At 31.7% G+C, this 144,179-nt stretch overlaps 4 protein-coding genes and 2 long non-coding RNA genes across 9 annotated transcripts; 3 read left to right on the top strand and 3 right to left on the bottom strand.

The window, feature by feature from the left end:
• The first annotated feature begins 2,452 nt into the window (after window positions 1-2,452).
• On the top strand, window positions 2,453-48,031 carry LOC143082616 (X-ray repair cross-complementing protein 5-like). Its single transcript, XM_076258393.1, has 20 exons — window positions 2,453-2,531; window positions 4,839-4,905; window positions 6,871-6,978; window positions 8,334-8,408; window positions 9,296-9,343; window positions 9,945-9,999; window positions 24,827-24,920; window positions 25,504-25,582; window positions 31,438-31,545; window positions 31,978-32,054; window positions 32,827-32,910; window positions 34,105-34,201; window positions 37,915-38,029; window positions 39,147-39,235; window positions 39,912-40,040; window positions 41,597-41,708; window positions 42,223-42,384; window positions 43,263-43,360; window positions 46,402-46,497; window positions 47,573-48,031. Exons 2-20 carry the CDS (start codon window positions 4,840-4,842, stop codon window positions 47,687-47,689), a joined length of 1,809 nt encoding a protein of 602 aa, XP_076114508.1. The 5' UTR covers window positions 2,453-2,531; window position 4,839; the 3' UTR covers window positions 47,690-48,031.
• Window positions 48,032-51,696: 3,665 nt separating this feature from the next.
• Window positions 51,697-57,124, bottom strand: LOC143082617 (dual specificity protein phosphatase 3-like). 3 transcript variants are annotated; one of them, XM_076258394.1, is made up of 4 exons: window positions 57,072-57,124; window positions 56,052-56,226; window positions 54,865-55,088; window positions 51,697-52,056 (listed from the first exon to the last, which is right to left on the bottom strand). In XM_076258394.1, exons 2-4 carry the CDS (start codon window positions 56,174-56,176, stop codon window positions 51,842-51,844), a joined length of 564 nt encoding a protein of 187 aa, XP_076114509.1. In that variant the 5' UTR covers window positions 56,177-56,226; window positions 57,072-57,124; the 3' UTR covers window positions 51,697-51,841. The 3 variants fall into 3 exon arrangements, with proteins under 3 accessions (XP_076114509.1, XP_076114512.1, XP_076114510.1); XM_076258397.1 differs by lacking the exon at window positions 57,072-57,124 and adding an exon at window positions 57,003-57,069; XM_076258395.1 differs by lacking the exon at window positions 57,072-57,124 and adding an exon at window positions 56,940-57,042.
• Window positions 57,125-60,364: 3,240 nt separating this feature from the next.
• On the bottom strand, window positions 60,365-61,576 carry LOC143081582 (uncharacterized). The gene has a single exon (XM_076257378.1). It carries the CDS (start codon window positions 61,570-61,572, stop codon window positions 60,457-60,459), a length of 1,116 nt encoding a protein of 371 aa, XP_076113493.1. The 5' UTR covers window positions 61,573-61,576; the 3' UTR covers window positions 60,365-60,456.
• Window positions 61,577-73,084: 11,508 nt separating this feature from the next.
• Window positions 73,085-81,663, bottom strand: LOC143082618 (tRNA (cytosine(38)-C(5))-methyltransferase-like). The gene is made up of 9 exons (XM_076258398.1): window positions 81,523-81,663; window positions 80,545-80,654; window positions 79,604-79,752; window positions 78,863-78,974; window positions 78,123-78,236; window positions 77,220-77,824; window positions 74,562-74,619; window positions 73,950-74,106; window positions 73,085-73,420 (listed from the first exon to the last, which is right to left on the bottom strand). The coding sequence occupies exons 1-9, from the start codon at window positions 81,587-81,589 to the stop codon at window positions 73,317-73,319; spliced, it is 1,476 nt and encodes a 491-aa protein (XP_076114513.1). The 5' UTR covers window positions 81,590-81,663; the 3' UTR covers window positions 73,085-73,316.
• A 13,926-nt stretch (window positions 81,664-95,589) lies between these two features.
• Window positions 95,590-104,627, top strand: LOC143081584 (uncharacterized). Of its 2 annotated transcripts, none has more exons than XR_012979972.1 (3): window positions 95,590-95,746; window positions 103,716-103,857; window positions 104,266-104,627. It is a non-coding gene; the product is annotated as an uncharacterized LOC143081584 (long non-coding RNA). The 2 variants fall into 2 exon arrangements; XR_012979971.1 differs by lacking the exon at window positions 95,590-95,746 and adding an exon at window positions 102,435-102,562.
• A 16,968-nt stretch (window positions 104,628-121,595) lies between these two features.
• LOC143081585 (uncharacterized) lies at window positions 121,596-129,218 on the top strand. The gene is made up of 3 exons (XR_012979973.1): window positions 121,596-121,715; window positions 126,725-126,857; window positions 128,977-129,218. It is a non-coding gene; the product is annotated as an uncharacterized LOC143081585 (long non-coding RNA).
• The last annotated feature ends 14,961 nt before the right edge of the window (window positions 129,219-144,179 follow it).

The raw sequence follows: 144,179 nt of genomic DNA on the forward strand, positions 1-144,179 counted from the left end.
ATAACAATTACACAGCTCTAAAACATAACACAAACTTTATTTCTCTAAAACATAACACTTGCATAACTCTAAAATATAACACTAACCTTAAAAATCTTAAACATAACATTAACCTAACTCTGAAACACGACCCTAACCTACTAACTCTTAAACATAACACTGACCTAAATCTAAAACACGACCCTAACCTAATGATTCTCAAACGTAACACTAACATAACTCTTAACCATCACACTAACCTTATAACTCTCAAACATAACACTAACCTTATTACTCTCAAACATAACACTTATCCAACTCTAAAACATAACACTTACATAACTCTAAAACACGACCCTAACCAAATAACTCTCAAACATAACACTAACCTAACTCTTAACCATTACACTAACCTTATTACTCTCAAACATAACACTAACCTTTTTACTCTAGAAAGTAACAATAACCGAACTCTAAAACATAAAACTAACCTTATTACTCTTAAACATAACAATAACCGAACATACTAACCTTATTACTCCAAAACATAACAATAACTTAACTCTTAAACATAACATTTACATTCTTACTCTAAAACATAACACTAACCTTATTACTCTTAAACATAACACTAACCTAACTCTATAACATAACACTAACCTTATTACTCTTCAACATAACACTAACCTAACTCTTTAACATAACACTAACCTTATTACTCTTAAACATAACACTAACCTAACTCTAAAACATAACACTAATCGTATTACTCTTAAACATAACACTAACCTTATTACTTTAAAACATAACACTAACCTTATTACTCTTAAACATAACACTAAACTTATTACTCTAAAACATAACACTAACCTTATTACTCTTAAACATAACACTAACCTTATTACTCTAAAACATAACACTAACCTAACTCTAAAACATAACACTAACCTAATCACTCTAAAACACAACACTAACCTAACTCTAAAACATGACACTAACCTTATTACTCTTAAACATAACACTAACATAACTCTAAAACATAACACTAACCTAATCCATCTAAAACATAACACTAACGTAACCCTTAAACATGACACTAACCTTATGACTCTTAAACATAACACTAACCTAACTCTAAAACATAACACTAACATAACTCTTAAACATAACACTTACCTAATCTATCTAAAACATAACACTAACCTAACTCTAAAACATGACACTAACCTTATAACTCTTAAACATAACACTAACCTAACTCTAAAACATAACACTAACCTAATCTATCTAAAACATAACATTAACCTAACTCTAAAACATAACACTAACCTTATTACTCTTAAACATAACACTTACCTAACCATAACCATAAGATAGATTGAAAGGACCTTCGAAGAGAAGAAGACCAAGTTTTTCTCATTGGTTATCTTAAAATATGACTTATAATATCCGGACCGCTATTGGACTACTTGAACTTAACTATTGAAATTTGTAGACTCCCATTGACCTTACTGTAAATACCCGAAAATACAGCTCAATGTCGTTGCTGTTCGAGATTTATTCCCCTAACCTACCATGAAACTCTTTTCTTCTTTTCTTCCAGCAGAGAACACTGTATACTAATATATTATGTCCCGGGTTTCCATGAGATGCTAGTAATAAAAGTACCCTTTTACAAAAGTGTATATAAATCAGAGACATATTATACATCGTACAACTTTAAATGTTTCTGATCGAAAAAAGAGGGTAGTAATTGGGGTATCTTCATGACGAATAACGGTAAATTTTTTGCCCAATGACTTAACGGTAATAGGGCTCTTCACGGTTAGTTCGGCCATATTGGATAGGGGGCAGATTTTTTGGAAGGAGGTGGAAATGGTATGAAAGTGTGGGAAATCCTATGTGTGTTTCCAAGCAACAGCTCTGTTTTAATGATGTTTTCCCGTATTTTTCACACCATTTTTACCTCTATTATGAAAATCTGCCCCCTATCCAATATGGCCGAACTAACCGTGAAGAGCCCTATTTTGGGTGCATGACTGTTGATTGTCCTAAATTCTGTAATATACGTTTTTGATATAATTATACCCAATAATCTTCAAAACTTGTAATGAAAACATAATCAACCTAGCTGTTTTATACTCATCTGAAGAAAATATTTGTCTAAGGCCTTTTTTTTTTTTTTTTTTACCGTAAACCATTTACTTTATAATAAAATTTATAAACATTTATGAAATTCATAAACATTTACGAATTACAATTAATATATATCTTTATTTTTATTCCTTTAAATATATTTTTTTATTGTGGCCGGATCGAATTTAAATAACGTCCGGATCGACGTTGGGTCGGATCGACGTGGGCCGGATCGACTTGGGCCGGATTGACGTGGGGCCGGATAGACACGAAAGCATATCTTTAGGATGAAAGAATTGTTTCGTTTTGTTTCAATATCTTAAGTAATCTGAAAAATTAACTAGCTACTAATTCTACTTCCGTATAAATATTGCCGGCAAATTTTGAGCAAATTTTGGTTTGTCAGCACTAACCAGGTAATAATTTATTTGTCATTCATTTAGTAATTATTTAAATGGGTAAAATGAACTGCATTTTAAACAACAATGAATTAAGAATAGAATACAGAGATTTTATGTCACATCTCTGCTTGCACATTAACATTCAATGGGTCAGCAATCTGTTTTTGTATGAATTCGGACAGTGAATCACACCTCCAAGGAGTTGAATAACATGATATCAATGGATTTGTTTTATTTTAATTTTTCATTATTTGTAACAAGGACATATAAGTCGAATACAGTGCTCTCCAGAGCTCATGTCAAATGCTTCCAGTCCCATGGTACTAAGTAGATTGATTGATTGATTGTTGGTTGCTTAATGTCCAGTGACAAACAGTTCAGGCATGTTCAGGGTGTGCTATTTCAATGTGGATACAAATTAAAAAATAAAGTTAGTGGTTGCTTTTTTTCAGTGTTCATTCTGGTGACATTAGGATAATTATTGATAAAAGTAATAGGGCTCTTCACGGTTAGTTCGGCAATATTGGATAGGGGCAGATTTTCATAATTGAGGTAAAAATGGTGTGAAAAATACAGAAAAACATCATTAAAACAGAGCAGTTGCTTTGAAACATGCATAGAATTTCCCATACTTTCTTACTATTTCCACCTCTTTAAAAATAATCTGCCCACTATATCCAATATGGCCAAACTAACCGTGAAGAGCCCTATTAAGGTGATACCTTGCACTACAGGGAGATAAATCTGTAAAATCAGTGTAACATTTTAATTACGTTGTGTTGTTTAGAGAATATTAAGCTTCTCATTGATCATAATAAGTTTTTGTCAAACTGCTATATAACCAGTGTAGTTTTCCTGATAAGACAGTTGGTTTAAATTTTTTGAAATTTTAAGTTTTTGTTAAAGCGTCAAAGTAAATACTTTGTCAAAATCTTATGAAAATTAACCGAGCCAAATTAATTTTAGTGAAGTAGTGGGGAACCACCTTAAAAGATGAGGATATTTTTATATTTTCAATTTTTATTTTTATAAGTCCCTCATGTTCATGCAGGAAGTTTTTACAGCAAAAACTAAGATAGCATTCTGTTGAAAGACCAGATCAGGGAAATTGATGTAGATGACAGTCAGATTATGATAGTCCAGATAAAATTTACCCATAAAGTTTTTTAAACTTGGGGATTTTAGAACTTGTCCTATTGTATGAACACCTCTACATGTATTCATTGAAGATTGTATGCTGAACTCTTATATTTCTTTCAGGTTTTTGAAGCACTGTGTTGCTGTCTCAATTATAATGGAACTTCAAAGCTACCTCAAACTATGATTGAAACCATCTCTATTGACAGCTTTAGAGATCAGCAAACATCAGCTGTTCTCTCTAGCTTCAAATTAACAAATTCAAACCAAAACATATACTTAAAACTTATATTTTAATCACAATCTGTATATACAAACACTTTAAAAATTGTAATTGGATATTTTTATGTCTTTGTATAAATTTTTCTGTCAATCACGCATGTGCATCAAGTATTCTTCAGTATTAAAGCCTTGTTGACCCGAAGAAAAAGTCTCATTGATGTATAGCCATTTTCTCCTGTACAACCATAGAACAGGCTATTATTCCAACTTGGAATTATTTTTAGTTATATAATTTGCATAACTTCTTAAGCTTGGAATTTTTAATAAATTCTATCTTCATTCTGTATTAAAATGTTTTGAGCCGTGAATCAATGTATTTTGTATACATCATGTTATGCGCAGCACAGTACATTCTATTGAAAATGTGCTGTCTTCTATGTAATAGAAAGTGTTGTTTGTCGCACAGAACATTGAAATACAGAATAACATGGAATTCATTCGAAATTTCAAGCACAAGAAAAATTGCAAATTCCATAATTAAAAATAATTCCAAGGTGAAATAATAGCGTGTTTTTTTTCAGATGAGTATCAAAAACAATGATAATTGCTTTGAAAAATCCTTCTTTTTGCAGACTTTAACCAGATAATGTTTTTGTCATGGTGCCTCCAGGCATTTGCATTGTACCTAAATGTTTGGGCTGTGACCGAAAATATTTCAAAATTCAAAATTTATATTCTTATCACTGAAAATCGATGCCTGTTTTCAGTTAAATATATCCATAATAGGGGATAATATCCATTTATGAGGATCTTGCCCAATAAAAAAATGAAAAAAGGATTACCAGGGTAATCAAATATAGAAGATGGAATAAATATAGTTAAAGTTTTTTAATCGTATTCCTATTTTGTTGTACAATGTATTTTCAAGAATGCTCATGTATATTTTGTTGTTGTATTTCCTAGAATGGCTGATTTTGGTTTTGCACGCTTTGGCGAAGATGAGGAAAATGAAGAGGAAGAAGGACAAGGAGTAAATTAATTAATGAGTTGATATTTTTAGTTAATGAGTTGATATTTGTAGTCAATGAGTTGATACTTGTAGTTAATGAGTTGATACTTCCAGTTAATGAGTTTATATTTCTAGCTATTGAGTTAATACTTTTAATTATTGAGTTGATATTTATAGTTAACGAGTTGATGCTAGTAGTAAATGAGTTGTTACTAGTAGTAAATGAGTTGTTACTAGTAGTAAATGAGTTGTTACTAGTAGTAAATGAGTTGATATTTCCAGTTAATGAGTTGATATTTCTAGCTATTGAGTTAATACTTTTAATTATTGAGTTGATATTTATAGTTAACGAGTTGATGCTAGTAGTAAATGAGTTGTTACGTAGTAGTAAATGAGTAGACTCTAGTAGTAAATTTATGAGTTTATATTTCTAAATACAAACAACACCATGCAAAAAATAAAAAAAAAGATAAAAAGACAGTCTACAAATCATAACATAGAAAACCAGATAATAAGCAACACAAATTTACTTATACCGTGCACCCACAATAAAAGTTAGGACAGTAGGTTTTTTTTGGAAAAAAAATTGATTTGCTAATTGAATAAGGTCATCTCGAATGAACACAGCTGGTAATTTGATTTTTTTTTGCCAAAAACATGGTGTCAATTTTATCTGAAGGTGACTATAATCATGATAATTGAAGTTTGGTTTTAATGCTACATAGAAGAGGGAGGAGCTTATCAACTTTGCAAAAATCTTCCTATAACACTGGGATTATATTCATAAAGTTTATAGTAAATAAGGTTTATTAATTTTGACTTTCGGAACGGTGAGCTTTAGCCATCACTTGGCGTCCGTCGTCGTCCGTCTAGTGTAAACTATTTAAAACATCTTCTCCTCTGAAACTACTAAACCAATTCAAGCCAAACTTAAGCTGAATGATCCTTAGGGTGTCTAGAATAAGGTTTTTGTTTTATTTTCTGTTTCGTCAAAAAACATGGCCACCATGGCTAAAAATAAAACAGGGGTAAAATGCAGTTTTTGTCTTATATCTCAAAAACCAAAGCAGTTAGAGCAATTCTGATATGGGGTTAAAGTGTTCATATGGTAATGTTCTATGAGCCCTTAAGTTTTTGCTTATTATCTTGAATAGTAGTAATGATAAAGATAAGCTGTAAACAACAAATATGTTCAGCATAGTAAGATCTACAAATAAGTTTATATGACCAAAATTGTCAATTGACCCGTGAAAGAGTTATTGCCCTTTAGGGACAATTTTACACAATTTGTTTATCATGTTTTCTAACTTTAAAAAATCTTCTCCTCTTAAACTAATGAACCAATTCAAACCAAATTTAAACTGAATGATCCTTAGGGTATCTAGAATAAAGTTACTATTTGAACCAAACATAGAAAAGAATATATCTTTTATGATAATCAATGAGACAGTTATTTGCAACAGATTAATCAATGTTGATGTAAGCATCTTTAAGTCAACTGCAGATATTCACCTTTTAAAAACCTAAAAAACTTCAAAATCTCACACCAAACACCTTTTATTTTTGCTTTTGAAGAAAGTATGACAAAACTCTGCATTTTCAAACACTGATTAATATACATTAAACCAAAAACACAAACTATGTTGAAATTGGACACTTAAACTCTTAAACGAAAGATAAATGCCAAAAAATCAAGGTGAGCGATTCAGGCTCTTGAGAGCCTCTTGTTTATTCAGTAATCACAGTTAACTTTCAGCCGTACAACCTTTGATGATAATTTACAAATGAAAATATATGAAGCTTAAAAATGAATATAACCACTGCTTCAGTGAAAACAGTACAAAAATCATTTACTGTAACAGATAATAGTTCACACATTAGTAAATTAGTACCTCAAATCATTTAATTAGAATGTACTGATTATTACCAGTTAAATTGTGTTGAAGATACAAATGTATGTGTTTACCAGAAGTTTCTTTATTTCAGTATGCTTCCACAACCAAAGATGGTTTGATATTTCTGGTTGACTGTTCCAAATCAATGTTTGATAGTGAAGATGAAGACCAGGAAAGCCATTTTCAGTTGTGTATTAAGGTAATGTAAAAAGTGCTGGGTGATATTACAGTGGATTGCATTGAGTGTGTAGGTAAATGTTATATCTTTAGTTACCTTGCTTGCTAACCAAAGATATTCCTTTTACCTACACACTCAGTGCAATGGGCTGTAGATATTTATAGGCTGTTCAGTTGAAACATGCATAGTAGGGAAGGCACGTAATTTTTATTATTTTTTTTTTATATTTCAGTGTAAAATAGTCTAACATCAACTCAAACTTGAGATTTCAAAGTGCTTTCCCTGGATCCTTTGTATGATTTTGTTTACAAAAGTTGTTCAAGTATGTAATGTAAACATTACTGATATTTTGAGTTCAGTTAGCCTTTTAATATACTACAGCATTACACAAACATCACTCACATAATAAGTAGTTCATCTATCTGTTTACCTGTTTGTTTGCAAATACCAAGTTGATTTTATATCCACTTTTTGTCAGTTGTATTTTGAAATAACTTCTAATTCTGTGTACCAGAATTTGTAATATATAAAATGTTTATTATGTTATCACATATCAGTGGTATTTTTAAATAATTTTACAGAATTTGTCTGTTTATAAAATAAAAACACTGAAAGACATATTGAAATTTTCATAGTGCTCTCCTTAATGTCTGTTTTCTATTTATTCCATATTATTAGATTCATTCTAGCATTTGGAAGAAAGATTTCTGAAATGTGGTTTCAGGATTTATATAAGTCAGCTATACTGTGTGATGCGTTTTCAGATTCATCACACAACAACTTCCTGTTTACCAAACACTTGTATTATTTTAGGTATGATAGCCAAGTTAAAAATTTTTGTCACATTTTTTTCACAGGAACTACAATACAAGGATTTCTGAAATTTGATTTCAGGGTTTACTTAAGTCAGCTATACCTTATGATGCGTTTCTATATTCATCACTCAACAACTTCCTGTTTACCGAACACTTATATCATTTTATACATGATAGCCAAGTTGAAAAATTTTCATCACATTTTCCTCAGGAACTACAATACAAGGATTTCTGAAATTAGGTTCAGGTTTTATATAAGTTAGCTATACCTTTTGATGCATTTTCTGATTCATCACTCAACAATTTCCTGTTTACCGAACACTTGTATTATTTTATACACGATAGCCAAGTTGAAAAATTTTCATCACATTTTTCTCAGGAACTACAATACAAGGATTTCGGAAATTTGGTTTCAGGATTAAAATAAGTCAGCTATACACTGTGATGCATTTTTAGATTCAGCCCTCAACAACTTCCTGTTTACTAAAATATTCAGGTACTCACACTTTCACTTGTTTCATATATTTTGTTAAGACCACATAACTTCATCTTACATTTCAGTGTGCCAAAACAACTCTACAGAACAAAATTATCAGCAGTGACAAAGACTTGATTGGTGTTGTTTTCTTTGGAACAGTAAGTATGATAAAACAAGATTCAGATGTAATTTTGAAAAGATATAAACACATATTTTTAACTATCTGAGCCAAAATAATGAGTACACACCCGTTGTAAAATATGAATATATTGTTAGGGCTGTTCCTATTGTACTCCCACGTCATATGTATTAATGAATGAGCTACCCGACGTCATAGAACAACGACGTCAGAATATAAGCATTTTACGGGAAAATACACGCTTGTGAAACCGAAAATCATCACAACAAGAAAACGTAAACAAACGAAGCTAAAATGTGATATAAGCCACTTTTTTTTTAAACATGTAAGACATATCAGTAAATTATCATTCAATTCATCCAAAACTATCTAAAACCATTATTTTAAATAGTTTAAGCATGTCACTAATTCAGTTTGTTCCGCTCTTTTATGCCAATTGAATAGTGCGTTTATTTATGGGAACGGCAAATATCAGCCTCCACCTAGAGCACTTCGATCCAAAAGAATTGCCGTATTTGTCCTATTAGAATCGAAATAATTCATGGGGGCTTGAATATATCTAGATTTTACCACGGGTTGTCCCTTTATGCCGATATTTTACCCCTCGCTATCGCTCAGGGTAAAATATTTGTCATAAAGGGCCAACCCGTGGTAAAATCACGATATATTCAAGCCCCCATGAATTATTTCTTAAATATATACTTGAGTCCCACAAACAAGCCATAGAAGGCAAACATGTCTAAATGAATTGAATGTCAAAATATTTCCATTTAATGATGGGAAATGGGAATTTAACTGCTGACAAAATGCTAAATTTGATTTTATAATTTGTGTTTTATATCCATAAGTGTCAATATATTCTTGCTAAATTGTATTACTTGATATGATTGTTGATTTTATTTTCAGGATAAAGCCAAAAATACAAGTGATTTCAAGCACATATATATTTACCAGGTAATTATTTAGAAAATGTTTGTCTGAGTCAGAAATCAATTGTTTTAGAAGTGTCAGGGTTATTAACTTAATTTGTTGGGACAGTTGTAAGTAGTAGTAATTATAGTTACGGGTAGGTCTTATTACTTATTTGTTAATTCAGCATTAAATTGTTTGATACCATAACTTGTCACAATTTTGAAAGAAAGCTTTTAGAAAGCTTAAATTCATGGTGATAAAATCCTCATGGAAGAAGTTAAAAATAAAACCTGAAAAAAAATTGTTTTTATTTGACGTAAGGCAGTAACTATTGTTAGGATCATTGACGGAAGCAAGGTAGATAACTCTGTCAGTATTGAACAAAGCAATTGCATATTTCCATAACAAAAACAACTAAGTGCTATGCAAACTTGAATAAAGAGGACAAACTATTACAGTAAAAAATCTTGACTGTTTGATCCTGTTTTGTCTGTTGTCATGCTTTTTAAAAAAGAAAAAAAAAACCCAGATTTTAGTAAAACAGCAGGTGAAGGATATACTCCGTTTTACTTTCATATTAAAAACATTAAGTGTAGATCAGAAATTGCATACAGCTTATTTGATATATTATATATATTTGAAGGAATTAGACCAACCAGGAGCACCCAGGATATTAGAGTTAGAAGACATGTTGGAAAGTATGTACTGAAGAATAATAAAATACCTTAGATCAATTTATGAAGGTCTGGATGGGGTTTACAGATTAGAGAATAATGAACAAAAACTGCAGAATAATTGGCCAAAATGTAGGAAATTAAGAAACATGCAAAAATTATAAAGAATATAGAATTATGGGGTGCTAAATTATGGAAGAAAAGAGATAAATGGGAAAAATAAATAAATAATTTAGAAAAATAGTTTTAAAAATTTAAGAATAAAGAAATGAAGGATGTCTATCTTTAAGTTTGTTGAACATTTAGAATTGTGGTTGACATTTCCCCTTAAAATCCATGAAAATTGTTATTCCACCAATAGTAATGAATCTCAAGTTTTTATTTTAAAAGATGTTTTATGCCTATATAGACCTGTCTTCAAAACTTACTGACTTCTAAAGTAGAGGACATGTTTCCTGGTAGGAAGATGTGTACACACCAATAACTCTTTAGATGTTTTGGTTTAGAGAGTCAAATTGATCTTTAAGTATATGCGAGTCCACTATGATGAGTTAAAGATAGAGTTCATGTCTGGTTCCGCTCTGTTTATTTTAGTCGAAACAGCACTCAGACTTTGAACATTGAACATTTTGTGAACAGTTTTACAGACTTTTATTCTATAATTTCCATTCTTTTTTGGGGGGTTGGACAATTTGTGTCCTTCCCACAAATCTACTTTTAAAATATAGTCAGAAGCACAATTTTGAAATTTTGAGGAAAAAAATTTCAAACATTTTTTACTTGGTACAATGCTTATCAAATGTTTATTAATTCAATGGAAAGTCCTATCATGATTAGTGGATAAATAACCTGTCAAAGCTTTATATTGTATATGAACATTTTTTACATATTAAACATTTAATTAAAGTTGCACTTTAGTCATGATTATCACAAAATTATCAGTTTTATTTAAAATGATAGTTGTGTAATAAAGTTTTTGATTAAAGTAGTTAGAACAATGGCAACAGGTTTACCTCTGAGAATGGCTCAAGTACCACAAACCTGTCAAATTTGTGAAAAAGATGCAAAACTCAAATGGAAATGTTTAAACTGTCAGTTTATTTTGTGCAATAGTTGTGGTCAGAGACATTCAGGTGATAAAACCAGTGTAAACCACAATGTTGTTAATTTGAGAGATATAGATGAACATTCATACCTAGGAGAGGTGAAATGTTGGTTCCATGTAATAAATAAACCCAAAGCTGAAATGTATTGTCTAGACTGCTACCAAACAATCTGTGGTAACTGTCAAAAGATCGCGCATCGTAAACATGACGTCAGGACACTTGATGAGGCATATTCAATGTTTACTGGAAATTTGAATTTACAACATAAGAAAATAAAGACCGATATGCAAAATTGTGAAAATGAGAAGCATAAACTTGATAAGATAATGGTGAGTCATTGCAAATCATTTGAGCAGGAGAAGAAGAAAATTATAACCTATGATATGCATTTGAAAGAAAGAATTACAAAACGAACTGAGCAACTTTTGGAAGAGTTGGATGAACATTTTAGGAATAACAAAGCAAAAATAACGGCTTCTGCTACTGTAATTGAAAATAGACTTTCAATATTATCGGGAAAAGTTTCTTTGATAGAGGAATACGAAAGTTCATGTCAGTCTGATTTTAATACCGTCAAGAAAGTTGCTAAAGATGTTCAAACTTTTGCGGATCAAACCAAAAGTCCTTTAACTATTGCTTCAGTAAATATAATGGCAAAGAAGTTCGTGCTTAACGAGACAGACAAAGATTCGTCAGTTATTAATCCTGTATTTGGATTATTGGTCAATGTTGACATATTTGGCTGTGCTACTATTACTTGTGAAAACATAGATTCATATTGCACTGATTTAACATCTGTAAACTCTATGACTGTGGATGAGAAAAATAACCTGTGGATAGCTAGTGCAAATGATTCAAAGCTTTTAAGACAGATTGATTTACAGGAAAAAACTATATTACAGGAATTTAAAAATATGAATATCACTGACATTGCTGTGAGTAGTAGATGCAGTTTACTTTTCATAAAGGACGAAGATCCTACAATAAAAGAACTGGACCCAAAAACAAGATATATCAAAGATTTTCACACATGCTACAATGCTGGGTTGAAGATTCATGTACCATTAGCTTTACATGTATGCAAAACTGGTGTTGTGTTAGCAAGCACAATTGAGAAAGGCGGGGACCTTTACAAAGTTGCAAAATTAAGTAGAATACAAGTGTTAGCTTTATCAGAATTCGGAAAAGTGTTATGGATTCATAGATATTATCCAGAGGAACATTGTCTATTTGTTAGACCATTAAAGTTGACCTCTAATGACCATAATGAGATTTGTTTTTTGGGCAAGCTTTCTCCTCAGGAAGGATCATTAGTAATACTAGATTCAAGAGGCGATCAGAAAGGCATATTGGAAAGGAAGCCTAATTGGGAGTTTAATCCAGTAGATATTGTAACATCTAACAGAGGAAACATAATTGCCAGTGAATCACATGGTGCACTATATGTATTTACTTATGAAGGTGTTATAATTAAAAAACTGACCACAGAACACACAGGAATAGAATATCCAATGACTTTAGAGATAGACAGAAAGGGGCAATTACTTGTCAGTTCAAATAGACAATATTTCAGACATAAAGCTAAGATATTTGTCTTAAAATTTACTGGGTTTTGACTAAAATTGTAGCTATCTTTTGTTTTTCTCCAGTAAAATTCTTGATATCTTATATAGTTTTTGATTCATTATCAGTTTCGTCTATCGTTCATTACAAGTGGTACAAAAAGAGACTTGAATATTACATTTCCCATGGGGGAACTGTGGCTGCATAGATATTTACAAATTCAATAATTTGGTACCCCATTTCTAGTTCTACTGGTAATTGACACATACTGTTACAGCTGACTGCCTTATTCATGTTGTTGTAGCATGCTTGACAAGTTCGATGTATTATTGAAGTCATGGGTTTGATCCCTGTGAGACTTAAGAATTGGTATTTCATTACTGCTAAGAATGCTGCAATTAGGAGTGATAGCAAAGGCTGATCAGCCTGTAGTCCGGGAAAATGTGTCTGGGTAGAGTGACATGTTTTCCTGTTGACCTTTCGAACTTGCACTTTAAAAATCTAGCTGAAGCGTGTCTGTCTGGCACAATGAAGGCTTCATATTCATATCCATATCAGGTAAACATGTACCAAGTCCTAAAAATGCATTCAACAGACAACTTGCACTATATATTATGATGGTACAATACTAAACCCCTAATGGGAGGGATTGTGCTTGATTTTCATATTATGAAGACATAATCTTTCAATCAGTTTTAATTGATGCCTGGAGCTGGCATGTCAGTAACTGCTAGTAGTCCTTTGTTCATTTATGTATTATTGTCATTTTGCTTAGCTTTTTAGCTCACCTGGCTCGAAGGGCCAAGTGAGCTTTTCTCATCACTTGGCGTCTGGCGTCATCCGGCGTCGGCGTAAACTTTTTACATTTTGAAATTCTTCTAGAGAACCACTGAATCGAGTAAAACCACTAATGGAATGAAACCAAACATAGCATGAATGTTCCTTATCAGATGCTGATTAAGTGTATTTACTTTGTAGCCGATCCATCATCCAAGATGGCTGCCAGCGGGGGACTTAGTTTAACATAGAACCCTATGGGAAATGCATACAAATGACCTCTTTTTGAAAACCACTGAATGGAATGAAACCAAACATGGCATGAATGTTCCTTATGAGGTGCTGACCAAGTGTTGTTACTTTGTAGCAGATCCATCATCCAAGATGGCCGCCAGCGGGGGACTTAGTTTAACATAGGACCCTATGGGAAATGCATACAAATGACTTCTATTTGAAAACCACTAATGGAATGAAACCAAACATAGCATGAATGTTCCTTATCAGATGCTGATTAAGTGTATTTACTTTGTAGCCGATCCATCATCCAAGATGGCTGCCAGCGGGGGACTTAGTTTAACATAGGACCCAATGGGAAATACATATAAATGTCTTCTTTTAGAGAACCACTGAATGGAATGAAATCAAACATAGCATGAATGTTCCTTATAAGATGCTGACCAAGTGCTGTTACTTTGTAGCTGATCCAACATCCAAGATGGTCGCCAGTGGGGAGCCTTAGTTTAACATAGGACCCTATGGGAAATACATACAATTTCTTCTTTTAGAGAACCACTGAATGTAATGAAACCAAACATGGCATGAATGTTGCTTATGAGGTGCTGACCAAGTGTTGTTACTTTGTAGCCGATCCATCATCCAAGATGGCCGCCAGCAGGGGACTTAGTTTAAAATAGAACCCTATGGGAAATGCATACAAATGACCTCTTTTTGAAAACCACTGAATGGAATGAAACCAAACATGGCATGAATGTTCCTTATGAGGTGCTGACCAAGTGTTGTTACTTTGTAGCCGATCCATCATCCAAGATGGCCGCAAGCAGGGGACTTAGTTTAACATAGGACCCTATGGGAAATGCATACAAATGACTTCTTTTAGAGAACCACTATATGGAATAAAACCAAACATAGTATGAATGTTCCTTATGAGGTGCTGACCAAGTGTTGTTACTTTGTAGCAGATCCATCATACAAGATGGCCGCCAGCGGGGGACTTAGTTTAACATAGGACCCTATGGGAAATGCATACAAATGACTTCTATTTGAAAACCACTAATGGAATGAAACCAAACATAGCATGAATGTTCCTTATCAGATGCTGATTAAGTGTATTTACTTTGTAGCCGATCCATCATCCAAGATGGCTGCCAGCGGGGGACTTAGTTTAACATAGGACCCAATGGGAAATACATATAAATGTCTTCTTTTAGAGAACCACTGAATGGAATGAAATCAAACATAGCATGAATGTTCCTTATAAGATGCTGACCATGTGCTGTTACTTTGTAGCTGATCCAACATCCAAGATGGTCGCCAGTGGGGAGCCTTAGTTTAACATAGGACCCTATGGGAAATACATACAATTTCTTCTTTTAGAGAACCACTGAATGTAATGAAACCAAACATAGCATGAATGTTCCTGATGAGATACTGACCAAGTGTTGTTACTTTGTAGCCGATCCATCATCCAAGATGGCCGTCAGCGAGGGGCTTAGTTTAACATAGGACCCTATTTGAAATACATACAAATGTCTTCTTTTAGAGAACCATGGAATGGAATGAAACCAAACATGGCATGAATGTTCCTGATGAGGTGCTGACCAAGTGTTGTTACTTTGTAGCCGATCCATCATCCAAGATGGCCGTCAGCGAGGGGCTTAGTTTAACATAGGACCCTATGGGAAATGCATACAAAAGTCTTCTTCTAGAGGACCACTGAATTGAATGAAACCAAACATAGCATGAATGCTCCTATCCTAATCAGGTGCTGGCCAAGTGTTGTGAATTTGTAGCCAAATTTTATCTTTTTTTAAATGATTTCCAAAACCCAAGTAGAGTCAGGTGAGCGATACAGGCTCTTGAGAGCCTCTAGTTTTGTTACCTATTCTGACATGGAACCTGGACTTCTTTTAGACTGAGTTTTACTGTAGGTATTACTGCGATCACTGAACTAGTACATATTTTTGTTTAAGAGCAAGCTGAAGCGGGATTCTCTCAGCGTTGAAGACCCATTGGTGGCCTTCAACTGTTGTCTGCTCTTTAATCAGATTGTTTTTGTCTTTTTGACATATTCCTCATTTCCATTCTCAATTTTATGATCCATAGGAGAAGTTTTAAATTGAGTAATTTGGTTTAGAAATTATTTATAAGTATGTTTTCATTTGAATTAACATGACCTTATTTGCTAAGGTTATGTGGAGTCTGCAATGAAATTTGGTTCAGTCATGTGACATAGCCAGACTAAATCAGCTGAGTATTTTTAAGATACCATCTGATAGGCTGAAACAAAGGTCATGTGATAGATGCATATGACATGCCAAAACTAATTGATTTATAAGTAAGCAAATAAATATATAGTGTAGTTGTAAATATTTATTTTTGATTGATAATTGTTTTTTGATCAATTTGACTTTTTGTCCTTGTCAGAACTTTCATATTTATCTGTTATCAGATAACATATATTATCATTACGATGTATTTGACCTGTTAAAATACATGATTCAATACAATATAACAACACAGTTACTGATTAAAATCAATGTTTGAAAATATCTTGATTTAATCATCACAATTACGTGTACCGAATAAATGTTTAACATTGACAAAAAACATGATATAATACCACTGTATTTGAAGTAAGAAATGGTATTTTACAAAAATATTAATAAGCTTAAAGCATGAGGTGAAGTCATCTTTTAATATTTTGTTCGCTTTTTCAGACAATTTTTTTAAAAATCAAAACATTGACTATTTTGGGTTGATCGATATATAATATTCAAAGACATTTTGTTTTGTTTATGTACTTGTTCCCAGATAAGATCTCTATGTTTCATCTCATAAAGACATAACTTGGGAATGTTTCCAGTATTAAAACACATGGTAGAATCAAAATTGAATCTAAGGAAGTGAATGTAGGGGTAGTACAGTATTTCAGTATAAGTTTAAACTCTTAAGAAGTTTGAGGCATATACATGTTAAAAATATGCCGCACAGCCCTATGTTTTGACTTTTGAATAAAATAGTAGTGCATATCAACTTTCCATTCTAGGATATAATTTTTTAAGAAACATAGTAAAAGTGGCAGTTTTAGCTGCAAAAAGAATTCCTATGGGAAATTGCATTGTCTATATTTACAGGAAGTGCAACCTATACACATGCATTAAAATCCATTAAATGTCATATGTAATTTACCCCGATCATGTTTACATCCAATCAAAAGTTCATCTTTACAGTATATATCCATACTCAGTGGGTACATGATGCCCAAGGTTTCAGTTTGTAGAAAAGACACCATTTTGTCATTATAATTAACGATGTAGATTGCATTGTTCAAGTCACTAACAATGATATTATCACTGAAGGTTGTCACAATATCTGTAGGATTAAACTTTAATTGACTTTCTTTGGATGACCATTATATATCCATTTACTTACACCTTCAGAATCTATGGTGACTAGTCTGCCTCCTCTAGCATCTGTTTGATCCAATACACATATTTTAGCGGTAGAGTTTGAGGTTATCCAAAACGATAAGGTAAATAATCAGTTATTTTTTTTATCACGTTCATAGCAATTTAATTGTTTACCGTCGGAGAATGGTAACACTACTTGTCTACAACTCGTTTGTGACAACTGAAATAAGTCTCTGTCTGTTTCTTTGGTTCCTATAATTCTATTACCATCTTGTAGAAGATGTAAACAGAGTGGCACCTGAGGGGTTCCAAACCAGTCAGATGGACCAAATCTATAAAACTTATTCATTTGACCTGATTTTGTAAGCATTTTAATACATGGGTCATTATGAAGAGACACAAGAATGTTCCCTTTATTTGATAAGGATAAATGTTCCATTGTTACATCTTTTATTTCTTGTAATGTTTCCAGTTGCCCATGGACACTAGCTATTTTGACATTCCTTATAAGAGAATCTTCTTTGCTTCCTAAACAAATGGTATAGTCTGTGGTTAATAATGAAGTAATTGACTTAAGATTAGTGTTGTATGTTCTAATTACAATTTCCAAATCAATTACAGAATTTTGTAATATTCCATAAAAGTTTTCAACACAATTCTCCTGAAAGTCAGCTACTAGAAATGTGTTTACTTTAGTTGGTAAATTAACATTTGAAAGTTTAACATTAAGTAAATATTCTTCAATTTCTTTTTTAACTTCATGAATGCACATGATATCAGAATTACTTGTTTCCTTGGTGATTGTTAAAATCTTCTGGACTAGATAACATATGTTCCGTTCTATATTATGTGACTGATTTTCCAGATTGGCTTTTGTCTTTTTTACCTCCATTTTAAGTTCCTCGGAAAGTTTGCTTGTATGTTTTGTAATTTCATTCCTCAATGCTTTATCATGATGAATTATATAACATGATGACACAATCAATCAAAGTTTATTTATAAATGAAAGAGTTGATAGTCATTTATGACATCCCCACATCATAACTGTAGATGCCTATATTGTATGCAATTGTTTTCTCTTTTAGTTTGCCATTACAGTTTATTGAATGTAAGTGTACCAAAATGAGAGATGAGGACATATAGATTCTATGAAAAAATGGGTGGAAAATTACATCTCTCCTTTCTTTTTTGAAACTACTTCATTGATTTAAATCAAAATTGTTTTGGAGGTCTTCTTAGAGACACTTTCCCCATTCCTTTTGCATAGAATTAATAAATCTTGGCTGTGTTTATACCCCCACATTCAGTTTTAATTTTGAGTTTGATGGACTGTATTAGAAAAAACTACTCTTTTAATGCTCTTTAAGTATTACAACATTTGTTCGATGTTCAGTCTTTTGAAATTTTAGATAATTGATCATCTGTAGAAAGTATGTTGGAATGAATCTACTGATGACCAGTGTTGTCATACAGGCTTCTTCAATTGTCTAGTTCTGTTTTATATTTTTCTATTCAGTTCTTTTTGCTTTGTTGTTTGGGATCAATTGTACATATTTACATAGGAAAGCAAACATTTTTTATGAAACCTTGTTGGCCAGTCTTTTTCACATAGCCTTGACCTCATTTTCATCTAGTGCTGCACCTCTTTGGATGGGATTTGTTGTAAAGTCTGCTTACTAGATGTATAGTAAAGCGTGCCGCTCGATTGTAACGTCACTATAGTTGACGTACTTCTTTTAGCTTTCATTACATTATCAAACTAGCAAGACGTCTGTTATTTTACTTCATGCCAAAGTACGAAATCTTACCCACTATACGCAATAGGATTAGTCTGGAAGATGAGGTGTGTTACTCAGTAACTGTACATGAAATTACCAAGTGTAATTGTTGTTTAAAAGAAATAGTGTAAGATGCAGATGACTGTCTGAGAGACATGGTTGATTGCTTTTATTGTATCACTTACTCTGTATAAGAACGGACTCATGTTGTTCTACAAAGGAGTTGTTTCCCTTTGCAAACTTTAAAAATTGAAAATTGCCTTTTGGAAGGTATTATATCTTATATGTGTAGCATGACTTAGACCTGAAAGAATTTCAATGTAAGACAGGAAATACATTTATGTAGGAAACTGCTATTAGTTTTGTATAAAAAACACCTGTACAATGTTTATATATTGGAAATATGATGCGTTTAGATTATACTATCATTATGCTCATGTAACAATGTGTAAGGCCACTTGATAAAAGATAACAATAATCTATTTACATATTTGTAATTTTATATTATAAAATACAAAGTCTGATTTTAAAATCAAAATTGATCAGATGATGTCTGGCAGAAATATATCAGTAAACTAGGGCAGTCAAAGTTTGATTTTAATCAGATTGGTCTTTATGTACTGTAAATTCAGAAATTATTGTAAGCTTTTTATTAATGGGACTTTTCAAGTATTGCATTAATGAGAACTCTGATTCTAATATGCATTAATGAGAACTCTGATTCTAATATGCATTAATGAGAACTCTGATTCTAATATGCATTAATGAGAACTCTGATTCTAATATGCATTAATGAGAACTCTGATTCTAATATGCATTAATCAGAACTCTGATACATATATCTGTATGCAGGTTTTTCTAAAATGGCAATAATTATTAATCTCACATTTTTGTCTTCTTTTTTTTTTAAATCGCAATAATAAATTCATGCAATAATTTCTGAATTCACAGTACCTGGTATAACCTAAGGCATCCATGTTTAAAAATAAAAGCGTATCAAATGTAATGCATAAGAAGGGTTATCAGAACCCCCTCAAATTACATCATGGTACAACAGACTACCATACCACAACAGTACTGTAGTTGAAGAGTTGCCACCGTCAATTTTTATTTGACAGTCACAAATTTCCTTTTTACTGTCTCCGCTACGTGTCTCCAGTAAAACTGCATTTGCGACTGTCAAACCGCCAATTGACGGTGGCAACTCTTCAATTGCAGTACTGTTATTCCTTAATTCTATTTGATATTAAAAAAGAATTAACAAGTTTCCTTCTACAACATAAATTATCAGAATAAATACAACACCTGAAATAGTATCATGAACAGCAATAATTTTGACCTTTCTTCAATTTTTCAGGTCCAAAAGATCTTTTTCTTGTAATTCCTGAAAAATGTCGCTTTCCATGACTTAAAATTTTATTTTCATGACAACATTTATTAAACTATATTTGGAAAAGATTAAGACTTGTCTGAGACATCAGAATTTAATCATCATGACCAAAGAATGAATAAAAAAGACCCAGTATCTCAGTTGTTTTAATGTCCATCCTTCACAAGTAAATAATTAGTTTTCTTGTCTATACCTTTGTCCTTACAGTATCAACTTTAAGTTTTGGTTTAAGGCGTACAGCAACTTGAAACTTTGAAATGTATGCAAAAGCAAGATTAATTCACTAAACATGGAATAATAATAGTGTGATGGGGCTTTTTTTTTTCAAAAAGAGAAATTGAAGTATCGGGTGTTTATGAGTCTTCATGCCTATCTGATTAAAAAAAAACTTCTTCAAATCAGGACAATAAAAGAATTTGAGTAGGCAGCTTTTTTCTGGGTAGGTAGCGTTTGGGCAAACAGACCTATTCTTTTTTATGGCCTGGGGGCTTGGTATCTTATTATACATGTACTTGTTTTCTATGCATTAAATTGAAAGTAGCCCTTCAACCTAGGGTAAAATTGAGAATGGAAATGGGGAATGTGTCAAAGAGACAACAACCTGACCAAATAAAAAAACAACAGCAGAAGGTCACCAACAGGTCTTCAATGTAGCAAGAAATTCCCGCACCCGGAGGCGTCCTTCAGCTGGCCCCTAAACAAATATATACCAGTTCAGTGACAATGAACGCCATACTAATTTCCAAATTGTACACAAGAAACTAAAATTAAAATAATACAAGACTAACAAAGGCCAGAGGCTCCTGACTTGGGACAGGCGCAAAAATGCGGCGGGGTTAAACATGTTTGTGAGATCTCAACCCTCCCCCTATACCTCTAACCAATGTAGAAAAGAAAACGCATAACAATACGCACATTAAAATTCAGTTCAAGAGAAGTCCGAGTCTGATGTCAGAAGATGTAACCAAAGAAAATAAACAAAATGACAATTATACATAAATAACAACAGACTACTAGCAGTTAACTGACATGCCAGCTCCAGACTTCAATTAAACTGACTGAAAGATTATGATTTCATCATATGAACATCAGGCACAATCCTTCCCGTTAGGGGTTTAGTATCAAACCATCATAACATATATGAGAAGAACATAACCCGTGTCATGCCAACAACTGTTTTTAGAATAAATGTGTTTAGTTACGACGCAAAGACCTTATCAGTGACTCAATATTAACGCCAAAATATGCAATCTTTAATGACTTGACAACAGTATCGTAATTATATCCCTTCTGAATAGGTCTATTCAAAGGTTTTGTAAGTTTCTGAGGTGAATACTGACACCTTTGTGCTTTATAAAGAATATTTCCATAAAAAATTGGATGTGAAATACCTGAACGTATAAGAAGTCTGCATGTTGAGCTATATTTACGAATGATGTCTTTATACCGATGATAAAATTTAGTAAATGTTTTGACTAGTTTGTGATATCGAAAACCCTGGTGTAATAATTTTTCAGTAATACATAAATTTCTCTCGTTAAAATCTAAAACATTGTTACATACACGAGCGAATCTACATCAACAATTGTTCATAATAAAATAATAAAAATTGTAAAGGGATAGCTTAGATACATTAAGAGGTAAAATAAACAAAATGAATATGATAGCGTACCAGCAGCATTTTTGACAAATTAAAAGTTTACCTAGGTCAGAATACCCAGCTTTCTTGTATGTCATGATTTGCATATATCTAGATCAATTTTTCACAAATTTTACTCCATTTCTGGTAAGTCAAGTATCTATTAATTTTAATTAAATAATTCATAATGAAAAATTGCAGCAATTAGCTAATGGCTGTACAATACTTGAGGGGATGGACAGTAGTAATGGTAACATAGGAATGTCAGAGGGTGAAAGGAGCAGGAATATGGGGAAGAGAGGGAGTAAAATGGGGGGACATAGATATCTTTTCCACCCCTTCATATTTGCATAAAGATGACAAAATAACATTAAGATGTATTTATAAGCAATTACTAAACACTATCAGAAACCAGAAAATTTGAACAAAAATAATTTTGCTTTATGCTTGAAATATTGTCTATTACTGGTGACAGTGAGCACCCCTTTATTGTTTATATCTAAACAATGGGGAAATTCTATTCCAAGTTCTATCGTGGATTGCTTTTAAAGGATAACACAGTCATAGTTCATGATAAGTAATGTTCCATGGGACTCACTAATTACAAGGTTTCCGGTGGGAGTGGTAACAACATCTATTGGATCAAATTTTTCCTCTTTCATTCCATGGAAAATCCATTTGAGAAGATGATCTGAGTCTATTATCACTATAATTCCACTTGTCTGAGAGGTCTTATCTATAACACAGATTTCTCCAGTATCATTAGAAGATAGTTTGTCAGGATGTATGAATAATCTATGCCCGATTGGATCAGACTCATGAATCCTCAGAATATCACCACACTTAGATAAAACCATAACTTGTCGTTGACTAGTGTCAGTAATTATGTAAGGCAGTCCTCCTTTTTCTATTGTACTTACGAGTACTAATCCAGCATTTGTGACGTGTAGGGCTGTAGGTGTCTGAGGATTATCACTAGAAAATATATAAAAGTCACTAGTCTGTCCATTACTTTTCACCTCTTTTATGCAATTGTCATCTACTATGGCATATAATACAGTGTTCGATTTTGTGATTGCGAAATCATGAAATTTCATATTTTTTTCTTCTTCTATTATTTTCTCTTGTTCCAGGTCCACTTGCCTAAAATTTGTATCTTGTTTACTGCTTATTAAAATTGTACAGTCTTCTTTTGATTTGATCGATGATATTGATGTCAAATCTGTACTGAATGAGTTGATACTTTGAATTCAATAGAACTAGGAACGTATGGTTGAACTGTTTTCAACGATCCCGCCAAATGTTTTATTACGTCTTGAAGTTCCTGTCTGCTCTGACCTGGACAGAACTGCTTGCTGCTGCTCGGTATTGTTTTAGTGGAAAGAAAACTATCTACTGGAAGTTTTAGTACATTTGTGGACAGCTCGGTTACTGACCTCAGTGTGTGAATATCAAAACTTTCTTTCTTATTTTCAATTGCTGAGTTTGTTTTATGCAACATTTTAATTCTATAATTAAGTTTGGTAGCTCTGGTATTAATATCATGTGCACTTGTTCTTATTTCGTCTATAAGTTCCTCTAGAAGGAGTTCAGTTCTGCGAGATATTTCTTCTTTCAAGTATAAATCATATTCTAGAATTTTTTGCTTTTCCTCTTAAAATTTTCCTTTATGGAGCCTCATTTCTTTCTGTATCTTTTCTTTCTCACTGTAGCATAAATTAAGATGCTGACTATTGATTTTTGCTTGATGATTCCAAAGTGTTTTTTTCAAACTCACTCTAGCTGCTTCTAATGTCTCCAAAGTGTGTCCATGGTGTGTTTTCCCCAAGCAATCAACACAGATAGTTTGTTTACACTCCCAGCAGTACAGTGAAACACAATTTTTAGGATGGAAAGAACATTTTGTCAAATCGTAAGTTTGCATTCTTTCAATATTATCTAGGTCAACAACCTGATGTTCATGGTAAAGTGTGTCACTTACATGCCTCTGACCACATGTATTACACAGTAATGTTTTACAATTCAAACATTTCCACCGAATTTGAATATTCTCGGCACAAATTTGACAAGCTTTTGGAACCTGAGCCATTTTTAGTGTACAACTGTTACTTTTCACTAGAAGGATTTGTAATATTTTTTTTAACCAGTGTTTAAAGCAAGATTATGCAACTTTTATCTTTTATTATTTTATCTCAAGGCAAAGGTCCATAACATGATATAAGTGTCAATGTCACTTCTTCCTCATTGGTGAAATTGCTAGATTGTCTTTGTGCAGAATATAAGCTGGATGATAAACCCCCACATAAAGAAGACAGGCTTTCACAGGGCTCTGGTTTCTATGTAATTTGAAGAATATAGTACTATTCAATCACTGTCTTTAGTGGTGTATGAATTCAGTCATATTTCTTCTCTTTATACCCATGTGTCAAACAGTCATTGTGTATTGTGAATCACTTTTTTATCTGTTGTTGATGATAAACAGAGAACCCTTCAACCATAGGGATTAAAATATTTGGGGCAAAGATTGCATTCATACTATCAAACCCCTTATGGGGCTGACTTGCAAGTTATCATCATTCCAGACTTGTATCATTACTATATAGATAGAAAAAAAAAAACATTGTTCATTTAGCACATCATTCTATCTACCGAATCCTGTCCATGAAAATTTCAAAGAAATTTACAGTGGCGGATTCAGAAATTTTCATAAGTGGGGCTCACTGACTGCAGAAGAGGGGGCCGCTCCCGTCATGCTTCAGTGATTCCCTAAGTCCATCATAGAACTTACAGACAAACTTCATCAGTGTACTGTGAAGATAGGTATTCCAAAATCTTGAGAATTATGTATTAATTAGGATAAAGTTTTGAATTGTTATCTTTAAACGTAGTGTCAAGAAATTGTATTTTTTTCATTATAACACAACTTTTTTTAAATCCTATTTTTACAGATGGCTATAAGAAGTTTGGTAAAGATTTTGGACACAGTACAGCATTTTCCTTACATGAAGCACTATGGACCTGCCAAAACATGTTTTCAAACAGGTATAGTTGTCATTTAGAAATTTATTTATAAAACATGGTAATAACAAATGGTGCAGATTTTTGGGGAAATTAAAAACTTATATTAAAAAATATAAAACATGAAATCAGTTTTTACAATAACACTTTAGGGATTGCTGTAGTAATTTAATGAGATTGACATGTTTCAATGGCTAGGGCACTATCATCAGAATAAAAAACAATACTACAGAAAATTGTACTCAAGTGCAAAATTTGGAAGTAATGAATAATGTCTTTATGTGACGATGGTGATAATAAAAAGAAAGTGTAAGTACTGTGGATTCATTTAATTTCGTGGGTACCAATTTTTAATGGATGAGGAAAAATTGTAATTTTTCGAAAGTTGATTTCCTGGATTTCCAGTCTGCATACAAGCTAATAGAAAATTTGTACATGTATTTTGTTAAACATTTAAATTCAATGTTCACTTCTACCCATGAAATGTACAAACATTGATAATCCATGATAAATGATGAATCCACAGTACAAGAATTCTGATCACTTAACTAGTTTACTGTAGAAATAATTTTAATATGATGACATTCGTTTTATTATGTTTTTACAGTACACAGAAAGTTGGATCCAAAAGAATCCTGTTATTCACAAACAATGACAATCCACATGCTGGTAGTCCACAGCTTCAGGTTTGTGTACAATTGTTGTTTTCTTTACAAAAGACATTTTTGCACCTTGTTTTAAACTAACAATATTGAAATTAATTAAGGAATGACTGTAATATTTTTTGTCGACCCTTCGACTTTAGTCGAAAAAGTGAGACTAAGCAATCCTACATTCCGTTGTCGGCGGCGGCGGCGGCGTCCACAAATATTCACTCTGTGGTTAAAGTTTTTGAAATTTTAATAACTTTCTTAAACCATACTGGATTTCTACCAAACTTGGACAGAAGCTTATTTATGATCATAAGATAGTATCCAGAAGTAAATTTTGTGAAAATAAGATTCCATTTTTTCCGTATTTTACCTATAAATGCACTCAGTTTTTCTGCGGGAAAACATTACATCACTCTGTGGTTGTAGTTTTTATACGCCCGTCAAAATTTTGACGGGACGTATTATGGTATACAAATGTCCGGTGTCTGTCCGTCCATCCGTCCATCCGTCTGCCTGTCTGTCCGGCGTAAACATGTCGCACCGTAACTTGAGAACGACTTATCCAAATTTCATGAAACTAAAATAGTTGTTTCTTATGATGGTCAAATGATTCGTATACTTTTTGGTGAAAATAAGATTAAAACTTTTTGAGTAACGGCACTTTGTAACTAAAACAGGGGTGTGTTTTTTACACATGTCGCACCGTATCTCAAAAACGATTCTTGATTATGGATTAAAACTTTAAACACTTCTTAGTTATATCAATCTTAATATCTGTATACTTTTTGGTGATGATTAAAAATTTTATTTTTGAGTTATTGAGTATTTTGTAAAAAAGGGGGAGGGTTGTTTTACATGTCGTACCATATCTCAAAAACGATTTATGATTATTACTTAAAACTTTACACATGTCTTTGGTTTATTAATCTAAAGATCTGTATACTTTTTGGAGATGATTCAAAATTTCATTTTTGAGTTATTGAGTATTTTGTAAAAAAGGGGGAGGTTTTTTTTTACATGTTGTGCCATATCTCAAAAACAATTTATGATTATTGCTTAAAACTTTACACACTTCTTTGTTATATTAATCTAAAGATCTGTACACTTTTTGGTGATGATTCAAAACTTTATTTTGGAGTTATTGATTTTTTGTTAAACAGGGGAGGGTTTTTTTACATGTTGCACCGTATCTCAAAAATAATTTATGATTATTGCTTAAAACTTTACACACTTCTTTGTTATATTAATCTAAAGATCTGTATACTTTTTGGTTTTGATTCAAAATTTAATTTTAGTGATATTTAGTTTTTTGTAAAAAAAAAAACAGGGTTGGGGGTTTCACATGTCTCGCCGTGTCTCAAAAACAATATATGGTTATTGCTTAAAACTTTCTCAGAAACTATTTATGATTATTGCATAAAACTTCCACACAAGACGTCGGGCGTATCATGCGCTCATGGGGCAGCTGTTTATTAAAATTTTAATAACTTTCTTAAACTATCGTTGGTTTGTACCAAACTTGGACAGAAGCTTGTTTATGATCATAAGATAGTATCCAGAAGTAAATTTTGTAAAATGACAAATCCATTTTTTCCATATTATACTTTAAATGACTTTTTTTTCTGCCAGGAAACAACACATTCACTCTGTGGTTAAATTTTTAAAAATTTTGATAACTTTCTTACATATTTTTTATTTGTACCAAACTAAGACAGAAGCTTGTTTATGATCAAAAGCTAGTATCTAGAAGGAAATTTTGTTAATATTTTGTACCTGTGTATCTGTATTCTACTTATAAATGGACTTAGTTTTTCTTCCAGTTAACATTACATCCAGTCTGCAGTTAAAGTTTTTAAAACATTTATAAGATTCATAAACTATTTTTTACCAAATTGGACAGAAGCTTCCTACAATCCAAACATGGTATCAAACAGAATATTTTTATTGATTTTTTTCCCTCATTTTTGTTGATCCTGCAATTTACAGCAAAAGTAGGCGAGACACTGGGTTCCGCGGAACCCTTACAAATTTTTCTGTCTATGAAGAAATAACATAAAAAATTTGGTGCACACTGAATAACGCGCGTAGTGTGCACCACATTTTTTATGTTATTTCGAATAGACAGAACAAATATAATGTAATTTCTTATAATTTAATTCTAAATTCCATTTTAAACCGTAGAAAACCATGAAAAACGTTGATGACGTCACTATGTCTATGAGCTGATAACAAAATAACGTCAGCCAATCAGAAGACGCATTACATCCAAAATTAAATTATTTAAAAATGAGCAGACATGAAACCATAGATACCACCAACTTCATGGCATATTATAATCATAGGTTTTAAAAAGGTCTGATTCAGGAAAAAAAGAGTCATAAAAAACAAGTGTGTGTAATCAGTTTCTTCTGAATTTCTCATGGTTATAATGACTATATTTTGAATGTTTCCAAATGTTACATTCAAGACAAGTTGAAATCTTTGTATGTTTTTAATGTGAATACAACAATTCACTGAATTAACTATTAAGCTGAAACGCTATCTGAATGTGCTTGTTTTATATATACTACTGTACAATTAGCAGAGTTTTTTAGGCAGTTAAGCTGCCTTATGCGAGCGCCCTAGATTTGTGTTCTACACAATAAATGCTGAAATATGTGCCATCGTTATTATCTAGCTGGATATTATGTTATTTATAACTAATTGGACAGTTTTTTCAGACTTTTAATTCTTGATTACAAAAAATATGACCAGAAAAACCTTAAATGATCGTCGATTTATCCAAAAGTTTTGAAGTTGCACATAGGAAGTAGGGCACATTAGGAATCTTTATGTAGTTTATTATCCCCAGAGATTTTGGCTAAGCTGTCAAAGAACAAACGTATGAAATGTTTAATCGCCGAAAATCTCTAAAGACAAGTAGTTTAGATTTCCCAAATGGCAAAAGTCGTAGGAATATTGTTTGTCGTCAATACGTAGTCAACTACGTCAGTAGTCTTAAAATAAGTTCCACTGTTCATGCTGTTGGCGGCAATTTTAAATTATAAGACGAAATTTTTGTATCTTTTCAATTTGGAGGCAGGGGTTCAAATTAGCGGTTGTCCGAGGTCTGCGATCTTCCACTTTTGTAGTCGGACTTTCGACTTGGTTACTGGCTACGCTCGACATTCCCGACATGAGAGGAAATAAAAAATTACATTGCAAACCTTTTTACCAAAGTCTCCTAATAAACGATATCAAAACTTGTTTTAAGCATTATTATTCATGACAGCGATGTTCATTTTGTTCAACCGCTAGCTTTATACAGAAAATCGCCGACAAATAATGTTTAAATTCGAGTAAAATCGTATCTGACAAAACAACATTGAAAACAAAATGGCTGACATGGGAGAAAATTACAATATCAGACACGATTCCGGAAGCGGATATGGGTAATTCCGGGTTTTGGCGATCAACTTTAAAAAAAATCAGACAGATGACAAAATACATCTTTGCATGGTAAATAAATATAAACACTAGAATTGAAAACCAAAATATATATGTAAAAGAATGAAAAAACAGAAAATATTTTGTACTGAAACTCAAAATTACTTTTTAACAAATTTTAATGTCAAAATCCAATACAATGCGAGTCTTTGTGACAGCTGGGAACAGTATATCTAACAATATATATGGTCCAGGTGACAGTATAAATTTTCTTTATCAGTTATAAATATTGGTAAGCAAGTTAGATGCTTTTAAAGTGTAAACATATTACTGCAATTTCAATGGGTATTTTTTTTCTCAATTTTGATGTGGGGTCAGTTAAAATAGCTGGAAGTTTCTTATTTTACACATATAGTGCAACTAGATTATATGATACCTTAATGTAAGCTAATCATATGATATGTATGTGGAGTACTTTGGGGCACTCTACCCTCTCCTGTTTGATAACTTTGAAACGGATGAGATCCCCATCTCTCAACCATATACATTCATGTATGGGACTATATAACTAATCAAATGAAATATAGGTGAAGTCCCTAGGGTCACCCACAAACTCCTGCTTTAGAACTTGGAAACAGTCGAGATCCCCACCCCCCAACCATATTTATTCATGTATGGGACAGTATAACCAATCAAATGAAATACAGGGGGAGTCCCTGGGGTCACCCCACCCCTCCTGTTTGGGAACTTTGAAACAGTCAAGATCCCCACCCCTAAACCATATATATTCATGTATGGGACAATATAACAAATCATATGAAATATAGGTGTAGTTGGTGGGGCCACTCTACCCCTTCCTGTTTGAGAATTTGAAAACAGTTGAGATCCCCACCCATAAACCATATATATTCATGTATTGGACAATATAACAAATCAAATGAATGATAGGGAGTGTCCCTAGGGTCACTGCACCCTCCTGTTTGAGAACTTGGAAACAGTAGAGATCCTCACCCCTTAACCATATATACTCATGTATGGGACTAAATAACAAATCAAATAAAATATAGGGGGAGTCCCTGCGGTCACCCCACCCCTCCTGTTGTTTGAGAACTTGGAAACAGTCGAGATCCCCACCTTTAAATTAAACCATATATTTTCATGTATGAGACAAAAGCCTTAAAGGACTAATCAAATGAAATATAGGGACAGTCCTAAGGGTCACCTTACCCAATCCTGTTTGATAAATTGGAAATAGATGAGATCCCCACCCCTCAACCATATACATTCATGTATTGGACAATATAACAAATCAAATGAAATATAGGGGAAATCACTGGTGTCCCCCACCCCTCCTGTTTGAAAACTTGATAACGGTCGAGTTCCCCACCCCTAAACCATATATATTCATGTATGGGACAATATAAAAAATCAAATGAAAAATAGGGGTAGTCCCTAGGGTCACCCACACCCTCTTGTGTGTGTTTTGAGAACTTGTAAGAGATAGAGATACCAACTCCTAAACCATATTCATTCCTGTTTGTCATTTCAAAAATATTGAATGACATACAAGGTCAATCTCATAGACGTCACATATGCATATCACTTTGCTAGACCAAACACCTGTCATTTTATTCCAAACTTGGACATCATTGACTTGGGGTGAAGGTGGGAGTCATTTACAATGTACATTTACTATGGACAGGTCAGTCAGACCTCACCATTGATCCCTGTAGTAGTAAACATTTGTCTGATTTAAATTTGTGTCTCATAACTTTTGTACTGTAGAACACAAAGTCAGTTATCTTTCCAGGGAATCAAGTCCATTATACTTTTACAAGCTCGTACTAAAGTCAACTTGAACTGCTAAAAGTCAACTAATATGAACAATTATGATCAACTAGAAGAACTGCAATCATTGCGAATTTGTACCACTGCTGACTCAAGACTCATGAGCACGAAAAAAAATATACTTGATATATACGTTGCCATTGAAAACCTTGATAAAATATGAATTATTTGCCTTAATGATTAATTCATTAAATGAACATAAATGTACAATTATATAAGAATGTTTAATGTTTGCTCTTTTAAATCTTTATAAAAAAAATTGAAGCAACAGTGCCACAGTTTTCATAATTATGTTTGCCTTGGTTTTTGGTTAACTGCCTACAGTGCTTACAGCGCTTTGATTTATGTCACAAAAGTAAAGGACTTATTTTCCAGGTATAAAATGTATATAATTTTGTATTGATCGTGCTGTTTTCTCAATATCAAAGCAAAATCTTGTATTTATCTGTATCCCCTACCTTAATTAATCATGAAAAGTGTATGATGCCTGTCAAAGTGTCATCATTTTGAAAATTATCTTTCATTTTGATTGCTGTATTTGATTGCTTGTATTGTATGTAAAATTTTGTTTTTTTATTTATAATCTCCAATCGTTATGAACATTTACATTTTAGAGACAGGCAAGAACAAAAGCCAGTGACTTGAATGAGACAGGAATTGATTTAGAACTCATGCATTTAATACAAGAGGGAGAAACATTTGATGTTACAAAGTTTTATAAGGTATTTTCTTCACAATACCTTCTATAAAAATTTCCTATCTTTCATCCCTGTCATCCCTTTTATAACCTAGATATTGAATTGATTGTTTTAAATAATTTCTCTTCTGAATTTGCCTGAAATAATTACATGTACCACTAGATTAAAGAAAGTCTTGTTCGACAACCATAACTTTTTAGCACCCATGATTAATAACAGAAATTCAATAATACATAAAATGTATTAAAGGAATCAATGAAAATACAGGACAGTACAACCAACAGACTCCTCCCATTAAAACATCTTGGTCATAGATAGAACTTTCTTCATCCAAATTAACAATTGATCATAAAGTTTGGATTAAAATCAAAAATGAAACATTTTGCTGATGCAGATACCCAGAATACTGACTGAGAATAAATTTTTATTGAGTACAATTATTTTCTTCTATTGTAGGATCTGTTGTATTCAGCTGATGATGAAATTACAGAGTTACCTGATCCTGCAGAAAAACTGGAGGAGTTAATGTCAAGGTAGGATCAAAGGTCATGGTTCAGACTATAATGCAATGACTTTTTCCGTCCAACAAATATTTTTCAGGATAATAACATTTTTTTTCCAAAACCACTAAACTGGGAGTAAGTTTTTGCAAGACAAGGTTTACTTTCTTGCTAAAATGACAAAGAATAAAATTTGTATATGCAAGTAAAATTTATCCTGCAAACAAAAGCTGTCTTCCCCTGTAAATCTACAAACTTTAGCATCATCTGGTAAAGGCATTCTTGGGTAATTATTGGGTATTTTTTTATTTATTTGTTAAACTTAATTTGGTTTTATATGCTGTAGGCTCTATTGTGTAAATTTTTGGAACAGTATACAATAAGTTGTTTTCAGTAAAGTGTTTACTTTTTCTAGTCATATTTTGTTAATATCAAACATTCAGCTTTTAGTCTTTAATTAGCAAAAGCTTTTAATAGCATGGTTCTTTTAGCATTTTAGCATTTTAGCATTACAAATATAGATAGCAGTTTAAATTTTGATAGCATTATTTTATGCAGCACGTCCTGAAATAGCAATAATTACCTTGCATTCATGTTTCAATAATAAATATATGCAATAAATTATGAATTTACAGTAATCCAAACAGTAGTTTTAAATTAATAGTGTTTCTTGCATTAATCAATACTATAATTTCAATGGTAGTTTAAGTTATTACATTTTCCTAAGATGAACATTAGTTTAATTTGAGCCACGTTAAAAAATGTTATATGGAAATAAAAATTGTATTTCATTTATATTTTGCAGAGTCCGGACAAAAGACCATAAGAAGAGAGCTCTAAGAAGAATTCCATTTTCACTGGGCAAAGGATTGAATTTAGGTGTTGGAGTGTGAGTTTTAACATGCTATTTACATATTATTGCTCAAGCTATATATATCATATGCCTTATAATTTAATTTCAAGAAAATTGGTTAATTGATGAATGTCCTTTTCTTTAGAGATGTTATGATATATATATATAGATGTTATTGCCATTCATACATCATGTTAACCCTTTCACCGATTGCTGCCTAGACAGAAGCTACTCTGAGACGATGGCTTCCCTGGCTACTATTACTCAAGTGGGAGATCTTCATAATAAATGTCAATAAAAACTTGTTTGTAGTTATTTGTGTATTTATTTCATTCACTAACACCATGTTCACAGTTTTGTTCATGTTTTGATAATTTTTTCTTCATAAAGTATTCGAATTTTCAAATTTTCGGCATTATCTAGGTGAAATTCTCAAAATTCTGCTCTTTGACCCCAAATCGTAATTTTTTAACCCAATATGGCAAAATTTTGAAAAATTTTATGAGGCTGTACAAATTCCTCACACTGAACGATGTCCATTCCAAGTGTTTTGTACATAAAACGACATTTTATGTAAAAACAGTATACTAGCTATATATAGTTTGGCTTCAATTCTTCCATATTCTTTCAAAAAAAATGTTCCCTCATTTCAAATTCTCGTAAATTCCGTAAATTTCCTCTGATTTTGACACGGATTTCAACAAACGGAAGCGCCATGTTTACACTTTCATCTGGGTATTCATCAAAGAAAGATAACTCATGTTTGCACTGTTTTGAGCGGGAAATTTAAAAGAGGTATTCCGATCCCGGTAAAACGGGACTCATCGTCAGCTGTCTGAAGCGTGAATCCCGGTAAACCGGTAAACCGGGACTCATCGGCGAAAGGATTAAGTTCTGTAACAGCTTACCAACCTAATTCTAACTTTTGTATTTGGCATATGAAAAAGTTCTAATGGAATATTATGCCAGACAAATGTATATGCATATCTTGTTGCTGAGATTTTATTATGACAGTGACTCAATTAGAAATATGGGTTATATGCATGAGAAACCAATATTCATATTGTCAATTATTTCCTCATAACTTTGTGAAAATTAATAGCGCATTATGAAAGAAGGGAGATAATTCATATATTTTTAAAATGCTTCAAAAGTTTTCTTGCATTTATATTTTACCAATTATTACTATATTACTTGGAGGATTTACATTAACTTATCTTTGCTTTACAGGTACACTCTTGTAAGATCCTGTCCAAAACCATATGGTGTAAAACTGTCAAGAAATACCAATGAAGAATTGAAAACTCATACTAAAAGTTATCTAGAAGTAAGTTTTTTATATGAATTTAAGAAGGCAACTACTATACACTTGTTCAGAATTATAGTGTACAGAAATTACAGTTTGCAGTTTTTGAGTTATTTTCTCTGTGTATGTTCAGCTTTGAGTTATTCCCCCAATGATTATTTATGTTAAGTGATGTTAAAGCCAAAATGTACAAAATTTGCGGTAAGAATAGTAGAGTAATTACCAGAAACTCTGCTTTAATATCTTTGCAAATATATATAGGCTTTAGAAATCATATAGGTTGTTTGAATTTTTCTTTTTGTCAATTTTTATGCAGTTAAGCTGCATTATGCGAGCACCCTAGATTTGTGTTCTACCCAATAAATCCTGAAATACTTGCCATTGTTATTATCTAGCTTGTTACTATGTTATATATAACTAATTGAACACTTTTTTAATACTTTTTATTCTGGATTACAAAAAAAATGACCAGAAAAACCTTTAATGATCGTCGATTTATCCAAAAGTTTTAAAGTTACACATAGGAAGTAGTGCTTATTAAAAATCCTTGTGTAGTTCATTATGACTTGTGCTTTTAGCTAAGATGTCAAAGAACAATTGTATGAAATATTTAATCGCCGAAAATTTCTTAAGACAAGCAGTTTAGATTTCCTAAATGACAATAGTCGTAGGAATATTGTTTGTCATCAATACGTAGTACAACTACGTCAGTAGTCTATTATATAATTCAACTGTTCATGCTGTTGGCGGCAATTTCAAATTAGAAAAAGAAATTTTCGTAGCTTTTCAATTTGGAGGCAGGTGTGCAAATTAGCAGTGGTCCGAGACCTTCCACTTTTGCAAGCGGAATTTCGACTAGGATAGTTGGTTTCTAGCTACGCCCGACGTAGTCGCCTTATATTTGAAAGAAAATAAGAAATTACTTTGCAAACCTTTTCACCATGTTCACCAAAGTCTCCAATTAAACGAGCTAAAAACTTATTTTTATCATTATTATTCATGACGGCGATGTTTATTTTGTTCAACCGCTAGCTTTATACAGAAAATTACCGACAAATATTGTATAAATTCGAGTAAAATCGTATCTGATTGACAAAAACAACATTGTAAACACATAACAATGGCGGCCGTGAAGACAAAATTTTACAAAATCGGATCCGATTCCGGAAGCGGATAAGGGTAATTCCGGGTTTGACGATCATTTACAAAATAAATCCAAGCAGGTGAAAAAATACATCTATGCATGGTAAATGAATATAAACACTAGTATTGTAAACCAAAAGATATATGTAAAAGAAAGAAACAGCAGAAACATATTTTATTCAAAAACTAAAAATTACTTTTTGATAAATTTTAATTTAAAAATTCAATACAACGTGACAGCTGGGAACAGTATATCTAACAATATACATGTTCATGGTCACAGTCTAAATTTTCTTAATAAATGATAAATCATGATAATGCATGTGAGATGCTTTTAAAGTGTAAACATATTACTGCAATTTCGAGGGGCTATTTGTTTTTTTTTCTCAATTTTGAAGGGTCAATTAAGGTAGCTGAAAGTTTCATTCTTTAGTTTCACAAATAATGCAACTATATTATATATACCTTAATGTAAGTAAATCATATGATGGCATTCTTTAGGCCACTCTACCCCCTCCTGTTTGATAATTTGGAACAATGGCGGATCCAGCCATTTTAAAAAGGGGGGTTCCCAACCCAGAGTAAAGGGGGGGGGGTTCCAACTATATGCTCCCATTCAAATGCATTGATCGGCCAAAAAAAGGGAGGGGTTCCAACCCCCGAAACCCCCCTGGATCCGCCACTGTGGAAACGGTCGAGCTCCCTACCCCTAAGCGAGGCTAAAAAAAAATTGAGGTAAAATTATCGGAATTTTCTTTATTAAGCTGAGAAACAACCCATGCTTTGCAAATTTAAGGGAGGGGGCAAGCCCGCAACCCTCCCCCGTCTAAATCCGCCCCTGCATATATTCAAGTATAGGAAAATATAATAAATAAAAAATGAAATATAGGGGGAGTCCCTGGAGTTACCCCACCCTCCCTGTTTGAGAACTTGGAAACGGTCGAGATCCACACCCCTTAACCATATATATTCATGTTTGTGACAATATGAAAAATCAAATGAAATATAGGAAGAGTCGCTAGGGGTCACCCCACCCCTCCTGTTTTAGAATTTAAAAATGGTCGAGATCCGCATCCCTAAACCATATATATTCATGTATAACAATAAAACAAATCAGATGAAAGATAGGGGGAGTCCCTGAGGTCACTGTTCACGCTCCTGTTTGAGAACTTGGAAATGGTCAAGATCCATACCCCTAAACCATATATACTCATGTATGGGACAATATAACAAATCAAATGAAATATAAGGGAAGTCCCTGTGGTCATCCCAACCCTCCTGTTTGAGAACTTGGAAACGGTCGAGATCCCCACACCAAAACAATATATATTCATGTATGGATCAATATAACTAATTAAATGAAATATAGGGGGAGTGCCTTGGGTCACCCTACCCTTCCTGTTTGAGAACTTGGAAACCAATGAGATCCCCACCCCTAAACCATATATATTCATGTATGGGACAATATAACAAATAAAATGAAATGTAGGGGAAGTCCCTAGGGTCACCCTACCCCCAGTGGCGGATCCAGAAATATTCATAAGTGGGGCCCACTGACTGACCTAAGAGGGGCCCGCTCCAGTCATGCTTCAGTGATTACCTATATAAGCAACCAAATTTTTTCCCCAAAAGGGGGGGGGGGCGGGCCCCCTGCCCCCTAAATCCTCTGCCTACCCCTACCTGTTTGAGAACTTGAAAACCGTTGAGATCCCTACCCCTAAATTATATATATTCATTTGTATGGGACAAAATAACAAATCATTTACATTTACTATGGGCAAGTCAGTCAGACCTCATCTTTGATCCCTGTTGTAGTGAACATTTGTCTGATTCGTGTCTCATAACTTTTGTACTATAGAACACACACTCAGTTTTCTTTCCAGGGAAACCAGTCCATTCATACTATTACATGTTCATACTACATCAAATTGAACTTCTAGCAGTGAAATAAAACCAAGGTTAACTACCAAGTAGAACAACTGCAATCATTGGGAACTTGTACCACTGCAGATTCACCATAAAAAATATACATTGATATATGCATTGCTTTTGAAACCATGATAACATATAAATTATTTGCCTTAATAAATAAATCATTAGATAAACATGAATGTACTATATATGAATGTTTAATGTTGAGGCAACATTGCCACAGTTTTCATAATTACGGTTGCCTTGGTTTTTGGTTAACTGCCTTCAGCGCTTACAGCGCTTTGATTTTTTTTTATAGCTGATTCATCTACATCTAAATAGAAACACTGGCCAAGAAAAAGTTATCTGAAATCAAAATTTTTAATAATACAAAATTTTTAATTTTTTGACATATGGTGCTTTTAAATGTTTTTGCGATGTTTTTATTATTGTGAAATTTTGTGACTGGGTTAAAATTGCAACAATTTAAACTCGCATTTTAGTCTTTTAAATGACATGATCGCAATAATAAATACATGCAATAATTTCTTAATTTACAATAAATAAATAGAGATTTTTTAGTGAGCAACATTGCATAAAAATACCCACATTTACTTAGATATTTTTTTTATTCATGTTTTAAAACATGGACTTGCACAAGTGTACTTGCATTTAATTAGGATACTGGTGAAGTATTGATGCCACAAGATTTAAAAAAGGCTCAGACATATGGTGGAAGGAGAATTTGTTTTGAAAATGATGAAGTGACTGAAATTAAACGCTTTGAAGAGCCAGGTCAGTCATTTTATTTATGTTCCTATCAAAACATTATTGTTTGACAGTTAAACTTATGTACAACCAACTGTTTTCTGAAATTTTTCTGAACTACAGTTTGCATTCAATGATAGGTAGTTTTAAAAACAAATAATGCTGGTTACACAAACTGGGTTTCATTATATAATCAATAAACATCCAGTAAAAGTTAAAATTAAATTACAGTATGGTTGAGAAAGCTGCCATTTCTCAATATTCAGCTAAACATTGACAATTATTTTACTTTGGAAAGAATGAAAAGAATTGTCTTATGTAGTAGAATGGACCAATCAAGAAAAACTGGATGATATTGCATTATGGGAAGTCATTAGTTTAGACATTTTGAGTGGTCTAGATGTCAACATACCTTATCGCTATTTGTCCGCCATTACTGGATATCACACAGGTTCCCGTTAAATTTTGATGTCATAAAACAAAATATCTGATGCCACAATGGAAAAGTGATTGTTGTATGACGTCAAAAGTTCTAGCGACCGGGTCAGCCTCGAATAGCGATAAGATGTATACTAGATACTGCTACGTTTACAACATAAATACCCAGGATTTATTTATTTTCCTGGAAACCAATTTTCATGGATAGAAGAAAATTTGCATTTCATGAATATTTGATTTTTGGGCTTTGCCAAGATCTGTAAACAAGCAAATAGGAAATTTGTAATTTTTTGAATATTTAAATTTAGTCTACTTTTACCAAATATATGAAAATTAGTATCCCAAGAATTAAAATGAATCCATAGTAACAATGTTATAACTGGAATCTTGAAAATTCTATTATTGATATTGCTTTCCTGTTTGATCAAAGAAAGGATGATGACAGTATGTGTGAAAACTGATAAACAAATCATTTTCCAGAGCCTTAGTCTGTGATATATTATTTATTCACAGTTGAGTTCTGCCAATGAAAGGTAAATAAAAAGCAAGAATCATTAATTCCTTGGCAACATGTAGAATTTCACTGATAATTTTGTTACTAAGACACTAAAATCTCAACGTCAAAGTTTTATAAATCATATTATTTATAAATGTATATTGAAAATCTATTGTAAGAGCCAGTTACATCTATATTATGATTTTACAGGGTTTTATTTGATGGGTTTTAAACCTAGAGCCAGTCTGAAGAAATATTACCATGTAAAACCAGGACAGTTTATATATCCAGATGAAAATGTAAGTGAAAAAGAAGTGTTAATGGTTTTGGTTCTGACAACTCTTTATCATATATTTTCCCTGAAAAACTTTCACCTATTCTTAAAAGTTCTTTTTGATATAACAAACAGGAAGACGACATTATGTTTCTTTTTTTGACATTCTGGTACTCGGTCAATTGAGAGAAATCAAAAGAAGTAAAACCAAACATATAATTGGTGCAGTTTAGGGGGAAAGTGAACTGTTTTCTGATGTACCGATTAAATGCTTGAATTTACAACTTCACAATGCTCTAACTTGACTGAGGCTGTCCTACCACACAGTAGGTAACCTGTCAAAAAATTATAAACCTTGAGTCTAAAGTCAGTGATATGCAAATAGTCTATTACTGTGGTGTGTAGATTAACACTTGTGTGTTCATAATATGAAAAGTTTCTCTTAGTTATGCCCATCGCTCAGTAACCTCAAGATAATGTATCTATAATATTTTACCAATTGTCTAGTCATTTGCTAGTAGAGTTCACTACTGTGGTTCTTATCTAAATTTTATTGATTGACTTTGACATTTTAAGTCCATTTCTTTCTCCACAAATTTTTGTATGGTACAATAATTGCACTAGTCTTGTTTTAAAGATTTAGATTTAATTTATATTTTTTCACTGCTAATAAAGCCATTCTCTCTCCCCCCTTTTTTTAGACCGTCAGTGGAAGTACAACACTGTTTTCAGCCTTGTTGAAGAAATGCTTGGACAGAGGAGTGATGCCTATATGTAAATATATTCCTGGTAAAAATTTCCCACCAAGATTTGCTGCTTTAGTCCCACAGGTCAGTTCTTATTATCATCTTATTTTATCTTTCTTTTAAAATGTTTGAGGACTATATTTGATTGCTTTGATGTGATAAACCTATCATAAAATTTTTATTTATTGCAATTTTGAAAATTATACTTTGAATGCTTCAGATTTTTAAAGAGCAAGTTATTTATCTACTTTACAGCTTTTACATTAATGCTAGCAAGACAAATCTTTGTTTGGCTTGCTTGCTTTGTTTGTATCAGTGATTGCTCAAGCATGGTAATTAAGATAGGCGGGGGCTTCAGCTTGTATACATCATACTTAGATTTTATTGGACGTTATGTCTGAGGTTAAGGACACTTAATTTTAAAACATCACATGACAAATACACTTTTTTCTTGTATGAGGCTGAGAAACTGGCCTTCAACATTAATTGACTTAATATTGTTTTTATAACATATCAATCTATTAGTTCAGTCAGTTATTTCCATGTCTGTCCTTCGATTATGCAACTCCAGAAAATATTTTAAAAAATGGGAAACAATTGTATTGAAAAGAGAAAATCGAGTGCACCTTTTTTTATGTTAGGGTGTGTTTGAGATGAATATTTTGTCTTGAAAATGTACAAAACAAGAGTATTTGATACATCATCTCGCTTCAGACTCTATCATTCTATATAGCAAAGCTACAGGTTGACTTTATAACATAAAAAAAATCACAGTACTAAAAGATGAAATATAGGGGTCAAGTGAAGTACCTATCCAATGGATCACAAAATCAGAGTAGGTGTGTTCGAATAGCTATTTTACTAAAAGTGCTTGATGACAGTCTTTAAGTTGGATCTCTGAAAAAAAAATTGTCTTCCGTTTCTACGATTGTGAAAATGAACAGATAATTTCGACGAAGTAAAATCCCGTCTGTATTGTATATTTACAGGTAAGGAAACATGTGAGAATATGTGTCATGTGATGTTTTAAAATTTAGTGTCCTTAACCTCCAACATAACGTCCAATAAAATTTAAGTATGATGCATACAAGCTGAAGCCCCGCCTATCTTAATTACCATGCTTGAGCAAACATTGATACAAAAAAAGCAAGCAAGCCAAACAAAGATTTGTCTTGCTAGCATTAATGTAAAAGCTGTAAACAAGATAACAGTATTGTTGATCAATGAAATGGAAAACCTTAACATTGACAAACAAACAAAACATGAAAAGAGGAGTGAAAGATACCAGAGGGACGTTCAAACTCATATGTTGAAAATAAACAGATAATGCCATGGTTAAAAAAGATAAAAGACTGATAGTCAAACAATAGTACATAAAACACAACATCTTAAACTAAAGACTGAGTAACACAACTCCCATTGAAAACTGGGGGTGATCTCAGGTGCTCTGGAAGGGTAAGCAGATCCTGCTCCACATGTGGCACTGGTTGTGTTGCTCATGTTATTATAAACTTGTTGATAAGGTTTATTTAATAGGTCACATTCGGGAAAGTTTCAAAACTAGATTTTTTTCAAGTTTATTACAATAGACTCTTTTGATGATTACTTTAGTTACAATCAATTTACGGACATGTTTTCAGGAAGAAGAATTAGATGAGCATAAAGTGCAGATAACTCCACCAGGATTTCATGTCATAATTCTGCCTTTTGCTGATGATTTTAGGAAAGTTAAACTTGATGAAACAGTTAGAGGTAAGAAAAATTTGAACCTTAAAAATGCTTTAAATTAATCTTTATTACTAATAAGAATTGAAAAAAAAATAGTTGTAAGGGTTTTCACTTTAGAACCCTATATCAGGTATAGCATATTGCATGGGTATATCCCTTTTATTTTGTTAAGCTTTAAAAAAATAACAATACTTAAATGATTATGAGATTATAGATAAAAGTTTACTTTGGACATTCATTTTGGCTTAGTTTAGCTGTGTTGTCCACTTCAATTTAAGTAATTGGACCTTTCTGGGTTCAGCATAAAATAATTGGACCTTTGTGGGTTCAGCCTGAAATAATTGTGGCTTTTTGGGTTCAGTATTCATGTCATATTCAGAATTACAGACTGAAAAGACTATTTCGTTCTTTTTACTAACAATTCATATTTTTTTACTGACCAGGAACTTTAACATGATTTTGATCTGTGAACCAGATTCTATTACTGCTAATCAGAAAAGAATATAAACATTTTATTCCTTTTACTTTAATTTTCCAGCAAATACAGAACAGATAGACAAAGCAAAGGATATGATAAAAAAGTTAGCATTTACTTTCAACAGTGAAAGCTTTGAAAACCCAGTATTACAGAAATACTGGAGGAATATAGAAGCTTTGGCATTAGACAGGGATGAACCTGAAGAAATGGTGGATTATACAAGTAGTTATTCTTACATTTTATATTAAATCTCACACTTAGAAACTTAATAGCCTTGTATTTTGTCTTTTTGATCTTATTTATATTATCACAAAAAATAAGCAACATTGAAACGACTTATTATGCAATGGAACAGTCTGGGAATCTAATACAACAGTAATTATTATGTTAAGACTAACTAGTAATATATCAAATGAATGAAGTGAGAGAATATAAGAGATTTTGTAGTTTTGTTCTTTACATTAATTATATTTTCTATTTTCTCACTAAAGCCTTTTATTTGAAAGAACTGGGCACATTTTTACAGCTTCCACTAAGTCTAAGTGGCAAGGGCTTACAGTGTGCACTTGTGCATCCTTCCATCATTCTGAAAGCAAACAGTTGCTATATGTTTGTTAAGTTAGATGTGATTTTGTATGACTACATTTCATTGTGCTTAAAACTTTAGTTGGAATGACCTCCCATTGACAAAGAAAATGTCATGCAAGTTTTGCTTTTCTACTCTTTTTATGCCCCATTTATGGGCATTATGTTTTCTGGTCTGTGTGTCCGTTCGTTCGTCTGAATTTCAATGCCAAATAAGAAATTTTCCCCCATTTTCACGGTCCACTGAACATAGAAAATGATTGTGCGGATGGGGCACCCGTGTACTATGGATACATTCATGTTTTATAGTAACTTCAGATCAGGAGCTGATTTGTTAAACATTAGTTTTAAATGACAAAATTGCGTTACTTCTGGTTGAAAGACTTTTCACAAGAAGACTGCATGCTGATGCTTTCATGTCATGCCAAGACTTAGTTTTATATATAGAATATGAAAAGCAATGTAAATTGTTTTATTATTGGTAGTCCTCTGTATTAAAAGTAACTTTATTTCAGTGCCCAATGATGCAGGAATGACAAAAAGAGCAGGGAAGTTGATAGATGAATTTAAAGATCTGGTTTTTCCTGCTGGATATGAACCTGGAAAGAAAAGGGTATGTATCTTATATTAAAGTTAAAAGTATTTATTTTACTGTGATCACATTCCTAGTTAATGTCAATGCAAGTTTAGACTGGCTCAGCCTTTCTACATTTGAATAGTGTAGTTTGTTATCAGAATAATTTATGGCAGTTAATAATAGAAAATATAAACTTGTAATTTACAAAATGAAGGATCAAGTAATAATACATGAATCCCATTTATAAATTTGACTCTTCTATGTTTGCCACATTTTGTGACAAGACATGGTAAAGAGAGCATATGATGCTCTCTTATATTTGAAAATGCTGATTTGAAATTTAGTTAAAAGTAGAAAATTACATTAAAGAGTAAAGACCTATATTTAATATTTTACACATTTTCCTTGTCTAATTTTTAAAGGAAAAAACGCTGAAAAAGTAATAACGGTATGTTAGAATCCACAAAATGGACAACTACATGTACAAATATTATAAAAGTTTAAATTCATTCAAATTTAAATTTCAGGGGTTTTGCATTAACTTGACTTTTTCCTTCTGTAGAATTGAAACATTTTATATTTTCCAACTGGTCCGAGACCACAATTGTCGTCCCTTGATTTTTGTTGTCCACAAATGTAGTCCCTAGTGTGGAGATTGTGTTACTTGCCAATTTTTTTATATACCCCTTCCAAGTGTATTTCTCCATGTTTTATGCCCCAAATAGTAAGTCAAGGGATGAAATGACACTGTCAAAAAATTTGGGTAATGAATTTTAAAGTAAAGTAGTGATTTGGTCCAGTTGAAAAAGGTTAAAAATTAGCACTTCGGAAGCTGTCAAAAGATGTCAAGACCCCCTTAACATAAAATTGTCCATATTTTGAGTTAAAGCCGAGGAAGTTTTCTAAATTTTGATATGATTTGTCCCAAAAGTATTATGACACACTGTAAAAATTTTATTGAGAAAGCGCAGGTGGGATTTTTTTAATTTGCATTTATTGTCTAAAAGAAATGCACTACGAAATAATTGTAGTCTCGCACCAACTAGGGAATTCCAAGTTAGTCTTATTTAATGAATGGCTGTTATTTATTTTGAATTTATTGAACCATCAAATTAATTTTTGACTCTTCGCATTGAATAATCCGCGAAGCGGATTATGTTAAATGTGAAGAGTCAAAAATTAATTTGATGGTTCAATAAATTCAAAAAAAATTATTGCCATTCATTATAAATAAATTTCTATCAAAAGTTAGGCTCAAAGATATATATTAATACGAATAACAACGTACACAGATGTTTGCATATGGATACACAACGTTAGAGTGGGCGTATCTTCATGAAAATTGATAACATTGAAAATAAAGCTAATTCTTTTAACCAATCAGAAGACAGTAAATACACCAAATTTATTTATAAAAAGATAAAAAATTATTTCCTTACAGCTTTACATTGTATGACCAATTATGTCCAGTTTTTTTCCAATTGAAGGTTAATGTAATGCAGGGGTTTACAATTTGAACCAAATAAACATTCTTTACTTTTCTATCATCAATAATCTCTTATATCATAGTAATTTCTATAGAGTTTTGATGCATGGTGGGAAGAACTGCTATCTCATGTGTTTAAAAAGCTAGGTTTTCTATTAATTCCTATAAATCAGCACCTTGACCCCCATTTTTTGCCCCACCTATAATAGAAGAGGGCAGTATGTTTTCTAATCTGTGCGTCTGTTCGTCTGTCCTTCTGTCTGTTTGTCCCACTTCAGTTTAAAGTTTTTGGTTAGGGTAGTTTTTGATGAACGACTTGAAAATTAGTATACATGTTCCCTATGATATGATCTTGCTAATTTTAATGCCAAATTAGAGTTTTGACCCAAATTTCACGGTCCACTAAACATACAAAATAATAGTACGAGTAGGGCATCTGTGTACTATGGACACATTCTTGTTTTCTTTTGCAATCAACTATGATTCAAGAATGTTGTATTTAAGGGGGTACCAAATACTTTGACTGAAATAGATTTGGCAATTGACATGTTTAATTTTTATAAAACTTTGAGAAAACATTTAGTTGACTTGCTAAGAAAAAAATAAAAACTTTAAGAAATTATAATTACACAATTGACAGGAATAATGTCATTGGATATATAGCAGTTTGACAAACACTTATTTTGATCAGTGAGAAGCTTGATTTCTCATTGCGTATAGAATGTGATTGAAATGTTCACCTGATTAAAGAGTAATCTCCCTTATGTGTTCTGTTCCTTATTCAATTGGATGCAAAAATAATGGCTGTGGACTATTTCTAATGTGAAGCATTCATTTTTTATAGGATTGCAAAAATTGCGGTCGTATATTGGTATGACGTTTTGGTCCTAACAGTTTAGGAATTAGGGGCAAAAAAGTGCCCAAATAAGCATTTTTTTTGGTTTTCAAGCAATAACCTTAGAATAAGTAAATAGAAATCAAATAGAAATCTATGAAATTTAAACTAAAGGTTTATAAACACAAAAGGAAGGTTGGGATTAATTTTGGGAGTTTTGGTCCGAACAGTTTAGGAATAAGGGGCCAAAAAGGGGCCAAAGGGGCCAAAATTAAACTTTATTTGATTTCATCAAAAATTGAATTCTTGGGGTTGTTTGATATGCTGAATCTAACCATGTATTTAGATTTTGGATATTGGACCATAATAGGTAAAATGTCCAATTTAAAATTTTTAAGTTTTTAAGTTTAAGTTCTTAGACCACATTCATTCTGTGTCAGAAACCTATGTTGTGTCAACTATTTAATCACAATCCAAATTCAGAGCTGTATCAAGCTTGAATGTTGTGTCCATACTTGCCCCAAGTGTTCAGGGTTCAAACTCTGCGGTCGTATAAAGCTGCACCCTGTGGAGAATCTGGTTTTAAATTTGAGAACAGTTTCTCATAACTATTTATCCCATTTTCCACAAGCTTTGGGAAGTCAGAATGGAGAAGTAAAAACTAAAATACCAGTTAGTTATACAGCAATACAATTTTCCAGGATGAGGAATATAAACATAATGCAGCTCAATAATAATACTGCTATCATTTTGTAGAAAGCAGGAGCTGCTGCAGACCCTGCTGCTAAGAAAGCTAAGACTGATGGGGCATTGGCTATGTTGGATGCTAAAACAGAGGCTGAAAATGGAAGGGTAATGATATATAATTTCATATTATTTATCAATGTAACTTCTTCTGGTATTTATTATTTCTCTGCTTTTGATACACTGTAATCAACAATTTGATATGTGTGTACCTTAATTGATAAATACAAAATATAGCAAATTACTTTTTCATTTACCAGTTCCTGTAAAATCAGATATTTTTGCGATTTTGACATAAGGAATTAAAATTTGAGATCAGAACAAGCTGTATACAGATTTAAAGTTATTATTGCGATACTTACCAAGTCAGACTATTTGCATTAATCATAGCCTTGCAATAAATTCTGAATTTACAGTTATTTGACTAAAAACGTATATTTGTCTAAAACTTTTAAAATAAAATGAGATTTTGATATTTTCATTGGCCACTGCCCATTCATCCCTGGTTATATATGTATAGACGCCTTCAGGTACAATTGACACCATGTTGTTGGTCTTAATTTTTAAACTGCAAACTGCATTCATTCGAGATGATATTTGTTATTTAGCGAATCAAAAATCTTTCCACAAAACCAGTACTGTCCTACCTTTTGTTGTGATTATATGTATAATTCTGACCTTCACATTTTCCAAGATGATTTTCATTGTAAATCCGCCATCATGGTTTCTATGAGGATACTTTATTTTCATAACATTCGTAACTCTCCGGTAAAATCCATGTCATTGATGTAAAACACTTTCCCATGCTTTTTGCATGTAAACAATAAAAATGATAAAAAGATCCCAGTGACCCGAGAAAATATACTGAATGTGAAACTCCAAGGCAACATTTCCAGTAATAACAATGTCGGATTCCACCATTGAAAATAATCTTGGACAATGTGAAGGTCAGGATTATACAGTGCAAAAACAATTAAAGGTAGGACAGTAGTAGTTTATGGAAAGATTTTGATTCTACTAATTGAAAAACATCATCTTGAGTGAGCGCGGCTGGTAATTTAAAAAATTTTGACTAAAAACACGGAGCCAATTTTACATGACAGCGGCAACAGTTGATTTTGTAAATTATTGACTGTCTAAATGAAAATTTCTTCTTGCTAATCACTTTATTTTATATTTGTAGTTGGGCAAGCTGACAGTAGCTTTGTTGCAGGAAGTATGCAAGAAACAAGGAATCACTCCAGCAAGTAAAAAGAAGGCTGATCTTATTGAAGCAATTAATGATCATTTTGGTGTTTGATACGTCAAAGGGAAGAAACTCTTTTGTATGGCAGCGTTATTAATGTGACCAAATCTTTTAATCTTGGACATTAAATTGAACTTTGTACTTTTAATAGACAAATCATCTGACATTAGGAAGCAGAAACTCTTTTCAAAGTTTATTACTGATTGAAAGTTTTCATTGAGATATTTGTCAAATAGATTATGAAAATTTATGTTAATATGTAAAATTTCAGCTGTAATTGCTTTCTATTAGATTATGTATTGAGGCTATTTTTGTAAGAAATAGAGAGGCAAGATACTGTAACAGTATGCTTAAATTTTGTTAAGTATTGTGAATGATTAGTAAACATAAATATTTGTAGTTTGTTGTTATTTGATAAAGTATGGGTGGGTAGGATGGCAGGCTGCTGCCAATCAAGTGTTCATGCATTTACTTATGAACTGTTTAACCAAAGCTTTTTAAATTTTAATATGTTGTTACTGATGACAAAATGGAGGTTACCTTTGATATTGATGATTTTCACTTTCACTGTTCAGGAGTTATGGTTCTTGAAAGAGTAAAAAATGGTGTTTCCAGTTGTGTCCAGGCTGTATATAACTCAGAAACCATTAAACCACAGATTTCTAAATTTCAATTTGTTGTTACTGATGACAAAATGGAGGTTAAGTTCAATATTGATGAGGGACTTTTACCGTTCAGGAATTCTGGCTTTGAGATATTGAAAAATACCTGGATACAAATAAATATTCAAATATCTGGTTTGCTGTCACTCTGACAGCTTCTTGTTGTCATAATATTATAGCTCCTGATGTATTAAGGTATTAACACCCTTGACTTTCAAATTTTTTGGATCTTAGCATTACTGATAAAAGTTCATTCCAAAAGGCACTTTGTACATATACAAATTTATACAGTGTTTTTTTTTTTCATAAAGCGTAAAGATGAATAATTTTGCATTCTGGGCTTGGGAAAAACAAAAAATCTCTACCAACCATTTAAAATTGAGGAGTAATAAAAAGACTTGTCAACACAAGGTCAGAATAATTAATCTTTCTGCAGACTGTTCAAAGTGGTATAAGTACAAACCAGGGTAAATTTATATCAAATTGACATGTATATAGTGTGTTAGAAACACACTATTTTGCTACTGGATACATAGCAGTCATCAATTTCTAGTCCTTTCTAAAGGTGCTGTATCTGCCATGGCAGTTTTTATATTGATGTAAACTAATTTGTAGAGTGAACTGTTTCACATGTAGGTATGTTACATTCATTTTACATCTATGGATAAAAAAGATATATGTGCTTTGCTTTCCATGTTCCTCTGACATAATGTGACAATAAAGGACTACTATCAAATGATGTGGATATAAGCAACTATTTAATAGGTCAAAATACTGACTATATTGTAAGTAAGTGCCTTTAACAATGAGCAAAACCCTGTTTTATTAAATTATGAATTGAAATGGGGAATGTGTCAAAGAGACAACAACCCGACCAAAGAGTAGAAAACAGCCAAAGGCCGTCAATTGGTCTTCAATACAGCGAGAGTGATGTTCATTTGAAGCAAGCTTAGTAATGAATGAACATTCAGTTGATATTTTATAGTATAACCTTATAAGTGTTTCTCATTTTAAGCTCACCTGGCCTGAAGGGCCAAGTGAGCTTTTCCCATCACTTTGCGTCCGGCATCCGTCGTCGTCGTCCGTCGTCATCCGTCGTCGTTAACTTTTACAAAAATCTTCTCCTCTGAAACTGCTGGGCCAAATTAAACCAAACTTGGCCACAATCATCATTGGGGTATCTAGTTTAAAAAATGTGTGGTGTGACCCCGCCTACCAACCAAGATGGCCACCATGGCTAAAAATAGAACATAGGGGTAAAATGCAGTTTTTGGCTTATAACTCAAAAACCAAAGCATTTTGAGCAAATCTGACACGGGGGTAAAATTGTTTATCAGGTCAAGATCTATCTGCCCTGAAATTTTCAGATGAATCAGACAATCCGTTGTTGGGTTGCTGCCCCTGAATATGTAATTTTAAGGAAATTTTGCTGTTTTTGGTTATTATCTTGAATATTATTATAGATAAAGATAAACTGTAAACAGCAATAATGTTCAGCAAAGTAAGATTTACAAATAAGTCAACATACCGAAATGGTCAATTGACCCCTTTAGGAGTTATTGCCCTTTATAGTCAATTTTTAACCATTTTTCGTAAATCTTAGTCATCTTTTAGAAAAATCTTCTCCTCTGAAACTACTGGGCAAAATTAAACCAAACATGGCCACAATCATCATTGGGGTATCTAGTTTTAAAAATGTGTCCGGTGACCCGGTCAACCAACCAAGATGGCCACCATGGCTAAAAATAGAACATGGGGGAAAAATGCAGTTTTTGGCTTATAACTCAAAAACCAAAGCATTTAGAGCAAATCTGACTGGGGAAAATTGTTCATCAGGTCAAAATCTATCTGCCCTGAAATTTTCAGATGAATTGGACAACCTGTTGTTGGGTTGCTGCCCCTGAATTGGTAATTTTAAGGAAATTTTGCTGTTTTTGGTTATTATCTTGAATATTATTATAGATAGAGATAAACTGTAAACAGCAATAATGTACAGCAAAGTAAGACCTAAAAAGAAGTCAACATGACCAAAATGGTCAATTGACCCCTAAGGAGTTATTGCCCTTTATATAGTCATTTTTTTTTTAACAATTTTCACAAAATTTGTAAAATTTTACTAACATTTTCCACTGTAACTACTGGGTCAAGTTCATTATAGATAGAGATAATTGTAAGCAGCAAGAATGTTCAGTAAAGTAAGATCTACAAACACATCACCATCACCAAACCACAATTTTGTCTTGAATCCATCTGTGTCCTTTGTTTAGTATTCACATAGACCAAGGTGAGCGACACAGGCTCTTTAGAGCCTCTAGTTTTATAGACTAGACCATTGGTTTTCTTGTTTGAATAATTTACACTAGTCATTTTTGGGGCCATTTATAGCTTGCTGCCAAGGCTTCGTTTTGCAAGCTGTACTTTACCAATAATTGTTTACTTTAACAAATTGTAACTTGGATTGGAGATTTGTCTCATTGGCACTAGTACCACATCTTTTTATATTCATGAACTGATATAAACTGAAATGTTTATGAACCAGATACTTTTTTTTCTGGACAAACATTCTTAAATGAACCAATTTTGAGTTGTTCTTAATAAATGAGTTACACTGGTTGACCAAGGTAAATCAAAATCAATAACGTCTTTGGACCATCAGTTCTTTTTAGGACATCATAATATAACCATTCTGACATAAGAAATTTTATGGAAAAACCTCAAATTTTAAAAAGTTGCCTATAGTTGAATCTGTGACTACCAATCTCCAGTCCCACATGAATTTGTTTGCACAGGTATTTTGGATTTTATATTGAAGCTGCCCTTGGTATAGTACACTTACACACAATATAATATTATATGATTCTACACCCTATTTAACTTAAGATGTGTTAGAGTGCCAATTGTATTCATGTCTGTATTTGAGCCTTTATATTACAAACTAGAACATCATTTAATTTGCATGCAGAATTGGAATAATAGTGCCAGTGCTGGTCAACATAACAACAAAAAGTTACAAATACAAAATTGTTTATTGACAAAAAAGAAGAACAAACAATTGCACATGGTTTTTAAAGAAATACAGAGTAAATACCCCAAATTGCACAAACAAAATGTAAATAAGTATTCTTTTGGACATGATTAATATATTTGAGAACATTCCATTTCTGAGATCACGAATCACAACAACCATGATATAAAAGTTATATAAAAAAAAAGCATGAAAGGAGATTGAATAATAAAAGACATGTAAAAGTATATATTGCTTATAAATAGAAACCATATTGAAGTACTGGATTCAATAGTTTAAACAATATGCAAAGGTGTCAACTAAACAGATATCCGACTATAGGCATGTTAGAAGCCTTCCAATTTTTTTCCCAAAATTTAAAGACCAATCTCCTGACAGGCATGTTAAATTTCCCATTCCCCCTGCCACCATTTACCATTATATATGTGAGAGCTTAAACAATTGTTACATAAGTACAAAAAAATAATATAATGTACATGTCCAAATGTTCATCTATTCAAATTCAGAATTGTCTATTCATCAACTTGATGGTATATCAAAATGTACAGCTTTCTTGAGAGATTCATTTAAATCACAGATCTGTTGTAGAAATCCTTCATTTGGATCAATTTCTCGCTTAGCTCTGACAGTTCTCACTGCTTCTTGTGCTGTCATGTGACATTTTATCATAAGATATGCAAGAACCAATGTTGCTGATCTGCTTACCCCTTGCTTACAATTTACCATTACTTTTCCTGGAAGAAAAGATGACATAAATTAATCTATATCATTAAATTTGAGTTACCATTCTTAAAACTATTATAATATGCATTAAATACTTTAAAAATGTTGTGCCTTTGACTAAAAGCTTGAGGTTTTAGTTAAGATGCATGTAAACAGGTTCTGAAAATGTTAACAACACGTTGTACAACCACTTAACTTTCCCTTCCCTAGATCTTCCATCAATTTCTTCATTTTCCATCAGCACTTGATGGACAATTGATGGAAATTTGATGGTACTTGATGGAATTCCATCCCAAACCAAAAATATCCATCAAAGGATGATGGAAATTAGAAATATTTTTTCCATCATCATTCTTTTGATGGAAAATTTGATGGAATCTTTAACCCCTGATGGAAAATTGGATGGCATTTTTACCCTTTGATGGAAAATTGGATGGCATTTTTACCCCTGATGGAAAATATGATGGTACTTATTCCATCTGATGGTAAATAGGATGGAAATGAAAGAATTTTGATGGAAATTGGACTTAAACATTTTCTTTGATGGAAAGAGGGATGGTATTTGGACTCTGTCATTTTTCTTGATGGAAAAAAACTTAGAAATTTTTTCCATCACAGGTGTCAGGTGCCAATCTGTTTTCCTTTAACCTTTGTGTACAGGATGTGACATCATAAATGAACACAGAGTTTGAGGCCCAATGAGGAGAGCACATGTTTTTATGCATTCTTCTGCAATATCTCTAACTTATAACATAAAGATAAACTACAAACTATAAATACATATTTTTTATATAATTTATAGCAATTATTCAAGATTAAGATAATTAACAGTATTTATTAGGGGCACATTTCAAAGAAATCAAATTGTCACAAGACCCTACACAACCTCAACAAATCAACAAATTCAAATTTGAACATTCATGAAAAATTGCAGACAAGAAAAAGCAAAGATGTCTTCTGTCATTAACAAATTATGAATTTTACAATGGATTTAGATCAAAAGGTTCTTATTAATTCTATTGACTGGGATTGAATAGTGCAGATGTATTCTTCTGATAACATAATTGTCTCTTGGATTTAGGAAGATTAGTGTGTACACATGTTCTGGATTAAATCTTTTGGTAAGTACAATGTAATAGAATTTCCACCATTTTGAATATACATGATATATGTGCATGCTCTTTTAGTTCAAAGTTAAGTGACATTTAAAATGTTTTATTAGCTTTTCAGAGTCAAGAGAAAAAAACTAGACCATAGATTTATAGAAATTATTAATCAAGAAGATGTGGTATACATGGTATAATTGCCAGTGAGAGAACTATCAACAAAAGACCACAAATGACAAAAAATGTGAATATACATATTATACAATTGTGTACGACAGGAATCATATTTTGTATCATTTTAAAACATTATTTGTTTTATAAAATTATTTAGTACTTAATTCCAATAAAATAATTTTGCTATAAAATTAGAGATCTGTGGTATGACTGACAATTATACATTTATATATCCACAAATGACAAGTAACTAATAACCTTACTTTATGTCTTTACAATGTTAACTTATTCTAATTTATCATGTTGATAATATGCTAGATTCTTTTATTTTTATTTTGCAGAATTTGCCATCAACTAATTCAACTATAAGGACAGAGATTCCAATGGGACACTGAACTAAAAGATACACACATGTAACTGGACTACCTATAGACCACAGAGGACAAATCTGGTTTTATGACATCACAGAAAATGCCATATATGGAAAGATTTTCAAATTCCATCTGATGGTCAATTCTCCATCAAGTTTCCATGCATATTACATGTAATGGAAAATATTCCATCAGTTAAAATGTTCCATCAATTATCCATCAGATGGCAAAAATACCATCAATTATCCATCAGATGGAAATTATGCCATCAGTTTTCCACCATCATGAACACAAATTCCATCAAAAAATTTCCATCAACCATTTTCCATCATTGATGGAAAGCTGTTCCAATACTCCATCAAGATGATGGAATTTGTTCCATCACAAAATTCCATCATGTTTTTGATGGAAAATCTAGGGAAGGGTTAGAGAAACATTATTTAAAACTTGTAAATTAAACTAAATTTGAATGGTTTTACACTAGTATTTTTTTGGGGGCCTTATAGCTTGCCTTTCGGTGTGAGCCAACTCCATGTTGAGGACCATACTTTGACCTATAATGGTTTACTTTTATAAATTGCAACTTGGATGGAGAGTTGTCTCATTGGCACTCATATCTCAACTTCTTATACTGTGTATCTATTTATAGGTTAGACAATACTTGGTCATGTTTTATGAAGATTTAAGCCCAAGGCGAAGCCGAAGGCTTAAATCTTCATAAAACATGACCAAGTATTGTCTGACCAATTTAGAACATATTCACACTTTCGAGTGACCTTACAAAATTATCCTTTCCCATTGTAATATTCAAACCTAAATAAGAGTTCACTTTTTATAATGAACTTCTGTAAATGTAAAACATAGGTAATCATCATTTCGATGGATGGAATGAAATAGCACTGACATAGTTTGTGAGGACCAAAAGGATAAAATGTTTTTCTTCTGCTTCAGGTAAAATTTAATACATATATATCTTGAGTTTTTTCTTTCAAATAACTAAAGCTTTTACTAGAAATTAGGCTGCTTGTTAGACTGGTAAGGTACACAAATATTTGTTCAACAGCTATTAACATTATTTCATTCACTTGCCTGAAATTTCCAATTATATAATTTCCTTTGAGCTCTACATATAAATTACAAACAACCATAAATGATGAATATATTTTACCTCCACTTTTTAATCCCTTTTCTATAAAATTTGCTCCCTCCTCAAAATAAATGGAAAGATCAAAGTTCATTTGGTCTGTAGCTTCTAATCCCAGATACTCAATGTCAACTTTATGGTACATAACATCGTTTGCATTCACATGGTACTTGGAATTTCCTTGTGCCACATTAAGCAGATGAGTTATTCCCAAATTTCTCAGGCCTACTCTGCTTAGAGCTATTGTACTAAGAAAAAAAGATCAATGTCAAACATATTGCATCAGGAAAACAAGCTGTTGTTAGTTTCTTCTGTTACCTACATGTATTCTAACATCAGACTTAGACTTCTTTTAAATTGAGTTTTACTATGCGTATTGCTATGTATTTGTTTATTCTATATTGGCTAGAGGTATAAGAGGAGAGTTGAGATCTCACAAAACAAGTTGAACCCCAATATATTTTTGCACCTGATCCAAGTCGGGAATCTCTGGCCATTGGTTAGTCTTGTATGTTTTTTACATTTTGGTTCATGTATAAGCTTCATAGTTTAGTGTGTTACCATTTTCTCTGAACTAGTACATTATGTAAACATTTTTTTTTGGGGCCTGCATAAGCCTGCATCTGAGTACTGGATTTTCTCACAGTGTTGAAGACCTATTGGGGGCCATGAGCTGTTATCTGCTCTTTGACACATTCCCTGTTTCAATTCTCAATTATATTCAATTTTTTAACAATGTATGATAATTTAACTCATCTATGAAGCTGGTTATATTATATTAAGGATCTTTGAAAAAACTGAAGAAAAAAAAAGATATACACATCAAAGAAACTTTAATCTGTATGAAACAAAATCAATGATTTCTTTTCAATTTTAATACAAAATATTTTTAGGCCTTTGATGCTAATAACAGAAGTTGTAACTTACATGAATGGCTAACCTAAAAAAAAAACTTGTAAAATCATGACTAATGCAATTAATCACTACTACTGTTGATTCATTTATTTTCCGGGGTATCAATATTCATGGAATTTTGAAAACTTGCATTTTCTTGGATATTTGATGTCATGGTTTACCAATCTCTGCATACAAAGCCTTTTAAAATTGTAATTTGTTGAACATTTGAATTTGGGGTTCACCTGTACCAATAAAATCCACTAAAAATTGGTATCCAACAAATAATTAGGAATACTCAGTTATTTTTCACTTACTCCTCTCCCAGATATAGATTTGGATATACTTCATCATAAGCAGTGGAGGGTAACATTGTAAGTCCACCAGTTGGAGCAGTGATCACATTTTGAAGTTCATCAACTGTACATTTTTCTTCATCCATTTCAATTGTTTTTCAACAAGACCAATTGTAATAAGTCACATTATAAAACACTGCAAAAGATAAAATAATATTTTTTTTCAATAGAGGACTCAAGACTGGCAAATTCAGTACTACAATAAATAGATACATAAACATACTATTTGCACAGTATAATTAAGACAAACTAATAGAACCTTGGCTTAAATTGCATTTATTGTTTATTTGGTTTCATCTTGAATATGAACTATTTGCCACTGGAATTAAAGCAAAAACAATACATTCTAAATTAATCAAATTTTATAATGAATGAAATTATCTTATCATAGCAGAATTACTTACCACATGTACATGTATATGACAAAATACTTTATTCTTCAAAAAGTACATTTATAATAATTGCATGTGATGCTGTTCAAAGTGTGATTAAATATATATATATTGTAAATGTTTTATACATATGTTTATAAAAATGAAGGAATTTTGCACTGAAAAACTTGAGGAAGTTGTTTCGGTGTGACTAAATATGTGGCTTTAAATTTATTCTATTATGTCGCTAGAAATTACAGTCATGACAGTGTCATGTTTATTTTATTTCTTAAAAGTATTTCATAGATGATGATGATAATGGTGGTGGTGATAGATGGCTTCCTGGTGTCCTTATTTCGTAGATTGTGTGCCTCACATGCATATCAAAGTATTTGTTTACACTGGGAAAAGTAACTTGTATATTCAATATTTATTTTAGTCCCACTGTCTAAATTTACAGTCACAGACTCACAGCTACCTTTAACTTAAGTCTGTTACAGATTTATTGATACGGGATACAGGCACATGTATGTATAATGACCTTTAAATTTCGATTTGTTCCTTATATAGTCTGTAATATAAGATAGATTTTTTGGCAAAGGAAACTTACCAAAACAAACAAAACGAAAGTGAAACCGGAAACGATAACTAAATATGGTTCGGAGACGGACTATTTGGGTATTCCGGAAAGAAGAAATCTGTTAAAACTCCGATCGAATCTTGCTGAATAAATACGAATCACAAAATTCATCATGGTCCTCCTAATGTTCATCCCATAAATTGTAATTCCAGGGGCGCAGCTGCCGTTAGGCACTTTAGGCACGTGCCTACACATAATTTTTTCACAAATATTTTTTTTTTTGTTAAAAAAAATAATAAACAACGTTATATGTAGATGAACTCCAGTAAAGTTGTCACAACTCTAATTATCGAATGTCATATGTACACTAGTCTCTCGTCCTTAGTGAATGGAATATTGGATAGAATTGGATGGTTTTTTTTATGTGTGTACCTTATATAGAAGCTATAAACTAGAACTTTGATTAGGATCATTTTAATTCTAACAACAAAAACTTGAATGAACCTCAACTTAAACACAGAGTTTTTTAATTAGTTGTTGTAAGCTTTGAACTAGCAGCTTTCCACTTTGTCTTAACCCGACTTGCCAATGTTGGTCGTCCGTTTGGCTGTGCAGGATGTATAATACGTAGTCACATCTGGTCAGTATGGGGACATTTGATATTATGCCTAGTTGTAGAGAGAATGCCACTCTTTGAGGAGTTCGTAGTTGGTCTACTGAAAGGCAAAGTTTCTGCTCCTATCGGCAATAATCCCTCATTTTCCAATGCATGGCATTTTCAAATTTCCAGACCTTCGTCCTGTACAACACCTATTACAGGACTAAGCTCCCTGTTGTGTTTATTGTAAATAATCAATTTGTTTTTTGTTTGTTCTAAACTTGCATAAATATTTTACACTCATTTTTTTTAATGAAGGATCGTCAATATGTACTATCAATTAAGTTAAACGTATATATCGATCATATAACCGGAATAGATTTGAAAATACCAAACAGGGTGTACTACTGTAAATAATTTTTTTTAACGATTTGATTTTCCAATTGTACTGCGTTATTTAATTCACCATTCAGATGTTATGGTAAATTATTCATAATCCTTCGAACTTTTCATCATGTATATTATAATTATCATGATTAAATAACCAGAAAATTTTATATTTTTGTGCATAAAATTTTGCAGCCAAAACGCTGAAATTTGTTTTCCGTCGGGGGGGGGGCTATGCCCCCCTGAACCCCCTACCAGGGCTCTGCCCTGGACCTGCTGGGGGCCTTAAGTGGCCCCAGACCCCCTGTCGATTTGTGCCTACAGTTGAATGAATATCTAGCTACGCCCCTGAATTCCGATGACAGAAGAACATGTTTTATATGAGGGTCTGGTTGGGTTTACAGATTAGAGAATAATGACCGTCCAAGATATTATGAATAGGCCTAGAGCAAATTGTCATTCATGATTAGGGGGAAATAGAGATGCAACACAGACAGAGAATAATGGTTTATAAAACTGTAAAGAATAACTTTGGAAAATAAAATAATGATAACAGTGATGGAGGATGTACAGAATAAAGAAATCGTACAATTTGAGAAAATCTGGCAACACTAAAGATCGATCTTTGGTCCAGTGTAAACGGGTAAGATCGATCTTCAATCGGATTTAAAAAGAGGTGGTTTTAAAAAGATCGATCTTATTTGAATCGATCTTTTTTTTTTTTTTTTTTGGTGTAAACACTTTAATCGATCGCGATCGATCTTTTTCAGGAGAATGTTATATTTAGATATTAAAATAAAGATCAGATCGGTTCTTTTTATATTGTAGTGTAAAGTACTGGATTAAATAATATCGATCTCGATCTATCTTGCTTGTGCAATGTAAACGCGAACAGGGTCTTTTCAAAATCGATTCAAATAAAGATCGATTCAATTTCGTTGCCAGTGAAGACGGGGTCATAGGTCAGTTAGCGTCATTTTATATGACAAAGAAAAGTGTGTGCCACAGAATTTTAAAAATGCAGAAACTGAAGACCCAATTCCAGACCCTCTGTGACAATAGTTCATTTATTGACCCCTTCGATTATAAGTACACGATCACTTTTATTTACATGATAACTTTTATTTACAATTTCTTAAAAAAATAAATCTTGGTGAAAACATGATTTTCCCCCTTCAAAACATCTGTTTTCTCCAATAAATGTGAACTCTAGTTCAAGGGAAATCTTGCTTATGTTGGCAGTGTTATGTCACAAAAAACACTGCTCTACTTGTAAACTCGGTGCATGTATAGTATATATGATGACACAATGTAAACGATGACAATCAAACAGGTTTTATCCAGCCTGAATGATCATCACTTGTCTTCAAAAGTTAATGGTCTTTGCTCTCGCATGATATAGATATTAGCAGATGTGATATGAGTGCCAATGAGATGACTCCATCCAAGTCACAATACTAGTATGTAAAAGTAAACCATTATAGGTCACAATACGGTCCTCAACACGGAGCCTTGGCTCACATAAACAGTAAGCTATAAAGGGCATAAAAAAATACTAGTGTAAAACCACTCAAACAGGAAAACCAACGGTCTTATATATATAAAAAAACGAAAACAAGCATACGTATGAACCACATCAACACACAACAACCAATGAACGTGAAATTCCTGACTTGGGACAGGTGGTAACGAATGAAATGGGTTTGAACGTTTTTGTAGGTACCAACCTTCACCCTTACCTGAAATAATGGTAAATTAATCATTAATATTTGATTGCTTAAAATTGTGACTAGTTGTTGGTGTGTAACACCACTTTCTACACAAAACAATGTGGTTATGTCATGTTGTGTTTTTGTGAGTGAGGAATGCGGAGCACAGAATCATGTAAATATATATAAGAAAGTATAAATGTATACTATAAGCAGGGCATATTCAAGATATTTTCTGTTCATTTTGATGAATTCTTTTTGAACTGGTTATTTGTGTCGTCGGATTGTTGTCTGATTATGGTAAAGCCGAAAGATTATCACAATTCGGATTTCAAAGCTGAGTGGGTGATACTACAGTGTGGGAAGTCAATAACTTAAGCTTCTGTGTTTTGTAGAACCCATCTGAACTTTAGTTAGTGTAAATGTACATGTTGGATGTAGCGTTTATTGGTTTTTTATTATCGTGAGTTGTTGTGTAGGGTAGGTCGGACTATAGAAGATTGAGAAAAAACTGGAAAACTTGACCATGGTTACAAACTTGTTATTCATAAACTGATGCCCTGTACGAAGGTCGAAAAAGCGTGTTTCTGTTTAAACAAATAACAAATTTTAGTTTCATATTTATTTATTTTGCACAGTGATATCAAATCATTAACAATAAGCAATAACATTAATAACAAACAGTAGCACTAGATTAATAGTTCGATAGTCACTATATAGTTCATAACATTTTCTGCATAGCACGGCGACGTTTCTGACGGGCAATCTCAGTCAATGTACGTGTGTTGTTACTGCGGTTTCTTTTGTTCGCGAACCACTTCTTGACCTGCTCAACTGTAACATTACCCTGAACTGCTATCTGGTCAATGATTGTTCCTGATGGGTATGGATGTTCTAGATGATTTTCGTACCAGTCTTCCATCACACGGATAGCTTTCTTTGATAGTTGTGGGCGTGGTTTGATGATGGATGGTTGTTGTCGGACGACAGCCGTAGACTCCTCCAAAAGTGTCAGACTCTTCTCTACTCTTTCCATAATTTGATGTAACTGTGTATCGAAGTATCTGTTGAGTGATTTTTGGTAGTCAGCATAATAAGGCTGCTGATGCAGAGTTCGAAATCTGTCGGTTTCTACGATGGCTGCTTGGTACCGATAAAAGTGTGAAAGCTGTTTGACGTCTTGTGGAAATCTTGGCTCCAACTTGCTAAACCTCGATTGTAGTAATTGTTCTCTGTAGAATACATCTGGTTGTGGTTGAGTTGTCATGGTCAACATCAGCGAATCAGGCATTGAGTTTGTTGTAGGCTTGCATTCTTTAGCGAGCGCATACTGCAAATCTCCGAAAAATGGGTTGCTTGCAAGTGGGCTGTCTGGTGGTGGTGATCCTAGAAGACCAGATAGTGAATCGTTGAATCTGCTGTCACCACTCGGACTGAAGTATGAAGGTGTCGTTTGAATTGGTGATGGTCGACGCTTGTTAGTTGGTGTAACCATGGCTGCAGTTGACTGGAACTGACATGACTTATGGTATGCATAGTTGCTTGATATTTCATGGTTGTTATGTGCAGGTGGCGGAACTTCAGTAGACTGGTACTGGCAGGATGGTTCTGAAGCACCTTGATGCTGATCTGTGTTGCTGCTAACATTGGTACCAAGGTATTGATCTAGACAACAGCTGTCATTATCACTGCTTATGTCGTGGATGGTGGCAGCGACAACATCTGACAGTGTAGTTGTTGGTGTCAGGGTAAGAATATCTTGGTCGTAGATGGCAGCACTGGTAGTTGAGTTTTCCATATCAAATTTTGAGAAGTTACTTTCACAATTGGAAGACATTGAGTGAAAGATGACATGATGGCAATGAGTAATGACAGGGTATTTATTTGAGATGTTCCTGTCAGCTTGGGGTTTGTTCAGTGTTTCTATTGGCCAATCAAAAGTAACGTGATTGCTCAGATTAAAACAATCTCATTTCATTGGTTTGTAATAAGTGAAGACTTAAAATCTTGTCAAATTTTAATCAAACAATCATAATTAATCAAATTTGATTGGCCCTAAAAGAAAAAAAAAGAAAAGTGAACTTTGAAAACATTTGCGAACATATCAGAAAAAAACTGTAAGACAAAAATAAATTAAAACTGACGTTTTCAGAAAATAAACATAAAAAAATATACAATTGAGTTAATCAAACACTATAATCCTTTAATAGGGAAAAATAAACGGAGAGGTGGTAAATAAAATGCTTACAATAAATGCAATAGTGATATCAATTTAAACAAAACAGGAATGAAATGAAATAAGTTAAAAATAAATTTTCTATTACAATTGAAGTAAAGGAAGACTGTTTTAATTGTTGTTTCTTCATTTTTGACATTTACTGGGAGTTAAAAGCTTTTAGGTGAGGCTGAGTCAAAAGTCTCTCTAGCGTATACTTTTACTACCTAAAATATTTATTACAAGCTGTGTTTAATGTGAAAATCTGTTTGGAACTTTTCAATGCCGAGACTTTAGACCATAGTACTTGTGTATTCAATAATTATGGAAACATTCATAGAAACTGGGAATGTTCACAGAACACTTGCATGTGCAATGTAAAACTACAGTCAGGAAAAAAACGTTTGTCTGTTGAAATTGTGACTGCACTATCCAAATAATTACGGCGGTCTTACATTGTATTTTTTGTTATACACTGTATTTGTTGTTAAACATTGTATTTGTTGTTATACACTGTATTTGTTGTTAAACATTGTATTTGTTGTTATACACTGTGTTTGACTTGTTGTTATACATTGTATATGTTGTTATACATTGTATATGTTGTTATACATTGTATATGTTGTTATACATTGTATTTGTTGTTATACATTGTATATGGTATTATACATTGTATATGGTATTATACATTGTATATGGTATTATACATTGTATCTGGTATTATACATTGTATATGGTATTATACATTGTATTTGTTGTTATACATTTTATTTGTTGTTATACGTTGATTTTTTGGGTTATATTTATAAATCGAATAACTGATTCAGATAAATTCAAAATATAAAACTGACTGAGAAATAGTAAAACATGGTAGAGAATATATATCATAATGAACTATCATATGATTTTGCTTGATTCTCCTGAATATAAATCATTTGGACTAATGGTTATGATTTATTGTACTATTTATATTTTCCATGCCAATACACAGTTTTTATTTGTATTTAAATTATGTAATTGTTTGCTTAAGTGTTGCTTACATTGAATACATTTTATTTGGAATATTAAACTATAAGTTTGTATTTTTCTATTTTTTGACAAGCTTGTTTTCAGAAGAAAAAAAATACTTCTTCTTTCATGTTAAGTGTGTCCTTTTGATTTTCAATCCAATTAAGATTTGAGCTAACAGTTGATTAATCTTCAAAATTTCAATTACTCCAATCAGGTTGTTTGGCTTGGGAGATCATTTCAATTTATTTTTCACACAAAATATACATGGCTTCCACAGAGATGCAATTAAGACACCAATCAAATTGAATATAACAAATCTAGCTTATTGATTAGTTTCAATACCAAGAAGATTTAATTTCAATTTATTTTTGCAAAAGAACCCCCCCCCCAAAAAAAAGAAAAAAGTTTTTTTTTTTTTTTTTTACAGATTTCTCAAATATAAACAGTAGACATTTGCCTATTGCTTTAAACCGTATGTTAACATTACGGGGGGGGAGGGGGCTGTTGCTTCATTGGCACTCTATTTATCACATCATTGTTTTGCCACTGCATGGTTGTAGTTATTTTAAACATTAGTCTAGCGATGATTAATTCAGCTACGTATTAAAGTAAGACATTGGTGAATGCTTTAAACATAAATAAAAGAAGAAGTATGATTGTTGATACATTTTTTTTTTATATAATTTTCTATTTGGAAAAAAAATATAGCATGTAGATAGATTTTGATAAATTTTGTCTTGGAACTTCTGTTGAAAAAGTATTTTATCCTATTTCATTTACACGACTTATTCTGTTTTCTTACAGCAGGTTGTCAATTTTACCGTTACGGGGTTGTAATTCGTAGCGAACATGGTATAGTTTAAGAAACTCATTGGCAACATGGACTTGTACAATTTATAGCAATATTCATATTCACACCAGTTTTTTAGTTTGGTTTTTTTTTTTGCTCTTTCTGTCCCTTTTTTCTATCTATCTCTCTCTCATTCTCTTTTTAAAAAAATCTATATGGGCGTATACTGTTTGTTTCATATTTAGTTCTTTGTTTTGATTTTTAATCTAATTAGAGGATTAATCTTCAGGTTTGGCTTGGAAGATCATTTCATAATTTTATTATCTCACGAAACAAACGGCTTCTACTGCGATGTAATTAAGTCACTAATCAAATCAATTAATTACATTGACAAAACTTGTTAGACGGATACACTTTTTATCCATCCAAAATGTAGACAAAAAAGAATTGGTAACTGGCAACAATTGTACACATCCCGCCAAGAGGAATTCGAGACTTACCTATTGTTGAAGAACATGTATTGAAATTAATAAATGTGTGTGTGTTCTCTCTCAAAAGTGTCAGGATTTTCATCAGCAGTAGAGGTTAATTGTAGAAGTTTAAATTACGATTCTGTTCAGTTGGAGCGGAAGATACCAAAGGTATAGTCAAACCCAATGTTTGGCATTGGTTATTTCACATTATGTTAAAGTCGATTAAAAATCTAACGCCAAAATGAGTCATATATATGTTTGCGCTTCTAAAGACGTCTCGCTCAAATATCTCTTTGATGATAAAGCAATTATTTTCCAGTGTATCAATAAATACACAGCGGATTTAAAAAACAAAGCATGGATTACATCTACAACAAATCTGTCTACCTGTTATAAGATTTCATTTCAGGTATGTCTGTTATGTTTTGTTCGATTTTATATCGAAATTTCAGTGAATACCTTTTTTATTCAGGTAGGTTTCGGTCAATGATTCTGGAGAGGTTCCATATTGGTACACTGCGTGCAATACAAGCTCTTGCCACAAGAACAGCAAAACCTGCGGTATACTTACTTCTCGGAGTTCTCCCTGTAGAAGCAGAAATTCACAAGAGAAAATTGACATTTTTACATTCCCTTACAACCTGCTCCAACAATAAATTAAAAGAAATCATCAACAGACAAATTGCAGTGAACTTTGACAACAACAATAGCTTCTTCTTTCAAACTGCCTTATTACTAGCAAAATATAATCTACCGGATATCTTTGACAAAAACATTCCAATTCCATCAAAACTATCCTGGAAGAAATTAGTAAAAACAGAAATCTCATCCTTCTGGACCCTCAGACTCAAAGAGGAAGCTCACCAAATGTCATCTTTAAAATTCTTAAACCTCAACTTTGGCAATGCAAACTCAACTCATCCTGTATGGGACTCAGTAGAGCAGAATCTGATAGAGATTCGAAAAGCCTCGACTAAAGTAAGGATGCTGACAGGGACTTACATGGTGCAAGCCGACAAACACAAGTTCAGCCAATATACGATTGACCCCACATGCCTGCTATGCCACAGGGAAATAGAAGATATCTTGCATGTTCTTACACAGTGTCCTGTTCTATGCAATGAGAGAAAAGAATACTTCACACCCATTAAACAACTTGTGACTGAAAACTCTCCTCCTGGAACATGGGAACTGCTATTTAACAATAAACTAGCAGTTACGCAACTTGTATTGGACTGTACAAAATATATGAAACAACTTGGATTCAAAGAAGAGTTAATTCTTAAGCTAGAAACGTTTACCAGACACTTTTGTTTCAAGCTTCATTACAAAAGAATATCTCTACTGAAAAAGTTAGACGGCTGACAGTTATCATTAAGATATGGATGCTGAAACATAGACAATGAAAAAGTGAAATAGTAGATAAACTTTTATAAATTATCATGAATGTTACTGTACATATAGATCACTATGTTTTGTAGCAAATATTCATTGTTATAAAGCTCTAAAAAAGCTATTTGCTGGTAAAATGATTGACTAATTATTTGAGTTATATGACTTCTGTAGATCGGTTTATCATTTTTATGTACATAATTTTATATTTTATATGCTATGATTCGGTTTTTTCTTTTTCTACAATTCACTGTCTATGTATAGCGCACCACCATTGGATTTTACCTTGATGTAATATATTTTATCCCTGTTTCTTCCCCCTTTTTTAATATTTTAATATTACCCGTTAAGGGGTGTTCCTTATAATAGGAAGCTTATACGAAGAAAAGAAAGAAAGATGTACCTAATCTTTAGCAACACATGAGACTTGATTTCAACTACTACTTACGGACCTTTCCGTGATGGTAAAGTTCGGAGATATCCGTACTTTCCGGGTCGAATCAAATTTAAGGACAATATCCAATACTCAATATGTTCTGAAATTAAGCTTTATGTTCAATTTTTCTTTTGACATTTCTGGACGGGTTTCATGTATTTTCTGGCAATTATGATTAGCTTTCTGGGGAGAGTTTTTTTTTAATTTTGTTCATACATACAGATATCTTGATTTGGGAATTGAAAAAAGAACAAATTTGTGCTGAACAAGATGTGGAAATATTTTTTTTAATATGCACCAAAATAAGATCTAGTTACTAGGTTGATTTACATCTTGTCCAAAAACCATGAAATTGAATTTTGTCGGTTTTGTAGTGATAACCGCAACCTATGATGCACATCTGTATCCTCTTTGGTTTTTCTTACAGACTTGTGTGTATAAAACTCTGCACATTATCGAATATGCATTAAATCCAATCATTTATGAAAAAAGAAACTTTTTAGTTTAAGGCAATAGAAGTCATAGCTCCAAAACTAATGTAGACGGTTCATCGTTTTGTTATGTGTGCCATATTTCTTTGTCAATATAATACATTTATGGTCGCATATTTTTCCTGCTACGAAACATGTTTTGTTATTAGATCGCTTGTCAACAAATTGTTGACATATGTACTAAGGTGATGGTGACCAATATGTAATGTGGCTTTGCTCTTTCCTTTGACATATGTACTAAAGTGATGGTGACAAATAAGTAATGTGGCTTTACTCTTTCTAAACCTTTGACACATGTACTAAGGCGATGGTGACCAATAAGTAATGTGTCTTTGTTCTTTCTTAACCTTAGACGTTTGTACTAAGGTGACGATGACCAATAAGTAATGTGGCTTTACTCTTTCTTAACCTTAGACCTTTGTACTAAGTTGATGGTTACCAATAAGTAATGTGGCTTTCCACTTTCCTTTGACACATGTACTTGGGTGACGATGACCAAATATTTATGTGGCTTTGCTCTTTCTTAACTTTAGACATTTGTACTAAGATGATGGTGACCAATAAGTAATGTGGCTTTGCTCTTTCTTTACCTTTGACACATGTACTAACTAAAGGTAATTGTGACCATTAAGTAAAGTGGGTTTTCTCTTAACCTTTACACATGTACTAAGGTGACGATGACCAATTATTTATGTGGCTTTGGTCTTTCTTAACTTTAGACATTTGTACTAAGATGATGGTGACCAATAAGTAATGTGGCTTTGCTCTTTCTTAACCTTTGACATATGTACTTAGGTGACGATGACCAATTATTAATGTTGCTTTGTCTGTTCTTAACCTTTGACATTTGTACTAAAGTGATGGTGATCAATTAGTAATGTGGCTTTGTTCTTTCCTATGACATATGAAGCAGAACAAAGGTGATGGTGACCAATAAGTAATGTGGGTTTGATCTTTCCTTTGACATATGTACTTAGGTGACGATGACCAATAAGTAATGTGGGTTTGCTCTTTCTTAAACTTAGGCCTTTGTACTAAGGTGATAGTTACCAATAAGTAATGTGGCTTTGCTCTATCCTATGACATATGTACTAAGGGGATGGTGACCAATAAGTAATGTGCCTTTGCTCTTTCTTAAACTTTTACATTTGTACTAAGGTGATGGTGACCAATAAGTAATGTGCCTTTGCTTTTTCTTTACCTTTGACACCTGTACTAAAGTGATGGTGACCAATTATTAATGTGACTTTGTCTGTTCTTAACCTTTGACGTATGTACTAAGGTGACGATGACCAATACGTAATGTGGCTTTTCTCTTTCTCAATTTTCGACATATGGTTTCATGCAACGATAAAGAATGTATAACAATACATCCTGCGACATTTAACAATGAGTAAAACCCATACCGCATAGTCAGCTATACAAGAACCCGAAAAATGCTCATGTGTGTGTATGTTGCGTTTCAACACGTACGCTCAATTGATAAGATCGTCACCAACCTCCAGACAATACTGTAAACTAACTTGTCATTTAACTTGAATTTTTAGCGATTTAGGTTGGTAATAAATGAACAAGAATAAGACTTATGTTTTAAAATAAATATGAAATTAATTTGTATTTGTATTTCATTTCCACGCTAAATATCATGTTCAATATCATTACTAAGTCTTATTAACAAAATAAAAATAAAGTTCCCCCAAAATACTCTGATAAAAACTATCTAAAATAGAATTAGAAGCGTTAAAAACAAATTCAAGCAGTTTTTAAACAAAGTAATTGAACTGCCTATTCTATTGACTCGTTCCTGTTAAATAAATGTCACAAGTATATTGGCTTTTGTTTAGTCAGCATACACCCGTTTTACTAACTTATAGGATGTTTTCTGGGTTGCATTATTATATGCAAGGCGGTAAACCCAAGTGCAGCACAAAAGAGTGAAGATCCAGTAGTATCTAGAATTCATCCACCACAGCGGTTCTTCTTCGCTCCAATATGACGAGATTCTAGAAGTATATCCGTCTATGACATAATCATGAGTAACATCCATAAATTTCCAGAATCCTTGATTTCTAACACGGTTATAAAATTCATTTTCTTGTTGTGTGAACCGATCAGCAGTAATTCGGTTTCCAAAAAGAATTGACTTAGAAATTTGAACACGTGTCACCTTTTGTGGATGTAGATTCAAATATTTTGGATCAATTGATGAGTCTTGCCAACTATCATATTTAAAACACTTAGATTCGACGTAATCTATTACTTGTTCTTCGTAGGTTCGAGTTCTAGTATAATAACTTCCATCAGGATTTCGTCCACTCTCTGTTGTGTGTCTTGTTTCCATATGATAACATGTGACTGTGATAACTATTGAAGGTCTTTCTTCACGTAATGAATTCAAGTAAGAAACACATGTTTCTTCTTGGACCATATTCTCAATGTATTCAAGTTCCCGTGAGTAGCATGACTCAAATATAACCCATAACCCGCTGAATGCAAGTCCAATGAACGAACTCATATACATACAAAGTACTCGTCCTTCTTTTCCTCTTTTTTGCTCGAAATTATAACATTTGTGAGTGATACAAAAATACGGAATCCAGATAAACATCCATACATAAGAATGAAGAGATATGAGTCTGAAGTATGAAACATGTCTACCACTATCAACAATACATCCATGGCAGCAAGATAGAAAAACCTGCAATGCTAGTGCGGCTAAAGTTAGCAACAGGAGTTGAGGATCAGCAACCGTCGCGAAAATGCTATGCTTAAACTTTATAACAGGAGAAAAAAATACACACACAAATATATATGCACATACAGGCACGCACAAGAAAAGATATATGGTGCCCATATTTGTGTTTGCTGGATATATTTATAACCTCCAAAAAACGATCAACTGGCGTACGTACCTGACAATTTTTATCAAAAATGTTCTACCTGTACACTAATTACTATAATAAAGTGCATTAATGGTATTTTAAAATACCTTTAAAATTATATTGACAAAGACACTTTAAATAAGTATTACACGGACACATTTTTATGAATAGAATAACTCGTGCATGATCAATGAGTTCATAGGCACTTTACAGACAATTTCCTGCATTTTTTTTTATTGGTGTCAATGTCAAAGGGGCATAAGCTACGAGATATAAAATATTATATGAATGTTTTTGAAAGTGAATCAAACGTGTACCATATTGTTAGCCTGGGGTCCTGGCTAATCTTGTCAGTATAGCCAGGCGTGTATCAATGTACTGCCTGTCAATGATTGGCTCTGTTTCGGTCCGGTGCACTACCCCTTGCCTACGAGATCGGCAGGTACTCCAGGCCGCCTATTCTGATAGAAGAAAGACTCTGTGTGTTTTGTAACCTTGGTTATGTAGAAAATGAAAAACACTTCATTCTTGAATGTGAACTTTATAGTGACTTACGGTATAATTTATTTTCCGAATGCTCTAAATATATTGATCACTTTAGCAATCTTGATATGGACGATAAATTTATACAAATCATGAACTGTTCAAGTATCCAACACTATTTGTGTAAAATGTTACATAAGTTTTTTATTCGAAGAAAATTATTTTCATAACAAATTTATTTTAATCAGAATTTACAACTGTTCTTTAACGTAAATATTTTTACCAGTAGAAAATTTTAATACAGGCAATAATTTTTAAACTTTATATTACATTTGTATACGTCAATTTTAATCATAGTCAAGAAATTATTATATATTCAGATTTTTAATTTGTTTTTAAAAACTTTGATATAAGAAAATTTTACAAGTATAAGAACTACGATATAGGAAAATTTTATAAGTATAAGAAACAATTTTAATGAGTAATGTTTAGTTGTTTTAACTATTGATCAGTAATTGTATATAAAGTTTTATAATGTTAGTGTCTCATAAGTCAGTATTTATGGCTGGATATTGATTGTTTTATGTGTAAATATTATAATTGTTGTATATGTTTTATGGCAATCAATATGTGACACTTTAATAAACAAATTTATATATTGGTTAATACTAATTTTGTCCTCAATGTTTGTTTTACATCTGTATCCAATCAATTCTTGTGTAACATCAATTAGTAAAAATTAGACTGTAATTATTTTTCTTTATGAATTGATGTATAGTGTTATCATATCTAATTAGTAGTATGATGATAATTAGTAAGCAGAAAAGGGTTAATTCTTATCAGCAATCGCCTGGTGAGAAAGTTAAAAGTTTAAGATTTCACATGTCCAAGGTGTCAATTGGATTCCAATTGTGCTGGTTTACATCAAACATCAAAATTTATGCAAATATTTATTCAGCCTCACTTTAGATTCAGAGTCAACTGGCACTGAATCGATCACATGGTATTTGTTCCCCACCTGGCCCTTACGACGCGCAGCTAGATTGGGCCGGACCCCAGGCTACCATATTGTTGACTGATTTGATCATTATACAGGTAAAAATCTTGATTAACTAATGTAGTACCCTATAACATGAAATGAAACAGACCTAGACAAATTCAATTATATGTAGTTGCAATCTATTTATATTAATTGTTTATATCAGGTAATGTAATCGTCTGCAGTTTTCGGAGGTCATCTGGATGGTGTATTAAATGGTGTCTACACTAAACTACACACACAATGCTGATATAACTATCAACTTCTGGCTTTGTTCATAGTTTATTGCAGACGTGTTGTAATTTGGATATGTTTTAGTATAAAAATAACAAGAGGCTCTCAAGAGCCTGAATCACTCACCTGTTATTTTTTTGCTTAAATCTTTCATCACTGATTATTTTTGCTTTTTAATATAAATTAATGAGTGGCTTAAAAATGCCATTTAAATGTTCCTTGTTCTGTCATATTTTCTTCATAAGCAAATAAACTCCTTTTACCCAAATGTTGTTCCATTTTAGCCATAGTGTCTATGTTTCTTGACGTACAAGGAAATAAAAAACAAAATTGGGCAATAACTCCTTAAGGGCTTAATTGACAATTTTGATTATAGAAACCTTTTTTTGTAGATCTTACTTTGCTGAACATGTTTGCTGTTTACAGCTTATCTCTATCTTCAATAATATTCAAGATAATAACCCCAAACTGAAAAATGTCCTTAAAATAACTAATTTAATGGCAGGAACCCAACAATGGGTTGTTCAATTTGTCTGGAAATTTAAGGGCTGATAGATCTTGACCAATTAAACAATCTTACCTCAATCAGATTTGCTCTAAAAGCTTTAATTTTTGAAATATAAGCCAAAAACTACATTTGCCCCTTATGTTCTATTTTTAGCTATTGTGGCCGTGTTTGTCCATGGATCAAAACTTCAGATACGATATAGTTAAAGTTTGAAGGTATTTGGCCCAGTAGTTTAAGAGAAAAAGATTTTTAGATAGTTTATGACGACAGACAACAGACGACGATGACAAGTGATGGCATAAGCTCACATGGGGCGCTTCCAGCCCAGTGAGCTAAAATACAAGAATTTGAGTCAAAACGGTGAACATGAATTTGACAGTTAATGCCCCATTAAATATTTGAAATTGGACACTAACCTTATATGGGACAATATCATAAATCTAAATTTATGGTTACAATCATCATATCAAAGAACCACAAGAATTTAATATTTGGTGAAATCAAACCAATTTTAATTTTGGTCCCTTTGGACCTCAATATGGACCAATTTGATAACAAGGCCCAAAATCTAAATACATAGTTAGATTCAGAATATCAGAGAACTCCAAATATTAAATTTTGTTGAAATCAAACCAGTTTTATTTTAGATCCAATAAGGGCCAAATTGAAAACTGTGCAAAAAAAGTTGAAAAGGTGTAGGTTCAGTAAGACCACTTTTTGGCCCCAAAATATAGCAGTTTTACAAAATTGTTAAAATGTAAACTTTAAGCTATTTATTGGAAAGAAGAATACTTCTGCTACATAAATATGGACTGTTTTTGACAATACAATGCACATATATCGAGTAATAGCATCATTAAGTCATGCTAAATTATTGAAATCTTCACAATTTTAGCATTTGAATTAAATTTTAGACAGTTTCCGTCTTCAATGGAAGTTTTCTCATGAAATTGTTTAACATTTATCATTTCTCTGTCAGCTTTTTATGGCTTACTATGCGGTTTGGGTTTTACTCATTGTTGAAGGTCGTACATTTACCCCAATGTCTGTTGGTCATTGGTGGAGAATTCTCTCATTGGCAATCATATCACATCTTCATATTTTTAAAAGACTTTTTTAGAAGACCATACATGTTTGTATTCTGCAATTATATGGCAAATATCAACAACTGGTAATATAAAAAGTCGACCAAAAACCCAAAAACCTGTTCAAATGTACATCTTTGGGTTATTTTAAATAGGTCTATAAAATTATAATGTTTTACCTGTACGAAAATGTTCAAAAGTTGATGAATAAATGAATCCACGGTAATATATGAAATGAATAGTAAGACTGACAGATTCATTAAATATGCAAAACTTTTTTGCATGCACAAACAAAAAACAAAAACACTAGTAAGGTTAATAATAACAATTTTATTAATTTTATCACAGCTGGATTCAAAGGAAGACACAATCAATTCAAACACCATGGCAAATAATAAACAAATGTTTGGCTGAGTACCAAGCCTGATGTATTATAGACCCTGCTTATATGAGGACTACTTTTAAATCACTTCAGCAGTCAAATGAAAGGAGATTCATGAGTATGTCACATGACACGAATATCACATGTACTCTGATGCCGATCATTTCATTGTGAGAAGTCTAATCAGGACAGATACTACATGTACGTTTAGACTGTTCCCGAGTACTCTGTTTTTCTGTATTGTAGAAACATTGTCAGGGAAATCTAAAATCATAGAAATTACAAAAAATAAGTAAAATACAAAATAACAAAATATTTTATGATGCTGTTTTTTAAGTCTGTACTTAAATGATACCATCTTATATAAAATATATCTGTATTAATCATTTCCTTATATTTCTAAAGAGAATCTGAGAAATCACACAATTTTTGTTGAGTTTATCTAAATCTTGGATGATAATTATTGTTCGTCTTTCCCTTTTTGTTTATTGACTAGCTATATAGTTATTGATAAAAGTAAAATCCATGGCAATACTTTTGCAAAACCACAAAATGGATATGAAAGATCCTCCAGAATACCATTTTTCCTCAATTCACTAAAGTTATTACCCATGAAAACAAAGAAAAGAATCCACTGTATGCCCATTAAACCTGCTATATAAATGTCAATATATTTTTAACTTGTAAAAATAGAAAATGTTTCTTAATAACCAATTTTTTAATCCAAAAGTGGCTTCCATTAAAACACTGTACAACCTTATTTGTTCATTCAATGATGTACAACTAAACTTACCAAATGTTTCTGGAAAACAAAGAAGGTTTGCAATCTCCCTTGGAGTGAAGTATCTCAGTTGTAATTTTCTAATAATGGCGATCTCTTTTTCTCCCCAATTCTTGTTATTTTTCTTTTCTACTGCCTCCTTTTTCAACTGACATGCTCCAGTTACATCCTACAAACATCCATTAAAGTATAATATACTGTGGATTGACTGGATTCATTGTTATTCTTGGGATACCAATTTTCATTAATTTCAATTCTGAACCACTCAGTGACAGTTTTCACGGGTGGATTCCTGGGGTTGGAACCCTCATTTTTATTTTGACAATCAATGCTTATGAATTGGAACATATGGTTGGAACCCCTTTTAAAAAATGGCTGGATCAGCTCCTGCCACTAATTTAAATGTTTATCAAGTGTAATGTCTTATAGGTTTGTATGCAGACTTTTATATAGCTATGAAATTATAAAAAAAATAGTTATAATTGTTTTGTTACCTAAAAACAACATAGTAACCAACTTTATGTGCTTGACTCAAATTGCTATCTGTGACATGTTGAAGTTGCCTAACTAATTAATTAATGCATTATTTAAAATAAAAGGGTTAAACAGGCAATCTTAAACTACCTCAGCCTCTGTTGACATCTGGATAATTGATCCTGCTCCCTCCATGTAGTGACCATACCTGAAATCAGAAATAATTATTAGTCTGACTTCAGTTTTCCCCATAAAAATTCCAGTGGGTCAAAAGAAAAAATATGTACTAACAAGATCTCTATCCTATAATGTGATTGGACTTGCTATCTTTGCAGAAAAAGATTACACAACAGAAACAGCCTAGCACATACTTTTCATCAAACACATATATATAACCATGCACTACAATGTTTGAACAATTTCCAGGTCAGTAAAGTAGAGCCTGACATTCTCCTTGAAACTGTAGACTGCAAATACTTTAATATTACCATACCATGTAATAATGTTACATCATAAATCAGTCTGCATAAATACTTCTTCATAAACACAACTAATTTTCAGAAGCAAGACTTAAAATTTGAAGTCTCTGAGAAACAAGATAATTGTTTGTGACTGCCACTGTCAGTCAGGGGTACTACTTGTACAAGTGTATTTTATTTACTTGAAGAAGTAAAAAAAAATATACACATATAAGTAAATTTGTAGGATACTTATACAAGTGAATTTTTTTTACTTGTATAGGTAAAAAAAAAATTGGCTTAGTTATGTCCCTTAGGCATTCAGAATTTTTTACTTGTATAAGTAAAAAAATCATCCTTTCTTCTTTTCTTGAATCCTTAAGATATCTTTGCTCTAATAGAATTTTAAATTGTGTACCCTTTACAGATGTCTTTACTAATCATTTAAGTGTAATTTCTTGGACAATGTAAATCCCATTTGTCTGTTATCTTTACAACACTGCTCATTTACAAGCCCCAAAGGAGCAATTTTTGATTGCCTTGCGCAAATATACAAGATCTTTGCTCAATCAGTTTCTTTGATGAATTAATGAGATGAAACATTGAACTTTAATGAAAAAATTTGATCAAACCTGGGAAAAATCATTAAAGGCATGATTTTATATCTCAAAACTTCAGGATTTTTGTGGGATTGTAAGAAAAATTTACTTATACAAGTAAATTTTTTAGAAAATTAAGGGGAGATTATTCAAACATTATTTATTTACTTATATGTGTATATTTTTTTTTACTTCTTCAAGTAAATAAAATACACTTGTACAAGTAGTACCCCTGACTGACTGTGTATAATGATCTGCCATACAATAACTTATGAATACAACTCCAATCAGCATCACCACTGTTTACTGTGAAAAATCACCAATTATGTACATTACAAGATGTATGTATATGATAAGAATGTCTACCTGCCTACAATGTATAATATATCCTCATGTATTGTATTTTCGACCTACTAACATATTTTTTTCGAATTTCCCTTTTATATGTTTGAACATAGACATGCCTAATATTTTGAGAGTCACTAGTATACTTGTGCATAAAATAGTTGTATCTGAAATATATTTCGATTTTTAATTTTTTTTTTATTTGAGTTCATTAAATTGATGACACCTTTGTTGACAAAAACAAGCATCTTGTGTTTTCGACCTATCTAAGAAACGGGTCTAAAGTTGGAAATGACATGTCGTACAAATCCGGAATTGGTTACGAATTTGATACCAAAATTTATATCAAAGTGTTAGAGGCGATCAAACTTATTACTTAATGAATTAAATGGTTACATATACAACTAAAAGATATAAAATATTATTTTGATATCTTTTTTGGACAAGTTGTACACATTTCACAATGAGGCACTTTCGAAGCCTTGTACATGTATGATCTTGTATACATTCATGTTTTTGTTAAATACTTATAGTTAATGCATTTTGAAGTGAGGTTGGTGATTATTGTCTGTAATTTCCACTGACAGACTGTTTTTTCTGTAAATAAAAATTAACTGATATTTAATTTTTTCTGTAAAAAGCTGTAAGGAGCATGCATATTTCAGTATTTAAATGGTGTAACACCACTAATTTTGGGCCCGGCCAGAAAGCACATACCAGAAAATTGTACATATTTAACACAAAATAGTTCCTACGCATGAGTGTAACTTTCAAAATATGAAGGATATTTACGTAACATATTTTTGGCATCAAATGAAAGCTGAAGGACTGGTGATCATTGTAGAACACTTTTAGACTTTTAATTTTAAATATTAAAAAAACTGCACCAAATTTTAAAAAGAGGGTCCATTTTGTATGTTTGTCAGATCTGAAGTACCTGTTTTGGTACATCCGAAGTTCATGAAGTTCCGGGAACCAGGTATTTCTTATATGCCATTAAAGGTATGTTGATTTTTTCAGTACAAGTATAAATACTTAATTATAATACCTTTATTTGGAAAATCTTCACCACACGTGGTATCATTTGCTATTGTTACTAAGTATAGTAGCCGAATATGACGTCACACGGGCATGCACAGCATACGGGAAGTGAAAGTAGAATTAGGTCGAAAACGTAAGACGGTTGAAAACACAATACGAGACAATACTTTTGGGAACTGACTACTGGTATATGCTCAAGTTTATTGTTTGAGTTTGATTAAAAGAAATAATCCCTTGCAAAGAGAGTGGTGGCTTGAATAAATATTTGGTACTATGACCTAGATTTTGGATGTGTCGTGTTGTTGTGTTGCTAACCCACTGAGGTATGCTCAACATATTTTTTTCATAAATTTAAGCATACCAACCTTTTGGTAAAGCAGATAGTTTTCCTAATACATGGAAACACCACATCCATTACAATAAATCTCTTTAGATCTTTGTCAGGTAATTTGTATTTGTTAAAGTATTCTGCTGACTGTTTCTCCAGGAAATGTTGTAGTTGTAAACATTTACCATGGTATGTCTCTGTATCCTCATCCTGTCTCAATAGCTGACTCTCTTCCATTAATCTGCTCTCATTGTCACACATGCAACACAATGGTTTCAAATCATCTTCATTTGAATGTTTTTCTTTATCACATGAATGTTTGGTTTTTAATCTTTTAGCCAAGACTGGTCCCTGGTTTGTTTTTGAACTATCACCTTCTCCATCATTATGATTGACAAACATCCAGTCTTCCTCTTCACATTTATTTTTAGTACACCCAGTACACTCATCTAATTTTGATTCGCTCACAGTTTCACAGTCTGAGCTCTGTGAAAGACTTTTTGTTTCTTCTTTTTTGCTGGTAAGCATTAAGATCATGTCAGGATTAGCTCCCTTGTCAGTATGGTAACATCTCTTCTCTGTGTCACATAGTATTTTGTACCTTAAGTAAGGTTGCACAACACTAGGTACTGAGTAGCAAAGCTGAAAAAATATGTATGAACATAAATGAAAATTATACAATATAATTTGTCTTCATTGAAAGTTTTGTCAGTGTTATTTTCACTTGTTTCTAAATAACAAAAAAAAACATGCAATATTCTTTGTGTGATTAGCATGTAAAATCAACAATATTTAACAAACGATTATTGCATTTAATTTTCAATCTGGAATAACTCTGAATTCTGGAAAATTGACAAGAAGTATATGATGAAAACTAATCCAATTAAGATGAGTTTGACATATAAATGCAGAGGTTGAGAGAAAAAATAAAAGTACAAACTTGTTCAGTATTTGACCATGCATAATTTGGATTGACTGGAAGTCTTTTGGCAATCATGTAGTACCTCAGTCTTGAGTTTGGTATTCCAAATTGTAATGGTGTCAACATGTACTCCTGTTGTAATATGAAAACATGTACATTATAAGTTCAAACATTGAATCATAAATTATAATTATTTTTTAATATGCTAAAATTATAAACATTGCAAGTAAAAACATTTATTTTTTTTTTTAGAGTGCACAAATAAAAAATATGCAGTTATAACCTAAGATTGTAATTAAAGCTTTTAGCAAAGAAACATGCTGTAGGCTACCATAATATTTATATGTTTGTTCTGTTGTCTGCCATTTAAGCCCTGATGTAATTAGCCTAATAAAAATTAATATATTTGCATTGTATACTAATGGAAATTACTGTTTTACAGATATGATGCTGCAAAACCATATGCATGGTGCCTTCAGAAGAATTTTGTTTGAACTGTAATGCTTAAATTGGCTGCTGTGACTTTATTTTTTCTGCAACATGTTAATCTTTATGTTCGTAATTATGAATGTAGAAATTTTGCTTTAAAAAAAAACAGACGCTTTTTTCCTAAAGTTTAGGGAGATGAAAATATGGAAATATGGTTAATTTTGACAGGAATCATCAGAACACTGACATTTTTGTCATTTCTTCTTCATAACTATAGAAGGTTTGGCACAAAGAACTAGTGGATGGTAGAACACAAAAAAGATTATTACCTGTAAATGAAATTGACATTTCTGTAAAGCTTTGATAAGCAAGTCTCGAGTTTGTGACTCTTCAAATCCTTTCACATTTTCTACAAGAATGTAAGATGGACAATGTGTCAGTCTGAAACAAATAAATTAAAATTCTCCTCAGCTTTACATAATTCAAGTCTAAAATCTCTCCTGATCAACATGATTGCAATATTTATGTATTTGTATAAATTCTGAGCGTGGAACTATTACATGTATATGCATTTATTTAGATACATGTTTTTGCTGCAAAATTCTGTGTACAATTAATATTTTCTTAAATGAAATATTCTTGAATAAAGTAATAACACATAAAGACTTTTAAGTTCAAATTTTACTGCACCATATGTGAGTTACAATAAATTAATTATATCTTTTCATGATTATATCACAACTGATTTTATTTGGTATAATAGCAAATTTATCACATAATGAAACAAATTGAATGTTAAGTTTAAAAAAACAACAACATTCAAATCAGTGCAAAACGGCTTTATATATTGTTGGGTTGCCCTCTCACTGACATATTTACATACTTACACCCCCTTTCATATATATTTATTTACTAGTGCAATTGTAATGTACAAACAGGCTATACTCACTCAGTAACAGATCTTATATAAGAAAATAGATTAAAATTGGTAAAAAAACCCCAACATTGACATCACTCTGGTAATACATGTAGGTCTGATTCACAGCAGATAAAGATAAGATTGAACTCACTGAGGTAACAGATCTAATAGATGAAGAAATGATTTTGTCCTGAGATCATCAACATCTAGTTTTTTTCCAACTCTAGTGAACGGTTGACAAGGAGGGCTCATCAGTATCATATCTATTTTCATTCGATCTATTTGTGTAACTGTCAGTTTCTACAAAGATATGAAGGTCATAAGTACAGTTCTCTCATATTGACGACTTATTTCAAGTTAATTTGAATGAATTTATATTGAAATTTTTCTACTTCGCTTAACTCTCAATTGTAGTGTAGTAAGTGTATCACTTTTACTCCATTACAAGGACAGGAACTCATCAAATCTATAAATTTTAATTACAAAATGTCAGAAAGATTATAATCGTTATAGTATTTTATTATGAACTACCTCTAAATGCTACAGTATTCTATTCTATTTTATTTCTATATGCTACAGTTTTGTATATTTTATGAAAAGCTGAATGGGTGAAAGATAGAGTAGATTTTTACTCAGAGAAAACTTTGTCAACCTCAGTGAAGCCAAGGTTGACCATGTCTTTTCAAGGGGTTATAACAATTTGCTCTTTCATCCACTCAGCTATCATGGCTATGTATTAATTACTTCATCATAGTTAATACTATCTGTTAAATTTCCAATTCAAAGAAGTAAACTATGACCTCTTGTAGATAAAATGTAACAACAATCCCTCTTACTAGTATATGTACAGCACACAAATAATCAAGAGTCTCAGACTCTCAGTGAAGGATAATAGAGATTTTGCCATGGGTTAGATTAAATTATCTCCCTTATCTTAACCAATAAAAAAAACCATTTTGACATGAGATATAATAATATGCATTATCTTTAATTGCTACAGTAGTGTTGCGTTTCATGAATGATCTCTAAGTGTTAGCTGGGGTATTGTATCATCAAGTACATTTATGTGTTTCAGCATTGTATTACATGTACCTCTATGCCATTTTCTATAAGGTATGTTCCCTTGAAATTATGTCTGTAAATCTTGTTTGCTGTTGTATTTACATCTATTGCTGCTACAACTTCATATTTGATGCCGCTGTCTGTAAAAATATATTTAAAGTTTGTATAAAATTTAGCTCTCTGATATGAAAATATTACTATCACAAGTACATGTACATTGTAGTTACTATCACACTTAAAAATTAACAATTGTTGACCATTGTTGACTGCTTTGCTGGAAAAGCAATTACCTGTCTCACTTTCTGTGACTTTTAATAATTTTAATTAAATTAATAACAATAAAACTTCACAGGAAATTAAAACCAGACGAATTACATAAGCAACACTAATAAGAGGGTATCAGAGTAGGGTTTGTGTTGATAGTAATTATTGAATAAATTAAGGCAACGTCAAAAAGTATTGAAAGCCATGTTCCATGGACACATACACATGGTTGCACTTCCCTTTATCATTGAAACCACATCTGTTGACAACTTCAGAGATCAGCTACATGTAACTAAATTATGTACTTCTGTTCTCTCCAGCTTCCAATAATTAACATGATTAAACACACTCAAACAAAACATGTACATTATGTACATTAAAGTTATCATTTTAAACCATAATCTGAATATACAAACACTTAGTCATTGTTAGTCCAAGATTACTCTGACTTCCAACAGCTGTTTTAGCTTGTCTGGCAAAACAGCTGTTTGACATCAGAGTAATTTCTAACTAACAAACATCATTAGCATGAATGACTGATTAGTATGGTATATTATAAATAATGTGCATACATTTTCTTTAATTACACATGTGCAATACCATGTATTCTTCAGTATTGAAGTCTTGATGACCAACTTTAGTTTCGACAAGACACAAGTGCAGGTAAAGTAAATTTGTGTCCAAATATTGTGGTCATAAACCTATACATGATCACTTTTAAGCTAACATTTAAGCTAACCGAACCTTGAAGTGCACAATGCATTCCTCCTATACCACTGTAAAGTTCTAATACTCTTATTATTTCTGTCATTTTCAATTATCTTAAAATGTGATTATTTTGTAGATTTTTTTAAATCCGGAAATACTTGATTCATTCTAAATTTCAGTACAAACTGGACGGGAACAGGTGAAACGGATTTTCATTTTCAGGGATTACAATTTATTTGAAAAAAGTCTAACTAATTATAAGCTGTCATGAACATTAAAAAAAAACCAATAAAGTTGTTGTGTTTTAAAAATGATATTTTTATTTGCTTCTGGAGACAGGCAAATGTACAAAAAATGTAATTCCTATTTTAAAAAAAGATGAAAAATACCTAGCCAGTATAACATGTATAAGTTAGTATATACATAAGTCAGTACCTTGAAAGATGTATATAAAGGTGTGCTTGTCATATATGTATGTCGGATAAAAGCTCTACAAAGCTTATGTTGTATTGTTATATGTATAACCGACTTTAAATAATCTTTTATGCTTTTATGTTTTATTATCCTACATGCCTGTCTCCCTAACGTGTATACGTCAACGGCTGCAAACTGCTAGAACACATTGTAGTAAGTAACATAGAAAAAGCCCATCTGGACACACATAACATATTACAAATCAACATGGTTTCAGAGCAAAATGGAGCTGTGAAACACAACTTCTTACAGTAAGTCACGAACTTCTCAGTAATTAACCTTGGTCGTGATAACGGCATACAAACAGATCTTATAATTTCAGACTTCTACAAGGCATATGACAAGGTGCCTCACAAAAATCATTATGGAAGATGGATAATAATGGCATAAGAGGAAATACCTGTAATTGGGAATCAGCCTGCCTTAATAATATAATGCAACCGGTTGTCCTAGATGGGGAGGTATCTATGCAAATGCCTGTGGTCATTGAGGTGCTTCGATCAAGGCTCAGTCTTGGGTCCTCTTCTTTTCCTGATTTTCATAAATGACCTTCCTGCAACAGTTACATCCAAAACACGCTTGTTTGCAGATGATTGTATTTTATACAGAAAAAATAAAGATCAGCAAGATTGTAACATCCTACAAAATGACCAAGACTGCCTAGCCAAATGAGAACAGACTCGGGGTATGCAATTTCACCCAGAAAAATGCAATTCACGTACTGTAACAACATCACAGTCACCATACACACACAACTATGTACTTAAAGGCCATATTTTAATATCCGTTAAGAAACCAAGAAGAAAACAAAAGTTTGGCTATTAAAATTATCTATGGTACGTTCAAACCTAGAAAACTGCTCTTCAGTTTGGTCTCCCCAAAACAAAAATCAACAACATTGAAAAAGTACAGAAAAGGACAGCACATTGTGTCACCAACACGTACCATTACACCAGTAGTGTCACTTCCATAATTGACCATCTTGAATGGAAGTCACTAGAAACCCGTAGCAACATCAACCGAGTAACAATGATGTATAGAATCACACGTACACCACCTTAATAGCAGCAGATCCAAACATTTACTAACTAGTACCTTTTATCAAAGCCAGTCAAAATCACCACATTCACCAATTTCTCTACAATATCAAACATTCAGCACCAGAACAGATTACTTTAAGAACAGCTTTTCCTCATACACAGTTGTAATCTGGAATTCACTTCTCGTCCTTTTTCAAAAGAAAAAAAAAAAATCATCGGAAGGTACCAATACCTTGTTGATAAAATTCCGTATCAACTTCACAAATAATACACGATGGTCTTGAAGTATAGATTCTGCGTACTGACGTTGTTTATCATCTTAATAACGTGTTATAATGCTCTTTCATTTGTCTTTATTAATATTATTTTTATTGTTTGGTCTGTTTTTGGTGATATCAATTTGACATGGCTCTGTACTTATGCATCCCGTCATTGTGTTGTTTGTATTATCTTTCATTTTTGCTTTGTCCATGTGACTTTTTGTGTTTCTTTGATACATATGACGTGGCTCTGTAGTTAAACATCCCGCTATTGTGTTATTGTTCTATATATTTTTTTTTTTTTGTATTCTGATCTTTCATATTTGCTAATGCTTTGTCTATATGCCCTAATGTGGCTTTTTTTAAAAGAAGACATACGCAATAAGCATATAGATTAGCGACAAAAAGGAAACTTAAGGTAAACTTCTAATTTACATTCTGCAGAGGATAAGCCTAAAAACCTATAGACTATATTCTTTTCATACTTTGAACGACAAAAATATTATATATCTTTGCCTGTGTGATGTTGACATTCTAACCTCAAACGCGCGATTCCATGTCAGAGTTAATGTTAACCTAACCATTCGGTCCCTGCCAGTACTTTTAAAGTACAGCTTTTTGTAAGAACCAGGCAGGGTGCAATATACATGTGATTTATGAGGGTTTCAGATTTTATCTATAAATGGCTTAGAAGAAGCAGTGACTGAATACTGCTCAAAAAATAAATAGGAGTGGGAAAATACGAGTGGTTGCCATGGTAACGGACACTCTATTTTTTGGTTGTGAAGCATAGTAAAATCTTTCAAAAATCAGCTAAATCACTACAGTTCAGAGCCTGATTAGGAATAGAATCAAGCATTTTTCGTTAATTTTCATATGCAACATTGATACAACTTGGTTTTAGCATCATTTTAGTTAAGATTGCATGTAAACCAAATTTGTAAATTTTTTGAAAAATTTTGCCAAAAAAATGCATATTTTCAACTTTTCTGAATTTGGGATTTTTGCGAAATTATCAAATTTTCTATGGTGTTTTTCAGAAAAGAGCAACTGTGTATAGCATAGTTAGCACTTTAGTTATGAAGTTTGGATACTACTTTACCAAATTAGATAGAAAAAAGCTTGGGACTTTCTTTAGTTTTATCACCATAGCAACCAATTTTTTCCTTGGAAACGGAGTTATTATTTGCAGAATATTGCAGTTTTAGAGCTTAAATGTACTGAATTGTTTCATAACTGATAAAAAAAATTACATTTAAGCATAAGCTTACTCTAAATTACCATCGTTAATAGTTGCTGACTTCTATAGTTACCATGGAAATACATATTACCCATAGCAACGTCTATTTTAAAATGTGTCCATAGAAATTTATGTAAAAAACTACATATATTATAGATACGGTGTTTATATTCAAATTGGAATATGACTGCATGCTTTGCTTTACTCACAGTCTAGTCTATTCTTTTCAGAAGGTTCAACAAATATAATATATAATGAAACATTGGGGTTAGAACTGAAGGTTAGAAAAAAAAGGGGGGTAGGTTTATTTAAAAAAAAATCATACATGTAGATTCTTGAAAAGATAACGATTGGTCGGAGAGCCTGATTATGAATAGAATAATGATTATGAATAGAATCAATTTTATTTTCAGAAATTACATATACATGTATAACATTGATACAACTTGGTTTTAGCTTCAGAGCTTCATTAGTATTGCAGTTCAACCCCGACTTTTAGATTTTTTGTTAAAAAATACTAAAAAACATTCATTTTTTTCAGAATCCTAAAGTATTGTGAAATTTTCAAATTTTCTCGTGTGTTTTTTCGAAAATTGAAAATATGTAAATCATAGCTAGCATTGTTGTAACATAGTTTGAATACTACCTGACCAAAATAAGTAAAAAAATACGTGGGGTTCTCTTGAATTTTATCACCATGTTAACGTATTTTCTCCTTGGAAACAGAGTTATTATTTGTTGAATTCTGCAGTATAGGGAATTCAATGTTTTCAATTGTTTCCAAACCTTTATGAAAAGACATGCATTGAAGCATATATAAGCTCTAAACTACAATCGTTAAGTATAGTTACAGCAGTTGCCATGGTAACAAATATCACCCATAACAGTCAATCAAATGATATATAATATAGTTTATGTAAAAAATTAAATATAATTATGTTAATAATGTTCATTTTTCTAATGGGAATATAACTGCATGCTTTGCTTTGTTTCACTCTCAGTACTGTCTTTGCTCATTGAAAAGACTCAACAAATTTTAATATATATACTGTTGCATTTTTCTGGGAGGAGCGGGTTTTTTTTTGGGGAGAGGGCGCTGACTGATATACAAGGGGAAGCTCCTGTCACACTTCAGTGATTCCCTATATAATCAACCAAATTATTCCAACGAAATTTTTTTTTTTGGGGGGGGGGGGGGGGGGGCAGGATCCGCCTATGAAACTGATCTGGTTCTCGGTTTTAACAATTTTTAAAGTATCTAGCAAAGAAAAGTAACGCAAAAAGGGCATAACTCGGGAACAGTTAAAGTGACGCCAACTAAATTTAAACTTGATCTCTGTTTTGTGGTTATAAGCATTGTGCATATTATGTTTCATAACATTTGGTTGAGGCAAACTAAAATTAGGAAATGGAAACCAACTTCGTGACGACTAAAGTACTGACGGACATGGGTGAAACTTATGATATGAGACAAATCTTCACAAGAAACGAATTGAAACAGAAATGAATAACCATAAGTCACCCTACGACCTTCAACAATAAGTAAAGCACATACCACATAGTACCATATGAAGACTTTGTAAACAGATATCAAGCTAGTTGAGAAAAAAAAACTTAAAATAAAAAAAAATCATGATTGTTTTATCAGTAACTGTTGTTATGTTATTTGGCACATACTGCTATATGTCACTGTACCGCCTTCAACAATGAGCAAAGCCCATACTGCATAGTCAGCTACAAAGGGCCCCGAAATCACAAATGAACAAAAAAATCAATGTGACAATTTTTTTTATGTAACACAACAACAAATGACAACCACTGTATTACAGGCTCCTGACTTGGGAAATGCACACACATACAGAATGTGGCAAGGTGAAACATGTAAGTGGGATTTCAATCCTCCCCGTAAAACATAAACACAAAGTGGACATGACCGGCTACTTGTACATACCAACAATAAAAAGACACTTAGTACATATCTGAGAGTACTTGCAGTTATTGAAAGCTAATTTAAAGGGTTACACGCCATCATTCCGACAGCCCATTAGTTCGACAGCCCATTGGTCCGACAACCCATTAGTCCGACAACCCAATAGTCCGACAACGCATTGTTCCGACAGCCCAATACTCCGACAACCAATAAGTCCGACACTTATCAAGTCAAGTATCTGGGTATCAGGGTAAAACAAAATTTGTCTTTCTGTATTATTACTTTTAGATATGTAATAACATATTTTAAGAAATAACTCTGTATATATAACATAAGGCTAAGGTAGTTCGAATACTTTCTATATACTATATACTAAATTCGAAATCTGTATATAGAATATAACAGAAAAGAATATTTCATTTTCCAAATTAAAGGATCTTTAAAAAGCATATGAATCAAAAACAACCATTGATGGTACGAGCTACTGATGACACCTCAGCCCAAACATTTCGGTAAACAGGAAGTTTTAGAGTTGCGAATCTGAAAAAGCATCACACAGTATAACTGACTTTTATAAACCTTGAAACCAAATTTCAGAAATCATTGTATTGTAGTTCCTGAGAAAAATGTGACGAAAATGTTCAACTTGGCTGTCATGTAATGAGTAATGAATTTGAAAAAGGGCGGGTAGTGTTATCCAACTCCGATATATTTATTTATGTAGTTGGTAGTGGGGAAACCTCACTCCCCTGATACGCGAAAAAGGGGAACCGAAGATCTAGTGAAAGAAGGTAGATCAAGACACACATGCAAAATCTAGCAAACTTAGAGAAAATTTACCCATACACATATAAAAACGCATTGTCGGAATAATGGGCTGTCGGAGAAATAGGCTGTTGGAATAATGGTTGTCAGACTAATGGGATGTCACCATTTAGGGTCAAAACAAAAAATGAAATTACACAACTAATTAGACTGCATCCCCTTTTATACTGACTATGAAACAAAATACTGAAGGGATCATTACACAATACTGGGACTGAGACTACACATCATCTAAAGGGATGGCAAAGCAAGTCGACGAAACATTCCAGCACCCTCGACCAAACATTTTAAACAAATAAAACTACTGAAACATGAGGAATCTAGGCCTCAACCATGATTCACTATGCAGCATTAATACCCCCCAAGAAGTAACAACAGTACAGTTTGGCGATGCAGCGATTCACGTTGAATAGATTAATAAACTTTAATAGACTAATATACGGTGGACTTCTGATGTGTGTGCTACAATGTGTGATTTGCTTTAGTGTTGTTTACTTGTATTGTTTGTTTCATATTATAATGCTTGCGTGACTTTACTTTTGAATTTGAGTTATAAAAGAAATATAAGATAATTTGCTACATTTCTGTATTTCGATTGTTTTATGCTATATGGTCGCGTTTTTATCTCTTTCACTTATTCAGAATTTCCATTCTCAATTTTATTCCATTTCTTTCATTTTTATTTGAATTAAAAACACAAAATTCAAACATATACAAAAATAACCTATTTCCTATCCCAAAAACATTGGCCAATTAAAAGTTTCTTAAGTATAATCCTTTGTTTGCATAAGTTTTCCTCCTTCTTACGAGTCTTATAAAAAAAAAGTGGGAATAGGAGGAATGAACCGTCTAAATAATGTTGAATATCTTATTTATTTATGATTATTTTTCTATAAAAATTGATTTTTTTGCATTAAATATCTATCTCTACCATAATATGTAAAAATAATATATATAACAGCACTCCTTCTAGTCCTTAGTGGCATTGTATAGGTCTTTAGTGCACTAAGGAGTCCTTAGCAATTTTAGACGTACCGTTTACTTTTACGATTCTAGACCAAAATAAAATTTGAATTTTGAGATATTAAGAAAAATCCAGGAATACAAATTTTTGAGGAAACCAAATTCAGCAGTCCTACATTATTAACTCTGTCTCTCCATCTAAAATTTCTATGCCATACTTTGTTATTACAATAACAAAATGACCCTTTCATGAAATCAAGAAATATGAGTTGTAAATATAGAGACATATAATTGCTTGTTGATTATGGTTGAAAGAAGTCCATTCACAGGGCTGCAAAACAGATATTATAAGGTACATAATGGTTTGTATCAAATTTGAACTTTTTTGTTCCCATGGTAACCAAACGGAGATCAAGTGTTAATTAACTATCTAATTAACTGTTGAGTATATAATTCAAACTCCATTATTTATATGTATCCAATACCTAGAAAACCATGTATTTGATGCTGATTCTGAATTAATTCAGCAATTTCAGACCGGTTGCTAGGTTTGCATTTAGTTGCTATGGTCTTTCAGCCACTTAAATTAAAGCTTATATGTTTTTTTTTATCATTTTCAAACAAATCATAAGTTTTATTGTCTGTTAAATTACATTAATATAAAAAAAAATATCAAAAATTTTGAAAATGAACAAGTATTGGGTTTTGTCATTTTTTTGAATTTTACCAATTTTTGTTGCCATGGTAACAAAAATTTTCAAAAAAACCCAGATGTTTTTTTCCTGTTTTAAATAATTCAATGTATGAACTTTAAGATGCAATCATAGTTTATAATGAACTTGTCTGCTCAATGTAATTTTTCCTTGATTTAAAATATGATATTTAAGCTATTTTCAGAAAATGTCAAAATACAGATTTTTGCACCTTTTCAAATACCATTTTAGCCTTATATCAAAAAAAAATTTCATAACCTCAACATCAAAATATAAACTTCAAATAATGCCTTATTATATGTTGAAATTATTTTTTTCTTGAAATTGTCATTACCATAAAATTGCTGCAACCAAAAAGTAGACATTTTCCAATTTTCATGCCTGATTTCATCATAAATTCCTCAAAAAAATGGCTGCATGTTTCCATAGCAACCGTTCAACAAAATTAAAAAAAAAAGCTTGCAAACTTTATTTCAATCTTAGCTAACTATTATATAAAAGAATAAAGCAGTTCTGAGACATACATGAATCACCCCCTGCCTGGATCTTACAAATAGCTGTACTTTAAAACATCTTTCAATCGTTGGGTGGATTTAACGTTACAGTACATAGATAATATTAAAAAAAAAAAGAAATCAATGAATGTGTGTGTTCAATTTGATATATGTCTTTTTGTGCCTCTTTGTTTAATATTTGTTTGTGTTTATTGTAATTAAGATACTTGTATAACTTGTCCCATCATGTCATTATGTTATTGTTTGTGATAGTTCTCGTATTCTTGTCTTTCATTTTTACTGATTTTCTTTGTCTGTATGCCTTTTGGTGTTACTTCGATACATATGGCAGGGCTCTGTACTTATAAATCCCGTTATTGTGCCATTGTAAAACATGGTGGTATGCTTGTCTTTCATTTTTGTTATGTGTTTTGTCTATATGCCTTGTTATCTTTCTTTGATACACATATGACGTAGATCTGTACTTATATATCCCGTCATTGTGTTATTGTACTTGGTAAATTTGTGTATTCTTGTCTTTAAGTTTTGCTTATTTGTTTGGTCTATATGTCATTTTGTGCATCTTTTTTATATAGTTGTTGTTTTTAGTGATTAAGATTATAACACAATGTTGACTACTGTTCCCCTATTTTTTGACTTTTTACCCGTTATGTCTGTTTTTTTTGTTCACGCGTCGTTGTCAATATAATGGAGTTTGATGTATCTGTCATACAAGTGAGAGGTTTGGCTAGCTATAACATCAGGTTCAAGCCACCATTTTCTACATAAAAAATGCCTGCATCAAGTCATGATTATGACAGTTGTTGTCTTTTCGTTTGATGTGTTTGAACTGTTGGTTTTGCCACTTGATTAGGGACTTTTTGCTTTTAATTTTCTTCGGAGTTCATTTTTTTGTGATTTTTGTTTTCTCCACAAAACATCATCAGAGTCAACTCTTTGGATCATTTTAAAATACTGATCCAAAGCCAGTATAATTAAATATCTTCCCTGTTTGTAAATATATGCAAATGTGTTTATCTTTTATTTTTTCACAAAATTATTTTTGATTATTGCATCTAAAATTGTTATCTTTTCATTAGTGTCTGTTTGTGATGCGCCGACGTATAGTCATCAATGTGCTGGTGGATTGTCGCACGATGTAGATTGGTCATATTTTATATCAATCATGTCAAATACATGGAGTTCATTCACAAAGTCATATACGCCACCAATTAGCTATATATTTTTTATAGCTATGCTATTAATATTTTGCGTAGTAATAATAAGCGATAGGTCCAATTTCCGCTTTACATGTTTTTCTGTATCTGTCTGGTTATAGCCTCCGTAAACAATCTGAAAATTCTGCTAATATATATGTTTCTATCAAATTCCGTTTGCATGAGAAGAACTCAAGTAATCAATCTTTGTGCTGTGAAACCGTGTAAATAACTATATATAAGTGATCTTTAAATTTAAACAAAAAAATCCTGGTTAAAACAGTAGTAGTTTGCAAGTATCAAGAGGTTTGTCTGTGGGATGTTCGGTGGTAAGACGTTCCAGTCCCTTATAGTATATGGTAATCTTATGTGCATCAAAACGTGAGTGTGGTACTTGGTATGCATTAGAATATATATTTCTCCTTTTTCGCACTGGTGGTGTGAGTCGTCATTCTTTTGATATCGCTACCATATTGTTCTCTATTTTATAGAACACCACTATACAGGTTTCCTTTCTTCGTCGTTGTAGTGATTTCCATTGTATGTGATCTATCAGTTTTGTGACACTATAGCAGTTGCTTTATACGTAGTTGTGACATATATTTTGCAGCTCTTCTTTGTATCTGTCCTATTTTGTCTTTTTCTATTTTTAGCAATGGCTTTCTTTGTCAGTTTATTTTCAATCTATGAGTTTGATTGTCCCTCTGGTATCTGTCGCCCCTCTTGTAGATAGATCATTTTGTTACTGAGTTCGACTCCCAAACAGTTAAGTAGTCATTAAAGGTACCAGCATTATAATTTTGTACGCTAGGCGCGCGTTTCGTCTACATAAAACTTATCAGTGACGCTCATATCAAAATATTTATAAAGCCAAAGTAGTACAAAGTTGAAGAGCATTGAGGATCAAAAATTCCAAAAAGTTGTGCCAAATACGGCTACGGTAATCTATGCCTGGGATAAGAAAATCCTTAGTTTTTCGAAAAATTCAAAGTTTTGTAAACAGGAAATTTATAAAAATGACCACATTATTGATATTCATGTCAACACCGAAGTGTTGACTACTGGGCTGGTGATACCCTCGGGGACGAAACGTCCACCAGCAGTGGCATCGACCCAGTGGTGTAAATTGTTATCAAAGGTATCAGGATTATAATTTAGTACGCCAGACGCGCGGACCGTCTACATAAGACTCATCAGTGACGCTCATATCAAAATATTTATAAAAACCAAACTAGTAAAAGTTGAAGAGCATTGAGGATCCAAAATTCCAAAATGTTGTGCCAAATAAGACTAAGGTAATCTATGCCTGGGATAAAAAAATCCTTAGTTTGTCGAAAAATTCAAAGTTTTGTAAAAAGGAAATTTAAAAAAATAATCACATTATTGATATTGATGTCAAACCGAAGTGTTGACTACTGGATACCCTCGGGGACGAAACGTCCACCAGCAGTGGCATCGACCCAGTGCATGGTGTAAATAGTTATCAAAGGTACCAGGATTATAATTTAGTACGCCAGACGCGCGTTTCGTCTACATAGACTCATCAGTGACGCTCATATCAAAATTTTTATAAAGCAAAACTAGTATTAAGTTGAAGAGCATTGAGGATCCAAAATTCCAAAAAGTTAAAAATTCCACATTAAGCATATTCTAATTGTGGTGGTATTAGTCCAATATAAGCTTGGTTTTTACTTTTGTTGATGAAATTGTGATGTTTCTCTGCAACAATCCGAGTGTTTTATTTGCTTTGTTTCACTCAAAGGATAAACATTTTAAATTTTCAAATTCTACCGGAATGTGAAAACAAAAGAGTGTATACCATTTACTAGTACATTTTCCAACAATTTCACAATTTTTCATCGAATCGAAATGTCATCTGGTAAAGCATATAATACTAAATATGATTTTGTTGTAAAAACTTTGAGACAAAAACATTGGACCTATAAACAATATCCCTCGATATCATCATCACATACTCAGGATGAAAAGCAAAAATATCAATATCTGCAATAAAATGATGTAATTTAACTTTTATTGTAGAACAGAATAAACAAAATTACTTGCAGAATATATGTTTTAAGTAAGAAAATATCCATCTTCTCTAGCAAAGGGTTGATACCCACTCCCCTCCTCTCCTTGCCTATCGAAGATGGAAAATATCCTACATGACCGATCAAAGTAAAAACAATTTAGTGATTATCAGAAATACAGTGCCATAAGTTATGCTGTTAGATATTGAATCCAATCTATTTCAAATTAAAGTAATAGGATAGTTTCGTTTCACAAATGACTTTTAGGCTGGATATATACAATTAGAACTCTATTATTGTCATCTTACCTTCACGATTAACAGAAAAGGTGATTATGTAGCACCTTTTCAATAAATACGAGGTAAAAAAAAATGGTTTTGAAGTTTTTGACAAACAAGATTACGTACATTAAATCTTTTATTCATGGTTAATGCGTTCTACTCATTGTGATTTTTATATAATTTGTTTTTTTTTTCCATAGAAATTTTATATTTTTCAATTCAAACTTAGATTAAAAACATTTTTCGTTCAAATATATATTTTTTAAGCGGTTTACATAGACACAATTTATAAAAGTAATATGATTTAAAAATCGTCATCTACATGTTTTTTTAAAACGCATTACAACGTTGAACAAACACTTCCTTAAATGGAAATATGTTTAAATTCAACGAATAACATGGTTTGTATATTTAAATCAAAAGAAATGTATTTTAATGAAAGAAGTATAAAGCAGAATCGCTGACCATGCACATCAATGTCAAACAAGTCGAATTTCCGGTACACCTGTTCTAAATTGTTGTTTAATTTGTAGTGAAAATGGATTATGCTGTCTATAGTGTTTAGGGTTATATATATTTTCATAGTTCTGATTGCATGCCTGTAAATCAGTAAAATGATTCAGTTCAGTATCTTTCAGTGTACCTTTAAAAAACCTATAAGTTATACGAAAAAAATCTGTGCATCTTTTTTTTCATAATAAATTATCGTCTACCGTCATTGCACTTGAAGAAATTCAACGAAAAAAGTTAACATTCAAGTTAGAGAAAACATTAAAAGTTTACTTTTCAGACCATTTAACAACATATAACGTAAATTATCTTTTTTGTAGTCTGACTCGACATTGATATCAAAACCTCGAGCATATTCAACGGACAAGGCAATAATTATATACATTCAAGCCATGAGCTCTGCCCTCAGAGTTAAAATTGTGTATAAACTTGCGAAAAAGGAAACGTTAAAGTAGATACACACATTACCAGTCTTATGGAAGGTCGTGAAAAGATACATTCGCAAATAATGTAAATCTATCACCCGAGTCAGATGTACTATCAATGCGTTGTTAGATGTGAAAACCCACAAATCAAAACACGACAGAAGAGTGCATTTTATTAACGAAAGTCCGCCTTATGATCATACATATACAATATAGCTCCTTTACATGCCACTGGCTATGTCAACTATACCAAAATCAACATTCCTGCTAAGTTTTATGACTGTTGGAGAATAATACGAAATAAAGACACAACACTTCGATGAGGGTATGAACGGCTATGCTCTTTACCGTCTGGCACCAAACAGACATTTTACCGTCATTTGTTAAAATTGTTAAAATATACTTATTTTTGTAAAAAAAAAATAACGCGATTAGATAATCGAAATCAATCAATTTACTTATCGTTTAATGAAAGTGTACATTTTTTCGTCATGCACAAAAACAGCCGTCATTTGGCAAGATTTTTTTTACCGTTATTCGTCATGAAGGTACCCCCATTACGTCCCTCTTCGATCTGTACACACAATACCGAAACGCTGGACATGGTGTGTCTGTGTGAAAATGTGGTTATTTAGCCTTATAAGTTAAGTATTTTAAATTTTAATTATCTTTTCGTTATTTACAACTCTTAACAAGCCTCAAGTTCAGGGTTCCGACTTGCACATAGATAATTATGCGGGGTATGAAATGCATACGGGCACTCAACCCTCCCTAACTAATAACAATGACACAACATAAGAACAAACTACCGTATACGAATCAGTTGTGGAGGTCGCAGCTCACGAGATCGATACAAAGAATGATAGCAACGTACAAAAAACACAAAAGGCATATAGTCCAGATCTGGGAGAACTATGAGCCTTTCTATTTGAATTCTGCGAGTCCTAAGACATTATTAAAAGAGTTCTGCTAGTAATAAATATCTAAAAAGAGTTCTGAACAATCAGACATACATAAGATAAATATAAGTACAGATATCAAACTAATAAAACTCTTTCTCTCATAAAAAAAGTATATGATGATATAAATCTGCAGTAAAGGAAATTGTATATCATCCTTATTAAATATTAAGATAATTTTTCTGTCATCATGCATTTTCACAAAACTATCGTCATAAATACGAACTTCAACAAGTATGCATGCACACAATCGCTATACTAATATTCCTCAAATCTGATGAATTAGCACGCCCTTTTTCTCGAATCTTAAAACTAAACATCAGTCAAAACCAGAAATGATGTTATTTCTTGTTACTATAAGGTATCATAAAAAACATATAATACTAAATATGTCTGAGTTGTAACTATAATGAATAAAACATTGAACATTTTAACAATTTTCCCCGCTATCAGGTATTGCAAATGAAAAGCGAAAATACTTTGAAGTTAGTCATACAATGCATTATGTATTATAAAAGGTTTTTTTTTCATAGAACAGAATAAACAAAAATACGTGCCGAAAAAGTAATACGTAGAAAATAACCAATTGAACCGGTCAGAATAAAAAAAACCTATTATCTGCAATTACTTCCTTTAACATAGAATAACTACGCGATTCTTAGTACTTCACATTAATGGTACACGATTGGGTGAATGCATTCTTATTATATTGGTACAATTCTAGCTGCATTACTTTTTTTTTTTAAATGAAATCTGTTACAAATGAAGGGAGTATAAGAGTTTAATTTCAAAAAGGACTGTTAGAATATACAAAAAGGTAAAGTCACAAAAACACTGAAATCGAAGGAAAATGCACGTATAATGATAAATAGTATGGTGGATTTCCGACGCATTAAAAGGTAAGGTTATGTACCACTTTTCTATAAAGTAAAAAAAAAATTGTGTTTGGCAGTTACAGACAAAAATATTTGATTTAATATGTAAATAACGAAGGACCACAGATTTTAAAGTTTCATTTATATTTTATGCGTTTAACTTATTACAATTGACTGAAATTCCATATTTCATATTCCGTTTTGTCTTTTTCAATTGACAACAGTAACGAAATAACATTTTATTTTTTTCTATCAACATATAAATTTTTCAACCGATGTTCTATCATCTATCTGTAAAAAGTAATGAATTGAAAATCCCCATATGTATTCAAAAACGCAACGCAACGTTTATCAAAAAGTTTAAACATAGGCTTCCTTAATTGGAAATATGTATGAATTCAATGAAATTACACGGTGTAGTTATTTAAATGAATTATCAAACAGAATCGATGAACTAGAAAAATCAGTATCTGGTCATTTAAAAACACAGTGAAATATATGACACACTTATAGTTAAATTTTATTTGTTTTTAAGTGTTTTCGTTTGTATCAAGTATAAGATTTACATTAATTAATAACAAGACTAACATCTTTATGAATGAAATAAAACCAAATTTATTTCGTTTTTAATGTACTCTTTCTGCTAACAGTTTCTACATACAAAAAGTCATTTGCAATTATTATTTTCATAATTCGGATTGCCTTTACATCGGCAAAATTTATCATTTCAGTCTTCTTCAGGGTATTTTTATCCTAACTTTAAGCGAAAAAAATATTTCTGTATTAATCTACGAGTATTTTTTGTACAAACTAAATCATCTGCGGTCATATCACGACTGCATACGTAGCACGAAGAAGTATTTTGAACGAAAAAAGTTTGAAATTTATTGAGATTATAAGTCTGATACGACAGTAATATCAACACCAAGAATCAAACCCTAAATGTGTGTCTCAATATTTTAAATACATGAATTACTCCTTAACCTGAAGTTCTGTTTGGTATTTATAATTATATATTTTTTAAAGCATTCTCACCGCACTGTTCATTTACAATAGATTCATTCTATTTAGAAATCCTACTGCTAATTAATAATAAATGGATTTAAAATCTATGTCAAAAGTCATGATTTGACATCTCTACGAATAAGGTATGTTAGTTTGGAACCTAAGTGGATTTCAAAATCATAAAACTAATAGTTAATTGACATGGTTAAACACAATAATGCACGAAGTCTTTTTCTATTGTACTTATGTCCCTGGTACTAATGGGGGCAATACTATGCAATTTCAAAATAAAGATTTCCAGAGGGACGAAAGATACCAGAGGGACAGTCAAACTCATAAATCGAAAATAAACTGACAACGCCATGGCTAAAATGGTAAAATTATGATGATCGACAAAGTGCTTGTAATACAAGGCAAAATTCTACTGTTTGACTCTCCATGTATTACCATAGAAGATCATCTATCTGTATTGGTGTGCAAAACGTTAACTGATTTCACGCTGCGACAACTTTTCGGTCCCTAAAATTCGAAAATAAAAGAATGTTTTTTAAGTCTACCACCTGAAATCGTCTAGATGCTCACAAGACATAAGTATGTCAGATATCAATATTCATATGTTTTAATTATGTGTCGTGTATTTTATTGAAAGCTTTAAATTCTTTGCATTTAATGATAAACTTCATAACTGACAAAATGCCAGTCTACCAAACTGTCAAACTATCAACAAAAGTATATATAAAATTTTGATCCTGGTATCTATGACGAGTTTACTTGAGAGCTTATTTGTATATATCGATGTTAGCGGAGACTTATTCTCCAAGTCTATTTCAATTCATACTTTAAAACAATAGATATTTTTTTACGGTTTAATTTAAAAAAAAAACTGTACAAACAAATTAAAAAATTATATTATAATTTTTAAAATTTGTTTGTATACATTTTAAAATTTGTTTGTAAATGTTTTTTTTAATATGCATCTAAAAGTTTATCAAAACTTTTAAACAAACACTCCCTTTGATGGAAACATGTTTTAATCAACGAATTTACGCGGTTTTAGTTATTTGAATCATAGGAAATGTATTTGACTTAAAAGATTCGATGACCGTGCAAATCAATATCTGGTCATTTATAAAATCGTCGAATTTGCTTCACACATCAGTTAAATTTTATTGTTTTTATGTATTTTAGTTGATATACAATACTAGTGTTTACATTTTTTAGTATCAAGACCTATATATTTAATTGGATAAAATAAAACTATTTGTTTTTACCATACTTTATCTGCCAACAGTTTCTACATACAATATGAGGTCATTTGCAATTATATATTTTCATAATTCTGATTGCCTATGCATCGGGAAAATGTATTATTTCAGTGTCTTTAAGTGTATTTTTATCCTAACTCTAATGTGAAAAATAAATTTTCTTCATTAATCTATATGTATATTTTGGTACAACTAAATCATCATCTTCCATCATAGCACGGTTGCATACGCAGAAAATATGAGTGTTTGGAACGAAATGTGGAATTTTATTTAAGTAATTATTGGGATCATTAGTCTGATACGACAGTAATATCAATATCCAAAACCAAACCCCTAATCTGAGTCTCAATATTTTAGATACGTGTATGATTATTTAGACCTGACTTTTGAAATGATTAACAAACCTTTTGTAAAATACGTTTTAAGCATACTTTATCTGCGTACAGAATTTGAATACCATATGAAGATATTTGCACAATGTTTTTCATAGTTTTGATGTTTGCCTATACATTTGGAACATTTATTATTTCATTATTGTTTAGTATATTTTAATCATATCCTAAAGGAAATTGACATTTCTTTACTTTTCTATGTTTATTATTATTGTACAAATTACATCAGCATCTCCCGTCATAGTACGACTGCATATGCAGCATTAATGAGTGTTTAGAACGAAATGTGGAAATTTATTTAAGTAATTACATTCAATAATTTATTGACATCATTAGTTTAATACGGCAGTATATCAAAATCTAGAACTAAACCCCTAATGCGAGTCTCAATATTTTAGATACATGTATGATCATTTAGACCTGACGTTTAAAATGATCAACCACCTTTTGTAAAATACCTTTTTAGCGTATTTCATCTGCGTACAGAATTTGAATACCATATGAAGATATTTGCAACTATATTTTTTTTGTTCTGATGTTTGCCTATCCATATATACAATGTAGGCAACTGACTCTCCTCATAAAAAAATAGAAATACATTTGTATCTGTATTTTATTTTCTCATTTATATGTTGTACTGTTAAATCAATCATCCTTAATCAGAACGATAGTTGTATGTGTGAGTGTATGCGAGTGGGAGAGAAAGGCTTTTTATTTTTACTTTATGTGATTACATGCTTGTTATGAGCCCTTTGATTAGGAAATAAAATATCTTTATCTTATCTTTATACATTTGGAACATTTATTATTTCATTATTGTTTAGTTTATTTTCATCATATCCTAAATGAAATTGATATTTCTTTACATTTTTACGTTTATTTTTTGTACAATTACATCAGCATCTTCCGTCATAGTACGACTGCATATGCAGCATTAATGAGTGTTTGGAACGCAATTTCATCGGAATATGCATGTACCTACCAAAGATAGATGACTGTATCCCCAGTTATTAGTCCCAAAAAAGAAAGAGAAATAAAATCAAATCTGAAACAGGCCTCGATTACCCAGACGGTTGAATTTAAGAAATTAATATGTGATACAGGTGGAAAATATCAATGAATTAAAAAAAAGTATTATAATAAAAAAGAAAATAAAGTAGGCTTAGTCGTTATGACGACTTAAAAATAAAACTTCATTCAAATAAAAACCAAAATCTGCTATTTTTTTTTTATATAAAATTACCAATAAAGGGGCAGCGACCCTAAAAATTGTTATCCGATGTGTCGAAAAAAAATCTGCAGATAGATATTAACTTGATGAACATTTTTACTCCTTGTCAGATTTGCTCTGAATGCTTTGGTTTCAGAGATATTAGCCAAAATCTACATTTTACCCCAAAGTTCTATTTTTAAACATGGTGGTCATCTTGATTATTGGGCGGGGTCATCGGATATTTTTTCGAAACTAGATACCTTAAGGATGAGTGTGCCAGTAGTTTCAGAGGAGAATATTTTTGTAAAATTGTCGTCGACGACGGATGCCTAGTGATGAGTAAATCTCAGTTAGTCCTCTGAGCCAGGTGTGCTAAAACAGCAAAACGGACAAAAAGCAACAGACAAAAAGCAAAAGTGTTGGACAAAAAGCAAAATTATCGGACAAAAAGCGAAACGGACAAAAAGCAATGGACAAAAAGCAAAACAGACAAAAAGCAACGGATAAAGAGCAAAAGTGTCGGACAACAAGCAAAATTATCGGACAAAATGCAAAAGAGAACAAACAGCAAATTGCGGACAAAAAGCACTGTATCAAACGACAAATTTTGAATTTTATTTAAGTACAAACATGTAATTACATTGATTAATTTATTGAGATAACAAGTCTAATACGACAGTTATATCAAAATACAGCACCAAACCCTTTATTTTTGTCTCAATATTTTAGCTACATGTATGTTTATTGAGACCTGCCTTTCTGTATGATGTTAACCATTTTTGTTTTAAATAATCACCCAACTAGTTGTTTACTTGGAGTTTATGTCACATGTCAAAATATTTGCCTTGAAGAAGTTATTAGATCGATTTAGCAAACTATGGAAACAATTTAAGAGTTAAAATATTTTTTACTATATATCGCAGTTTCTTAATCAGATAATTCTAACAAGATCTATATCTTGAAAATTTTAAATATTGATAGCAAGAAAATAACTCTAATAAATAAAGACCTGACGTTTAACAACAAATAACTCCTGAGATCAGTAAACACAGTAATAGGTATAAACATAATTATATATATATATATATATATATACATCAACTTATCTCAAAAGGAATTGAAGCATTTTTCACTTTATGTATTTATGAAAAATACAAAAAAAGAGCTGACAATTAGTCCATCAGAAATGAAATTGCACATGGCATAAACTTCTGCAAATCAGTTTTTAATTACCATGTCGTATGTTCAGCGCATTAGAGTAGTTTTATTGTATTTTTTATATAGGGCGCTTTATAATTTTCCATAATCATAATTATTAGCTTTAGACGTTTGTGCAAAAACGTGATGGCAAGACTTGACATCATAAGAATAAAATATCATCCCTGAAATTTCGAGGATTTTGAAATTTTAATTTTTTCATTATAAATTATTTATGCCTCAATTTAAGACACAATTCTTAACATTATAAAGTTACTAGTATACTTGTCAATACATTACTATATATTTGCAAGCCCACAATATTATATAATCACAAAACTGAATTAAAATATTAAAGGAACATTTAGATAAATTCAATAAATATTATTTTTTTTATCGTCTTTGGAAATCCAGTACAAAATATGTAGTTATGTATTTATCTTCGCAAAACATTTTCAAATAATCAAAATCAAACCTAATTGCACGATAGTGAAGAGCAACAGGCTACGAAGTAAAATAAGAATAACCATCTTTTTACATATTTATTATGTGTTGTAAATTAAAAAAAAAGGTAACGTAGGTTAATTTTTTTTATCATGACAATATTATTTGATGTGCATATTTTGATATGTACAAATTGCATCTAGTCCTTTGAATTCAGTTTGATGCATAGTGTTAATGGCAGATAATGATCGTGGGTATGTGAACGAAACATATGCTCATGATTAGAATATATAAAGAACAATGTATATATTTTATATAATAGATAAAAGAAAGGTCGACATAGTTAGTTGCACTATTATTAACACAATTCAATACTAATATTCTTGTAATTGTTATAAAATAACACAGTTAGAAATCTAATCTTAATTTATATCTAATTTTTAGAATTTTACCTCTGACGTTACTGTTTGTCGCTTTGATCCGTTAGTGTTACAGACACACACTTCGTAATTCTATAAAACTGTTTTTGTGTACTGTCCTATATTTCCTTAGTTATTCGTTGTTATTCTGTGATTAACATGTTGAAAGAATGTACTATTATAATATTCATTTATGTATTTCTCTTTGGTGTTTTTGCATTTATTTATACTCTGCTCCCGTCATGTAATGTTGTCATTTAAGCGGTATATTTGAATTGCCATAAAGCACGAAGGTTTTGCTAGCCACAAGTACAGGTTAAGCCCACAAATTTTCTTAAAATGTCCTGTACTAAGTCAGGAATATGGCAGTTGTTATCTAATTGTCCGTTTCTACGCATGTTTGATTTTTATTTGTTTTTGTTGCACTTCTCTGTTCTGTTATTTCATTGTTTTCCTCTTATAGTTGATATACTTCCCATGGTTTCCTTTTTCTCTTAATGAATTTATGGCTTATGAACAGCGGTATACTACTGTTGCTTTTATTTACAACATACTTTGTCAGCTATCACACCATTTTTTTAAGGTTACGAAATTGAGGGCGTTGTATATCATATATTTCGAATGCGCATCTACAAACATAACCGAACAGATTAAAATATTTAGATATAGTGTCCAGTTTTGATATCAATACATAATTGACAGGTGTCATAATCATTTAAAACGTTTAAAATTCGTTGAAAACGTTTAAAGTTCCTTGAAAGAATGGTTCAAAGTTCATATCATTTAATTGGCTGATTGTTGGTAACCATTTGTTTGCTTTACATACTATATAAAGGTGAAACGGCCCAGAGAAATCATTGGAAACATGAAATTCAGCAGTAGTTTCATATGTCTTCTCTTGTTGGGTAAGTTTTGGACATGGGAATGGAAAATACTTTTCAATTTTTATCATTTGAAAAACAAACAAACACATTAAACATTAAAATCTAAACAATTTTTATTTTTTATGTTGAATTGCAACAGATCAACTAATAATTTAAGCAAGGTATGCAAAACTTTTATGAGGGATCAATTATGTATAACTACTTCTTTGTTTTTTAAAACATTTTTTAAAACTAAACGAAAAGTAGACGATCAAAAAGAATATCTAGCTATTAAATTAAAAGAAGAACTAAAGACCTAAATTCTTATGAATTAACATTAATGATACCGATTTTTTATACATCAGATGCACATTTAGACAAATATGTATCTTGAGTGGTCAAAACTACGATAGTCGAAAATCCGAAGATTATTTAAAAAAAAGAAAAGAAAAACTCATAAACCAAATTCGAACAGGGAATCAATGCTTGGTATTAGGGAGATATATTCCTTATTTTTTAATAATTTACAAAATTTTGTAACAGCAAATTGTTATAACAATTAATTCGCGTTTTTTTGCTGGTGATACCTTTTCGGCATTATCTGTCCACCATCAGAGGTATCGATCCAGTGGTAGTAAAATATGAAAACTATTTGTAATAGCTATGTATAAATGTTAAGTAGCTAGGCTGAGATTTTTTTTATAAATTGAATATCTGTGTCATTTGTAATTTTGTTTTGTTTCTTTTCATTTGTTTTGATGTTTTGATTTTGAAGTCTACAGTTTTTAATTGTTTGTGAAGTTATTTTTACCACAAGCAATCGTTGTTATGTCACGTGACTTATCAACGATTGGTTGTTAATTGCCTTATAGGAACGTTATGCACATGCGTGGGTGGTGTCAATTATGTGGTCAAAATAATGAAAACGCAATTATATATACATGATGTAACTTGAGCTCATTCTCATCTGTTGTTGGAAAAAAGCCAAAACACTTTTGGCTGAAAGTCAAACAGCTCAAGTTAGAAACTTTTTAGCTATTCTTAAATTGAACGACGCATTTAAACAACCCAATACTCAGTGTCAAGTGACATTGAAAACAAAATATATTTTGGAACTATTACCATTACAACTTTGATAAAATTCAAACCGAATGACATTACGCTTTACTTTAACATGTTTATTATTTTATTTTAGGTATATGCGCAGCAAGTGATACGTGTTATAAGTATAACTCTTATTATAGTACATATTACACGACATACTGTAATGGGTACTGTGCAGGTCCCCTTGGATCAGAGTACTGTTTGTACTACTACTATGACGATGGAGGAGGCGGGTAAGTGCATATTTATTATTTGACAACTGATGATAATTTTATGTGTTTTTTTTCAATTATTAAATCTTTTGTTGTTGTTATGTGAAGTTCATCTGACATTGCATAATACTGAATTTTCATACGGTTTTAGGAAAAATATTAATAACGTTACCACAATAGATGACATTCAATCCAAAATCAATTCTTAAATTCGAGGCACAATCTAAGCAATGACATATATCGGGATCTGTATGGTGACGTTATCATTTCAAAAATGAAAGTAAAATGTACAAACAATACAATTGCAAGTGTTAGTAAACATTTGGAATTCAAATTCGAAAAAAACATTACAGAATGAAACTCCTACGTGAAAATTTCATGAGCTTATATATGTTTTTTGTTTATTTTGATTTTTTTTTATCGTTTTAGGAATGCAAGTATAACCATCGGTGCGTCAGTGGGCGGCTCGATTGGAGGACTTGTGTTTTTATGCCTTTGTTTTTGTGTATGTGCTAAGAAATAAGTTGTTTTATGGACCATCTGTATATAGTAAAATAGATATTTATATGTTAGATATCCTTTGTATGTGTGATATCCTTTGTATTTTCAAATGTAAGATTTAATATATATTTCTTTTTTGTATTTTTAGTTTGTTTTCAGTATTGTTGTTTATAAAAAAAATATTTATGGATCTGTTAACCTTATTATGTAGTAAAAATAGTATTACTTTGTTTGTAGAATTCAATTAAAAGATTAATAAATAAAATAAAATTATGATCTCGTACGTATAATAGTAGCAAGCAATTCAATCCTTAATTACTGCATCGCAATTTATAAATTAAATAGTGTTATTTGAGATCTTTCAGCATCTTAAGGATACAATAGTCTACCGATGTTCTAATCTTAAAACTCTAATTAAGAATGAAAACGAAGGGATACGAAAAGACTCCAAAAAGAGACAAACCAGATACATCGACACAGTCAGCGTCTCCTAGTATGAAGGCATGACTGACCAGTCGAATAGACACTCTATATATACGATAAGACAGAGTGAATATTATTGCTGAGAAATTGTATATTGCCATATGTATGTGTCAATATCGAGGAAAAGATTAATAAATAAAGTTGACATAATTGTGACGGTAGTACCATAAAGTTCATTGCGACATATAAGATGCAAGATATTACTCATATGTGGTTGATTCAGTGATTGGACATCATCACTGTATCTGAAGTGATATAGAGGACCTTTCAAGAAACTTTTTAGATCTTTTTGTTTTTAAGAGGTTCTGTATGAATTCTATTTGATTAGAATACAATCAAATCGGCCAGTAGGATTCTACAAGTACCCATTAGAGTACCCAATGTCATTTGAAATATAAAAAAAAAAAAAAAAAAAAATTAAATAAGGGTGTCCATGAGAGAGTCCGGCATCTAGTTGTATCATTTCTGTTTTTTGTTGTTTGAATCAGGGTAGTTTTCCACAAGATTGTGCATTTGAATCATTAAAGAAATATGATATACTTCAAAGGAAAAAAGTATATATCTATATAAGAACACAGAGAAAAAACACTATATTTTCGAACATAAAAGGTATCGCAATTGATTAATTTAAGTGCATAAGTAATATTAGTTTTTAAAATTTTGCAGATAATTTTGCAACGTCTTTAAACATATTGATTACATTTGAATTGTTCGGTACTTTTATTAAGTCTGATTACCCAATGCACTTATGGTGAGCCTGTGTTTGTAGTGATCAACTTCCTTAAACACCCAAAATTCCACAAAAAGTATTCCATATTATAATCATAGATTTTTTTCAATACTTAATTTAATCATATATTTACTATAAAATATATTTGATGTGATGTGTGATGCATACATAATAAGATGTTATACCTTATCTGGCGACGCGTATGATCTCATTGGAAAGCTACTTTCTTGATTCCAATGTTTGTCTGTTGTTCAAACGAGCATCTGCGGTTGAAGTCATAAAACTTTGCTCAGTGCTCGGAGCAAAACAAATCATGCTTGAAACACGAAATCCAGCATTCTTTAGTCTTCTATGTTAAGTCATGTGTACTATTGTTTGTCTGTTTGTCTTTTTCATTTTTAGCCATGGCGTTGTCAGTTTATTTTCGATTTATGAGTTTGACTGTCCCTTTGGTATCTTTCGTCCCTCTTTCATTAGTTTATTTTGATGCATGAGTACAAAAAACTGAATCGAAAGTTTTATGACTTCAATGCATGATTATTTTAGAGCTAATTTATAGGAAAGGTATCTTCTATGAGTTTTTATTAAAACCTGATACTGCGGGTGAATGTTTCGCCACTGAGGGTACATATATTACCAGCCCAGAAATCAAACAAAAAGACAAATATGGCTATCAATACAACTCAAAAAACTACTCTGAGTACAGATTTACTGATGTAGTTCGAAAATTTTTAAAGGCCTGGTCTCCACTAAATATATAAAAATTAAATGCATTTTGTGATTTCGAAAGATAATATATTTTTTGGATTTTTATGGGCATTTTCCCCCCTTCTGTTTGTATAAAAAATAAACAAACACCTAAATTTCATTTGATACTTTCCACTCAGTTTAACCCCTAAACTCGACTATTTGTGTGTAGATATCTATTATCCTTCTTTTGTGCACGCAATCAAGGACAATGAATACAACGAAATTCAGTTGTTACCTGAGAGGGAGCATCTCAAAGTTGAATCCAAACTTGGTTTATTTTTTACAAAAACTAAAAATGCCACTCAAGATCCAAAAGAGACTTTATTTTCTGAAATATGAAATGAAATACTGTTGATGCGGTCATTATCACTAGATTTACAATTAAAATCGTGGTAGACTTTTATATGGAACGCTTTGTGCTTCTCTTCCTGCCGGCTTTTTCTACTTCATAAACAATCTGTTCTTGAAAAATAAAGTAATTGTGCAACTGTTTATTTCCAGATAATTATATTGTTATGTGTTGATATAACAACCAAACGTAAGGCAAAATCGTTATATGACACGGGATGATCTCTTTCTATAAAAATGAATACATGAACGTGTAACTGTATAAATGGATTTTCTTATCCCAAGAATAGATTACCTTAGTCACAAATGTTTGGAAATTTGGGTCCTCAATGCTCTTCAACTTTGAACTTATTTGGCCTCATAACTATTTTGATCTGAGCGTCACTGACGAGTCTTATGTAGACGAAACGCGCGTCTGGCGTATTAAATTACAAAACATTGGTACCTTTGATAACTATTATGGTTAACTTGTTTGATTTCAATATATGAATAAAGTGCCATTTTGCGGAAGTAGTATAACAATGGGTAGAAACTACAACAACAACAACAACAACAACAATACTTTATTTTAAGAGGGTTACACAGTTAGCTATATAACTAATCTTCCCTGAGGCCCTCATCATGAGAAATCAAACAAAATGCAAACATATACATTGCATACATTAGTATAAAAAGTCAAGTATGATAATAATGTTTAGTACAACTTGATAAAATGTGATGTAAGAAAAATGAACATGATGACATGATCAGTTTTTAATATTATTGATACAGCTAGGTTGATTTCAATAAATGATCTGTTATTTTGTATTTGAAAGAATTAACATTTGTAATATTTCTTAACAGTATTGGCAAATTATTCCACAAGAATGGTCCAGAATACATAAAAGATTTTTTGAACAATTCTGTTTTTAGTTTAGGGAGTATGAGGTTTCCTTGAACAGCATTTCTCAAGGGGTATGGATTTCTGTCTGAAACATAACGAAACTTGTTAGTAAGATATGATGGGGCATCATTTTTAATGCACTTAAATGTCATCACTAACTTGTGATATTTTATTCTCTGTTCAACTGTCATCTAGTTTAAGTGTTTGAATAAAGGTGCAGAAGGAGCGAACGGGTCTGTTTCTAGTATTAATCTAGCAGCCCTCTTTTGTAATTTCAATATCCTTTTTAAACCCTCACTGCTACAACTACTCCACACTATACAACAATAATCAATTAGTGGCAAGATATAACCATTATAGAATAATTTTCTGCAGTCTAGATTTAGAAATTTTTTAATCTTTAATAGTAGATATAGTCTAGATGATATTTTTGAGCAGATCACATCAATTTGGTTTGTCCATGTAAGGGAAGGGTCAATTTTAATGCCTAAAAGACTTTTGCATGTGGAAGATTGTATCACTTGATTGTTAATAGTTAAACAACTCTCATTGTAATGTAGCATTGCCCTTTGCTTCGTTCCAATAATCATATATTTTGTTTTATTTTTATTGATGAACATATTGTTATCATTGCACCATTCCTCTACACCATGTAAATCTTCTTGTACCTTTGACTGTAGAGTTTGATAACAATTACCAGAAAGATGTAAAGTTGAATCATCGGCATATAAATCAGTGCAACAATTTTTCATATAAATAGGAAGGTCGTTTATGTATAGTATAAGCAGAAGGGGGCCTAATATGGAGCCTTGGGGGACACCATACTTGATATAAAGTTTTTCAGAATGAGCATTACCAATTTGTACTTGTTGAGTTCTTTCATTCAAATATGATTTAAAAAAAGAAACAGCAGTATTATCAAATCCATAAATTTCAAGTTTTTTACAGAGAATATCATGATCTACTACATCAAAAGCTTTCTTAAAATCCAACAGGACTGCTCAGTTGATATTACCATCATTCATATCCTGTATCCATTATCTATGATATTGTTAAGGGCAGTTTGGCAAGAGTGTTCTTGTCGAAACCCAGACTGTGCTGGGTGTAAAAGATCTAATCGTTTTAGGTAGTCATACAAATGTTTTGAAACATGCTTTTCTAAAAGTTTTGATAAAACGGGAAGTACAGAAATTGGTCTATAATTTGTTGCCATGAATTTTTCACCAGCTTTAAAATCAGGGGTTACTCTTGCATTCTTTAGAACACTGGGTAATGTACTTGTATCTATTATTCTGTTAAAAAGGTAAGTTAAAGATGACGTTATGAAAGGAGCACTCATTTTAAAAATTTTTGGTCCTATGTTATCAGATCCCATGGATTTATTAATGTCAAGTTTGATCATCTCATTAAATAGACCATTTATTGTGACTGGTGGAATTGAAAATTTTACTTGTTCTGACTTAGTAAATTTCTTTTGTACAAATTGATTTAATTTTGCATAATCATGAGTTTTGCTCATAAATCTGTCAGTCCTCAGGTTTTCAACACAAGATGTAAAAAACTTATTAAAAACATTACAAATGTCACTGACATTATTAGTTTTAACACCATCTTCATTTAAAAGTTCATATGGCTTTTCTTGTTGGGATGGGTTAAGTCTTCGAATACATTTCCACAAATCTTAAGAAGCTTTTGAATCTTTTACCATCTTTGAATAAAAATTTCTTTTTGATTCATCGATTATGTGTTTTGTCCTGTTACGCCAAAATTTGAACTCGGACCACATTCCTAATTTATGGTATTTCTCTCTCATTTTTCTGGCATATGCAATTTCATTATTGAACCATTCAGGTTGTCTGTCTCTTTTTACTCTTTTAGTAACAATTGGTGCATGTTTATCTAGAACTGCATTAAATATATCATACCACATCTGAATACATGTATTTTGGTGACTTTCATGTTCAATTCTATCAAAAGGTGCAATAGCTAAGTCACTTCGAAATTTTGTCTCATTGAATTTTTTAAAATTAATATAAGAGGAATGTTTTTCTTTTCTAGTTAAACAAACTGGATAATGATCACTTATTGAAAATTTAGCAACATGTGATTTTAGTATCAAATCTTTATTGGTGACATAAACATGATCAATTAGTGTACTAGAATCAGGTGTAACTCTTGTTGCCTCTTGAATTATCTGGTTGAGATTGTAGGTTTCTAATGAACTTAGCCATGTTTGTGGTTGTTTATTAGGTTTTAAAAAATCTATATTAAAATCACCAACTAAAATAATATCTGAATTATGATTGATGGCAGTTGTAATTTCTTTTTCAAATTCATCAATCCAATTAATTAGTGAACTAGGAGGTCTGTATACTGAACATAATAAAAATGATTTTTTGTGAACTGGTTTAATTTCAAACCACATTGTTTCAATGTCAATTATTACAAATTCAGCTTTTCTATTAAATGTTACTTTTTCTGAAAAGTAAGCAACCAAACCACCTCCACCTCGTCTATCTTTTCTGTTTAAAATGAACCCAGGAATTTGTATAAAATTATCCTGGGTGTTACTGTCCAAAAATGTTTCACAACAACAGTATATATCTGGAGGATTTTCAGAGAACATTAAATTGTATCTGATTTCATCCAGCTTGTGTTCAAGTCTGTTTACATTATGTGAACATATTTGTATACCCTTTGTTAAAGAAAAGTCATAAACATTATCCTTTCCTTCAGATGTTTCTTGTAAATTAGGTAATAAATAACAATTATCATTTAGTAAGGCAAATAAACATGCTGTCACTAATACACTTAATCCAATTGAAAAACAAAGCTTAAAATCAACAGGTGATAAGGCCTCAGGGGGATTGCATAAAACATTTGTATCAGTACATTGCAAATTAATTACCTCATCATTAGATTCATAAGTACCATTATCAGATTCTGTAACAGCTACAGAAAGATTGTCATTCACTGTAAAACTTCCAGCATTAGTCATACTGGTGATTACATTTATTTTGTTCAAATCACTTATACTAGTTTTAGAAAATTTGACAATAGATTTGTCCATTCTATTTGAAGAATATTTAAGTTTGGTGTTTTTTTTCACTTTTCTTAAAAAGATAATTTAGACTCCTATCTGTAGGGCAGATAAATGTGTAATTATTACATTCTTGACAAATTTGATTTAAAACATCAAAGTAGTTTGTGCAAGTTTTTTCATTTTTAGAAATAAATTTTAAAGATGAAATGGCTATATCTTCTTTGCCAATTTTGTAACTCCAATACAGATCACAAAATTTCTCCTTATGACCAAATGATTTATAGGAGAAACAAGACACAGGCTTACCTTGCCTACATGTATTTAGGTCATGACCTCTTTCACCACAGTATTGACAGTAATCATTGTCTGATGAAAGTTTAAGAATTTTTACATATTGATCAATGTTGAAAGTCGATTGTTCATATTTCTTCATCTCCTATTACGTTTTCTGTAGAAAAGTACTAACAACTGGGTTACACCTAAAGATGTCATAGATTGTCTTTTTGATAGCTGGGTAAAATATTAACTGGTGATGATTGCCCTATGAAATAAATGAATGGTTAGGAATTTTCATTCACAACACGCGTGGTTGTTTGTTGTAGATAGCATGTGTCAAGGTGTTCGTTGCCCCAAAGTGGTACATTCGTTTAGGAGCTATGTCTGCTTCGATTGATATTTGGAATCATAATTTCTTAATACAGGTTTTGATAAGTCAAAATGAAATAGTTTCCTTGGGACAATGAAGTCGGCGAGTTTAAATGAATTAAAGAATGGAATATGATTAACCATATGTCCATATCTTCGTTTCTAATTAATGATATATTGTCACAGGTAAATTATTTGTATTGTATCGACAGGTACTTTTTTTATTTCCAGTTTGACAATGATTATTGACATTATGTCTCGGACTGTATTTATGTGTTCCTCTTAAAGCGTACATTATATTCTCTATTAGATTTATTGGTTACACACAATAGACTTTTTCCGATTAAAGTATACAATTCGCAGAACTGCGAACGAGGAAGTTCATTAGAGGTCATCTATTGGACGAATAATTTAAATGAAGTTATTTTTATTTAAGATCGACAGAGTTGATTCCAATAAACACATCAAATTGATGATTTTATGTAAATGGACCGAATTTTGAAATGTTTAGAACAATTGGTAAGAGTTTAAAGATCCTTTTACGGTATACCTCAACAAATATTTTTTATTTGATTTTGTACAGCATTGTTTGTTTCTATACTTGAATGTTCTTTGTATGGTGTCCTCCCAATAATTTCGGAAATGTTAAAGTGGTATTCAACATTTGTGAAATTCTATGTACAAGTATTCATTTTATTCAAAATAAATATTGCTTAAATCAAGAACGATACTCACAGTCAGTCACACATTGTGTTATCATATGAGAGCTGAAGAATAATATAATGAACCTCAAATAAAGACAACAATAGTGTACCGCTGTCGATTGAGAGAAAGCAAATCTGAGTAACGAACTAAAACCGAGGGAAACACACTAACTATAAGAGGAAAGTTTGTCTATATTATCAAAGAATATTTATAGAACTGTTAAGGCATTATATATCAATATAGTATTATATAAATCTGCATTATAATTTATATGTGACCGAGGACAGAATCGACAACGACACAAATTTACAGACGTTTCATTGTTATATATTTATCTAACTAAATCTGCTAATGTCAGAGATGACGAATAGTTCTGTTAGTAAGTTGTTCTTATTCCTTACTACAATTTTGGGTAAAGTTGATTCTTATAAATATTTAAATAGCATTAAATAAACGGACCTTATTATTACTATGAATTGAATTTGAAAATATGTAAATGAAAATAACACTTTGAAAATTTTGATCAGTAAATTAATGTTTTTGAACTGTAGACTTCTGCAACCTTAAGTTGTCTTCTTATATGTCATTACATTATCAAATCGTTATTTCCTTGATGTAATCATTAATACGGCTCCTGATTGTAGTCATCATTAACAGTTATAATTAATTATCGTAAAAGATCTAAAATCCAAAACAAATGCATATAACTAAGGTGAGGAAAGCTATCAGAAGACATTTTGATTTATTTACTTCTTTCACTCAAAAGTAAAAAGTTCCATATCAGAGTAAAGTAATAAAAAATACATGAAATATGCATCCTTACATTTGTAAGATATCTGTTATACTGCAACTAACGATTCACGTATATCTCATATCAGCGAACTGTTTTAAATTATTTGTAGAAACCCACTGAATTATACAAAAAGGCATATAGATTAGAACATATCAATTAGAAAGAACTGTCTACATGCATTTCACTTTATATTTGCTTGTATAAATACTTTTTCGGTTGACAGAAAACTCTTGTTAAAATTCGCAGAACAGAAAAAGGAAGTTTGCGAGACTATTCAAATCTTGCAACAAATAGGTATTTGCATTACAAGATAAGTTTTCAATTGAGCAACGTCAAATTATCTATTAATAGAAAAAAATAGAATAAACTACATGTTGAACAAAATGTAAAAGTGTAAATTCATTGGTAGGGTATCTTATATTCTCTAATTCATCGTCACTCGTAGACTTGGCATTTATTTATTATTAAATTAGCAAAGCTAAAATTCCTACTACTCATTTTTCTTTTATCTAAATTGCAACCATAATATGTCAGGTTTCAAAAGAATCATGTATAATGATAAATTATCTCCAATGCCACTATATGAATTTAGCACAGTGGTTTATGACTTTGCAGACACTTATATTTAAAAATGTTAAAATAGCCTGAAACACTTCATGATTTTTTTAACCGCGGGTATTTGAAAACGAGAAGAAAACTTTTGGTATCAATTGACTTTTCATCTATTTTGATTTGAGTAAGGATTTTTTCATTTAAAAAAACCGCGTGCATTATATTCTCTATTAGATTTATTGGTTACACACAATAGACTTTTTCCGATTAAAGTATACAATTCGCAGAACTGCGAACGAGGAAGTTCATTAGAGGTCATCTATTGGACGAATAATTTAAATGAAGTTATTTTTATTTAAGATCGACAGAGTTGATTCCAATAAACACATCAAATTGATGATTTTATGTAAATGGACCGAATTTTGAAATGTTTAGAACAATTGGTAAGAGTTTAAAGATCCTTTTACGGTATACCTCAACAAATATTTTTTATTTGATTTTGTACAGCATTGTTTGTTTCTATACTTGAATGTTCTTTGTATGGTGTCCTCCCAATAATTTCGGAAATGTTAAAGTGGTATTCAACATTTGTGAAATTCTATGTACAAGTATTCATTTTATTCAAAATAAATATTGCTTAAATCAAGAACGATACTCACAGTCAGTCACACATTGTGTTATCATATGAGAGCTGAAGAATAATATAATGAACCTCAAATAAAGACAACAATAGTGTACCGCTGTCGATTGAGAGAAAGCAAATCTGAGTAACGAACTAAAACCGAGGGAAACACACTAACTATAAGAGGAAAGTTTGTCTATATTATCAAAGAATATTTATAGAACTGTTAAGGCATTATATATCAATATAGTATTATATAAATCTGCATTATAATTTATATGTGACCGAGGACAGAATCGACAACGACACAAATTTACAGACGTTTCATTGTTATATATTTATCTAACTAAATCTGCTAATGTCAGAGATGACGAATAGTTCTGTTAGTAAGTTGTTCTTATTCCTTACTACAATTTTGGGTAAAGTTGATTCTTATAAATATTTAAATAGCATTAAATAAACGGACCTTATTATTACTATGAATTGAATTTGAAAATATGTAAATGAAAATAACACTTTGAAAATTTTGATCAGTAAATTAATGTTTTTGAACTGTAGACTTCTGCAACCTTAAGTTGTCTTCTTATATGTCATTACATTATCAAATCGTTATTTCCTTGATGTAATCATTAATACGGCTCCTGATTGTAGTCATCATTAACAGTTATAATTAATTATCGTAAAAGATCTAAAATCCAAAACAAATGCATATAACTAAGGTGAGGAAAGCTATCAGAAGACATTTTGATTTATTTACTTCTTTCACTCAAAAGTAAAAAGTTCCATATCAGAGTAAAGTAATAAAAAATACATGAAATATGCATCCTTACATTTGTAAGATATCTGTTATACTGCAACTAACGATTCACGTATATCTCATATCAGCGAACTGTTTTAAATTATTTGTAGAAACCCACTGAATTATACAAAAAGGCATATAGATTAGAACATATCAATTAGAAAGAACTGTCTACATGCATTTCACTTTATATTTGCTTGTATAAATACTTTTTCGGTTGACAGAAAACTCTTGTTAAAATTCGCAGAACAGAAAAAGGAAGTTTGCGAGACTATTCAAATCTTGCAACAAATAGGTATTTGCATTACAAGATAAGTTTTCAATTGAGCAACGTCAAATTATCTATTAATAGAAAAAAATAGAATAAACTACATGTTGAACAAAATGTAAAAGTGTAAATTCATTGGTAGGGTATCTTATATTCTCTAATTCATCGTCACTCGTAGACTTGGCATTTATTTATTATTAAATTAGCAAAGCTAAAATTCCTACTACTCATTTTTCTTTTATCTAAATTGCAACCATAATATGTCAGGTTTCAAAAGAATCATGTATAATGATAAATTATCTCCAATGCCACTATATGAATTTAGCACAGTGGTTTATGACTTTGCAGACACTTATATTTAAAAATGTTAAAATAGCCTGAAACACTTCATGATTTTTTTAACCGCGGGTATTTGAAAACGAGAAGAAAACTTTTGGTATCAATTGACTTTTCATCTATTTTGATTTGAGTAAGGATTTTTTCATTTAAAAAAACCGCGTGCATGTCTGACTTAATACATGATAAATCTGATAACTTTGATTACTTTGATTCCAATTTGTAATTTGTATTCCACCTCTTTTGAAATGTTAATTATTATTTTTCTCTTATTTGCTATAAAATGACTCCAAAAAATTTTCTTTTCAGAATAACTATATTTCATTTACGTCGGTTTAAAATGTCACTGGCAGCAATACAAAATGTCAAGTTGTTTATCTAGTTATCAAAGGTACCAGGCTTATATTTTTAACACACCAGGCGCACGTTTCGTAAAAACGAGACTCATCAGTGACGCCCAGTTAAAAACTCGGTTAAAAAAAAAAGAAGACAAAGTTGAAGAGCATTCAGGACCCGAAATTTCCAAAAAGGTGTGCCAAATACGGCTTAGGTATTATATGCCTGGGGTAAGAAAATCCTTAGTACTTCGAATGATCCATACTTTTGCAAACAGTAGATTTATAAAAATTACCATTTACTTGATATTCATGTCAACACCGAAATTCGCACATTGGTAACATCGCACTTTTGGTGATGCAATATAAACAGAATAAAATTGAGAATGAAAATGGGAAAACAACCCGACCAAAGATCAGAAAACAGCCGAAAGCAATCTATGGGTCTTTAATACAGAGTGAAAATCCTGCAACATTAGTTGGCCCCTAAAAAATGTAATGTAAATAACACACAACTCCAAAAACATATAAACATAAATCAAAAAAATACAAGACGGTTTTTTTTCTCTCGGAGTTCAGTATTCTTTTGATTTTACTTTTCGGTACTATAAAACTATAAAAGTGATACATAATATCTCATAAACGGACCGAATATGTATTTTTAATTCATAAACAGAAAATAAAGGCAACAGTAGTATACCGCTATTCAAAACTCGTAAATCTATGGACAAAAAACAAAATTGGGGTAATAAACTAAAACTGAGGGAAACGACACAACATTAAAATGTAACATACACAGAAACGGACTAAGCATTAGACAAAATCCGATGGGAATAACAAATATAACATCAAAACCAAATACATGAATTTGGGATAGAAAAGTACCGTGACACGTCTTATAGTAATGTGAATTCACACTCAAATATAAGAGAAAACAAACGACACAACGGAAACACAACGTTAAAATGTCACACACACAGAAACGAACTATAATATAACAATAGCCATTTTCCTGACTTGGTACAGGACATTTTTAAAGATAAAAATGGTGGGTTGAACCTGGGTTTGTGGCATGCCAAACCTCGCACTTTAATGTCAATATTAAATATAACATTGAAATGACAACATAATATTACAGGACTACAATACAAATAAATAGGAGAACGTATTAGAACACCTTTAAATCATATTAATTGAAGCAAACTAATTTTATGTATGTTAAACAATATTTTATAATCGCTGTTTTCCATTACCTTCATCATAAGTAATTATGATTTAGTAATTTGCTCGATTATCACCGAAGAGGGACTTATTGTAGACATGTGCATCTTCTAAAGTTAAACTGATATCGTTCATATTATCATATATGTGAGGGATATAAGCCGATAACAGTCCATTCCGTAAAATATTGGACAGGTCTGAGATCGCAGGCCGAATACCTGTTCAATATTTTACAGAATGGACTGTTAGAGGCTTATATCTTACTTAAAACATCGTTTAACACGTCGAAAAGGTAAAACAAAGAAAAAGCAAGCAAAGATTTATTTTCATCAAGTATATAAATAGTTTTGTGAATAAACTTTCTTTAAAGGGGCACTAGCTACGAGATATATAAAAAATCTAAAGTTTGATTTTTTTTTGTTCAATCAATAATGAAAGTGAAATAGTGAAATAACAATTCGCTTTTTGCAGTCAAAAAGGTTCAATTTTGTCAAATTACGCTGAGAAACATTGATAATTAGTTTTTCACTTGCAAGTGAATAAGTCGACATCTTTAAATCCGTATTCATGTGAACTTCAATTTAACCCCTAGCTAGAGATTGACAACGCATGCATTGCACGTGTACTGGTTATTTAAAGAAAAAGAATGTCAACAATGAAAGTGAAACTACGGTAAATCATTCGATTACTAATTCGATGCACATAAAATCATTCTTATACGGTTAAAAGCAATGAGAATCATCTATTTTTAATCTATAAAATAAAATCAAACAGACCTACAAATATCCAATTGCACGTGTTGGTTTAATCTATTCATATCTTTATTTATGTCAAATCAATAGTTAATTAGATGGCGTCTGGACTAAAATACACACGAAACGAACCTATATTTTATCTACCCCATGCTCTGTAAACTGTTTATTTTAGACTTTTGATAGTGTGTATAAATGTTTTACATTGTTATAAATCAAATATGAGAATTTGAGTCAAATCGGTGACCATGAATTTGACAGCTAGTGCCCCTTTAAATTAAAATATATCCTACATATTGGCCCCTTTAAACAGTAGCTCAACTAAAAAAAAATAGACAAAAAGAAAGAACAGCTGAAGGTAAACAACACGTATTGCTACATGAAGAATAAGACACAGGATATGCGTATCATGTTTTTTGCGTGCGGACGGATTACTCATATTTTCCGCTCATAGTTTCCGTACATACCTTTACATGCGGTTTGTGTTTCAAAATGGATAAAAGTGATGCAAGTATAATTATTCTTAATGCAAAAACGAAGAAAGAGATATCGTTATTAGTGATGTTCAAAATTTGGATTAAAATCAAATGTGTATTAAGAATCTATTCAGATTCATTATTTCAGTGTGGATTACAAAGAGGATATAGTCAAAGCAGCTAGTAATGGCAAGTTTTATATATATTATATTTCAAAAAGTAGTCCTTTCCTATTATTTTCTTGTTTCTTATCGGGTTTTATTTTTTACTAGGTGAATGAGAAAAAAGAATAACATAGGAAGACATGTTCTTGTTGAACCATATCGAGTGCACCGCAGTCGATTTTATTTCAAATATATAATCAATATGAACATGTGAAGAGATAACAACATGCAATCCGTTATATTCTTTTGTTGGAATTTTCACGAGACTGTTATTGTTTACCCAAACAATACCCAAACAATACCACCTGAATATCCCCCACCCCTTTTTCTGTTATTTTTTCTTTCTGGAAGGTCGTGTTGATCTTTGTTTAAATGTTTCCGAAACGCAATTTTGTCTCGATTTTCTTTTGAAAAATATCATTTATAAAACGATCACTGCGAACAAAGTGCGAATTGGACACAAGATTGCTTTGTTTGACAGATAAAATGCGGTAATGTCTTCCTTTATTCTGCTTCCCATATTCATCGTCGTTCTTAAGCGAAGGATTGCATTATATTGATATTTAAACAATAATACCAGACTAAAAAAAACCTTGTAAATCAACGCCAAAACCTGAAAATAAAAAAAAGCTATTATAGTCCCCTAGTTCATGAAGGAAGTTCTAGATTCGCACTTTGTACACAGGATAAGGGTTAGGTTGTTCATGGTCGTTGTATTGCGGCACGATCTATCAATTATTAGAAGCATTACTTTATTGCTTTTTTCATTTTAATTGTAGTTGCAAATGATGCTAGGAAGAATAAGAGCAACACCAGAGTTCAGTTTTGATATCCTAAAGACGGGCGAGGATAAATCTTGAAGTAAGAAATGCATAAAAGCAACTGAAACAAGACTTACAATGATTGAATTAGTGCTAAAAGATACAGCCTAAAACATGAGAAAAATGGCTGTGATATAAGTATTAGTCGTGTTAAAAATCAATTTGAAAGTGATTTTTTCCCTCAAGAAACCGTTTTGATGAGTGGCTTAATTACTATATTGGAAGGTAACTTTAATAAAATGTTTTTTTTAATTGTCATTTGTTCTTTAGTTACATTTTTGTTTATATGATGAAAACAATTAGGGTTATCAATAGGCTTGTTTTTTTTATTTCAGTGATAAAACTACCATTTACCTGTAAGAATCAGTCATGCTACCTTTAGCTGTCCAATATTTTTGAGAAAGATGAGGGCTATTTTTAAAAATATTGGACAGCTAAAGGTAACATAATGGTTTCTTACAGATGAATGATAGTCCAATCACTTAAATAAAGAACGGGTGAGACAATAGAATGACGTCACAACAATGTTTTAAAATGCAATATACAAATGTATTTCATATATGAAATTAGATCCAAAGAGCACACATGCATACTAATAACAAAAAATATCTTTAAGAAAAAAAGCCAAATAATAATTCTCGTAAAACATTTATACAACAAAACAAAATACTAACCATTAGTAAAAAAAAAACAAACCCAAATAATCTCGCTCGTAAAACACCGAACACACAGACACCATCTGAGTTATATGATGTAGACGAAGACTATAATTCATGTAATTCATGTATTCAATTATTTCTTCCGAAAGACTCAATTCGCGATCGTTTATCATATAGTCTTACGAACAAAAGTTTGTTTTTGTATTGTGAGATCATTTGAGATAATAAAAGGTAATCTATTTAAAACAGGTAAACATATGAATATTTACATTTAGATTAGTAGCTCCTTGTACATCAAAATTAACGTCTTACAAGGTTCTCATATTTACAAATACTTTTATTTCGTGAAACCCTATGACAATTATTAGTAGATATTTAAGGATGTTTGCTCCTCTTGTTTTGAATTATTGCCAGATATTCAAAATTCTCTGGTTTTATAAATGAAGTGTCATTAGCAAAATTTCTCCGGTAGCCGCTTATTTTATTTCATAATTTTGATTAGATATAATTTGAAAAGCCACATTTGAAAATGCTATTAAGTTCTTGTTATTTTATAATATATTTTTACTAGAAGAAAAAGGCAGCCACTGTCAAATCTGTGAAAAATCTAGAGAAATATTTTTCCCCGCCAAATTCTTGACAGCTTATATCTCGTAAACAACCAAACGACCCTTCATTTCTTTTACTCTTTTAGTTCATATAAATATATATTATCAATTTTATAAAGCTCTTGTTATTTTGAAACAGAATAGCAAATATCCTTAACTAATCATAATATCTATTGCATTTGCTATTTTATACGTTTACAATCGAACTCGTAAAGTATAGACTAGTTTATACGTATTCAAACGTTAGAAAGATATGTATGTTGAAAGTGTCCCTTAGATTTTTGTTAATGATCAATATAATGTATAACTTTTTTGATCTGAGCTTCACTGATGAGTCTTATGTAGACGAAACGCGCGTCTGGCGTATTGAATTATAATCCTGGTACCAATGATAAATATTTGGTTATAAGATCGTTTCTCATAGTAGAGCTTAAGAATTATTCTTTTAATATGATTTTGGTTTATAAACTAATTTTAAGGCCTTAATTGTTTAATTCAACCAGATTTCCTTAATAAAGTGTTTTACAACGATAGTGATGTTGAAATTCGATCGTTTTGAAATTTGTTTTACATACATTTTTAGCCTAGTTTTTTTATTTTATTAATTCATGAAATATCCAAAATTATTTCCATTGTATTTCTGTTGAAATTGTAACCCAGAAATAAAATGCTTGGTTAAATTTTTTTTACTAAAATTTATAACAACACATTTTAATAAACAATATCAGCTCATGAAATATGCAAAATTATTTCCTTTGTTTTTCTCTGTAAATTGGGGGCAAAAAATGAAAAGCTTGTCTTTAACAATTTATTTTATTATATGGTACTTTTCAGTTAATCAACCCGAAAAAGTAATGGGCTACTGGGCTTTGATACCCTCAGGGTCTTACAATATACCGACAGAAGCATCGACCTACTGGAAGTAATAACATTAACGATACAAACCTGACTGATGAAAACCTTTTGATATACAAAGGATAATAGCTAATACTACGACCTATAATTATCTCAATGATATATAAAAATAAATTCAAAGTATATGCCCTAATACCGCTACATTGCATGTGATTATACAAATGGCTTTACGAATAGAATAAAGAAATAAATGATATAGAATAAAATGAAATAAAAAATAACTATAAGACAAACAAAACATTTAGATTCGTCTTTCAAGTTTTTATTCACCTATTTATTTGATATACATGTATAAGGAAGATATCTGTATAGTGATAAAAAAATTTGGAAAGTTTCCTATCGTTTTCCATGAAAGATAAATTTCCATAATATTCATTGAAATATCATTATGCGTTTTTACTATTGAAAATTAAACACAAAAATGAACGTTATGATGCTGAATGGACGTTTTTTGTTCGTTCTGTGTTTAGGTAAGTATTTATAAAAAGTTTTGAACAATGCAGACCCTTTCTTTTAATACTGATTTGTCCTGTATTTCATATTTAGATAAGTTGTGAAGAAATTATCTGAAAAAAAATTCTCGACATATTTTAGAATCTTCACAATAAATGACGCCACGACAAAACACGGAACCAAACTGTAAAAACGACTATATTTCACATTTTCACGTTTAACGACCGCATTCATAACCGGTCGGTCAACTAAATTTGGGAGTTTATATTATGTGTATAAATGGAGTGGGTTTTTTCTAATGAGGAACAAGAGAACGGTAAGACCAAAGAGAGGAATTTGTATATGTGACTGGTCACTTGTTTCTAATACTAGTATTCAATTGTGTATTTGTTTATTTATTTGTTTGCTGAATGAAATATTGTTTATACTAACGAGACATCTAACTAGTTCTGTACATATATGAACTGAATATAAGATTTTGTTTGAAACAAAAATTGTTGTCCATTCATTCAATATGTGTATCGAATTTTAAATTTGACTGGTTGAATAGATTTCAAAAGTCTTTATTCCCAAACCCTGCAAATTCTAATCAAAGCCAATTTACTATTGTTGTTCAAAAGTTTTTGTTTTATAGACTGAAAATCTATTACGAAGAACAACAACACATATAGGTGTCATAGACGGCATAATCTGCTGGATACGTGTTTTCATTTTGTTTTCAGTTACTGCGCGCATTCTTAAATACGGTATTGTTTGTTTTGTATGCACTTATTTTGCACTTTTGTGTATTTGAAACCGTTAATCTAAATTAAAAATATAAAACAACACGTTTAATAATTTATTGCGTCCGAAGCGCTTTTCTGGATTTACCTTCATCAGGAACGCTCAAAGCCAAACATTTGAAATCCGAAGATGTATAAATACCGAAAATCGTTGAAGAGCTATATGTTAAAAATACCTAAAATAAATAGCCAAATTCATCTAAAGCCAACTTTGCCTGAGGGAGTTGAAACCTTAGTTTCATAATAATTTCAAAATTTATAAACGGACAATTTTAGTAAAGTTTGTTTAATCAAAATTTATAAACGGACAATTTTAGTAAAGTTTGTTTAATCATGTCAGTACCGAAGCACTGACTACTGAGCTGATGATACCCTCGGGGACTGATAGTCCACCAGCAGAGGTATCGACCCAGTGATGTAAAAATATAAAACAACACGTTTAATAATTTATTGCGTCCGAAGCGCTTTTCTGGATTTACCTTCATCAGGAACGCTCAAAGCCAAACATTTGAAATCCGAAGATGTATAAGTACCGAAAATCGTTGAAGAGCTATATGTTAAAAATACCTAAAATAAATAGCCAAATTCATCTAAAGCCAACTTTGCCTGAGGGAGTTGAAACCTTAGTTTCATAATAATTTCAAAATTTATAAACGGACAATTTTAGTAAAGTTTGTTTAATCATGTCAGTACCGAAGCACTGACTACTGAGCTGATGATACCCTCGGGGACTGATAGTCCACCAGCAGAGGTATCGACCCAGTGATGTAAGGTACTGTTCATTTTCTGTTCATGTTGTTATCTGTGATTTTTGTTATTATATTGATCGGAATTTAAAAGGGAGATAATTGAGATATCAGAACACTTATTAGAATGCGACACATATTAATGTGTCATTGCCCAATGTCTGGAACTTCATCAGTAATTCTCTATGTAGTGTCTTGTTATTTGAAAAACTTGTTATTAGAAGTAGATCTTAGAAAGTCTGTTTGATTATACCTATCTTTTTTGGACACGGTGCGATTAAGAGGTTTGCATATGTATATTGCTGATAGTTGTATTCTGACTACCAGATTATAAGTTTTCTTGGTGTAATGAGGGGTATACAAGTATTTTATATTTGTGTTGAAACTTCGCACACATTGAGGCGTAGCACAAAGTTGTTTGGATATTCAACACCGGTATGTTTTAACACTCGAATTATAATGCAATCAGATTGAAAGTTGCTAGCTTCTTAAAACAATAGGTTATTTTACCTTTTATTGTACTAACTGTTCAACGCCAAAGGCATATATCTAATTTTCACTTTTCATTTTGAAACAATTTATTTTAGAATCCAAAACAAATATATTAAACTTCGCACACCCTGTTTCTTCTGTTAAGGGTGTATTTATTATTAAGCAGAACAGTCTTGGGTACTTAAAAAGTACAACAGCTTCTATAATAGATACGACCTATCACAGTGAAACATGCATGGGTTCCTATGTATAAAGAAAAATCACTAAAATACTAAACTGAAAAAAATTCAAAACGGATAGTCCCTAATCAAATGGTAAAATCGAAAGCTCAAACACATCAAACGGATGGATAACAACTGTCATATTCCTGACTTTCTACAGGCATTTTTTTAATGTAAAAATGGTGGATTGAACCTCGTTTTAAAGCTAGCTAAACCTATCAACAGACATATAGGTAAGAACGCGATACAAACAAGATTTCGAAGTAACACCAAAAGGCATATAGACAAAGCACATTAGCAGAATGAAGTACAAGAATACATAACTATTATCATAAACAATAATGACAGAATGTACAAGGACGTCAAGTATAACAACAAATATTGAAGAAAGATGCACAAAAAGGCATATATCAGATGTAAAACAATTTATTTTAGAACCCAAAACAAATCTATTTAACTTCATTTGTATTATCCGTATTAAAAGCAACATTATAGTTGGCTTTAAGTATTCCTGATAAAATAAAGCGCCCTGGACGCATACAATTTATGTTGCATATTGATTTGATATGGTAAAATTGCTAACAAAACTGTCTATGGTAGGTTTATTTATTAAGTGTTGTTTCGGTTGAAATGTGGCCGTCAAGATTTTCGGGAGAAAAAATAAGGCGTAGGTATTTTGATTCAGTCACGAACCCGTGTAGCTGTTAGGGTCTAGTATAAAAAGAAGTTTGCTAGATTTTACCGCAACCATAGCGCCATGAATTACATTTTTATAAATAACCATGTGGTATTTAAACGTATATATTTCTCTTTCATATGTTGAGCAGGATATCTCACCCTTTTGAAGAATCTGATATCAACCCAGTTTTTGATGGGATTTATTTGCTCAGTCTTAAGTTTTCTATGTTGTGTTTTGTGTACTGCTGTTTATCTGTCCATAATTTTGGGACACAGTGTTGTCATTTTATTTTTGACTTGTAAGTTCCTTTGATTACATTCGCATCTCTTTTAAAATGATGGCACTAGCAGAGCACGAGCTTATATTGCAATGTGTTCCTAAAAGTAGTGCGGCACCAAAAAATTGTAGTTATAAAAAGTAAAATCACAAAAATACTGAACTTAGAGAAAAATCAATTTGGAAAGTCTATAATCACATGGCAAAATCAAATAACAAAACACATCAAAAAACGATTGGACAAGAACTGTCATATTCCTGACTTGGTACAGGCATTTAAAGTATATGCGCAAATCAGATTAATTAGTTATCAAAGTTACCAGGATTATAATTTAGTACGCCAGACGCGCGTTTCGTCTAAGTTCCGGACCATATGAGTATTTGGACCATACGTGTATGGTCATGACCATATGGGTATATACTCATATGGTCCGACCGTACGCGTATGGTCGGGGTAATTAAGATTCTGTTACAGCTTACTTTTAATACTTCTAAACTCTTCATATGGTATGACCGTTCATTAAAAAGACGCTATCATATAGGTAATTTTATTATTATATTATGATTAAAAGATTAGCTAAATAAAAATTAGAAGTTTCACAAAGTTTAAATTCCTTACTTGTCAAAACTATAATAAACACATTTTATACCGATGGTCATTACCGATGACCATTGCCGATTTGTAATTACGGGTGAATGGCAATATGTCGACTTAAATAATTAAAATTCCATGAAACTACACCACATGCTTCCAACCCAAATATTGGATGAGAATATCAACATTGCTAGAGTAAGAAAGTACTTCTCACCAGAAGCATGGCAAACATTAAAGGTTGCCTTCTAAAAGGAATATCGCAGAATGGAATTGCACTATGGTATTAATATTTAATTTTTACGTAATTTTTGAATTATAAAATTAACAAACTGTCATGTAACCATCATTGTTTTTTTAGATAAAGTTTTTGTATTATTGAAACATTTATAATTAATTTGAAAAAAATACCTAAATGGTCTAAATACTCATATGGCTCGGCCCGTTAATAACCAAACGAGTATTATACTCATATGGTCCGACCATACGCGTATAGTCGGACCATATGAGTATACGCATATGGTCATGACCATACGCGTATGGTCCAAATACTCATATGGTCCGGAACATCTACATAAGACTCATCAGTGACGCTCATATCAAAATATTAATAAAGTCAAACTAGTACAAAGTTGAAGAGCATTGAGGATCCAAAATTCCAAAAAATTGTGCCAAAAACGGCTAAGGTAATCTATGCCTGGGATAAGAAAATCCTTAGTTTTTCGAAAAATTCAAAGTTTTGTAAACAGGAAATTTATAAAAATGACCACATTATTGATATTCATGTCAACACCGAAGTGTTGACTACTGGGCTGGTGATACCCTCGGGGACGACACGTCCACCAGCAGTGCATCGACCCAGTGGTGTAAATAGTTATCAAAGTTACCAGGATTATAATTTAGTACGCCAGACGCATAACTTGAGATCGACATCCAACCACTCGAGATCAAAAGTTTTGAAGTCAGATACTCTAACTGCGAACAAAACGATCAATTGTTTTTCTAGGATCATTATGCGCGATGCGATAAGAGATAAATTTGACATGAACACTTTTTAGGCACAATAAAGCATCAAAACTGAATTAGTATTCAAACTCTGCCTGGTTGCTGGTTAATACCTATTGTTACACAAACAGTCAAACATAGAAGATAGATACCAAACTTGACTTTTTAGTTTGAAAAGATTTATTTTTTTTAAAACATATTCATATCTATTCTGTCTTGTATCTTCTTTTTAGGATTAGTTGGGGCAGAACAGTGTAACAGATACAACAACTACTATAACAGATACGAAACGACATACTGCAATGGAGAATGCACAGGTTCCTACGGATCCCAATACTGTTCTTATTACTATTATGAAAGCACTGGGTAATTAAAACTTAACTACACATAAGACTTTTATAATGGACAATGTCAGAGATTATGGTAAATATTTTGCATTCAACTTTGGCTCCTTGAGGTATATCTAAAAATCGATTTTTTAGATTCATCGCTTTTAATTTTCAGATATATTACTGATTGAATTCTTTTAAAATACGTAGAATTTGTTAAGAAAGCACATAAAAATTGGCCACAAACATTCATACATTTGTGTTAATATCATCGATTCTCCTATTTCAAAACCAGAGATCTTTTCTTAAAAAATCTTCTTGATCCATAGATTTCCGTTTTTTGTTGATATGATAGAATAAGTACACTAAATTCTATTACGGATTTGGAGGCTTTTTGAAATGAATCAATGTTTGAATAATTGCATTCAAACAGAAATGAATTGATAAATTCTAATAAAATCTGAAATACTCATGATATTATGGTTATCAATAAATAATTTAATTTGGGATGTAACGCGTCTTCTGATTGGCTGACGTTATTTTGTTATGAGCCCATAGACATAATTTAGTCATGTGACCGTGACGTCATCAACGTTTTTTCATGATTTTCTACGGTTTAAAATGGAATTTATTTTTTCTGTCTAATCGAAATAACATAAAAAATGTGGTGCACACTGTTAAATAACCCGCTACGCGTGTTATTCAGTGTGCACCAAATTTTTTATGTTATTTATTCATAGACAGAAAAAATATTACAGTCATTCCTTAAATAACTTCTATCTGTAAATATATATACAATTTATAACTTTTCAATATACATAAGATACAAACGCCTAGAAAATGTTCAATACAACACCAATATTATAAGAAGGAAACATTTAATGTAATTGTCCTTAAATACTGCGGATAACAGATATCCTTCATCCGTACGATTCTGATGTTAAATAGATCATATATATCATGTATATAAATCCATTCTAATTTAACTATAATGATCTAGAATCTTATACAATTAAAAAACGAACACAAAACGCTTGTACAATTCTAAAATTTCAACAAATGCCGTAGATTATATAGGTATTTACATGTGGCACGGTAGTATTTGCATTCCAGAATTTAGGTTGCTCTTTTGTGTACCCTACTTAGGTTAATGTATCTAAACAGTGCGATTGGACAATAAATACAGTATCAACTGAACTTACTTTCCCAAACTGAGGGATGAATCAGGTGTAGAAAAATATGAAATAATTTTACATACAGATGAAAATGAATTTTTGAGAATTTTTTTAAATTTTGTATTCACTGCACCATAAAAGACCTAAAAGTACCAGTGGCCTTAGGTTTTTAAAAAAAGCAAAAAAAGTAAACGGTCATGATACATATTCAAATTCATTTCTGAATAGTAAAATGAAAGTACTTCAGTTAACTGTGAATGTAGAATTTTTTGCAGTGTTAGAAAGTGGTGAAAATTCTAAAAAGGCTATCATTATCCCTTATGGGCCAGGAAATACTACCGTGCCACCTACAACGAGCATGCATCTATCTAGGTGGAATTGGAATTACATGATGCGGATAAGAAACTTTTGCAGCTCATTGTACATGTATATTGCTGCCTTGAAAATTAATTCCTGTAAATATTCATCATAACACGAGTTGTTGAAGTTTGCAATTTTCATTACCCAATATGACAGGATTAAATGAACGATGCTATATGATATATTATTCTTTATCCTTTTTCCCCTGTATATTTCTTGTCTTTTTCATTAAGCCCATCAGGTTTTAAAGCGGGTTGATCTACAAGTTTTCTCTTCTCCTTCTCGCCGTAGTGTCCCATTAAGTGTTCACTTCTACACGTATGATTTAAAGAGTTACATAAACAAAAGGATGTTTCTTTGAGCGAAGATGTCTTGTGAGAGGACAGTTTTTGTTGGTTTTGTATCATGATCGATGGTTATTAAGCTGAATATTACGTTTGCTATTTGTGTTTATCCCACACTGAATGCCACAGATGTTACATGTTAATTCACAAATGGAGTTCTCGGTTTATCAGTTGGAATTTTTGCAATTTTAATGTGTCAAATGTGTAGCCTCATAATTTTTTTAAAAACCTTTTTCACATGTCTATTGACGAACTTATTATTGAAACTTTTTTTCAGAAGCAGTTCAACTGTATCTGTTGGAGCCTCAGCGGGCGCTGCAGGTTCCGGTTGTATGTTTATCTGTGTCTGCTGGTGCTGTTGGAATAAAAAATCAAACTCTGTTAGTGGAGGAGTGTCTACTGTCTGATGTATACTGATGTATACAATGACCAACAAGATCAGCACTTGAAGATGTGATAAATAAAATATATACACTGATATAATAAGGTTTTCTTTCTTGAATTCCAGTGATATCCAATACAAAAACACTTTTTATATGAAAAATTGAAAAATAATAATAATGAAAATTTTCAAAGCGCCCTCTTTACTTTATTATTTACTAGGAAGAGTTTTACATGCACCATTGTAATGAAAATAAAAAAATAAAAAAATACAGAATACCGCGGAAAACTCAAAACAGAAGTTCATAAACAAATGGCAAAACGAAAAGCTTTAACACATCAAACGATTAGATAACAACTGTCATATTTCTGCCTTGATACAGGGATTTTCTTGTGTAGAAAAAGGTGTATTAAACACATGAAACATATCATACAAAACTAGGTTTTGTCAATGCGTTTTCAGGAAATCGTTCAATCAAAGTTTGAATACGTTGATTTAGTGCTTTGCAATTTCTACGGTTTCGGTACTTATACATCTCCGGATTTCAAATGTTTGGCTTTGAGCGTTCCTGATGAAGGTAAATCCAGAAAAGCGCTTCGGACGCAAGAAATTAATAAATTGACTCAATACTGTACAAGTCGTGTATAAAAATGCGTACATGTCATTATTCTATAAATAGATATGGTTAAAAAAATATGTCTCATGTAATTTTCAAAAATACCAATCAAATGTAAAAAAATGAAAACTATTTAAACTTGATCTTATGATATATAACAAACGCAGAAAATGTACATGTTCGGAGTGAGTCTAGGCTCCGTGTTGAAGATCGTACCTTGACTAACGTATAATGGTTTACTTTTATAAATTGTGACTTGGATGGAGAGTTGTCTCATTGGCACTCATCCCACATCTTCTTATATCTATAAACTACTGTATTGCAAATTGCTATTGTTGATATAATTCTTTTACTAATAAATGATGGTTGTTTCTCGTCATTTCTACGTATTCTGTAGTGTTACCTTTATTAAGCCTCTCAGTTGGCCACATTTGTTTATAGAGAATTTATACGCATATCTTATGTTTTGTATTACAAAATTACTTAAATCATATACAAATACATGAATTATATTACACATACTCAGTTTGATTTTTCTATATATTTTTTAAAGTTTGAAATCGTTAATATACATTTTGTCATCCATTGAATGCGGCGATCAAGTAATGATTTTGCCACTTTATTTTAACTTTTAAAGATCTTTAGGGTCTTTAAACTCATTCATCGGGAGTGTTCCTTCCAAAAATTTATAGTTGTCTTGGCCCATCTCTGGTTATCTATTTTGTGTGTTATATAACCATAAAGAGATGTAGAATTATAGCAAATGAGACAACTATCCACAAAGTTCAAAGGAAGTGGATGTAAGTAATTTTGTTTTTTTAATACTTGGAGACTTTGTTTTTGATAACGGATCTTGCATAGTTTGTCCTATTATTCTAAACTGTTATACATTAATTTTTTTTAGAACTGGAATATTTCATAGACATTTATGGTTGTATTTTCACCTCCAAATGTCTTTTTACATCATGTTACACAAAGGGTATAAAATCAAAGGCAAATAAATAATCAAAGCTATTTAGTTTGTATTGTTCGTGTTGTTTATTCTCTAGTTTTCTATGTTGTGTCATGAGTACTATAGTTTGTCTTTTTCATTTTTAGTCATGGCGTTGTCAGCTTATTTTAGATTTATGAGTTTGACTGTCCCTTTGGTATCTTTCGTCCCTCTTCTTTTTAGTTAGTAACAATTTGTTTTCAAATTCATATTCATATTCCGTCACTCATAAGGTTTCTTTTGTTTGACATTGGTTAAACAAGAACATTGTAATAGATAAGTCATCCATTATAACAGATACAAAACGACTCATTGCAATGGAACATGTTTGGTTTCCTATTTTCACCAGCACTGTTATCAATACTATTATAAAGACGCAGGGTAATTCACTTGACTTGTGTGTGTATGATTTATTCAAATACAAGAAATCGTAACACACAAAACTAAATACAGAGTATGTGCATTGTTTAGTCAGATGTCTCTTAGGCCTGTAAACAACATATAAACAAACTTGATAGAATATTGTCTTCATTGCTTCACTGGTTAAGACGCTGATAGTAGTTTCTACAAAAGAGATGGTTATGTGATCAATGCTTGATACAGTTGCAGATACCATTGTTATTCATCAACCTAATTTAAAAAAGATAAACCTGAGAAAAGAAAGACAACTTTAAATTTTTACTTACAAATGTACCTTGTTGTCATCAACAATTACATTTTGTTGAGTTGATTTTTGTCTAATTCTCAACATAAGCTTAAATAATAGTACTTTTTGCTGGCACATTTTCAAATTGATCAACTCAGCAAAAAACAACTGTACTTTTACATTTTCGTTTATCTACAGCTGATGCATAACTTAGATATATTCCTTTTGTCTTTCACATTCTATACAAATACTATGTTTTATGATGTCCCCTGTAAGACATTGCTGTATACAATCTATTCCAACATAGATCCAACCTAGTTAGTCTTCCAAATAACATGAAATAGTATCAACTTTAACAAGGAGAGAATTCAAACACGTATAGTAAGCTATAAAATGGCATTTCAAAATATAAATAAAACCAACCTAAACGACAAACCTACAACATTTTTGATAATTAAACAATATAATCCTGTTTGTCAATCAACACTCTCAATTTAAAAAACTTATAGCAGTTTTTGTAATTACACTACTAAGTTTATTCGTGCACTTATTCAATTTCTCCGTTATAGTGAAGAGAACTTGATAATAATTTATAATGTTGCCTTAATTCAGACAAATAATTAAATTCCTTTATTTTCAGGAACTTTCTATTAGAAAATAAATATACATATATATTTTCCCTTAAATATTACGTATTTGCGTTAGCTGAATCTATATTTAAATTCAACTTTTGTACTTTTGAACCTTAATTGTTATATATGAACACCGTTCACAATTTATTACGTAACTAAGGTGCAAGTAAAGGACACCCTCTTTGTATTTTAATTACTCTTTCAGAAATATTCCGTTTCTAGAATCCTTTCCTTGTTTCTCTTTCAGACAAATAATTAAAACTGCTCTTGCCTTCCCCCTGGCCGTTCTCTTTATTTTTAGCTTCGTTTCCGCCTTGAGCCTTGAATCCAGACTGCCCAACACAGTCTGTGCAGGATGTTTTATAATAAGCACTGGCTACGGTTACATGGAAATGTAACAATAATAAAAATATTATTGTTACATTGGGGACTAAATGCCGGAATTCATGGTTGGATAAGGAACCGATTAATTACGAAAGTAACAATAGTTATTGAGGCTACGGTTACATTGCGTTATTGTTACATGAAAAACAGCAATGTTCGATAGGACTAGTAATATGTACTAAATAATAAAAGTTGAAGAAATTATCTTATATTTACAATACATACAAGTATAACATACAATTTTTTTATTTTTTTATAGTACGTCCTCCATGGATTCTGAAATCGGACTCCGACATCTCTACGTAGTGTTGTGCGTTTGTTTTTTCTACATTGGCTAGAGGTATAGGGGAGGGTTGAGATCTCATAAACATGTTTAACCCCAAATTTGCGCCTTTCTCAAGCCAGGAGCCTTTGCATGGCCTTTGTTAGTCTTGTATGATTTTTTAATGTTAGTTTCTTGTGTATAGTATGACGTCCATTATCACTGAACTAGTATACATATTTGTTTAGGGGCCAGCTGAAGGACGCCTCCGACGGGTGCGGGAGTTTCTCGCTACATTGAAGACCCATTGGTGACCTTCGACTGTTGTCTGCTCTATGTTCGGGTTGTTGTCGCTTTGACACATTCCCCATTTCCATTCTCAATTTTATACATGTATACAGAAGTTCACAGTGTTAGTTCACAGTTAGCAAACTTTGCTTTTGATGTATCAATTTTTGGTAAGTACGTTTGTATAGCTGTATGAAATTTGTGTCTTGATATTGTTTCAGTTTCGTTTCAAACGCATCCCATGCAAGTTTTAAATTTTTCACCCAAACAAAATTGGTAATAGGAATCTCTTCATCTTTTGTTCCAAAATAATGACAGTAATACGAGTAGGTGTGCAGTTAAATACTTAAAAATGAACAGTTTTCTCAGCCCGAGTTTTCAACTTCAAACCATTGAACTATATTTTTCGCCTTTGGCACTACTAATTTGAAGTAGTATCTTTAAAAACATCAAATCCATTAATACCTAAAACTATTTAAACACCATTTGTTGAATAATAATATTTATTATTATAACAAGTATTATTTAGTAGACATGAATGAATTAAGCAACAAAACTATATAGAAGATTTAAGTTTAATAAATCTGGCATACATTGCTGTTTTTCATGTAACAATAACGCAATGTAACCGTAGCCTCAATAATTATTGTTACATTCGTAATTAATCGGTTCCTTACCCAACTTTGCATTCCGGCAATTAATCTCCAATGTAACCGTAGCCAGTGCCTTTATAATAATATTTACGTGCTCTATCCTCGTGCTTCTCACGAGGTCCCTATGGTTATCTCAACAACCAATCAGCCAATCAGAAACTGATTTCTACGGGAAACGTCGTGTTTCCGTTTCCTACCTGAACAGACTCTTGTAACGTTTGTGGGTCATCGTAAATTCCCCTAAAATGCAACGTAAATGGGTTTTCGTGTGTAAACGTATTTTTCATTCATAATCTGTCTCATTACATTATACCCCGCTAGCTCAGCCGTTTACGTTACTGGTAGAGAGGGTTCGGCCTGTGCTTTCGCTCCAGGACTTCTGACAGCATACTGACAATACAACGAAACAATAAATTCAATAAGTGACAGGTATATGAAACCTAAAATATGACAGTGATGATTTGCCAAGCAATGTATTTGCTCATATAACAAATGACCAAAATTCATAAAACAGTTTCATATTTAATAGACAAAGACAATATATAAATACATAAATATCGCAGTATCTCTATGTGAAAATATCAATTCAGAATTTCAATACACTTTCGAACTTCCCCTTTTTGGACAAACGATGAGGTGAAAAAAAACCATTACAAGTTAACCAATTCAAAGAAGCGTTTGGCCTTAGTGCTATCTAATTGAATAAAATAATATGATACTAGAATTTTGAGGTGTCCGTCTACTTAAAATATTGAGAGCTGTACACTAGTCGTCTTTAACTAAAATATTATCCAATCAATCAAGTTGTGACGTCAACCTTCCGAGACAAAAAAAAAATATACCCACTGGTTCCCACCGACTTTGTTAGACTAGATCATGAACCTCATTATTCTATGACTAGGGAACAAAAATCGATCCAGTAAAAAAAACATCGCATTTCTCTATACCCGTTTAATTTTCAATCCAACCAGAGCAATGTCTGAAAACGTTTTTCAATATCATTGACCAGTTCAAGATCCAAAACCAAAACATGCGATAATACAAAATTCTATTTCAGAGTAAGGCACGAACAATTCCGTAGATTGACGACCGTTACTCCAAAATACCCCTCGGATTCACCATCTGTCTAAATATCGCTATCAAAATGAACTCCATCTCTTTATAAACCCGAAATCATAAAATATCTAGCTAGTGTACAATTCCCTCTATTTATTCTGGAACGGAAACGTACTTTAATATTTTAGAACTGTTTGACTACAAGACCGAAAAGAAATATATCAAATGAGAAGAAATAAATATTTAAGTTAAACATCAAAATACAAAATAAAATGAAATTTTAAAGTACAACTTACCAGTACGAAAGTTTTCCCCAATCTAAAGAAATACTGCCCTGACGAGGTTTAAATATCCAAGTCTGGACATTGAGTTCAAGCACGAGATAAACGATCCCCGCGAAAAAGTGACCGGACAACTATAGTTATATATAGTATCTAAAAATAGAAAAAGGGGAATTTACGATGACTCACAAACGTTACAATACCCCCTACTCAGAAAAACAAATCGTCCGCGATTTGACAACATAGTAAGACAATTTAAAGGACAAGACACGGTTGTCTTTAAACAGTTGAAATGTGCATTGTATTGTATATAATTTAAAATTTCAAAGTCTAAATGTTGATAAATGTCCAAGAAGGTCCAAACAGTGATGAAGGTCTAAATGGTGACGAAGGTCCAAATAGTGATGAAAGTACAAATGGTGACGAAGGTCCAAATAGTGATGAAGGTCCAAATAATGATGAAGGTCCAAATAGTGATGAAGGTTCAAATGGTGACGAAGGTCCAAACATTTCCATTGTTAAAGGCAATTTCATCATAAACGTTCAACAGATATTTCCATGCGAATTAAGATTTGAATCCATATACGTCTTTAATATTCTTTTACTCCAACAATGCACAAACACTGAAAAATAATAACTGACAAAAAATAGAATCAAATCAAATATAAAAAAAAAAAAAAAAAATCTTTATGCTTTTGGAGATACCGACAACCACATATATTAACATTTTACGTGCAGAGCACGGAGATTGGGGAAGGTAAAAATACTAAATTAACGTAATTTTGGATACATGTAATCTGAAATGAACTAAGGCCAAGCAATTATTTTCGAGAAAATCAGTACCGATTACATGATTGTGCTACTAGAACAAAACAATCATAAAATTAAATAGTATCCCCAATATAAAATATACTATAAATCAATATATCAAATGCAATGAAGTTAAATAAGTGTATATGATGTGTGTACTAAACCCAACTTCAGAAGTACAGTAAGCAAACTATTAAAGCATAAGAAAGATAACAATCACGTGCAAATGCTATTCTTTTATTTCAGAGTGCATTTTTTTTTCACCCATGACTCTATATATATCTATATGTATACTGCCATACTGTGAATCTTAGTTCACGTATCAATATTATTCATAAATCTACTATATTCAGCTTAAACTACTGCACCACCAAAGCTTATGGTAGCGATGTATGGCCAGAGCAAAGCTAATACTTTCTATGTGCCTACTATATCCAGGCAGTTTCAACTGTATACTAGTGTTCAACTGGTCATGTGCATGGGTGAATCATAAAATCATGTATTTACTGTCATGTATACGATTTACATGAATAAGATTAAAAATAATGTATTCGTGTACTTTTTTTTATGCACCTCTAAAATTTGATTCAACACACTTTTTCTATATATCATCATCACATGCAATCTTCACTGCATTAATCTTTTACCATATATATGAATAAACTTATTCCATCACAAGACACCGTAAATCTATTATCATTATTAAAAAGAGCACCAGTGGAAGGCCAACTTTCATCACCAAACTCAATAATTTTTACATAACATATCAGGTTATTACCTTCCCAAATTACTTGAGTTAAGTTTAAATTCCTCCCAATGAATACGTTTGTCTAAGATTAACGTCCATGCGCAGGCAAAATTGACCATTCACGCAAGACGCAAATCTGAAGTCAATTCATAAAAAATGAACATCTGAATAAATAGAATTACCCTGAAAAAAACGTATACTAAACCCCTTAATAGCAAATAATATATAATAGATATATTCAAGTATGAAGAAACCGACTGTGTAGAAAACAATCCCTTATTCACAACAAGTCTATGCACGGACGTAAATTTACAACATAAAACAACCTATCAATGAATATGACTTTTTATAAAAACAATCCACAAATAATCAAATTTGCCAACATACAAAAACAAAGGTTTCGTACCCCTTATCTTAACGAAGTATCAGTTCATGACACACAATGACTGTAAATAGTCCAAATTCCGTTATTCCGCACATATATAAAATAGTTCTTCAGCATAACGCATCCTTGCTGCAGTCAAGAATATAATTCACATACGTTGGTTCTGACCTTGGTCAGGTGTCAGAACCAACCTTTCAACATACAGATTGTCCATAGAAATAAATCCATCAATATAAACGTTCGACTATAGTTATACTTCGCAGATAAGGAGGCACGACAAATACATACACTGTCGGCAAGGTAAAAAAAAACATTACGAAATAAACTTTTTTTCTATTTTCTTTTTATGAACATGAAATGAATGATAACAACATTATGTTACACAGCCGGTGAAAAATCTGACAAGCTATACAATTTACATTACAAGCTCAGCCTTCCACTGTCGCTACCAATTTTCTCGAGATTAAAATAAAGTAATGAGGTACGGAAGTTCGAAAATGAAATGAAAGGTCCTAAAGCTAGCAAATCGGGGGGACTCTAGTAAAGCTGGTGGCCCCACGTTGGGCAACAATGCAACGTAAATGGGTTTTCGTGTGTAAACGTATTTTTCATTCATAATCTGTCTCATTACATTATACCCCGCTAGCTCAGCCGTTTACGTTACTGGTAGAGAGGGTTCGGCCTGTGCTTTCGCTCCAGGACTTCTGACAGCATACTGACAATACAACGAAACAATAAATTCAATAAGTGACAGGTATATGAAACCTAAAATATGACAGTGATGACGATTTGCCAAGCAATGTATTTGCTTATATAACAAATGACCAAAATTCATAAAACAGTTTCATATTTAATAGACAAAGACAATATATAAATACATAAATATCGCAGTATCTCCATGTGAAAATATCAATTCAGAATTTCAATACACTTTCGAACTTCCCCTTTTTGGACAAACGATGAGGTGAAAAAAAAAACCATTACAAGTTAACCAATTCAAAGAAGCGTTTGGCCTTAGTGCTGTCTAATTGAATAAAATAATATGATACTAGAATTTTGAGGTGTCCGTCTACTTAAAATATTGAGAGCTGTACACTAGTCGTCTTTAACTAAAATATTATCCAATCAATCAAGTTGTGACGTCAACCTTCCGAGACAAAAAAAAATATACCCACTGGTTCCCACCGACTTTGTTAGACTAGATCATGAACCTCATTATTCTATGACTAGGGAACAAAAATCGATCCAGTAAAAAAAACATCGCATTTCTTTATACCCGTTTAATTTTCAATCCAACCAGAGCAATGTCTGAAAACATTTTTCAATATCATTGACCAATTCAAGATCCAAAACCAAAACATGCGTTAATACAAAATTCTATTTCAGAGTAAGGCACGAATAATTCCGTAGATTGACGACCGTTACTCCAAAATACCCCTCGGATTCACCATCTGTCTAAATATCGCTATCAAAATGAACTCCATCTCTTTATAAACCCGAAATCATAAAATATCTAGCTAGTGTACAATTCCCTCTATTTATTCTGGAACGGAAACGTACTTTAATATTTTAGAACTTTTTGACTACAAGACCGAAAAGAAATATATCAAATGAGAAGAAATAAATATTTAAGCCAAACATCAAAATACAAAATAAAATGAAATTTTAAAGTACAACTTACCAGTACGAAAGTTTTCCCCAATCTAAAGTTGTACGACTTTGCCCCCCGCAGAGCTATAGAAAAACAGTACATTAACGGGTGTTACACGGACTCTTTTTAGACGATACACGGACTCTTTTAGTTGTTACACGGACACTTTTTATGAATAGAATCACTCGTGCATGATCAGTGAGTTCATGGGCACTTTAACTTTCAATTAGATTTGAACTTTTTGGTTCCCCGACTTATTTCCTGTCTTTTTATTGAACAAAATATTTACGTTAGCATCAATATCTTTTTTCAAACATTTCCATTTAAATACTATTCATATCAGTACACTAAGGGATTAGACATTTAACTTCAAAAGGGGGAATGGTTTTCTCCTTAAATAGATATTTTGATCCCAAATTTTATGAGAAAAATCTATTATGGTCAAGTAGTTGACAAATTATTTTTTTGCATGATTCCCGAATACAATTAATAGTGCCAATTTAAACAAAAACATTTGGATGATGGCGTTGAAAAGTAAATATTAAAATACTAAAAAAAGAACATACCGCCCCCTTTATGAAGCAAAATATTCGTTCAATAAATGTTTTCTTCAATATATGGATATGAATAGTAATTTGGACAATGCTGAAATTAAAGAAAGGATGATACTGACGTATATTTCTATAAAAATAAGACAGGAAATATGTAAATAAAAATCAAATCTAATATCAAAAGATAAAATTCCTATCAACTCACCAATGCACGATTGATCCTATAAACAAAAAGTGTTCATGTAATACACGTCCAAATAAGCATTCAACTTATGTCATCAATTTTGGGTGGTATATGCTGCGATTGGATCATATAGTAACACGTGTTTAATCCCGATCAACACTTGCATATCTAGTGACGAGCATGAATTTAAAAAAAAATCAAAGTATATGCCTGAATATATATAATATTAAGACAAAATCCATTTTGTTCATAAACATTTCATTCACTAATGAAGTAGGAAATTCATTCTTTTGGTACCTTTAAATTTTTTATCTAATTTATATCAGTGGCGGATCCCTGTCCAAATCCAGGACAAAACAGGGGGGGGTCCAACTTTATGTCCCCATTTAAATTCATTGATCGTCAAAAAAAGGGTTGTTCCAACCAACGGGACCCCCACCACTGAATATTAAATTCATGTATTTGGCAACAAACGCGCGATTTTTACGATTGTTTTAAGGGGGAATGGGGGATGGAATGGCACATCCTGCATTTTTTCATCAAAAATAAAGATCACAGCCTGTTTATTTTAAAATGAATTAGCCCCCTCCCCCTCCCCACTTTCCGTTTCATTCATAAAAATCAAACGTTATCTTACTTACCACTTGAAAAAAATCTCGGTTGAAGGGTAATGAAAAAAAAGTGTTTATACTATACACATGGAAAAAAGTATTGCAACACCTTGATTTTTTAAAATTTGAAAAATCAGCCTCTTTTTTTTGATGGAATATAATAAAATATGTGTATAATATCATTGAAACATAGTTCACGATAACATTGGCATTGCAACGAAAAAAAAATGTTTAAAAAAAAATGATTTATATAACCACAATTTCAATAACAAAATGAAGTGTTTTTTGTACAAAAAAACGCATTTGACAAGTTTCACTGTAGTCGAACTTTACAATGTCAGACATTTCAAAATTAATCTTCAGATGACTGTTCACATCATGGTTGATCGTTATACGCCAAAGAATTAGTACTTTGTGCGCAGCCTCCATTCAAACGGATAACCGCATCTTAACGTCTTCTGATTCCTGCCATAAATTGACCAATTTGTTGCTAAGGTAGCAGCAACCATTTCTGATGCATGAAGGGAATTGTTTATTTCATGTTGTGTTTGAACTGGGGTGTCCTTTCGTTCACTTTCCGCCCAATAGTGTCCCATATAAGCTCAATATGGTTCAAAGCCGGGCTACGATCGGGCCAAGCAAGATGAACCAAATTCCATTTGAACATTGGATCTTCCTCCACGTTGCTAATTTCCAACTTTAGCGAGCTCTGCACTACATTGGATACGGAAAACTGTAAGTCTGCTCGTTAGCAAAGGTCTCTGAAATGGTATTATCGCACGGTAACCAGTAGCGATGAGTTGATCTCGAACAGTTCTTGTTAAAAGGCTCTTGTATGGCCACCACTCTTATTTTAGGATTGTCTTGTATGCAATGGGTTTCCTTCTGACCAACCTTCATTATGCTTGATTTTCTCTAGCAAATGGTATAGGGGGTCTTCATTATCTCGGAAGGTCTTTCACAGCGTTTATTGCCTGATTTTTATTCTCAAAACGACTTCAGTGGAATGGTGATGACCAACAATGCGTGTAGTTGTTACAGCGACATCCCTGCTTTTCTTATGCTGATAATCTGCCATCTTGGTGCAGTTAAGAGTTGTCAAGGACCCATTATAAAGTGTCAATCACATAATTTTAAAAACTTGGTTATTTAAAGTGCTGAAAACAATGAGGATCAAAACATCTTTTTTGCTGTTTACGGGTACAGTAGCTGCATGTGCAGATAAAAACTTATCGAGTCGATATTTATTGATTAAACTCAGGTGATACTTAAATAATGTTAAACTAGTTCTATTTTACCAAATTATATCACAAAAAAATAATGAGTGTTTTTTTTAATTCAATTTCAATTTGGTGTTGCAATACTTTTTTCCAGGTGTATACTTACTACTTACATTTACTTACATTTACTGCTTTATGGCTATCTAAGTTTATCAAATGTTTAGTCTTGCTTAAAGTATTATAATAAATTTCTTAAAACGTCGTACAAGTCAGATAAAAAACAAAAGTAACAAAAGAAACAGGCCGGTTACAACCAGCCGAATAGTTTTTCTACACTTGTAGTCAGGTAAAGGTCCTCGGCTATCGCCTCGGACCTTGACCTGACTACTCGTGCAGAAAAACTATCCGGCAACGGTTGTTACCGGCCTGTTTCTTTGTTACCTTTGTATTTTATCTAATACAAATACTGCCCTGACGAGGTTTAAATATCCAAGTCTGGACATTGAGTTCAAGCACGAGATAAACGATCCCCGCGAAAAAGTGACCGGACAACTATAGTTATATATAGTATCTAAAAATAGAAAAAGGGGAATTTACGATGACCCACAAACGTTACAATATGTCTTTATTCCGTATTTACGTCGTCGTAAAATTTGTATAATTATATTCTAGACCTGGAGAGGAATTTAAGCATATCTCGTTTATTATGATACGAGTTTTCTAAGTGATCAGCTGCATGAATCAGCTATGAATATTGTGCCGTCTAGATTTCGATACACCTTATCGCTATTTGTCCGTTATTACTGGATAATACATAGGTTCCCGTAAAAATTTGACGTCACAAAACAAAATATCTGACGCCACAATGGAAAAGTGATTGTTGTATGCGTCAAAAGTTCAAGCGGCCGGGTCAGCCGGGATTAGCGATAAGGTGTATTGGAACAACGCTAGTTTGTTATCAACTCTCACAACTCTAGTCCGCATATTTGTGTATTCAGCTGTCACCTTCTATTAAAATTGTTATGAAGTTATTTTTTGGATTATGAGTATTTCATGGACTATTCATTTAAGCTGGTAAGACTCGTGTAAGCTGAGAACGACGATTATTACATTCAGATTATCTACCTTGTTCTAGACAGTGTTTATTTACGTCACATTCCAAAGAATGACAATGCCATGGATTATGTCAAACGTTCATAACGTTTGTAACAAAAGCGATGTTACTATGAATTTCTTCAACTACAACAATATATAATATATAATAATACATATCCTTCATCAAATTTGAGCATTACGACTCTTCGTGTAACGAAAATAAATAAAAAAAAAACAGCCTCACTGTTCAAGTCTGTTTTTGTCTTTTCTAAAGAAGATATTTTTTGTAAGACCTTTTCAGGTTCCTGTGCGTACAATAATTTTTCATATAGATATTCGGCGTAAAGGTATATGAGTCATGACCGTGACAGTATCGATGATTAATTAATATTTTTGTTTAATGTATTTGTTTTTCTTTTTGTTTTTGTGCCCCTTTTTTGGCTTTCCAGGTAAACACCCAATTTACCCTTAATTACTCTAATCATGCATTCATTGAGTTAAAGGGGAGAGAAATGCCCTTAGTGCCTATTTAATTAATGTATGTCGTTGAAAGACCTTTGCGTTGATCGTGTTTGTTTCTAGTTCAATATAAAAAAGTAAATGTTCGACGAAAAAAACCCATACAACAATTTAAAAAAACCACTGATAAACGGTACAGGTTCCAGTAATATTTTGGGAGGAAGTACAATTTATTTAAAATGAATCTTAATACTCATAAGTCACTAGAAAACCTTAAAAACTTACCTACATTTTACTTTGAAATTTTGAAATGTTGGATTAAAAATGGAGGTGGAAAGACGAAAGTACCTGATAATTATAGAGATATAAGAAAGCAAGTTATTTGGGGAAACCAATATATAAAAACAGGTGGTAAAAGTTTATATTATAGTAATTGGGTAAAGGAAAACATAATTTTTGTAAATGATGTAATTGATGATAAAGGAGAAATTTCTCATAAAATATTAGATAAACTTAAAAAGAAACAAAATTGGATTTCCGAAATATGTTCCCTTCGGAAAGCTTTACCCAAAAGTTGGATCCAAAAATTAAAGAGCAATATATCAAAACATACTAAAATCAACATTACACAAGACATTAAAATGTTAAGTAATGGATTGTATTACGATCTAGACAAAATTAAGTTTAAAGAAATTTATAATATTATTATCAGGTCAAATAAAGAGCTTCCAGTAGGTTTTTGCTCATGGAAAAACCAACTATCAGGTGAAAATGTTATATATTTCATTAAGAAAAATTTATCTTTCACCTTTCTTTTTTTAAAAGATAATAGATTAAAAATGTTTAGATGGAAATTACTGCATAATATTTTAGCTATTAACCATAATTTGTATCGCTGGAAGGTAGTTAATAGTGAAAACTGTGAACTATGTTCTAAATCTGATAGCTATAATCATTTTTTCTTTGAATGCACATGGGTAAAAAATTATTGGACATTTCTACACAAAATATTTATGTATCTTAATATTGGGCAACATGTTTTTTGTCTACAAAATCTTGTAGTAGGGTACAAAATTGAAGATGTGGATTACCATGTACTTAATCATATTATAACAATTGTTTGCTTTGTGATTTATAAATGTTTTTATTTATCCGAAAAGAGAACCAAATATGTGAATATGATGTCAGTCCTAAAAAACGAAATTGATACACAAATTTTATATCATCCGGAAAATTCCTTTTTGAGAAAATTTCAAAGAAAAATTTTAGAAAATTGATTCTTTGGCTGTCATATTTATAGTTGATTGACCTACATTTTTGAGAATCACAAAAATGTCATTGAAATAAAAAGAAGACAAATTTCTAATTTCTTGTTTGATTATCATATATAGTATATCATTCAATGTTTAGCGTACTTGAAAGATAAGACACTATCTAAAAACTACCATAATTCAATTATACTGACCTCTTAATCCGATCGAAACCATGCTCTTTCACTTTCGATTAATCCAAAACTAAAAGCTAAACAAAAGACGGTCAAAGTTCCGTTTTTCTTTTCATTGTGAAGTAAAGTAC

The sequence above is a fragment of the Mytilus galloprovincialis genome, chromosome 7 (assembly GCF_965363235.1).
Source record: "Mytilus galloprovincialis chromosome 7, xbMytGall1.hap1.1, whole genome shotgun sequence".
Lineage (NCBI taxonomy): Eukaryota > Metazoa > Mollusca > Bivalvia > Mytilida > Mytilidae > Mytilus > Mytilus galloprovincialis.

Coding starts and splice junctions, on each gene's coding strand:
- LOC143081582 (XM_076257378.1), bottom strand. CDS start 61,572: ATGTCTTCCAATTGTGAAAGTAACTTCTCAAAATTTGATATGGAAAAC.
- LOC143082617 (XM_076258394.1), bottom strand. CDS start 56,176: ATGGATGAAGAAAAATGTACAGTTGATGAACTTCAAAATGTGATCACT. Junction 55,089..56,051: donor AATCTATATCTGGGAGAGGA/GTAAGTGAAAAA, acceptor TTTTTTTCTTAG/TACAATAGCTCTAAGCAGAG. Junction 52,057..54,864: donor AAAGGGATTAAAAAGTGGAG/GTAAAATATATT, acceptor CTTTTCTTCCAG/GAAAAGTAATGGTAAATTGT.
- LOC143082618 (XM_076258398.1), bottom strand. CDS start 81,589: ATGACAGAAATAATAAGAGTATTAGAACTTTACAGTGGTATAGGAGGA. Junction 77,825..78,122: donor CATGGTCAAATACTGAACAA/GTTTGTACTTTT, acceptor ATATTTTTTCAG/CTTTGCTACTCAGTACCTAG. Junction 74,620..77,219: donor ACTATCTGCTTTACCAAAAG/GTTGGTATGCTT, acceptor TTCTGATTTCAG/GTATGGTCACTACATGGAGG.
- LOC143082616 (XM_076258393.1), top strand. CDS start 4,840: ATGGCTGATTTTGGTTTTGCACGCTTTGGCGAAGATGAGGAAAATGAA. Junction 6,979..8,333: donor ATTTTCAGTTGTGTATTAAG/GTAATGTAAAAA, acceptor CTTACATTTCAG/TGTGCCAAAACAACTCTACA. Junction 46,498..47,572: donor CAGAGGCTGAAAATGGAAGG/GTAATGATATAT, acceptor TTATATTTGTAG/TTGGGCAAGCTGACAGTAGC.